Below are 122063 nucleotides of genomic sequence, written 5' to 3' on the forward strand. Positions count from 1 at the left end.
TCTCTTCTCTAGCACATTCTAGTAACTTCTCTTGCTTTCAGGGCATCAGAGGTGCTGAGAGACAACGGTTCTCCTCTGGGGATTATAGGCAAACTGTGCCAGCAGCCCACTAAGGAATAGCACAACCCACTCCAGCAGAAGCAGGGTGAAACGGTTTTCGTGACCTTGTCCAAAGGGGTTCTCGCGGATGGGGGAAGGATTGTCCCTTCACACTATCCTGGGCCTGGCCCCTGCTGACTGTCTGGAATTTGTGTGTCACGTGGAGCTACTGTGAGAGTATATACTCATCACACTCACCTCTGTGTTCCTTGATAAGTGCTTTTGCAACTGAATCACATTAAAACCTTTCTATAACTATGTTCATGTGCGCTAGCAAAGCCTAGGTTCGGGCTCTATTAAACTCCTATCTTGTGTATAGACCGTGGATCAGGATCAGGACCCCATCACCCTGACTGCCCAGATCTTGCCCCATCTTGGAAGTTAAGGGAGGAAGAGGCAAGGAGGATCACCATTTGCTGATTGCCTTCCACTGTTTGGCTCCTGAAGTACATCCTCATTTAAGGCTTGCAGCAACCCCATATGGTGAGTATCAGTGTTCTTATCAGGATCAGAGAGGCTAACTAATTTTCCCAGAGACACACAGCCAGTAAGTAGTGGAGCTGGGATTCCAGTTCAGGATGATTTGACTTTATTCTCACTTTGCTTTCTCTGCTCCCAATCTTCATGGCCGAGGATGACTGCCCACAACTTTCAAGTTTTACCTGTTATTGGAACTCTGGAAAGAAAATAAATCCTCTCTTAATTTGCTTCCTGTCTGAGGTCAAGCTCTATATCTGGACCAATGCAACCATAGGGAGAGTGCCACACTGTGCAAACATGACCACTTCTGTTCTGACCAGGGGGCAGGAGTAGGGGCAGAGGAGAGAGGGCTAGTCCATGCTTAGAACAGGGTGCTATGCAGGGTCCACTGTAGTGGGCCGGTCTATGAAATACCCCGTATTAGGGGCAGTAACTGGAAAGAATGGCATTTAAAAGGCAGATGAAAAGGGAAATCTCACCTTGAGCAGATCCAGGCACCATGCTGGTCATCGTCTGACCCTGGTGCGGGTCAGCATGGCCAGCTACTCCCCCTGTAGCAGCCTCGGCCCTCTCCGGAAGCCTCGTCCCCGGAGGGCCCCATGGGTGGAAGTAAATCACATCCTCGTTCCCGACCTCCGGCCTACCCCTAAGTCATGCCTCCATCTGGTCGCAGAGACTGGTGCACGGAGAGGTGTGCTGGGCTGACCACACACAGTAGCACGCATCTGGGGGGTTCTGGACCTCTGGATCCCTGCCACACCGTGTTTCAGGCTTTGTTTCTCTGCCCCTCAATTTGTCCAGTGATGGAAGAGGGAGTGAGCCTGTGACCCTGAATGCCACAGACTCAGGTGAGAAACCAGTGAAACTAAGACTTTCTGGAACCTCTCGGGAGCTGCAGGGTAGAACTAGGTGAAGTGCAAGGCGCTTGTCAACCATGCCTCCAGGCTCCAGAAAACTGACTTGGGAGGGCCTCTCTGGCCCCCATTGCCAACAAGCCATGGAGATGCACAAACACTGTTCAACGCTGACAGCTACTGACTTGACAATTGTCCTCGACGCCATGCAAACGTGAGCTGCTTAATTAATAACCCAGGTGCCCTGTCTGCTCACGCTGGGGAACCTCAACGCCTTTTTCTCAGCAACCACTGCCAGCTGATTTTTAACTCTCTTTCTGGACTCTGGCTTCTGGAAGGGAAGCGCTCACCCCAGCTGGGCCGGGGCCAGGCCTGTTGGAGAACAATGTCCTCCTCCGCGTCCGCTCTGTGGATCTCTGGGGAGAGCAGCGCGCTCCTGCATAGCGAGGAGGAGAGAGTCTGGTGCTGGTGGACGCTTCTGCAGGCGGCTGAGCCGGCGTGAGTCCGATCCTCACCTCTTCTTCAACTCTTAAAACTTTGCCTCCGGGAGTGCCTCCTTGACCAAGGCAGCGGGGGGTCTTTTACCATTTGTGTAAATCACCGCGGATTTGATTGGTTTTTCTTTCATGGGAGCCGTTGGTGTTTACTGACCGCAGGCCGTGTGTCAGGCACCGTGGTTCACGCGCGTTGCCTTAACAAAGACTGACTACGGTGTGAGGCAGGTGCCTCCGCTACCCCCCATTTTACAGAGGAGGGAACTGAGGCTCAGAGAGGATAAGAACCACCACCACCCCCACCCCCGGCCCGAGATTGCGCAGTGGAAAGAACACTGTGCTGGGATTGGAGCCCAGGTAGTCAGATTCCAGAGCCGACCCTTTTAGCTTGGAATTGGGTATATGCTCAGTGCTGTGGACCTGGAAACAAGGATTGGGAAAACACTTCAAACACCCCAAGCTTCTGGCTTATAATTTTGACCTGCTCCCTCCCAGCAGCCGGCACACACCTGTTGCCAAATAATGAAAGGGCTGTTCAGGGTTAAGGTGCCATATTCTCCCCAGCGCAGTGAGGGCGGAGGTTCAGGGCTCAGGGGACAGAGGCAGACAGGGGTCTGTTTCCAGGACGGGGCGGCCAAGCTCCTGGGCTTACAGGCTCCTGCATGTTCTCTGGCCAGCTCCACTAGATGCTTTAGGAAAGAGATGGTGCATTCTGTCTTCATTCAGAACATGAGTTTGGGATACTGCGAAGAGGGAAGGAGTGAGACATGGGGCAGCGTGGGAGCGAGGGACTCTGGGCAGAAGGCTGGGTAGAGGAAGATTGGAGAAAAAGTGGGTTAAATGCTTCCATTTAATACCGTAACAGAAATGTGGGAAGGATCCTTGGAAGCTCCAAAGGAAAGAGGCTCGGGCCTTTCGTCTGGAGAGCTGGCAGAGTCTGGAAGAGAAGAGAAGAAGGGAGAGGAAGGAGATAGTTCTCTGGCAAAACAGCTACAGTGGGTGGAGCCATAAGGACCTGAAGGGCTGGCTGGTGAGAGCGTCCCTGAACCAGGATTGGCCAAGGGAACTTTGCACGGTGGTGGCCTCTCCTCCATTTTAAGCTTGTCCTTCTCCTCCACTCTGCCGTCATCCACCCTATTTCTACCAAACAGTAAAAGTCAGTTACACCAGCAGTCTTGTGCTTCTTTGGGGAATGCAGGGACGTGCCATGTGTGGGGTGAAGCCACATGGAGAGCAGGTGGCCGCTACCAGGGACAGACTGACGAGGGTCAAGAATTCACTGGAAACAAACTAGATGGAGAGAAATGTAACTGCAGAATTCCCAGGGGTTGGGCAGAGAGGTTGGAGGAGGGCCTGGAATTCTGACTGTCCGTGGGATGGGGGAGGCAGGCAGGTGATCTGGACATTGGGGGGAAAGGTGAGCCACTCACCTTTCTCATGGGACTCAGCCCATGTTTGACTCCGCTCCTCTCCCCCTACAAAGCTAGAAAGGCATGTAGCACACAAGAGCTTCCCAGTTAACCTCTCATAAATATGTCTTGCAGGGTCCATTCAGAACCAGAATACCATATAATATGTATGGGGAGCTCCCAGGCTGCAAAGCAAAATCAAACTATCCATGGGGATCTTACAGGGATGTGGCTTTCCATTCAGTCCCTCCTGGCTCTGTGGAATTTCTTTTTCTCTTCCCCTAAACAAATTCTCCCCACTGATTCAATCTGTAAACTTTCTTTCCCCCCCCCCAAGATAATTGTTCCCTACACTCTAGAATTCTCATCAAGCAAGCCATCTTTGATTTCTTTTGGTCCTTTACAGCAAATTCTATTACTTTCCACATCTTGGACTTGAGATTTCTCTCCCGCTCTCTTCCCCTCTCAGCAGCTTTATTGAGCTATGATTTAGCTGCCCCAAAATTCAGCCTTTTAAAGTGTACATTTCAGTTGTTTCAGATGATTTAGAATTGTGCAACCGTCACCACTATATAAACCCAAACCATTTTCATTGGCCCCAAAGGAAAAGCCCACACCAGCAGCAGTCACTCCCCATCTCCTGTCCCTTGCATCCCTAGAAACCACTCTCCTACTCTCCGTCTCTATGGATTTGCTTTTTTGGGACATTGGACATAAATCAAACCATCCGTGTCGTAGCATACAGCGGAACTTCCTTTTTTTGTTGAATGACTCATATTTCATTGTATGGATGTACCACTTCCGTTTATCCGTTCATGGGTTGACGGACATGGGGTTGTTCCCACTTATTAACCATTAGGAATGATGCTGCTAAGACATTCATGGAAGTTTTCATGTGATCACACGTTTGCATTTCTTGTGGGTCGGTGCTTGGAGTGGAATTGCCAGGTCACATGGTAATTCCATGTATCACATTTCGAGAAGTTGCCAGACTGTTGGCCCAAGTGGCTGCGCCAGTTTACATTTCCGCCAGCAGCAAAGGACGGTTCTGATAGCCCCACATCTTCACCAACATTGTCTGGTTTTTCCAGGTTAGCTCCGAATCTCCTTTAAAAGCTGCTTTCCTTGTGTTTACTCCTCCTCTCTGGCCTTTTGACCGAAGGATTTTCACACAAGCCAGGAGTTAAAAATTTTCCCCTGAAATGAATGTTGACATATCTCAACTTGCATTTGTAGGACAGTGAATCCTGTTTGCTCCAGCCACGCACCAACTCAGACCTACTGCCGCGAGGAGTTTCCCCCAACCTTGGTGGGAAAGAGAATAATACGGAGCATGTGTCTTCTCTGGGCTCCTGGAGAAGTTACGTGCATGAGGTGGCTGTGTTCCCTGACCCTTTAAGAAACTTGAAGGACAATTGCTGGTTATGCAGTACTAACTAGTGCCCTCAGAGACCATGCAGAAACAGCCAGTGTCGCACAACATCTTATGGTCCCGCCATTTCATCCGTCTTCTTACAGAAACCCTGGGGCAACCATTATGACTCCATCCAGCTTCTGGATGAGGCTCCTTGACTATGGGCGCCCAGCTCATGAATGGTAGAACAGAATCTCCAGCTCGGGCTAGGTCGTGCTCCTCTCTTACCGGAAGGCTCTTCCCAGGGTCTCTCCATCCTGCCCTCGACTTGTTGGGAACGTCAAAGGGACCCTTTCCTCTAGCTCACATTTCCTGCTGGTAAACCAGACACCTTTGCAGGACTGACCTGGGCTTCCAGGGCCTGCCCAGGCTGCGCGGGGCTGGTTTGGCAACAACTGGGCTTCTGGAGTTTGCTTTAGCTGTTTTCTTTTCCACTTCATTGTTTCCATAGGATGTCTGCCTTCCCAAAATAGCACCGGGGCATTCCAGGTAAACTCAACATCCGACCGAAATCCCCATTCAGCAGCAAGTCCGAGGGGTTCTGGCTCGCCACTGTTTTCTCACTTCCTTTGATCACTGTGGCTCTGGAGGAGTAAGTCTGGGGCTCACTGTGGAGCCTGGACAGAGAGGGAAGTGGGAGGAGGGGAGGAGGGCCTGGCCAAGCTCTCTTGGAAGCTGGCCAACTGACGCTCCAGCCTTCTGTCCCATCGCTAGAGGATGGCCATGCCCCTGGCCTGGGGAAATGAGATGAGGACTGGAGGAAAGAATTGGGCAGGGTCGTGTGGCAGAGAAAGGAAACAACCAATGTGGACCCAGACTCTTCTCTGATTCCTGAAGGCAGCATGGTGGCATGAAGAAACACTGGCTTTGGGTTAAGACCAAGCTGAATCCTGGTGCTGGCGCTTACCAGCTACAAGGCATAAGGCAGCTGTAAGTGGCACTAGCAACACCTTTCCACTCTGAGCCTCTAATTCCTCCTCAGTAAAATGGAGATAATAGGGCCCCTCATGAGCAGTAGAGACTGATGGATGCAAAGTCCCTCATAGGGCCAGGCCTTTGATAGGTATTCAATCAATACAGATCTCTTACCTGCTTTCTGGAGTTCGGGGGAGGGGGGGAAGTTACTTCTTCATTGTTTTTTTTTTTTTTTTACGATTTTATTTATTTGTTTGAGAGAGAAAGCGCATGAGTGGGGGGGGGCAGAGAAAGGGGGGAGCAGAGGGAGAGGGGGAAGCAGACTCCCTGCTCAGCAAGGAGCAAGGAGCCTGATTCGGAGCTTTTGCCAGGACCCAGAGATCATGACCTGAGCCGAAGGCAGATGCTTAACTGACTGGGCCACCCAGGTGTCCCTATGTTTTTTCTTTTTTGTTTTTTTTTTTACCTTTTTCTCTTGCTAGTGAGAACATTTAAGCTCTCTTTTAGCATATTTGAAGTATACAATACCATATCATTAACTATAGTCACCGTGCTGTACATTAGATCCCCAGGACTTACTCATAACTGAAACATTTACCAACGTCTCCCCATCCCTCCTCCCCCCACATCTTCATTGCCTTTTGATGTAATTATTACCCAAGTATTGAGAAGGTCCTAAGGGCTAGTTTAGAGAAGTGCAAGAAAGCACAAAATTTCATCACACTGGCAGGGGCAGCCTCCAGCTTTGCTTGCTCATTTACATACCCCTAACATAATTTCCTAAAATTATTCACTCCCTGCCTCCAGCACATTTTAAAAATGAAACATAAAAATTGTTTATCTAAGTTTAAATAGCTGCAAAGAGTGTGATTTCTGGCGTATTGTAAATATTGATATTTAAAACTAACTGTTACGTCACACTTTTAAATTTATCCAGTGAAATATAACATCCAATGACTATAACGTCTATGATTTCATACCCACTATGATCCACTGAAAAATGTATGAAAAAAATCTCATTTATCATTTAGAACCTTTACATCTTTTTATCTCCTTGAACGTGTGTTACTAATCCTACTTCCTTCACAGACTTCTGTCCAGATATATTTTTAAGGCTTCAGAGTATTTTCTTGATGACATTTGAATAAGCGGAGAAAACCATCATAGCCGTGAATACTTTTTCTCTTTGCCTTCATAGGACTCTCCCTCAAGAGTGGGCATTCTTTGATAAAAGGAGGAGGAAAGAAGAACAAAGTTATTAAATGAAAATTGCTATTCCTCCAACCACCAGAACAGGAGGGCAGCAGGCCCTGCGAGTCTGGAATTCTCCAGGCAACTCTCCCCCAGGTCGGGTCCCCCTTCTTTTGTAAAGCGGGGGGAGCCCTAGTGTGTGAATTCTCTCATTCGCAAGCAACTCCATTTTAGGAAAGAGGGCCTGTGGAAGCCGAGGGTCTGGAAAGTGGTTTCCTGATTACTATTTTTGCCTGATGACCCTCTGGAATGTCCTTGACAGCTCAGTTTGAATTGTAAACTCAGCTTTGTCGCTTACTAGGGTCAGGAAACCCTAGGCTAGTTATCAAACCTGTGTTTCCCCAGAGGATTGTTCGAATAAAATGAGGTTAAAAGAAATGAGGCAACAAAGTAGGGTCTCACTAAATAACATGGGTTCTCAGGGGACAGCTGCTTTTTTTTTTTTTTTAACCATTTGGTGTCGACGAAGTTTGGATGTATATTATAATCAGGGTGTACATTTGATGGGAGAGGGTCTCCCCCAAGTCTGTTATTAAATTAATGGTATGTCTTGCAGTTGATGGCCACTCAGAATTAAAGGTATGGGGCAGTGTGCAACCCTCCAGCTTGTTCTCAGCCTGGCTCCTTTTGGGTTGCCAGGGCTTTACCTGCTAACATTCCAATCTGGCCTTATGGGCTCTGGAGTCAATTCTGCAGGAACCGTGTGGGATGCCTCCTGGAGCCTTGCCTGGCCTGTCACTGTGACTCAGAGCTCATCGGCTCATAAGTTTTGTGGGTCTATTTTCTTTCGGGCCACCAGTCCTAACCGTGAAGACACTGAACTTCCTCTGACGTCCGTTTCTCCCTCCACAGCTTTGTGCACATTTTCTGCAATTTTCCTTCATCGGTTTGACAGATCATTGTCCAGAGGAGCTATTGGCCTCCTCAGATTTGGCAAAATCACCGTGCACTCCTTATCCTTTAAAAGAAACAAAGACGGGGCAGGCACCTGGCGGGCTCCGTCAGTGGGCGTGAGACTCTTGATCTCGGGGCTGTAACTTCGAGCCCCACATTGGGTGTAGAGATTGCTTGAAAAAAATATCTGTAAAAAAAAAAATTAAAAAATGAAAGAAACGAAGCCGACTAAAAAGAGATCTTAACAATGACCTCTGTGACAGGTGACAGTAAGTTACCTCCAAAGATCCCTTTGTCCCAGGCTTTGTGGCTCCGCTCTGAGGAGATCCCTACTCAGCATAAAATGTCCTCTTCGGTCACATAGTAGGTGCTCGGCAAATGCTGTCAAATGAATGAATGAATGAATGAGTGAATGAATGAATGAATGCACGTCATAGAAACTCATTTGAACAAAACCATTTTATAAAGGAAGATTTCAAACAAATACAGAAGTAAATAGCATTGTGCTTCCCAAACCCCACCCAGCCCTAGAAAAAGCCCAGAAACTCTCCTTTTGAAGATGCATTTCCAGCGCATTTGATGCACTCAATGGAACCACACTTTGAGAAATGCCATCGAAGTCAGTGGAAGCTCCTGTCCTCTCCCCTGTCTCTTGTTTAACTCCTCAGCCTCGCCTCTCACTGCGCCCCACCTTGTTTTCTGATCCGATTGCCCTGAATTGATTTCAGGTCTTTGAATGTGCCCTGCTCTCTCTCAACCTCCCGCTCTCTTTTTAGATGATGCTATTTTCCTTTTTTACTGAAGTACAGCTGCCATACAGTGTTAGACTAATTTCAGGTGTACAACAGGGATTCACAGCTCTGTACCTTACGCCGTGCTCACCAGTGCAGCTACGGTCTGTCACCATGCAACACTGTTACAATCCACTGACGGCATTCCCTGGGCTGCACCGCTCATCGCGGTGACTTACTCGTACCCCTCCCTTCACCCATTTTGCCCATCCCCCCATCCCTCCCTGCTGGCAACCACCAGTTTGTTCCCTGTATTTATGGGTTTCTTGCTGCTTTGCTTGTCTGTTCACTTTGTTTTTCTAATACCACATAGAAAGGAAGCGTGCCGTGCCCTCTTCATCTGGCCTTTGCATAGGCTTTGCGTCCGCCTGCACCATACCTGGGCTCCATTGTTCACCCTCACCCCCTGTCACTTAATTAACTCTTACTCAATGAGTTTGGGTCCTAGTTTGGCATCACTTCTTCCCTGCTGTCTTCCCTAACCTTCAATTCCAGGTCAGGTGTCGCTCCTACCTGCTCTCCCAGTGCCCCACCCTTCCCGTCACACTGATATGTCACTGCATATGAACTGCGGGTCTTGCTCTCCAACCACACTGCAGGCCCCCTGAGAGTGGAGACCGCAACATTTTGTCTACTGCTACAGTCCCAGCACTCAGCATGTGCCTGGCATGGATTCAGCAAGTCATCACCTAAACTGAAACTGAATTCAACTGAAAGTTTACTTCAACCGCACGAACGAGGGGAACCATTTTAACAGTAGAAAATACCCGCATTGAATTGTGTGCGTATAAAACCCTCAAGCATTAGCATGTGCTTGCAAAATACAAACGAGGTACGAACACCTGTTTGCGAGGTATTTTCTATAACATTTGTTTGCTATATATTCACTATATATTTGGTCAGCTCTTGTTGACAGATGTATCATAGTAATTATCAAAGAACTGAGACAAATGAGGAAATGACCACCACTTACTTGGTTCTGTCCTCTTACTGAGAAAAGACAGTCTTTAGTCCTAGTTTTGTTCAGCTTCAGGAATGCCAGCCAAGTTTTGAGGGGACACTCTTCTTTGTACTCTCATTCGCTCCCAAGGCAAAATACCATCTATTTCTCCACTGTCCAGTAAGGTAGCCACTGGCCACAAGTGGCTAGTAAGCACTTGAAATGTGGCCAGAGCAGATTGAGACAAGCTGTCAGTCTAAAATACACATTGGATTTCAAGGACATAATGTGAAAACAAGAAAGTAAAACATCCCATGAAAATTTTTAATATGGATTACATGTTAGAATTGGTAACACTTAATATATATTAAGCTATAATAAGAAAACCATTATTAAAGTTAATTTCACCTGTTTCTTCTTCCTTTTTTAGTGCAGTTGCTAGAAAATTTAGAACTACATATGTGACTTGCATTACGTTTCTCCTGGAAAGCACTAATCAATACAGCTACTTAAACTCTGTCACAGTTTTTTCATCTGTGAAATGGGGATAGTGATAATACCTGCCTCATAGAACTGTTTTGAGGATAAAATAAGTTAATATCTGTAAGATACATAGAACAATATCTGGCATATAACAAGTGTTTTGCAAATGTCCATGAAATAAATAAGTGATGCTTACCATATTTAATATCTAAACCCCTTGGAGTAGCCCAGGCCCCTATAAAACAGAATTTGAGGCAAAGCTCAGGGGCTAATGGTTTATTGGAGGATATAATCCCAAGGAAGATGGACTGAGGGAGACGGGAATGAAGGAGGAAAGGAAGGAAGTGCAAGGTGGCATCTTGTATTTGGAGCTGGTCGCATCTCAGAAATGTCAGAGGGGGGAAGGTAAACAGCGCACCTGCCAGTTCCTTCCCAGCTCCTGTTTCACATTGGTCAAAGTTTGCCCCCTGTGGGACAAAGTCCTTTGCACTGTCTGGTTATGCCACTGGCAGCAATGGGGAAGCCGGAGACTCCAGGGGTCTAGGTGGGCTGGCCCTAGACTCTGGAGCCGCTGTAGTCCCTGACATGGCATGTGTCATGGAAGTAAGTTTTGGTAGGGCCTGACCCTTATCCCTGGAGAGTCATCCAGCAGTGTCAGTTGAGGGAACAGCCGTGACAGTGAAGCTTGATGACGGTGGGGAGGCCATCCTGTGGTTGGGACTGGGCCAGCTAAGAGTCAAGGCAAGAACCAAAGCCCAGGGTAGAGGGGACCAAGCCGAATCAGGGAGGGAGGTGTGTTGTCTTGACCCAGGGAACCTTCCTCGGAGATCCTGCTATTGGTCTTCTCACCTGGGAAGCCTCACGAGCATCTCAAGTTTCCACATTTGAGATTAAACTCTTGATCTCCATCCTTGGATCGATGCCCTGACCCCAGACCCCTCATTTCCCATCTTCTACAGCTCAGTAGATTCACCCACTTGCTCCAGCCTGAAACCTGGGCACTATACTTGAGGACACCCAGCTCCCCAGCCCCACATACCTCCATCAGCAAATCATGTTGATTCTTTTTCTTTTTTAATTCCAAGTAGTAGTTTTATTTTTTTTTAAGATTTTATTTATTTATTTGACAGAGAGAGACACAGCAAGAGAGGGAACACAAGCAGGGGGAGTGGGAGAGGAAGAAGCAGGCTCCGAGTGGAGAAGCCTGATGTGGGGCTTGATCCCAGAACGCCGGGATCACGCCCTGAGCCGAAGGCAGACGTTTAACGACTGAGCCACCCAGGCACCCCTCCAAGTAGTAGTTTTAATATTCAATTATTTTTTTTCAATTTTTTATAATAATTTTTTATTATGTTACGTTAGTCACCATACAGTACATCCCTAGTTTTTTATGTAAAGTTCCATGATTCGTTACTTGCATATAACACCCAGTGTGTTGATTCTATCTCCTAATCACACGATCTCAAAGTCATCCGTGTTTCCTCACCCCCACCTGGAGGCCAGGCGCTCTGGATCTCTCGGAGACGATTGCGGTAGATGGGAAGTGGGTCTTCCTGCTTCCTGTCTTTCCTCTCTCCAGTTCTTTCTCCACACAGCAGCCAGAGTAATCTTGTACAAGTGCAAATCCAATCATGTCTCTGCTTTAAAACCTTGCCTGGCTTTCTGGTGTGTTTAGAATCTGGCCCAAACTCCTTCTCTTGATCTGTAAGCCCTCCGTACCCGACCCCTGTTTTGTCATCGCCTTACCTGAAGATACTTCCCTCCTGGCTCCTTGGTGGCCAGCCTCATTCTTTCCTGACATGTGCCCAGTGCTTTCTTGTTTTGGGGGCACAAATTGGCAGAACACTGCCTGCTTCTATTTTGTAAATAAAGTTTTATCAGAACATCAGCAATACAGAGATTTATGGACAGTGAAGCCTTACATGTGTACGATCTGACCCTTTACAGAAAAAGTCTGCTGACCCTGTTTTAAGGCTTTGACCTTGCCTCAAGCTCTTTCCCCAGCTTTTTGCCCAGCTGGTTCATTGCCTTTTAACTCAAATAAAGCTTCCTTGACAATCTTGCCTTTACTAGCAGCTTCTCCGTGAGCCCCACCCCATTACACACCCCTTTATTCTCCATCACCCCAGGCTGCTTTTTGCCTTTCTAGTTCTTTCCCAAGTTGAGATGACATATTTGTCACTTTGTTTTTTGTCCCTTTCCTCCCCTTTCGATGCTAAGCTCATGTGGGCAAAGGGCCATGGCTGTTTTGTTTGTATTGTACCCCCCGCACCTCCAAGTGCCTCCTTTTGCTAATAAACTGCTGGACTAGATGACCTCCTCACCACCACCCTCGTTCGCACTGATCCAGCAATTCTGCTACTGCTGAGAACAGCTTGGGGGTGGATGACGCTTCGAGAGAACAGCTGAGTGTTGAGTCTGAGCAATGGTGTTGGAATTCCTGACAATTCTCACCCATCTGGGGAGTTGTGATACCACCTCACCGGGTGATTTCTTTTTTTAGCAACGCTACAATTTCCATGCTTTCCACCCACATCAGGAAATTAAAAATGAGCACAGGGCAGTGTGTGCGTACCTTTTCATTAAAATAGCTTGCGAGTTCCTTTGTCAGGGGACACTACTCAAGAGCGCAGCTGGAGAAAGCCACCAGCCTCAGCCGAGGCCCGGGGTTGGGGGGGGTGCCGCCTCCGCAGCCACCAGGGGGCCGAGCCACCTTCCAGCATCTGGATTCTGCCCTAACTGCCCCAGAGGGGTGGGACAGGCGCCTCCTGACCTCCCAGGCAAGCAGCAACAGCTCAGGGGGATGGAGGAAGCAGGCCCGGTGTCCCTCACCGGGGACAGGATGAGCACGGGCAGGAAGAGCCGTGGACACATCAACACACCAGACTGAGACCCAGAACCGAGCACAGCGGCCTTCAGATACACACAGGCAGTCACCGGGTGGAGGGGGCAGGGCAGGAAGTGGCTGGGAGGGCCACTCCCTCGACTTTACACATCAGAACACCAACATCGAGAGAAGGGAGCTAGCTAAAATTAGAACCAACTAGAACTCCGGTCTCCCCATTCTCTTAGTATGTCCCTCTGGGCTGAATCTTCTAGGCTATCTGGGCCTGCCAGGCTGTCTTACTGGGCAGTATCTAGGATGGCTGGACAGAGGTAGGATTCCTCTGGAAAGCTCTCATGAAGAAGGCTTGAAAGAGCACTGGACTTAACCTCGGATGGCCCTGGGCCCGAATCCTGGCCACCCGATAGCTGTGATGCCATGGCGAAGGCCCCAGACCTCTTTGAGCCTCCGTTCCACGTCCATAAATTGGGAAAAGAGTCCCTGAATTGCTGGGCAGTTTTGAGGACTCAGTGGAGCAACACTGAGGGGCGCCGAAGCCGCAGCGGCACAGAGGCAGGTGTGTGGGCGTTCGGCCGGTGCCGGTTGAATTTTGAGCAGCCCACCCTGCCAGAGGAGAGGACAGCCGCAGTTCAACTCTCCACGGCTTAGAACAGTGTCTATAATAACTACGGATACATTTGCGGAAGGAAGAATCCACGACAAAGGCCCCCTTCCCGGACCCTCAATCCTGCTCTTCCCGAAGGCCCATTCTGGCTACTGATTCTGGGCCACGTCCACGAAACAAAAGAAACGCACAAGCATTTACCTGCTGCTGGGCAAACTTCCTGTTCAGCGGTGACGTGACGCCTTCTCCTCTGCATGTCCTCTGACGAGCCAGGGCGTGTTCTCACCACATTTTACTTTCTGGGATCCAGGCCTCAGTATTTTCTGACCTGGCTCATGCCTTTGGAACTGTTCTTAGGAAAGGCATTCCACCCTCTCCAGGCTATTTTATGAGTATCCAGCAGAACAACGCAACTATGAGTGTGATTCTCTGCTTTCCTGGAAGGCCTGAAACGAACGTGTCTACACAAAATGTTACTATTGTCTAAATGGATGCCTGGCTGTCTAGCCCGGGGGGGTTAGAGTATAGCAGTGGGTGCAAGGTCCTGGGTTTGGTCCCTCTTATGCAGATTATGCTCTTCCCCTCCTGTCCCCCCTTCCTGAGCCAGCTAACCTTCTGGGAACAAGGTAAGAGGGGCTTGTGTAAATCCATTAGTCCTCCTGCGAGAAAAGCTTCAATGCGTGGGCCATTGATGGTGGGTCAACTCCCTCTGTGGGATAAAGGCCACCACTTGTTCTAATAATGGGACATTAATTCAGAGGCCCCTAAGATCTCACAGTGTCTTGCTTCTCTCAAATCCAGGTTGCCCGTCTGTGCTGAGGAATTCTGGGTGTTCAGCAGGTCTTCTGGTGGAAGAGGGGCCCAGCCACCCACCAACCTCCCTCCAGAGAAGTCTTGCTTTTAGCTATTCGCGCATCTTTGTAAGATTACATTTGAACTAAAATTTTTGCAGCTAAAAACCAGTTTGAAAAACCTTTGCATTTGAGACTTAAAATTATGGGCACCGGGCTCTGCGTTAGGTGATTTACACGTGTCATCTTGTGCCATATACCCCTTATGAGCATCTCAGCAGGTGGTGGTAGCCCCAGTTCACTGGCAAGGAGACCCAGGCTCAGAGAAAGCTAAGGAGAGGAGGAGCCCAGGCCCAGAACCCAGGTCTGCCTGGCTGGAAGCCAGTGCATCCAGATCCCACAGAATAATAGAGCGTGAGCGTAACACAGGATTTCCAGCTGGAAGTCTGGGTACAAGTGGGGCTTCTGCCTCTCCTTACCCGAGAGGTACCCGCTGAGACGCTTGATGTTTTCCGAGCCTCATCTCTCTCCTCCACAAAATGGGCACGATAATAAGCCCAGGGAGAAGATGCACACACCACGTCAGATCCGAGTGGTGCTGTTTGTGGGGAGTCTTGGGAAATAGACCAGAGCGCCTCCCTCAGGACCCCTCGCACCCCCAGTTGGCAGAACTGTGATGCTATAGCCAGTAGGTTCTGTGATTCCCAAAGACGCCAGGTTTGGGGGCGCTGAGCTGCACGGGCGGGTCCCTCAGGGGCCTTGGTCTGGGGCCGTGGGCGGAGGCTCAGGACCAAAGCCAGTGCTCTGTCCTCCAGGGCGAGACACACATCCCTTCACCCTGCAGCCCTCTTTAATTAACTGTGAGCCTCGGAGCAATACCTTTTTTGGGTGCTTATCGGCGTATCCTGATAAAATAATTAATGGGTCTCTTCTCCACTGAGCATCCTCCAGCCCCAGAGGGCTGAGCTCGAAAGGAAGGTGCTAATTAGTTCCTGTGTGATTATCTGGTTGAAGCAACTGCTCCAGCTCTCTGCGAATCATCCTCAGCCCCTCCCCCCCAGGCCCCNCTCCCCCCCCCACTCCGTGAGATTTCAGCTTTCTGTTTATTCCTTTTGCTGGGTGCTAGCTTTCCCCACAAAGTTCAGCCCCTTCCACAGACAGCCTCTCTCTCTCACCTCGGGGTCTGCAGATGGCACCCTGGTGCCCAGGGCCCCACCTTCAACCCGTGAGCCTTCACCAGGAAGCTCTCAGGGAGGTTTCTGGAAACACTTCAAAGTAAGTCTAGACTGTCCAAGTCTGCTTCAGTAAAAAGAGAAAGGGCAGCAGAATGTCATGGCAAGAGCCTTTAGCTGGGGCCAGAGAATGGATTCTAGACTGAGCTGTGTGGCCTCGGTTAAATTATGCTTTCTCTCCTTGTCTCAGTTTCCTTAGCTGGAAAAAAGGAGCGCGTCTTGTAGAATGGCCGACGTGTGGTTTTGCCAACTGTGATGAACTGGTTGTGGCTCTGCACTGTGTCAAGATAATAAAGCCACAGCCAACTTCAGTGGGAAGACTGAGTGGCAGAGGCCGATCAGTGATGTTGGTCATGGTTGATGCAGGTGCCATGTTTCCCAAAGTGGCGCCACTGGCACTCTGCTGAGGACAGTCCTCACCGTGTTTAACTGTGCCGTGCCTTTCAGGATGCTCGGTGTGCTTAGTCAACATTCACTAAATGGCAAACACTCCACACATTTCCAAACATCCCCTGGGGGGTGACGCCATCCCTGGTTGAGGACCACGGTTAGGGAGGTAGAGATGCCTTGAGCTGCGGGTGACAAAGACGATACTTAAAGTAGCTTAGCTGAAATGGAAATCTATTTGTTGATGTGACCGAGAAACCATGGGAGAAGCTTGGGCTACCCATCTCCATCCCACAAAGATCTCCCCTTCAAGGGAATCTGTAGAAGGGCAGGTTTTTCTATATTTGCCTCCCCCAGCCCCTTTCTATTTGGGGGGAAATAAAGAAACAGATGAGCAGCAAGGCCCTTCCAACTATGGAAGCCAGATGTGGGAGAACGAGCTGCTTTTCTCACTTGTGACATCTAGAATATTAGCAGGGGCTTAGGTCAGTCAGTTACAGGTGCCCGCCGGGGGCATAGAATCTAGAGAGGCCATACAGAGGCTCGGGGTCCATTGGGGATAATCGGTGGCAACGGTGTTGAAGTTGAGGGTTGGGGGGTTGCTAGGTGTCCGGGGGGGGGCACAGCAGGGCCCCAGAGGGTCAGTGGCAGTGGTGGCTCAGACAGCATCCCAGGCTCACTGTTCCACTAATGGGCTTGAACAAGCCTTTGCCATCCTTGGTTCCTGCCTCTGCCCTTCCTGTTGATTCTGTGGGGAACTCAGTACCCTTCCAATAAACGATCTTCCCTGTGAAGTTGACCAGAGTTGGTTTCCATTGCTTGCAACCCAAATTCTCACTCATACAGTTGGAGTGGGGACTCTAGGTGGGATGGAAAACCAGAAAGCAAGTGGGGTGCTTTGAAGTCTCAGGGCACTTGGAAAAGGCAGTTTGGAACCAAAAGCCAACAGGACCCAAGGGCCACCAAGGCAATTTTCCTTGATGGTGACCATGCCAGTGATCTTGTTGAAGACTGGGAATTCCTTCCCACAGGGGCAGTGCTCACCACCTGTGAGGCCCCTTTCTTTGCCACATACGGTTAAAGGGACAGGTGACTCCATGCTTGTCACTGCCAGTTCTAGAAAACAGCGCTTGTGTGAACTTAAAAAAGCAACCACACCAATGCCTGGGTCTTTCCCTCCTCCCTGATCCACGAAGACACAGCAAAAGAAGGGCCGGTGTTTTTGCCATGGGATCTGTGGGTAGGGAGAGTCGCCTTGGCAGCAGAGGTGATTATTATACCCTCCCCCCCTTCCTCGAGCAGGAAATGGCCAAAGGTAAAGACTCGGATGGGGCAGGAATCTAGCAGAAGCTGCAGGAGGAACAAGAGGGGCGTCCTCTGTTGGAGCCGCCAAGGGCAGGAACCTGGCAGTGAAGCTGGTTGCTCTCCTGGGAGGCCTTCTGCTTCACGCTTGGACTTGGGAGTGGCTCTTGGAGTTTCCTAGTTAATTGTTCACCCCTCCTCCACCCCTACCCCTGCCCCCACCTCCCAAGTGCCTGGAGGGTCAAAGCCCTGTGGCAGAGCCTGGGGGGGTGGAGATCATGAACTCTGGACTCTGGAGCCACATTTCCTGGGTCCAAATTCCAGCTCTGTCCCAAGCTGTGTATATTTGGGTAAGTTATTAAATGACTGTGCCTCAGTTTCCTCCCTTAGAATGATAAAAATAGTGAGAGCTACCTCATAAGATTACTCCGAAGATTAAATGAGTGAGGGCGCCTGGGTGGCTCGGGTGGTTGGGCGTCTGAATCTTGGTTTCAGCTCAGGTCATGATCTCAGGGTCGTGAGACTGAGCCCTGGTTGGGCTCCACGTGCAGCACAGAATCTGCTTAAGACTCTTTCCCTCAAACTGGACAGCCACGTGCAGAAGAATGAAACTGGACCATTTCCTTACACCATACACAAAACTAAACTCAAAATGGATGAAAGACCTAAATGTGAGATAAGAATCCATCAAAATCCTACAGGAGAACACAGGCAGCAACCCCTTCGACCTCAGCCACAACAACTTCTTGCTAGACACGCCTCCAAAGGTGAAGGAAACAAAGGCAAAAATGAACTATTGGGACTTCATCAAGATAAAGAGCTTTTGCACAGCAAAGGAAACAGTCAGCAAAACCAAAAGATAACGGACAGAAAATGGGAGAAGATATTTGCAAATGACATATCAGATAAAGGGCTAGTATCCAAAATCTATAAAGAACTTAGCAAACTCAACACCCAAAGAACAAATAATCCAATCAAGAAATGGGCAGAAGACATGAACAGACATTTCTCAAAAGAAGACATCAAAACGGCCAACAGACACTTGAAAAAAATGCTCAACATCACTCAGAATCAGGGAAATACAAATCAAAACCACAATGAGATACCACCTCACATCAGTTAGAATGGCTAAAATGAACAAGTCAGGAAATGACAGATGTTGGCGAGGATGCGGAGAAAGGGGAACCTTCTTATGCTGTTGGTGGGAACGCAAGCTGGTGCAGCCACTCTGGAAAACGGTATGGAGGTTCCTCAAAAAGTTAAAAATAGAGCTACTGTACGATCCAGCAATTGCACTACTGGGTATTTACCCCAAAGATACAAATGTAGTGATCCCAAGGGGCACTTGCCCCCCAATGTTTACAGCAGCAATATCCATAATAGCCAAACTATGGAAAGAGTCCAGATGCCCAACAACAGATGAATGGATAAAGAAGATGTCACACACACACACACACACACACACACACACGCACGCACAACGGAATATTACATAGCCATCAAAATAATGAAATCTTGCCATTTGAAATGGCATGGATAGAACTAGAGAGTATTATGTTAAGCGAAATAAGCCAATCAGAGAAAGACAATTATCACATGATCTCACTGATATGTGGAATTTAAGAAGCAAGACAGAGGATCATTGTGGAAGAGAGGAAAAAATAAAACAAGATGAAACCAGAGAGGGAGACAAACCTAAGAGACTCTTAGCAAACAAAGTGAGGGTTGCTGGAGAGGAAGTGGGTGGGGGGATGAGGTAACTTGGTGATGGACATTAAGGAGGGCATATAATGTGATGAGCACTGGGTATCGTATAAGATGGATGAATTACAGACCTGTACCCCTGTAAACAAGAATACATTATATGTTAATTAATTGAATTAAAATAGTTAACAAAATAAATTTTTAAAAAAGACTCTGTCTCCCTCTCCCTCTGCGCCTTTTCCTGGTTCTCTCTCTCTCAAATAAATCAATCAATCTTGAAAAAAAAAAAGAGTAAATGAATGGTAAATACAACATGCTCAGAATGGGGCCTGGCACAGAGTAGGATCTCAATACATGTCACAGTCTCAGTCCCTCTGAGTGGCGCCTGGCACAAGGTTGGGTCTTCTGACCTGTTGAATAAAGGATCCAGTTCTCCAGAGATTTCCTGAGCGGAACCAGGAAGTTAGGAAGAACAAGCTCATCACAGTCTGGGAGGGCCCCAGATGAATGTTTGCTCCTTAAAACCAGACAGATGACCTGCTCTGAAGTCCATCACCTCAGGAACCATGCAGGAGACCCGCAGTGTATGCACACACATGCACGCACACAGACATGCACACATGTGCACACACACAGGCACGCACACATGTGCACACACACAGGCAAGCACACGCAGACGCACAGGATGCTGGCCTCAGGCAGCCCAGCGTCTGGCACCCAGCACCTTCCTTACAACCCCGGCAACCCCTCGCCAGCTTTGACCTCCTTGCCCAGGCACGGGATTCTTCCAGTCACTTTTCTTAGCCTACAGTCCTCAGCGTTCAAGATCCAGGCCCTCCTGGAAGAGGGAAAGAGGGCCTGGAAAACCCAGCATTCTTAAGCTCCTCCTGCCTATGAACGCTCTTGCTTTCTCTTCTCAGCCCTCCTAACCCAGGGTTCAGGAACTCAAGCACTGTTGACTGCTCTGCAGGTCCGGGCGCATACGGCGGTGCCCTCGTCCCACCTTCTCTCCTCGGGCCGGCCGAAGACCTTTAGTGACGATACTACTGATGAGTACTGCTGCTAGCGAAGGCTCGTGCAGTCCTTACAACATGCTTAGTACTGCTCTGTATGCATTTTGGATAGTAACTCCTTTTCATCCTCTCAACAATCTTACAAAGAGTAAGTACTATAATCATCATTCCATTTCACAGTTGGGGAAACGGAGTCACGAAGAAGCAGCGGCTAGCCCAAGGTCACGCAGCTAGTAAGAGGTAGCCAGTCTGCCCCCCATGGCTGAACCGTTAAGCATGGTAAGATACTTCTCTTTGAGCCCCGAAAGGCTTATAGCTCCTCCCAACCCCCACTCACCGTGCAGTTCAAAATAAAACTGGGACTGCATCGTGAGAGAACGTGAGAAGGAACAGCAGAGCTCTGATTGTTTTCCCTCATGGCTACTTGAACGCTTCAATAGCCTTTCCAAACATACATTCCCCGCCCCCCTCCGCTGCTGCCCTAAGTATGCGTGGCTCTGCCCCTCGGATGACCCAAGAAGGGCTTTCTCCTCCCTCTGGCCAGAACAGCGTCTACCTGAAAAGTTCAAGGTTGGTCAAGCCTGGGATTGCTTGCTGCCCCTCGGGAGCATGGAACGTGCTTCTTGGCTGGAAGGGGATTGACTTTGGCCCCTGTCTGTAAATGGCAGGAGGACCGTGGCCAGTCCAGTGGAACCTGCCTATACATGGCAGGAGACTGCCTGCCTGGGGGACAGCCTTGCGTGAATGGAGGAGAGTGTCCCTTGGGAGACACGGGGGCCTGCCAGGGGGGTGTGTGTGTGTGTGTGTGTGTGTGTGTGTGTGTGTGTGTGTTGAGGAAGGTATCTCAGGGCCCCTTCCTGGTCTCTTTGATCCACTGGCTCTTCGAGTCGCAGAGATTTCTGGCCCCCCTTTCATTCTTGGCACATAAGCTGTAGTGTGTTCTTGGTCAATAGCTGTCACTGAAAGAATGTTTCCATCCCCAAACCCCTCCTTTCGTTTCAGGCAGCTCTGTGACATGAGACAGCAGCTTTCGCAGCCTCTGGCTTACTGCCTCTCCCTCAGTCAGCGAGCAACAACGAGGAGCTGCCCGGTTCCAGGGCTGGGGCGAGGTCGCAAAGGTGAGTAAAACTCACAGGCCCAGGGCTCACGCATGCTGAGTCCCGGGGACCTCCACGCTTCATTTGCTCGCAGTACTCCCCTCCCTGTCTGCTACCACACAGGACAGAGACAGGGTTTCCCCTTTCTCCAAATCCCCCCCACTCCACCTCACAATGGTCCCATGGCCCAGCTCAAAGCGGTGTGGTCGAGAATCCTCCATACGTGTTTGACATGCTGGGGCTGGAACGGGGGACCTGAAAGGTTATCTAACCCAGTGGTTCTCAAAGGGGTAATACCACCTCCCCCCAGAAGTGTTTAGAAAACTTGTGGAGTGCTTTTGTTTGCGGGGGAGCGGGGCGGGGGGAGGGGTCACAGCTGCCAGATGTCCTGCAGTGCATGGGACAGTCCTGTATAATGAATTGTCCTCTATCCCACCTGTCTTCCCAATGTTTCTCTGGACGTTCATGTACTGAAAACCTGAGCTATCGTTTTCTGAGCCTGGAAACTCTAACTCCATATTACCTAGAAACACAAGGCCCTTTTGTGTGGTTTTTAACATAGATTGAATATTCTAGACATACCCCTTCTCTGAACATGGAGGGAAAATTGCACTTGATTTTAGCCCGCACTTTGCTAAGCATCGTTCTCTGCTTTGGGAAATCACTTCACTGATGGTGACTCTGCTCTTGGTCATAGAATCGCCAAGAAAATACCACGTGGATACCAGTTTGCATGGGTAGCTTGGCTGTCATGGTGAATCTGCATGGTGACTCAAACATTTCTCGTTCAGTCTTTCAGTGTAACGCTCCGGAGGTTGGGCATTTCCAGACTGAACAGGTAATTGAATGTAAGTATGTATGTGTCCGTCTATCCTTTTACTTCTCCTTTTGTGTTGTTATTATTAAGGCATCAAATAGAATTTAAATTAAACTTTGAAATTGTGTGGGTGGTTTACATTTTTAGGAATCTCATTTCAGGATAATTATAGAGGCTGTTACATTTGTTAGAAAAGGAGGCCACGGAGTCTGATGAGGGGAAGGACCCTGGAGCTATTTCATCCCCTCAGCTCCGGTCTCAGCTGTCCCCAATGGGTGCAAACCTATCGAAATTTTAAAGCTTTCCAGATTAAGAGTTTTTACTATCAACCACGGCAACGCATTTATTAAATTATTTCTGTTGCGAGTCCCCATGGTGCGAGGGAATCATCTGTTCGGTCTCCAGGAGGAATGATGGTGTGCGCGGGACCACGTTGAATTTCAGCCCCTTCTAAATTACTTTTCTTGCCTTGGGAAGGACCGTGAGCCAGTGGGAACCTAGCTACAGGCAGCAGGAAGGGAGAAGGGCTGGGAGGGCTGGGGACAGAGCACGCTTTGAAGGTAAGAGCCTGGGTTGTAGGCCCCTGTGTGGCCGATAATCTGGGAATGGTCCTGGGTCTCCTGCGCAGAATGAGGCACCAGGGCTGGGGCCATCCAGCGCTCATCATCTGTGACTCTCCGGTTCTTGGGTTCTGCAGGACGGCTCATCGTAGGCACAGCAGTTAAAGAGACATGCTTTAAAGTCAGTCTGGACTCTGAATCCTGCTCCTCCCCTTAATGGCTGGTGACCTTCTGCAAGTGACTTAACCCATCTAAGGCTCAGTGACCTCACCTATGATAGGGGGATCCAGGGGCGCCTGGGGGGCTCAGTCGGTGAAGCCTCTGCCTTCGGCTCAGGCCATGATCTCAGGGTCCTGGGATGGAGCTCCGCGTGGGGCTCCCTGCTCAGCGGACAGCCTGCCTCTCCCTCTCCCACTCCCCCTGCTTGTGCTCTCTCTCACTCTATGTCAAATAAATAAATAAATAAATAAATCTTTTTAAAAAGGAGGAGGATCAAAAAGCAGGTGCCTGATGGGGTATTTGTGCACACCGACCAAGACGCGGGACGCAGGGATCTCGGCACCCATTAAACATGTGTGGCTACCATGCCATGGCCCTGCCCACCGCCAGGGACTTGCGCCTTACCTGGCCAACATATTCCTGTTGTCTTCTGACGCCTGCTGGGATGGGATGTGGGGGCCCCACTGACACATAGTAGTGCCACATCCCAAGTGCTTTGAACTCACCCTCATACCAAGCAGCCTGGTCTGATGTTGCTAATTTCAATAGCCAGCCCTGACCAAAGCCAAGGTCTTATTACGTTCCAGGCCATGGAAGCCCAACCAGCACTCACTAAGATCAATCATCAGCTTTTTTCTTTTTTAAATGCAGTCTTCTTTTTTTTTTTTTAAAGATTTATTTACTTATTTTAGGGAGACAGAGCACGAGCAGGAGGGGCAGAGGGAGAGGATCTCAAGCAGACTCCACACGGAGCATGGAGCCTGACGTGTGGCCCTGTCTCACGATCCTGAGATCAAGACCTGAGCTGAAACCAAGAGTCGGACACGTACCGAATGTGCCACCCAGGCACCCCCAAATCATCAGCTCTGAAATGAAAAGGGGCTAAGTTGAAGGCATTTGGCTATTGAAATACTAGGAATAATATGAACTCATTGTTTATTCACTCAACAAATAATTTTCTTTGCCAACTGTGTGCTTGGAGCTGTTCTAGATGCTGGAGATCCAGGAAGGAGAGAAACAGACATTCGCCACATTGCGAATCAGACTACGTGCTACTGCTTGTATTCGGCCACGGGAGGAGCACAGGGCTGAACAATAATATCTGCGTGGCACCAGGAGTTCAAGACATTTGCACAACAAACCTGTGAGGAGCCATTATCCCTCCCATTATAGAGATTAGGAAACCGAGCCTCCGGGGCGCCTGGGTGGCGCAGTCGTTAAGCGTCTGCCTTCGGCTCAGGGTGTGATCCCAGCCTTTTGGGATCGAGCCCCACATCAGGCTCCTCCGCTGGGAGCCTGCTTCCTTCTTCATCTCCCACTCCCCCTGCTTGCGTTCCCTCTCTCGCTGGCTGGCTCTCTCTCAAATGAATAAATAAAATCTTTAAAAAAGAAAAAAAAAAAGGAAACTGAGCCTCCAAGAGGTTGTATGAGTGGCCCAAGATCCAGTGGCCCAAGATCCACCGTCCCACTTGCAAGGAGCAGAGCAGAAATTGCTCCCCAGGGCAGTAGAGCAGTGTTCTACTAAGCCACATTGCCTCTCCACCCTGTATGGGGTGGTTTGGGTGGAACATAATCTCTTGCCTAGGCTAATAAAAACATGCTATCCCCAAATCAAAATGACAGTAGCCTTCTCTGGGGTTCCTGACCAAGACAAAGGTTGGAAGAGTTAGGATCCTCTGCTTCTATCCCCCTCACTAGGCTGGTCCAGTGGACGTTAGAAGGGGAGGGTCCAGGACAAAGCCCAAGGCGATGACATTCTCAGGAAGCAAGTGGGTCTGGCACATGTGCAGACCAACTTAGCTCTGCCCCAGATGGAGGCTTCTACTGTCTTGGTAGGTTCATGGAGGAAGCGGGCTGGACGCCTTCTTTGCCCTAAGGCAGGGGGCTGGGCGGGAAGGCGCTCTCTGGTCCCATCTCACTCTCTGAACCTCAGTTATGAGTCTGTGACTCAGAGCTCCTTCATGGTGGAGATGTGCTGATTGGTTCACATGCTGTCTTCCAAGAAGGGCTAGCTCTTTTGGTACAGCCCATTCCAGAGTATTCCTTAGGGCTCTCCGTGGTCCTGGGGGAGGACATGGGGGAGGAGTGGTGAAGAGGAGAGAAGTGCTGGAAAATTTGATCAAGGAGCAGAAATGATAAATCCATTGGCTACCAAAATTATACAAGCTGAAGATAGCAGACGACTTCAAGGAACGAAAGCCCTAGGGATTAAGGTAGCGTCTGTAACTGTCTGTTTGTCCCTGATGGGATTACATGCAAATCCTGGTGGTTTAATCTCCAAAGGACCATAGAGGATAAATGCAAAAACATGGTTACCTCTGACCAAGTCCTTAGGAGTCTCTAAGACCGTATACATGACCATTTGTTCTTATGCATTCTTCCCTTACCAGGGCCAACAGAGTTAAAGACAAATCAGTGCCTACAAGACTTGATAGACAAAACATTGCATGTGTGCCCTGTAACTGTGTGTGCCTGTGTGTGTGCATGTGTGTGCGTTGGGAGGAATTTACAAAATGAATAGAGTCTGGGGCACATTTTATCTGGTAAACTGGGGCCTTCCTAAGAATGAACATGCTTGGCCATGAGCTGGCCTGGCCTGCTTCCTGGGATAAGAGGGCCAAGGCACACATGGCTTTATTAATAGCCCCAGCATCCCAGAATCCTTTTCCCTAAGCCAGTTCCATTTGTGGTTCCAATGGGGTTTTGTGTTTGGTTCTCATGAGTTATTTTCTGTCCTCTGCCCTCTGCCCTTCTGCAATGGGTCAGCTGGGAGAGAGCTGAGCAAGGGGCCTGACTGGTGGCACTGGGACCAGTCCTCCAAGAAGAAAGAAAGGCTATGGGGGTGGGGGTGGGGGACCTTCCATAGAAAGTCTCCACCAAATGCTTTGTTAGGTCTCCAAGGTTACTGCTGCAGAGAACTGCCACGGATTGGAGTAAACTAGGCATTTAGAAAAAAGATCCAAGTAGAGAAGGAGGGGGGGTGCTTCTGAGGACTGCCAAGGCCTAAGGCTCACCCTTAAGGGTAGGGATAAATGTGTTCCCTCTGTCTATAGGGACTGAGTTCTCCAAAATTTGCAGCCCAGAATTCCCTGAATAGGTGTTAAGGCCACAAATACAAGCTTGGCCCCTCGCTTCCACCTCCCTTCTTGTTGGGAGCCAAGGTTTGCAGTACTGACAGCAGAGTCCATTGCGCTCACAAGAGACTTTGTGCTCAGCATCACAACCCGACACCGTCCCGATTTAGGTCAATTTTGTTAAGAAAGAGAGAGCATCCTGTGGCATAATCTCTGCCATTATTTGAGGACAGGGTGCTGTTCATCACACCCGCCCCTTACTACCCTCCGGGGATATTGGACAGATAATTGTGTTTATCCTCATGCTTTGGGGAAAGAGCCATGCAGCTGGTGTAGGACCTCCAAGGGGATGTCTCTGGGGCCCTGGGGCCGGGGCATGGACATTAAGGAGAAATGTCCACACTTGATTTGCAGATTCGGGAGTGAAGGATTCACTCTTAGTTGAAACTTGAATGTGGATGTGGATGAGATCTCTGAGACACAGAATAGTGAAAGTAAAAATACGAGTAAGGATAAAGCCGGGGGTAGGTCACCTTGAGGTGAAGCGAAGCAGTGAAGAAAGGAGGGGAAAATCATGCAAAAGCCCCCTCAGTGTTTCTTAAATCCAGAATGTGCTTAAGGAAGGAAAGAGGGAAGGAGGAAGGGGGTAGGCCATCGGAATGGCAAGGGAACTAATATTTATCCAGCACCTTCTCTGTGTCCTGTACTTTGAATATATCACGACACTCTATTAGTCAGTTATTCTCATGTTACAGATGAAGGTCCAGCCGTTTAGAGACAGGTACCCAAAGGCCCACAGGTAGTAAGTGTAGAGATCAGATGGGATCCCAGCCTGTTTGACACCCCACTTCACCTTTCACTGTATTCCCTATAGGAAGAAAACCAAGTACAGTTGGTCAGAGTGCAAGGGGAGAGGATATTCGTAGCTCAAGGGGGAGGCAAGAGCAAACCAAAGTTTGTTCAAGATTGGGGAGATCTGAGCATTCCTTTAGACAAAGTGGATGGAACACCAAGATTAGAAGAAACAAAAAGATCCTGGGTGGGATGTGGTGGGATGGGAGTGGCATTTAAGACAAATGGCCTCCGCAGGTAATGGGGGCATATGAAGAGAACATCCTGGAGGGGAAGGCAGGGCCTCAGGGAAGTCTGCAGAAATTGGAAACTAGAAGAAAAGACAGAGAAGGGTATTTAAGGCCGGGGAAGCCAAATGGACAACGTGTGGAGCCCTCCAGTGCATGAACTATGTATCAGTTAAGATTGTGTTTGGCAGAGAGCCGCAGAAAACCCTAACCTAGTGGCTTAAGCAAGTAAGGGTTCATCCTTCTCATGTAACTGGAAGACCAGAGGGAGAGAGCCTAGGGCAGTTTAATGAGGCCCTTGGGGACCCAACTTCTGCCCTCCTGCTCTGACATCCTCAACTCAAAGCTTCTGTCTTGTTTCTCACAAAATGGTTGCCACACCACCCGATGTGTCGGAGTTCCAGGAAGGAAGAAGGGGGAAACGATGGACAAAGCTTTGCTCGTTTATATCGGTGGGAAGCCACCAATTCTCCAGGACTTCTGCCTGCTTTGGGCCAGCTTCAACTGTAGAATGAACCCGGTACCTTCCCTGCAAGACAGGGTGGGAATTTGAGTATTTCTCTTTCCACCCTCTGTACCATCTACAGGAAGCCAAGGCAGAAGGGTATCAGAATGGAAAAGCGGATCAAGCCAAACTATGGAATCTGCCACAGCGTGGTTAGCAGAATGGTGAGTGGCCCAGATTAGTCAGAAGATGAAGAAGTGACTGAAGAGGGGCCTGGCAGATGGAGCTGAATTGTGAGTGTCCTTTCTCACCAGGCTTGGTTACAACACTTGGAAGAGACCAGACCCCAGTGGACTTCAGTCCTTTAGTTGTGACCCAGGGTTTGGTCACTGGCAAGCAGGTGAGCATATCTTTCCAAAAGGGTCTACTCTTAATTCTTAGGAGAATCTCATGGATAAACAGGCTTTCTTTTTCCCATCAAATTCCTTCTTTCTCCCATCCATCCATCCATCCATCTATCCATCCATCCATCATCAAAGAAGCATTTACTACCTTTGCGCCAGATGTTGTGCTAAGCTTGTTTTCCCCCTGCCCTTCTCTCAATCTCTCCTTTTTAATCTCTCATTCTCTACCCCAGGCTGGGCCAAGACCTTTTGCAAACGTGGGAGCCTAAGGATGAAGAGTTATCTAAGACAGTTGCTATTTCAGTCCAGAACTTGAAGCTAAAAATGTTCGAATGGAAAAAAAAAAAAGTTTAAAAATATAGATGTGTATTTTTCTAAAACCCCATTAAGCTGTCAAGGGCCCTCAGTGTGTGTTTCCTTTCCCATCGTTGCTAATCAGCAAGGTATGTGTGTGCCCCAAACAGAAGGGTAGCCAGCCAGCCTCCTCCTCCTCCCTTTTCTCCCCACCTCTTTCTACTGCTGCTGGCACTGGAGCTGTTCCCCAGCCTTGGGAACCTGGGAGCTGGGCCTCCACTCCCCAGGGAGACTGCTGATGGAACAGCACCCCAGCTCCTCCATAGCGGCTGGGACACCAGCTCCGCCTTTCCCAGTGGCACATTTGGACTGTCTGGGCTCAAATCCTGGCTGCATCACTTACTAGATGTGGAACTTTAAGTGCTTTATTTTTTCTGGGTCTCAGCTTCCTCATCTGTAAAATGGGGACAACATTAGGTACATCTTAGTGTCACTGTGCGATTAGATGAACGTGTAAAGCATATAGAACAGGGCCTGTGTTCACGGAACACAATATGTGTTGTCCGTTATCACCGTTATTGTTCCCCCAGTGGTGCTATTGCCTCATTGTGCTCCATTCCTTTCCCCACATTTAGACCGTCTTAGGATACAAGAACTAAAAAACGGACCTTGAGATCTCCTTATCCCATCACGTAATTTGAAAATGAGGAAACATAGCAGAAGAGGTTTTCTTGGAGTTGCACAGTTAGGGGCAGAGCCAGAGTAGGGCCCGGTGCCCTCTCTGTGCTGCCATCGCGCAGGCCACCCCCAACTCTCTCTTCAGCCCACCAAAGGCCTGCACAAAAGTACTTCATGTTATCATTGTTGATAAATGTGTCCCTTAATCCCATGTCATTGTCGCTGTCATGGCCTGTCTTGCCTTGCTCGTGTCCAGAAAGCAGAAGTCATACACGTAGCTTGCTTGCTTGGCTGGGTGCCCGTCACAGCAGCCACGGAGACAGAAGCCTGAGGAGGAGAGGCTCAGAAGAGAGACTCCAGTGGCAGGGTGTCATGGGGCAGTCCCAGGCGGTGGGACCGTGCTCCCAACCCAGCTGCAAGACAAGACCTTGCGACGCCCCTCATCCTCCATGTCTCTTTTGGCTAAACAGGCGACTGCTTCAAAGGAGGTATTTATGAGAGGAGTTTGGAGTAAGTCAGAATACACAGAGCACTGCCTAGCTCTGGAGTCAATGGTTCTGATACTTGTTTATATAAATACTCAGCACCATTTCCAACCTGTGAGTAAGAGGTACGGGACCCAGGTTCTGGGGGTATTGTGAACATTCCCATCAACTGATCTGGGTGATTTAGCAGTAGCCCTTCTAGAAGACGTGTGTGTGTGTGCGTGTGTACACATGCATACATATATATGTAAATAGGTTTTTTTCCTGTATATCATTTATGTTTTGACATCTTAAAAAACCTTTCTGACTGGGGAGAGAATGCTAGTCCCAAGGCTAGCCAATTATTACACAGAGCAGAGGACTCAGCCAAGCGCGTGTGTTTGCAGTGCAAGCTAACCAGTCTGGAGCCACACCTCTTCCATCGGCCCGTCCACTCCGGAGGGCACTATCCCTCGCTTTAATCACACAGGGTCGGGCACCAGGCACCAGAGACCATCCCTATAGCCCAAAGCCCACTGAAACTATTCCAACTAGTCAGTGCTAAGCTGTTGACCCTGCTCTGCCTTGCCTTTCCCTCAGAAATCCCAATAAAGACTGTGACCTAAACCTTCTCCTTGCTCCTGTCTTTTGCCTCCTGACCATCCTGTGTCTTTCCACATGACTCTGCATGGGGTGCCACGCTTTCTGTCTTTAGCACCTGTGAGTACAATACATTTTGTTTTTCCTTGAGCCTTTGTCTCCTCTTGTGGCAGCAACTGACTGACCATTACATAGAAGAATACAGAACCGGGTGCAAAATTCCCCAACCATCTCCGCAGCCTATGACATTCCTTCCGGTCTCTTCACTATATCAGCTGCTTAGAAATCAAGTTGGCTGGTTGTTAGTGTCCAGTGTGCACAACGGGATCCAACACAGTTGAGTCAGGGCCCCAGCTTTCTAGCAGCTTGCAATTTAGTTGGGAAGATAAGTTATGATCAGGTGAATAGTTCAATGACAGCAGATGAAAATGACAGTTCGAGACAGCCCAGGCCAGCTCAGGGAGAGGAACAAAAAAGTATAGCCCCAGGGTGCTGGGAAAGGCCCCTGCGTGGGTTCAGGAGACGAGGGCTCTGCTCCCAGCATTACCAACATCTGGCTGTTACCGGAGTAATTTTTGGCCTCTTGGGAAGTGAGTGGTTGGCCTGGACCCCTAACTCCCTGTGTTCACCCTTCCGGGCCTCAGTCTCCTCATTCTATAAATATGGTGGGACTGGGTGCTTATTCTCTAGGTTGGCATCACCCCCCTCCTCTGCGGGTCTCGGAGTACCTGCCACCTGAGTTTGGGGCCGGGACCAGGCTTGTGGTGGCAGACACGCAGCGTGGTCTGTCCTCACACCTCACCCTCCCACTTCTGGACGGTGCGGTCCCCTCCCCATACTGGACAGCTGGTGGGCCAGTGAGAGGCAGGGTCAGGGAAGCCCCACGCAGGGTTTTCTGCCCCGGGAACATGCAGCCTCGGGGCCTGATTCACCGTGTAAGACACCCAGAGAGCAAGAACTAACGCACTACCCCAGCTCCTCCATAGGGAGGAGTAGCCCTTCTAGAAGACGTGTGTGTGCATGTGTGTTTCATTTGGGGGAAAGCACTCTCGGAAAACTCTGAAATTGAAAACAGTTACCATCATCCCTCATTTGTATTCTATGAAACAAGGGTTCAGACAAATTCTAGCACTTTCCCACGGACCACTGGCCTGAAGGAGACCTCACTGTGTGGCTACAGTGGCTTTTTTTTTTTTAATGTTCAATTAGCCAACATACAGTCCATCACTAGTTTTCGATGTAGTGTGTTCAACGGTGCATTAGTTGTGTGTAACACCCAGCGGCTAACTCTTCAGCACGGCTTTCCCTGGTGTCCTTCTCAGGTGCCTGGACCTCATCCCTTATTCACGTCCAGATGCTTGCCACCCCACCAAATGAAACTCCCTCTGCCCTTCTTGCTCAAGCTTGCCTCCACAAAATGTGCCGTGGGGAGAGACAACTTCTTTCTTAGCAACAGAAACCCTATTTATCAGTTAGGAGATTGAGGCTGCAAGGCCCAGAATACCCTGCTGACAGGGCCTTCCCGTGTGCAGACAGCCACTGCTGCATTTAGTAAGACGTCTGGAAGCAGGCAGGGGTTATGACCGTTTAATGGCCCAATGATTGCAGCAGGGCCCAGGCTTTTTCTGTCCTTTCCCTCTACTGCTCGCATGGTTACAAGATGGCAGCCCTAGTTCTCAGTGGCAAGTCCTCACATGGGAGACCATCACTGGAAGTGAACAGTGGCTAAAGGCCATTTCTCTTCACGTGTCTGTTTACTCAAGGAGGAAAGACGTTCCCAAAGAGGATCCCTTCACGGGTCAAGAGCCAGAACTAGATGAGGTGCCCACTCCCGACCCGTCACTGGCAAAAGTAAGTCTTTGTTGACGAAGACCATCCATTTTCAGAGGGGGTGCTGTCACCCTCGAGGGGGTGAAAATTGGTTTTGGGGAGCAAAACAATCTTACTCTTGTTATGTATAAAGCAGAGATACACACCCAGTGTATAACATACACAGTATATCTATGGTGTTGAAATTTCATGGGAGGCAATTAGGGGGAAGAAAGTCTAAAAAGATTCCATAGGGTGATAAAAATAATCCTGCTTTAAAAAGGTTGATCAGCACAAGTGCCCACACAGGGATGTTTACGGCAGTTTTATTCAGAACTGCCCAAACTCGGCAGCGACCCTGATATCCTTCAGTAGCTGAACGGACAGATGAACCATGGTCCGTGCAGACAGGGGAATTTCATTCAGCATTAAAAAGAAATGAGCTAGCCAAGCCATGAAAAGACATGGAGGAAACTTAAATGCATATTACTAAAGGAAAGAAGCCAATCCGAAAATGTTACACACTGCAGGATTCCAACTATGTGACATTCCGGAAAAGGTAAAACTATAAGACAGTAAAAAGATCACTGGTTGCCAACAGTTAGTGGGGAGGGAGGGATGAATAGAGCACAGAGGATTTTTAGATCAGTGAAGTAATGCATCTTATATGATATATATGATATGATGTATCATAATGCTGTATGATATTACGGTGCCTGAACATGTCATTATATAGTCATCCAAACCAGTAGGCTGTACGCCACCAAGAGTGAGCCCTGATATAAACCCTGGGCTCTGGACCAAGTTCATCCTTGGTCACATGTGTGCCATTCTGGTGGGGGATGGGGATCATGGGGGGGAGACTGCACATGTGTGGGAGCAGGGGGAATGTGGGGAAGCTCTGTCTCTTCCCCTCAGTGTCACTTTGAACCTAAGGCTGCTCTAAAAATATAGTCTTAAAAAACAAAAAACAACCACTGACCTGGACCAATTACAACTCACTGCCAGGCCCTGGGGATATTTCGCTTGGCCAGGAAGTCTGGGGAATGATGGCCAAATAGGCACCAGCAATGTTTGCCACATCCTGCCTAGAAAGAAACGTGCTTTGTGGGGTGAATACTTTGTGGGTGTGTGTAGGTGTGAAACTTCCAGGGCACGCTGCCTTCGGTGTGTCATCATCACTTACCTGCTTGCAAAGATGGGCTGGGCCGGCTAACTCCACGGTTGAGTCGGGTTTGTAAGCTGAGGGCCAGAGCCGAATTTCTGGGGACGATAATGAGAATAAGCCAAGGACTGTGGAAGAAAGAACAGACATTGAAATGAGCGTTTTATGGAGGTTGGCTGCGTGATGAGAGACTGTGTTAAACGATTCAAAATATGTTTCTTTCTCTCTTTGCTTGGCTCTAGCAACATTAAGTCTGCAGCTCCAGACCGTTAGCTTTCTACTCCAACGAGCGCATACCACCGTCCCAAACAACCGAGGGGACCAATCTTTTCGCACAGTTGCCTAACTGCAGGCAGCATGAGGAACACAAGGGAACGAGGGTGTCTTGCGTGCCTCCATTCCTAGAACCCAACTCTAATCATGCAGAGAAGTTAATAAGGTCAGGATTATCGAGTCCATTTCAGCAGAAAGAAGGTCTGTGTTTTAACTAAATAGGGACGCACTGATGCCTCTGTAATGATTATGTCACTGAGAAACACAAACGGGGTAAAGCTGTATAGTTTTACTTTTTTACAAAACTGAATCAACTTAGGTTTTATGATGATGTCCTCCAATAGAGGTCCTCTTTATGGGAGGAGGGGACATAGGAAGATACCCCAATATCAGCTGCCCTCCCAGAACCCAAGGAAATCAAGTATGTCTGCATGGGCTGGACCAGAAAAGTGGCATCTCTGGCTCACCCCACCTCCCTGGGTGAAAATCATGCTTCTCCTTCCCTGGAGCTTGTTAGAAAGATCCAGTTCACAATGACCTTGGTCTTCCGTCTTAGAGGAAACTGGGCAGCATTCTGGATCTAGCCTCTGGAAAGACAAGCTACTGCCTCAGTTGGGGTGCTCCCTGAAGTTGAACCCCCCATGGACTTCTTTGCTAGAGGCCTCCACTCATCACTCACTTGCCTCTCAAACTCTCCCCTCCGTCTCTCCCCGGCTCCCCTCTGCAGCCACTCGCTTGGGCCGTTATGCTCCGCCTGATTCCTCTTTTGGCTCTTCTGTGGCAGGTTGGGCCCCTGAGGTCCTCGCTTAGGGCCCATCCATCTTCTCCCTTACCCCAGACTGTCCACCTGTGCTGATGTACCCTGGTTTCCACACCCCACTAGCCCGCGTTCAAAGCCCGCCCTGCCAGCTGGGTTACACTCCCCACTTGGGTGACTGCAAGCAAGTCACCGTACCTTCTCTCTTTTTTTTTTTAATTTTATTTATTTATTTGACAGGAGAAAGAAAGCACAAGCAGGGGGAGCAGCAGAGGGAGAGGGAGAAGCAGACTCCCTGCTGAGCAGGGAGCCCAACATGGGGCTCAATCCCAGGACCCTGGGATCATGACCTGAGCCAAAGGCAGACGCTTAACTGACTGAGCCCCCCAGGCACCATACCTTCTCTTTTTAAACCAATTTCATCATGATAGAACTTATGCACAAAAAATGCACCCATTTTAAGTGTTCAGTGCAATGAGTTCTCACAAATGTATATGCATCCTTGCAGATACCCACCCCCTCAGTAACACATTTCTATCCCCTGAGCCCCTTCCCCCACCAACTCCCAGGAAACCGCTGATCTGCTTTCTAGTTTTACGTATTCTAGAATTTGATATAAAAGAAGTTAAATGGCACATTCCTTTTTGGGTCTGGCTTCTTTCTCTCAGCATGCTTTTGAGATCGATCTGTGTTATCGCATATATCCGTACTTTGTGCGTTTTTACTGCTGAGTCATATGTCATTATATGCATGTGCTGCCGAATTTTTATCTACTCACCCATTGATGGACATTTGTTTATTTTTCTACCGTGGGGCTATAATGAATAAAGCTGTGATGGATGGATGTGCATGTTTTTGTATAGACATATATTTTTCATGTCTCACAGGTGAATACCTAGGAGTAGAATTCCTGACTCACTTGCTAAGAGTTTGTTTAACTTTATATCTAAAAAGCCCAGACAATAAAAACCTGCCCAGCTTCTCCAAAGTGATGGTACTGTTTCACACTTCACCATGACCATGTGAGCATTCCAGTTGCTGAACATCCTCACCAGCACTCGGTATTGTCAGTCTTTTAAATTTTAGCCATTTTAGTGGGTGTCGCGGTAGCTCATTGTGGTTATCAGTTGAATTTCCGTAATGAGTAATGATGTCGAGCATCCTTTCCTGGGCTGATCCGGCCGTTTATACATCAAGAACATTATTTTTAACTTCTATGGGTCTCAGTTTCCTTGTCTGCAATGGGGATGACTCTTTCTAACCCTCCTCTAAAGGGTGATAATGGCAGAGATGAGAAGGTTTTTTTTAAACTCTGAAGGTTAACATAAGGGGAGAAGATTCTATTCCTTCCAAGCAAGGAACTTCTTATATTAGGCAATAGGCTCTGGAAGTACTCACAAGATTGGTTTTTCTCGGATATCACTTTGTCATCCTCTCCAGGTCAAGAAAAGTCACCGGCTCTGTCTTTCTTATTTTAGGAGATCCAAGCTCCTCCTTCCCTATCTAAAGCCCTTTACCAGCATCATCTCCACCCTGATCTTGGCTGAGCCTCATCCATAAGTTTTCTTCTCTGTAATAGTTTAGTTCTCCCCAGCAGCTATGAGTCTGTACTCTGTCCCCATCCCTATTTCCTATACCATGTGGCCCTCCTTGTTTCTCTACATGGCATTTCCTTTTTGAAAGCTCTCTTTCCAGCTCACCTCTTGCAAGAAGCCCCCTCAGGTGGCCCATCCAGTCTTCTCTTTGGAGCCTTCAGCACTTAAGCAGATGGATTGTGACATAGGGACTTTCTCCTGAGCCCCTGCAAGCTCCATGTCTCCAACCTGGAAGTCTCCATCTGAATGTTCCACAGGCACCTCAAACTCCACAAGACCCCAGAATTCATCACTTGTTTGTCCCCTGTGGCCCACTTCTCCCATTTCTGCTTACACATCACACTCTCCTAGTTGCCCTGGCTCGAAGCCCCCCAGGATGCTCTGCAGCCCCTCTCTTCCCCCAAGCCCTCATCAGTCACAAGTCCTGTCAATTCTATCTCCACAGTACCTCCTTCACTCTCTTCCTCTGCTCCTTCCTCCCTTCCATGGCCCTGGCCTTCATTTTTGGAGGCCTGTACTTGGTCTATTTGTCACCAAGCAGTACTCACTGCTGACTGCCTCACCCATGGCCTTCACCAGCACCCTCCTCCCCCACCAGCAGACCCCACTTATCATGATAGAGACAGAAAATCCAGTTGCTTATTTTCCCAGACTCCTTTGCAGCCAGGCATGGCCACGTGACCTGGTTCTGGCCAATCAGGTAGCAGGAGAGGAATGATTTTCCTCCCACTTCTCAGTTGTCCTCTGCCACTGGAGGCTCTTCTTGCTGCTCTTAATTCCCTCCCACCCCTATCCCTATCCCTCCATGCTAATTCTCTCCCTGACAGATCACCTCTGAGAAACAGAGTTTGGATCAGGTTACATTCTTTCTCTGAAATGTTCAGCAACTCCCCATCAGATGCTGGCAGAATCCTAAAAGCCTATAGCCTGGCATGTAAGGCCCTCCAGAATTTAGTTCTAATGTATCTTTCTTATTTTCTGCCTGGTAATTTGCTTTCATACCATTAAGCCTTCCAAAAGGGGAGATATGCTTTCCCTGTGAATTAGCTAGGGTTCTCCAGAGCTTAGGAGGAAAGGCAGTCAGAAGGGTGACACTGACCTTCACTGGCCTCTCCTATCACCCTGTTCCAAATGGCCTTAGGAGCAGGTGCATGGCATGGCTGCCACCATCATTGTGTGACTTGATTCAAGAAGGCCAAGCCCTCAAATGACCTGCTCCTTCCAGGTGCCGTGGAATCTGGAATACCATCATTTGCAGAACCATAAAAGCAGGGGTGCTTATTGTCTGTGTTGTCCTCTAAAGCAAGGATTTGTATGACAGCAGAGGCTAGAAACAGGCAAGGTTGCCCTGATCCTTGATAAAGGATCTCCCTAAATAAGATCAGATGGATTCAAGAACAGAGGAGGTGACTTCCAGCAATGACAGTGGTGAGGGGAGAGGAAGGTGGGGATGACAAGGGAGACACACACCATACCTAAGGCTACATTTCTCACGGAGCCATGCGCCATGCTCCAGGCTCATCAAATTTAACTTCCCCCTTGGTTCTGTTTCCTGAAAATAGTCATCGTAAAAATAGCTAATATTTATTGAGCACTTCAGATGCCTGATCTCATTTAATCCTCACACAACCCTATGAAATGAGTACTGTTGGTACTACTGTTTTTTAGTTCCATGCCTTGGGTTTGGAATAAGTGGCAGAGTGGAAGATGGAACTCCAAAGGTTCTGTAGGCCCTGCTGGCATTAAATTCATTCATTCCTTTACCAGCCATTTTTGGAGTCAGGGATTTCACCAGGGATCTAAAGATAAATAATACGTAACTCCTGCCCCCAAGGAACTCACCGACTAGTGAAACACTTGTAGAAGCAAATACTCATAACTGTATCACTGTGAGAACCACAATAGGGGCCCAAACAACTTACTCATCTTGCCCTTGATGCGTAACAGACTCCTGAGAGTTTGCCCTTCCTTTTCCAATCCCTGTCTCTTGCCACATCTTTTGTTATCCTCCAGGATGCTGACGTCTGTGTTTGTGACTGCATCTGATACCCTCTGACATGCTTTTTCTTGTCCTGCTAGACTTGGCTCTCCTCCAGCTCCATTCAGCACTGGCTACACAACATCCTATCGGGTCTGAGTGGGTAAAGGTAGGGGCCTGACACCAGTCTGGGGAGCCCGTTCTCCTCATGTGCCTGGAAGTAAGGCCTTGGATAAGTCACCTAAGGCTGGGGCGCCTCATTGTCCACCTTTTGTAGAAGAAAGGGGAGGATTAGACGCTCTTCGGGGTCCCTTTAACTTTAGGTGCTGTATGAGCTGAGCCCAACCTTCCAGCATGGTGTCAGAATAGAAGGGGAAGGGGTGAGTGGCAGCATTGCCCTGAACTTTCTAGTAAGCTCACCCTCTCCTTTTTCCCCTGTTCTAGGCCTCACTCCTGGTAAACCTACCTTATTCCACTGACAGGCCTCCCTCACTAGGTGTGCTCGGGCCCCTGGTTCCATCCTGGGTCATAATCCACCAACTCCTGATCCTGAATGGCTTTCAGAGTCTACTTTACCCACATTTGGGATCCAAATGACAGATCCGGCCTGCGTTACCTGTGGAAGCAGAGGAAATCCAGGATTCCCAGAGCCTGGCCCGCGCTCAGAGCCACTTGAGCGAGCTGGCTGCTTCCCTGTCCTGAGGGCCAAGACTTCCTCCCTTGCTAAGAGATGATCACAGGCCACACGAGGGAGGCTTTGCCGGCTGCCACCAGACTCGTGCTTTCTCTCTGTCGTCGGCCCAGAGTCTACTACTGAAGGGTAGCGCCCCAGGAATAGCCGCTGTGGGCGCTTTCTCTACAGAAAAGCATTTCGGGCGTGTTAGTGGCTCACGTCGTTCCTCTTCCCTGCTTCTCCAAGCCTTGTGTAGGAGACTAGTGCCCTTGCTAACCCACCAGCTCGGCACTCTCTCCTGTTGGAACCAAGATGACATAACCATAGAATCCCGAGACTTACAGAGGGGAAGGATCTTATCTCAGATGATTTTGCTCACAGTTGGCCTGGCCCAGGTCAGACCCCCTGCCCTCAGCCTCTCAGGTCGGCACACATGTCTCTATCCCTGATTAAAGGTCGCCATTTTGCCCTCTCCACCCAGCTCCAAGTACAAAAGGACCTGCCATCCCTTCCGTAGCAGACTTTCATAGCAGGAGGATTTTGAGCTGGGATCTTGGTGTGAAATGAATTGTTCTGCTCTGGAAGGTGGCATCCGAAATGCTTAAACCTAAGCCCTGGGCTTTGCTTCCTTTGTGTTCCTGCCATTTGCTGTTATGAATACCCTTCTCTTTCAATAGAAAGGACATATATATAGCTGAAGGCACAGCTGTCTCCCAAATATCGATAATCCTGACTGGTCTGAGTAGCCAACCTTCTTCCCAGGACATCTGCCTCACTGAATCACCCTTCTAAGGAAGGAGCCGGTGTTTACCTCTGTATGCTTCTTAAGCATTGACTGAGCACCTGCTATGCCCAAAGCTCGATAGCAGCCCCCCCCCCACAACATAAAAATAGTTTCTTTCAATAAATACTTATAATGCACTTGCCACGTGCAGAGAATGTGGCTGTGAGCAGGAGACAAGTCCTTGACCTCTTCGGGCTTACATTCTAGCAGCATGTGAAATGTAAGGATATGAAATATGTAAACATGAAAGGAATGAGTACCCTATCCTTAAGGAGTTATAATCAGATAGAGAAAATAACACATGGTGATTAGTCAGCAATATTTATCTAAAAGCCATGGTCAGTAACCAGCCAGCCAACTCTTTTGCTGTTGGGAAGAATGTGGCCTCTGTTTCCATCACCTGTGTCGACAAGGATGTGTGGTGGAGACAGCTCTGGGTTTGGACTCAGCCGACCCAGATGGGTTCCAGACTAGGCCATGTGCTAACTGAGAAGCCTCAAGCAAGTACCTTAACCTCTCAGGGTCTTGGGCTCTTCATCGGCAAAACGGTTTGCCTTGCTTTCTTACTGGTCGTTTTGAGACAGATAATATACATGAAAAACGTTGCAAACTGTAAACTGCACTAAAACATTGTTATTCTTTTTGAGATAAGAGGTCAATACTTAGAAAAGTAAAATGTTCCAAGTGTGATATTAGTTCCCTTAGGATCCCCAAGGACTAGAGTTTTCATATAATGACAAGTGCACTCAAGTGCATCCATGTCAAAAATATTAGGGCAATTTTCTAGCCATGACCTTCAACAAGACCAGGGTCAGTTCTCAGTGAAATTTGCTACCACTTACATGGGGGTGATTTACAAGCTGGCTGCTGGCATTTGAAATCTATAATCGGAATGTCATCATTTTAGGTTAAGCTAAATGGGGCTTTGTCATGTGTTGAATGAAAATACTCTGCCCCAGGGAGAACGAATTTATAATCTTGGGCACAAGTTCTGATGAGGTGATTCATTCAACCAGCATCTACTCTGTGTTGGGAAGATATTCTATCTGGGAAGACAGTGGTGGTCAAGACAGGCACGTCCTGTGCTCACGGAGCACTGTCCAGTGGAGACCTCAGGGGTAAGTGCAGTGACGGGGGCGGTCAGGGGAACGTGGATGCATCAGGCAGCGCAGCTCAACCGAACTCGGGGATGGGCGTGGGGGTTGTGGAACACTTTGGGGAAGAAATGCTGTTGAAGCTGGTAGTGGGTGATGAGTTGGGAATAAACTGTGAAGGGGTGGTGTGGGCTGAAGAAGTTCCTGGCAGAGGGAACAGCATACATGAAGGTGCAGAGGGGAGAGAGTGGGCCGGAAAAGAAATGCGGGGCCAGGAGGGTGGAAGGCAGGGGCAATGCGTCCAGACACAAGGCTGCAGTGCCAGCAGGGGCCTGTCCAGAGTGACCCCACGCACCAGGGAAAGCAGTTTGGAAGAAGTCCTTAGGAGAATGACCAGCTTTGCCAGGGACAGTCACGGCTTATGCCTGTTGCCTCGGGAGAGCCGTGAATAGCACCATTTCCTTTCCTTCTTCAAAGCTGCCTGGGTTGGATGATAACTGACATGGTCACCTCTCCTTAGGGTGGTGGGAAGGTCGCAGGGGGCAGTGACTGGGAAGGTGTAGGGACAGAAGACATTCAGCTCTCTTCTATGATGTGGGGGAGTGTGGGCACAGACTGACATGCCTCAAAACGTTAATGAGGACATTTCCTCCTTTAAGGTAACTATTTCTTTTTTTTTTTTAAGATTTTATTTATTTATGTGACAGAGAGACAGCCAGTGAGAGAGGGAACACAGCAGGGGACAGAGAGAGGAAGAAGCAGGCTCCCAGCGGAGGAGCCCGATGTGGGACTCGATCCCGGAACGCCAGGATCACGCCCTGAGGCTGAAGGCAGTCGCTTTAACGACTGCGCTACCCAGGCGCCCCTCTTTTTTTTTTTTTTTAAGACTNCTTTTTTTTTTTTTTTAAGACTTATTTATGTATTTGAGAGAGAGAGCATATGTGACAGGAGGGGCAGAGGGAGAGAATCTCAAGCAGACTCCCTGCTGAGCACAGAGCCCAACACAGGGCTCGATCTCAGGACCCTGGGATCATAAATCATGAGCTAAGCCGAAACCAAGAGTTGGATGCTTAACCAACTGAACTACCCAGGTGCCCCTAAAGTAACTATTTCTTAAATACCAAAAGAAATGATTGAGTTCTTACTCAGTCTCACAGATTCCTGTGGTCACCCAAAGAAGTTTGAGGTTGAAATAGCTTGCTTCTAAAGGGTCAGTGAGGAAGCACCCCAGGGCCAGGAGAGGGGAACAGAGCAGCTCTTCCTCCTGGAGAGAAGAGGGAACCAAGCAGCTTCTTCCTCCAGCTCAGGCTGGGGAAGGACAGGTGTCTAAAACCACCGAACCTAATTAGGCACCACCCACCCCCAGTTCCCAGCTGAGTGTGGGGTGGGGGGCACTCAGGCCATTCTCCTGCCTCCTCACCCTAGAAACCAGCCAGTGCTCAGTTGCCCTGAACCACAGGCCTCCAGGAAGGCCAGCTCCCTCCCGTGCTGTTCCCAGCGGAGTTAATGAGAGTTACTCATGCTTTAAGTGCCATTTCCGGCCCAAGTTGGCGTTTCTGCTCTTCTTCTGTCTCTCCGCAGTAATTAACTAATTAACTCTCCACAAGGGGTGATGCAGTTATGACACAGAAAGCCTGGCTCCTCGGCTTCTCACCCAGAGAGCCCCCGTGCCCTCAAGAATCAAAAGGTGCTGGCCTGAGTTAAACAGGATGTCCTCAGGCCCCAGCATTGGTCACTCAGCCAGGGATCAAGGCCACTCCTTTCCTTGGTTCCAGAGGCCAAGCTGGGGCTGGGGCTGCCCTGATGGTGAACACGGGGCTCTCGACAAACCGCTTAGCTACCAGCCACTGTGTGCCCTTAGAAGTGCCCACTGCTGTGGCCCGGGGTTTCTCACTGAGGCTCCCTGAGTTTCTGTCCCTCATCAGTCAACAGACATAACACAAGCTTTTATGTCAGTGAACATAGAAGTTCACTATGCCATCCCTCCTCGTGCAGATGGACAAACGGAGGCCAGGGGCATTAAGTCTCTTGCCTGGAACCTTCAGTAGTCAAGTGGCACCTGAGTCCGAATCCGGGGCCCCGAGCCCCACAGGCCTTGCCTGAGGCAGCTCTCTGAAGAGGGAGCCCCCGGTTTGCAGGGGTTCTCAGGGCAGCTGACCCACCAGAGGGGTGTGAGTCTCCACTCCTTCTACCCCAGCTTCTGAAAAAGGTGGGCCAGGAGCTCCGGAAGTCAAAGAGCCCCCAGCAGGAGTCTGGGGGAATTTCAGAAGGCACACCTGAAGGGGGTTCAGCCTATCACATGGCCCTGGGAGCCTCAGAGGCCCAAGGCCAGTGAAGCTGGGCCGGGGCCTGAGCTCAGTGGGGTTCCAGCTAACCCAGGGCTCTGTTTTACCATGTGCCTCCAGTGTCCATGGGGTGCCTGGGAGAGCTGTTTTGTGAAAGCCTCTCATACCAGCCTGTTGATGCTCTGACCTGGACTCCTGAGGTGGAATCACTGTGGAAGCAGCCTCCAGTCAGAATTCACTCCCAGTCCTGTGTTTCGTGATGGATTCCCAGTCTGCTGTGAGGTCCTCCCGGGGGCAAGCCTCAGGCCGCAAGCCTCTCTGCATCTCTCAGAGCGCTTACCACAGTGCCTCAGCTGAACAGCTGCTCAATTATACTCATATTATCAATCACAGACTGTTTGCATTACCAGTAATTTCTTTCCAAATCCTGTCAATGTAATTTCTAAACATGTTAGCATTACTGTAATGGTATGCAAGTGCTATGTGATTCCCAACATTTTTTATTTGACATTATTTTATCTATTGCACACTTCAATGCATAATCCACATACTTGTCATTGTTAATGGCTACACCGGATTCCAGGGTCCCGACGTCCCATACTTTGTTTAAGCATTCCCTGATGGCTGGGCAATTGGGTTGCCTCCAATGTTTGAACACTATAAATAGTGCTGCTGGGTCACCTGGCTTTTCTCCCTATCGCCTGGACGTGAGAAGGGGGTAGGATGGGGGCGGGAAGCTCTTCTCTTGCGCATTCCTGGAAAGGTCTACTCTTCACGCTACTTCCCTGGACTAAGGGTAACAGAGGCCCCCGCCTGCTGTTCTGTCCCAGACAGGCCAGGGTCTCCGGCTGTTATTGGGGGACTTCTTACCTGGCCTCTGGTATTCCGGGAATGAGAAAGGTACTCAGTTCTAGGCTCTTGGATCAGCAGTTTTCCCACATTAAACTCTGTGCTTCAGAGCTGGCCTTTCGGGTACAGTGGCCGTTGGATCATCTCATCAGACAGGCCCTGAGGGGAGACCCAATAACACATTGTTTATGCTCCTGGCAGGTCAGTTCAAGGTTACACTGGGAACCACAGAATGTCTGAGCTGAAAAGGGGACCTTCGGTTTATCTAATTCAAACTCTCCATTTTATGGCCGAGGAAATTTAGGGCCAGACAGGGGCAGTGACTTTCCCAAGATCACCCAACTTGGCCGACTTGGGTTATCAGAGCCAGGAGGGCCTTAGCACCCTCCAGTCTCCCCACTGGAGCACGTCAATGACATACTCACCATAGTTAGTATGTCAATTCTCTACAAATTGATCTATGGATTTAATACCTTCCCAGGTATTAACGGCAGGAGTCTTTGGAGGTATGGACAAGTGGACTCTCAAATTTATATGGGAAGGTAAGCCAAAACAATCTTGGAAAAAGAACAAAGTTAGAGACACACTACCTGGCATTAAGACATACTATAGAACGACAGTAATCAAGACAGTGTGGTTTTGGTGAGAGGACGAACCCAGGAATAAACCCACACAAGTATGGGCACTTGATTTCTGAAAAAGATGGAAAGGCGAGTCAATGGAGAGAGAGAGTGCTTTCAACAAATGGTCCTATAACAAGTAGACAACCCCCACAAAAAAATAAACCCCCACCTATACCTCATACCTCGTACAAAGATGAACTAAAAATAGGTCATAGATCTAAATGAAAAATGTACAAATATAAAATTCTTAGAAGAAAACATAGAAATTCTTTGTGAATTAGGCAGAGAGTTCTTAGATACAATAACAAATGTATGAACTATAGAGGAAAAAAATCATTAGATTTGATCAACATTAAACACATTTACTCTTGTGACAGACACTTTGAAGAGAATGAGTAAAAACCTGACAGATTGGGAGAAAATATTTGTAAATCACAGATCAGACAGCAGACTTATATCCAGAATATACAAAAAACCTCTTGAAATTCAGGAAGACACAACCAAATTTTTTGAGCAGGTGGGCAAAGATTTGACAGCATGCCTCACCAATAAGACAGACAGGTGACAAATAAATACATGAAAAGATGTGCAGCCTCATTAGTCGTTAAGGAAATGCAAATTAAAACCAGAGTGAGATACCATCACATACCCATGAGAATGACTAAAAATATTGACCATAGCAAATGAAACAACTGGAACTCTTATTATACATTGCCAATGGGAATGCAAAATGGCACAACCATTCTGGAAAACTATTTGGCTGTTTCTTCTAAAGCTAAACATATATTTACCATATGAGCTGGTAATCCCACTTCTAGGTATTTATACTAGAGAAATGAAAACCTACGTTCGTACAAAAAACTGTACCTGAGTGTGTATGACAACATTATTTACAGTCGCCAAAATCTAGAAACAACTCAAATGTCCCTCATTGGGTGAATGGATAAACAGTCTGTGGTACCTCCACGCAATGGGATAAGATACTACTGGGTAATAAAGAGCAACAAACATCAGTGCATACAGCTTGGCTGAATCTCACATGCATGATGCTAGGTAGAATGAAGCCAGTCTCAAAGGTTACCTGCTGCAGGGGAGGAAAAATAATTTTCCCTCCACCCTCCTGAGTTCTTGGCCAAGACCCTCCGTAATAAAAGACAGATTAACAAGAAAAAAATGAACAGAAGTTTATTAATGTATATCATATATATATAGGAGGTACCCAGAAAAACCGAGTAACTCTCTGAAGTGGTCCAAGCCACCACCTTAAATACCATCTTTAGCTAAAGACAAAAGAAAGAAGTTTGGGGCATGGCGGGAGGCTGGCTATGGGAAATTACCAGGAAAAGCATGGTAAACAGGGTAAGGTTTGTTAGGCAGATTTAAATCTGTGCCTTCTCCCCTGATAACTGTTTCTGGAGATTTAGAGTCTCCCTTCTCTTCCTGGTACAAAGAAGGAGACATCTTCGCAAATGAAGACTTCCTTTTTGAATGTAAATATCCCTTGCAAAAGGGTAACTTCTACTCTGTTTTTAGAACTTCTTCTGTGTCTGCTGTTTCTTAAAATAATCAGCTCAAAACGATTCTCATGCCAAAGAGGCATACTTGGGGGTGGCATACACTTCATTATATACTGTATAATTCCATTATATGACATTCCAGAAAAGGCAAAACTACAGGGACAGAGAATAGATTAGAGGTTGCCAGGGGCTTGGGGAGGAGGAGGGGCCTGAGTACAAAGGGGTAGCAGGAGGGAATTCTTTATAGTGTTGGAATTGCTCAGTTATCTTGTCAGTGGTAATGGTTACAAGAATGTGCATGTGTTAAAACTCAGGCAACTGTATGTAAATTAAAGATACAAAGAGGCTTCTACTGTATGTAATTTAAAAATACAAAAAGCAAAAGTGACAAGGCACTTCTGTGTCATTAACTCATCTGAGTCTCTTAACAACCCAGTAGTGGATCCATGGGCACTTTCGAAGAAGGACTAGATTCTTTAAGAAATATTTACGGGCCATTGCTTTGGGCACTGTTCTAGGTACAGGCACAAGGCAAAGTCTTGACCTCAGGGAGCCCTCATTCCAGTAGACAATTCTGAGGAAGGCCTTGCCTGTGATCCTGTAAACTTCCATCTCAATTCTGCTTTCCCTGGGGAAAAGTCACCTCTCCTGCGGCATGTGCCATGGTCTTTGTGAGGGCAACTCCGGGGCCCGAGACTGCACCAGGCAGCGGGAAGCCTGGCAAAAGCAGCATTTCCATGTATCTGGGACTCAGATGGCCCAGGCCGCCCACTAGACGGGCAGCATATGGCCCAACTTTTCCAACAGAGACAAGAGACCCCCCTTGGTATGGCCCACCTTCTCTGGTTCACACCACTTCTGCTGTGAATTCCCCCTTTTCTCTCGTGATTAAAATCAACCCAAATATGGGTAGGGGTAGGTTGGGGGGGGGAGTAATGTAAGAGCAAGAGAGAGTAGGTGAACGAGCAAGAGCAGTGGGTGGGGAAGAAACAGTAAGTTGGGCCAGGTGACACTCTAGTCACAGTTCACATGTCACTCTTTGAGGCCTCAACAGTCTTATAAAGCAGGTACTTCTCCCCTATCTAGAGGTGACATAAATGAGCCCAGGGGAGATTAAGTAACTTGCCCGAGTCCTACGATTAGGAAACAACCGGACCAGGCTTCTAACTCCTCTTTGGGATTCCACAGCCTGTGCCTTGGGAGAATACGTAGTGTAGACTAGTGATTCTCAAACTTGACTAAGCATCAGAGAATCACCTGGTCGGGGGCTTGTCAAACCAGTTTGCTTCTTCCCACCACTGGAATTTCTGAGTCTATAGCTCTGGGGTGGGTTCTGAGAATTTGCTTGTCTAACAAGTTCCCAGATGTGGCTGGGGCGGTTGGCCTGGAGATCACACTATGAGAATCATTGACATAAACACTGAGCTCGTGTTTAACTCTGGTTTCACCACTTTCTAGCTCTGGACTTTGAACAGTTAACTGTATCTCAGCTCTTCAGCTATAAAATAAGGAGAATCGTACCTTAGGATTGCTGTAGGGTGCTATACAGATTAATGAGTTAGTAAATAAGTGTTTAGGAGACAAAATGTAAACACCCAAAAATGTCAGCTCTCAGTACATACTGGACTCTTTTAAAATATATCCTCTTATTTAGTTTCAAAAGATCTTCAGAAGTTAAGAGCATCAATTCCAACATTTTCATTTCACAGATGGGGAAACACATGATCAGAAAGATGAGGGACACCACGTAACTAAGCACAACCTGAGCGAGGATCCGAACCCAGGCTTTCAGGCTCATAATTAGGGCTCGTAACAAACTAGGTCTCACTGCTTCCTGGAGCCAGGCACCGTTTCTTTAAACTCCGAGCCCTGGACAGTGGCTGATAGGAGCCTTGAGGATGAGTGCGCAGTAATTAGCTGGGAGTGGGTGGGGCTGAGTACGGGAGAAAGGGAGAGGGAACAGGCGGCTTCTGGAGGATGTTTGTCTGGGGACCTGGCGTGGAATGACTCAGGATGCCTGGAGTGGGCATTGTGTGTCTTCACAGCGCAGAGAACACAGGGTGACTCAATGTCTTACCCACACATTCCCTCTTTTCTCTTGGCTGCTGTAACTGATTGAAGTCATCAGTGAACGAGGTGACAGGTGCAAACGGATCACCCACTGATGGTTTACACATCCTGGGAGGACACCCCTCCTCCCAGCCTAATATGGACTGAAAATCCAACTACCGGACTCCAGCATCGGCACATGCTGCAGCGCGTCACAGGGTGAATCAGAGCATCCCACTCACCGCACTGAACACGGCGCTCCACAAGAAGTAAGCATCAACAGCGGCGAGCCCTTCTGCGGTGGGCAGGGAGGTCTCTGTATCCCGCAGTCCTAACTGCAGTCAGTTGCCCTGCATTAAATGCTCACGAACATCAGTGGAGGTAGGGTCTAGGGTCAGCCCAACCACTCATTTGCTGGCAACTCTGACCTGTGCCTGACCCTCAACGGGTTTATAAATGGATGACTCCCAATTCAAACTGGCAGCCTGATTTCTCCCCTGAATTCCAGACTCTTCTGTCTGCTGCTTTAGGAGACATAGCTACCTGGGAGTCTCCCATACTACCCAGATTCACCATGTCCAAACAGCCTCTCAATACCCTCTTTTTTCTTGTCTCCATGGTCTCAGGTGGTGATAGCAGCCCCAGAGCACCCAAGCCAGAGGTTTGGAGGGGACCCAAGGTGCACATTCTAATGCAAAGTTCACTCTGAAAGCTGCCAGTGGCCCTAAAGTGGGGGACACTGTGAAGAGCACTCAGGACATCTTCAGCAGCTGCCCTACCATGCTTGCCGCAGGAAGGCCCACTCCCCTCTGCTGGTTCCCCGTTGCCTGGGCCCTGACTTGCTTCTTTCTGGGGGAACTCTGCATGGTGTGTAGATTAACCCTTATCTTAAATGCAAAGCTGGAGGAATCACCTCACACTCGTTTGGGGATGATCTGAGATGCAGAACAGGTACATTTGATTTTACTCCAAGTCTTTCTTCTTGACCACAGTGCCTCAATTCATTCTCATTTTGCTCCTTGTCAATTTCTTCTACTCACTGACTTAGTTTCCACAGCAGGGTCTCCATCACAGGCCCTGGATTCAGGAAGGGAACAAAAAGTGGGGAGGCAGAGGGGACTGGGGACAGCTAGAATCCTAAGCAACAGCCTTCAGTTGGCTGTCCATTTGATCCTGTTGAAGTGCCTTGCCCGTATGCTAAAGGAAAGGGGACCTTCCTTCTCACATCCCTCCCCCTCTCTTCCCTCCTTCCATAGATGCCCCCAGGGCTGGGGGAGGGGGGCGAGCAGAGAGAAAGCACACCAGAAACCGAGGAGTTAAAGCATTTTGGGCTCTTCACACTCCCATAGCTGAAGACTTCTGTCAGCCTTGAGACTCTCGGATTCTGAAACAGTTAACTTTAGAAGGAACAACAGAGTGATTTGGAATGTTTCCACTTATTACAGGGAAAAGGAACGCATTGTTCAAATTTCTTAGCCTTTTTTTTTTTTAATTTAAGAGATGTGGGCTATTAAAATGTTTCCTCCAAAATAAAAAGCCTTTTGAAAGTTCAATGAAGGTAGCCACATTTCACTGATGTTTATTACAGCTAGGTTTAGACGTGTATGTGGTGTGCTGTTGGGTGAGACGTAAAGCCAGGGATGAACATTCTAAACTCATCCCCAGAAAAACACACTTTGATTATACGTATGAACTCTGCCCGCCTGGTGGGGGTGGGGGGCAGGTCTTGGATCTTCCCCAGCCACCTAGTTAGGACCACTAGGCTCACAAACTTTAAGAACCAAGCTCAGGGTCACTGAGAAGCTGAGTGACCTCAATGAAATCCCAGCTTCGGGTCTCAGGCTTCTCATCTGTGAAACGTAGGGCCTACACACCAGGGTCAAGAAGGCCTGTCCCAGGGGCGCCTGGGTGGCACAGTCCTTAAACGTCTGCCTTTGGCCCAGGGTGTGATCCTGGTGTCCTGGGATTGAGCCACATCGGGCTCCCTGCTGGGAGCCTGCTTCCTCCTCTCCTGCTCCCCCTACTTGTGTTCCCCCTCTCTCTGGCTGTCTCTTTCAAATAAATAAATAAAATCTTAAAAAAAAAAAAAAAAGAAGGCCTCTCCCAGCCTTAATATCTGATTCCACCCTAGTGCTAGTGTTTTGTGTGTGTGTGTGTGTGTGTGAAGTGACCAAATGTAATAAATAATAAAATTACTAGTCTGTGTCTATTGTTTTCTGACTCAACCCTAGCTGTGGAAGTCCCTACCAACACCTCGCCCTGCCTCTGTATGGGTTTAACCAGCCTGTGACACCATCCTCTCTGGGAAGGGGTGTTCCCCCCCAAGAACCCAACTTCCCCTTAGCAAACTTTTATGAATATTGTAGAAACTATTTTTTGTTTCAGTGGAAAACTATGCGTGTCTAGAACACACCCTTCCTGGTTATCAGATTCTGGGTTCCCCTGTCTTTGAGCTATTCTGCAATGCCCTGTACATTATAACTGATAGATATGGAAATCATAACTGATAGATATGTAAATTATAACTGATAGACATGTAAATTCTGGCAGGATAGAGATTTAATTGACTTCCTCAACCCAGTTTTATCTCCAATTTAGTCTCAACATTATTTACTCAACATACATTTGTGGTGTTTCTGACTTTTCCTTTGAACATGTCATGAGGAAAATCAATACTTGAATATGTACATTTTTAAATCTGTCTGCGAGTCATGATTTTACCTTTTTGTGAAAATTATCTTTTTTTTTTTTTAAAAGATTTTATTTATTTATTTGGCAGAGATAGAGACAGCCAGCGAGAGAGGGAACACAAGCAGGGGGAGTGGGAGAGGAAGAAGCAGGCTCATAGCAGAGGAGCCTGATGTGGGGCTCGCCCATAACGCCGGGATCACGCCCTGAGCTGAAGGCAGACGCTTAACCGCTGTGCCACCCAGGCGCCCCGAAAATTATCTTTTAATAACACATTGTCTCCTTCTAAACTTTTAGGAGACTGTTTCTGTTTTGAGCCTATTATTTGAATTTGGTTTCACTTCGGGACTCTGCTAGCCTCACCAATAACCCCCTCACCTCCTCCATGTATTCCTCCTTCTAGAGTCTTCTATTCTTTTACCCTGGACTTGAACAGAATCAGGCTTGAACGTATCCAGGCACTGCTGGAAACCAAATGTTTTGGGGGTTCGTTATGTTGGAAATTTCGACTTCAGTGCTTTACAAACACGGCCTGGGCATGTTTCGGTATTTGGGATCATTTAAGAGCGCCTGTTTGGTGCCAGGAGACAGACACCAGAGTTAGCATTTTCCTAGCTGTGGAAGGCAGAGTTAGAGCCTGCCTCTTTTCAGATAATTTGTATGACATTAGCTATGCAAATAATTTAACCCTTCGTTTCAGTTTTTTTTTCACTTTACAATAGAAGGGATATATACTTTTGAGGATGATTTCTGTTTACCTCCAGTTCATGTTTTTGTTTTTTCAATGGCTTCAGTTATCATTCTGGCATTTTTTGTTTGTTTGTTTGTTTTTAATGGCTTTCATTAAGAACTACAACAAACCCCGAATGTGACTTTGCCAATATATTTAGCTGGCTTATTTGGGTGTGCACATATGTGTGAAACACAGGAGATGGAGGAAATGAGAGAATGCCCCAACAATTTGCAAAGTGTATGAACTGTGGTACTGATGTTTATAATTTCCGTTTTCTTCAGCTGTCAGGTTTGGGCCCCAAACAATGATTATCCTGGGGGAAACAAGAGCCTTTGCAGGCAGCCCAGGTTCATGGCTTTTCGGGGCCCCTAGCTGGGTGGGAGGTACTTTGTTACTCGGACAAGCTAATTAGAGACACTTCATTTACTCTTGGTCAAATTTACAGCCAGGGAGGAAGGAGAGAGAGGAAGTAAATGGGTCTCACTTCTTAACTTTTTTTTTTTTTAACCTTAACTTTTCCTTTACCCTGGTGTGGACGAACATTTTAATCCCCAAAGTCATGGTTCCAACAGTACACTGGCTTAATGTTCTCAGATGTCTTGCCAGAAAACATGTTGCTGCATCAAAGAAAGGGGGAAATTATACATGTGGTACGTAGCTTATGGAGGAACATTTTCTGAAAACAGGCATAGAGGATGGATCACAGATTGGGACTAAACATAGACTCTGTGGGCCTTGAGGAAATTTCTCTAAATAGTTCAGTGAGAAGTGGGGAGGCCATATCAACATTTTATGAATGAAATTCTTCATTAACATTTTTTCATTAGAGAGGCAGACTTAATCCTAGGCTAATATAATTGCAGCACCAGAGATATTAATGTAATATGAATATCACATTATAAAATGCAGTGCTATCAAAGCCTCTAATTTGCCAAGGCCGCCTGGACACCACATAGTACACCCACACAGAGAGATCTCTTCTTTAAGCAGGAGAGTCTGTGAGGTTATAGGTGGAGAAGTTGGGTACTTAGGCTCTTGATTTGGGTACTGATGTTCCTTTGAGCCACCAGAGGAAAAGGCCCAGCAGATACCCAGAGCGGGTGCTAGGTTGTTCGGGTCCTAACTCTGCCTCCTTCTTGGAATTGGCTATCTGCTTGTGACAGAGAAATTCAGCAAGGAGTGATTGGAAATTCTTGGCCTCTGGAAACCCCACTAATGGCTTCACATGGATCTCATTTCCTCTGAATCTACCAGAAGCCCAAATGAGAAACCTTGGATCATTTCAGACTTACCCTTCTTCCTCTTACTCGGCCCATACAAAGCAGCACTGACTCCAACCCTATTTCCAACCCCTGCATTGGTTGCTGCCTAAACAACAGTGTTCTCCATTCCCTCGTCTAGATAAGCAGTAGGTGCTGCGTTGGGTCCCGTCTCGTCCTTTCCCTTCTATCTTCTTCATTCTGCCAGAGTGGTTTCCTTAATTGCAAATCCTATCATGACCCTCTCTTGCTTACAAATCACTGCCTGCCCCAGTAATGGGAAAATTGGGTTTTTAACTAAAGGGTATTTGGGTCCCATCTAAGAAGCTTGAAAGCAAGTCTCAAAAGATCAAATTGCTTCCAGGTAACTTAACTGAGTCTCAGAATAAAGCTCAAAAATATTTAAATTAAAAAAAAAAAAAACAGGGGTGCCTGGATGGCTCAGTCATTAAGCGTCCGTCTGCCTTTGGCTCAGGTCATGATCCCAGGGTCCTGGGATCGAACCCCGTGTTGGGCTCCCTGCTCAGCAGGAAGCCTGCTTCTCCCTCTCCCACTGCCCCTGCTTGCGTTCCCTCTCTTGCTGTCTCGCTCTTTGTCAAATAAATAAATAGAAACATTAAAAAAAAATCCAGTATTCAAAATGTAAAATTTACATTATCTGTCATTCAATTAAAAATTATCAGGGGGCGCCTGGGTGGCACAGCGGTTGGGCGTCTGCCTTCGGCTCAGGGCGTGATCCCGGCGTTACGGGATCCGAGCCCCACATCAGGCTCTTCTGCTGTGAGCCTGTTTCTTCCTCTTCCACTCCCCCTGCTTGTGTTCTCTCTCTCACTGGCTGTCTCTATCTCTGTCAAATAAATAAATAAAATGTTTTAAAAAAATTTAAAAAAAAAATAAAAATAAAAATAAAAATTATCAGGCATCAAAGAACCAAGAAAATAAAATCCATAATGGGAAAAAAAAAAACAATTGATAGAAACAGATACAGAAATGACACTGATGATAGAAATAATAGACAAGAACATTTTTTAAAGTTATTATAAATATATTCCACATGTTCAAGAAGACAGCAGAAAGCATGAGCATGTTAGGAAAAACATGAAAGATATGTATTTTTTTAAAAAGACCCAAATCAGGGGCGCCTGGGTGGCACAGCGGTTAAGCGTCTGCCTTCGGCTCAGGGCGTGATCCCGGCATTATGGGATCGAGCCCCACATCAGGCTCCTCTGCTATGAGCCTGCTTCTTCCTCTCCCACTCCCCCTGCTTGTGTTCCCTCTCTCGCTGGCTGTCTCNGATGGGGTGAACCATAGATGAGACACTAACTGAAGGGTAAAACCAGAGCATGTAGAACAATGAGCTGTAGGACAACTTCAAGCACATAGCAGAGCAATAATTGCAGCCCCGAAAGGAGAGTAGGGAGATAAAGAAAAGAAAGAGCTGAAAATTTTTCCTATTTTGATAAAAAGAACCAAGAAGCTCAGTGGACCCCAAGCACAAGAAACATGAAAATGACACCAATACATACAGTCAAATTGCTTAAGAAGTGATAAAGAAAAAATCTTGAAAGCAGCCAGAGAACAGCCGCGAGGAACAAAGAGAAGAATAACAGCAGACCCATTGTTGGAGGCGATGCCAGCCAGAGGACAGTTGGGCAACTTCTTTTAAGAACTGAAAGCACGATGAACCTAGAGTGCTATACTTAGCAAAAATATCTTGTTAAACCGAAGCGAAATAAAGATTTGTTTCAGACCTCCAACAGCTGATAGAACTGATCACCAATCCTACAAGAAAGTTGAAGGTGGACCTTTGTGCAGAAGGAAAATGAAATCAAATAGAAATCTGATTCCACACAAGGGAATGAAGAGATAGTGAGTGGTAAATAATGCGGGTAAATATTTAAAAAAAAAACAACTTTGAATTTAAGATATTTAAGATTTTGACTTTAAGATATTTAAGATATCTTTAAAAGATACTTGATTGTTTAAAGTAAAAATAATAACAGTGTATTATGGGGTTATATTATATGTACAAGTGAAATATTTGACAAGAGTAACACAAAAATTTGGGGAGAGGGATGAAAAGGGAAATATACTGTAAAGTTCTTACATGTGAATTGGTATATTACCTGAAGGTAAACTGTGATACATTAAATATGTATATATATATATTATAAGCCCTAAGGAAACTATCAAAACCAAACCAAATCAAAAAGGTATCAGTAATAAGCCAAAATGAGAAATAAAATAGAATTATAAAAAATAATCTAATCTAAAAATGAAAGCAGAGAAGGTAAGGAAAAAAAAACAGATGGGACAAATGGCAAATAATGGCAAATATAAAAAAAATTTAAATATAAATTTAAAACAAATCATAGCAATAATGACATTAAATGTAAATTATATATACAGTTCCATTTAAAAGGCAGAAATTATCAGACTAGATTTTTAAAAAGGTAAGTTCTAATCACATTTTGTCTATCAGAAACCAGACTGAAATATGAAGACACACATAGGTTAAAAGAAAAAGGATGGAAAAAGACATGTCATGGTCACATTAATCAGAAAGCCTCTCCTCTTACCATGGGACAAGAAGCCTGAGGGTTGGGAAGGGGATGAACAGAGAAAGACATCAGCAGGGTTCCTCCCACACCTTCCCTTGCTGGGGAAGCTGAATTTCCTCTTCTATGAACTGCTATCAAGTGGGCATCAGTAGTCCCCGGTGGTCACTGTGACCCCCAGTGGTCACTGTGCACAGACAATGGGGAAAGTAGAGGAGAGAAGGCATCTGGGTGAGAGACTGGTTTTGTCTTTGTGTCCAGGCAGGACTGGCTGCTAGAAAAGGGCCCACAGGAAGACCTGTGGGTGGAGGGACTGGAAAAGATGCCAGGTCATCATGGCTCCTAAGCCAGGGGCAGACGTGGGAGCTGAGTACAGGGTAAGGCCTACTTAAGTGACAAGGGTGTTAGTATTATTTTTTATTTATCCAACTTTTTAAATACTGTTGGGTGAAGGATGCTAGCAAGTTGGGAGTGATGGGGCATCCTCAGGTCCTGGTGTTAGCTCAGCCCCAGTGGAGTGCAATTCTGCACTCAAACTGAGTTAGCCCTTCCTCCAATGCAATTTGGCTATACCTGCAAAGTCAAATCCACGCCGTGGAGCTTCCTGCCGTGGCTGCTGGTGATTACTTCTGTTAGTAGAAACCACTACGACTGTGTGGGGAACATCCCTGCTGCTTGCTGATGAGCACTTGAGTAGAGTCAGACAGATGGGGAAGCAGGACCGCTAAGTACCTAAGGGATGAGGTCAAGGTCAATGGTACAGGGTTGAACCAAGGAAGCTCTACCAGGCTGAGACTAAGAGTTGGTCCCACGGGAAAGTCTTCCTTTGGGGAGGAACAAAGGGCCACGACTGTTCTGTCCTGGGAGCAAAGAGCTCAGGTCTCAGAGCAGCACTTCTGAAGTGTTTAGCCATTTTAGGCAATGTTTTCCCAGAATTGGATTTCAGGGTCACAAATCAGAGACAGCTGTCTATAATGCCCTGCACTGGACAAAGCATGGAAATCTCCATGCAGATGACTGATAAGGGGGCTCAAGAGGATCCGAGACACCCTCTCAAAGGGTAAGTGAGGCTCCACAGCAGGGCCCCATCCCTTTCCCTTCCACTGCTTCTTCCAAAAAAAGAGTGGTCACCCCCGGGCCACCAGACAAGTAAGCACACCAAAGTCGCCCGAGTTCAGCCCAGCACCTCCCAGACCTGTGCCTCAGCCACCACCCAGACTATGTCTGAGCCTGCCTTTTTTCAACTTCCCCCTCCACCCCGCTACAAGAGTTATCTTCCTGCAAATCACAGCTCCCTCTTATCACAGAACAAAATCCACATCTTCCAGCCTGGAATTCTCCACAATCATTAGCATAAATGATGTGCATTCATGTCTGTTTCCCCACTAGCTTGCCTTAGCCTGGGGACCCCAGAAAGCAGAGCTTGAGGCACAGTCAGATACATTACTGCTTTATCAGGGTGTGCAGTTCTTGGGAAACAAGAACAAATGAAAAGGGGGCGAGGCAGGAAGCCAGGGGAGCCAACATGCCGTGTGCTGCTGAGCTGGCTCTCACTTATACGAAATAAACCAATTGTTTGGTATCATGGGGCCATCTTCCAAGAAGCTGTGTGAAGCTCTGAATCTCAGGACAGCCCAACCAGGGGGGAGGAAGGGGGAAGAACGTGTGCACTGTCTCCACGGGCCAAAGATCTGCCCAAACTCATGCTTTGGGGTTATGTGTACAAGGCCCATTAGCGGCACCTCATACCTCAGAGGCAACATGGAAGCCCGGAGGTGGGATGAGGGGATGCACAGTGTGGGGATGAGGTGAGGGGCTGGCAAGATGGTGTCCCCTGGAAGTTGGCTGGAGCTGACGCTGAGTTGGTTGCACAGAAGCAGCTGGAACACAAACAGTAGCCAAGGGCCCCAGAAACGGTGAGGCTGAGAGGGTCAAGGTGGTTTAGAAGGGAATCTCATGGGCATGTGAGTCCTGTATCCACCACAAGCAGAGGGTGCTCGGAGAACATTTGAAGAGAAGTAGGTGCTTCAATACAACAACGATAACAATTTGTGTCAAGTGCTTGCTTGGCCTGGTACTTGGGAAATGCTCAGTAAACATTAGCTACTATCACTACTATCATCGCCCATATCAGCCCTGCTCCATCTCTCTGACCCTAAGAAGGTGTTTCTTGCCCACCCCGTTGGCAGTGTTCCTAACACATGGCAGGTGGGCCTCTCCCAAAGGCCGTTCCCCCACATCACATAGGTCACTGGGGCAGCCAGCGGAGCTGGGCCAGAGAAGAGAGAGTGGGCCTGAGGGCAGGCAGGGTGGGGCTGTGCTGGGAGGGGTCTCTAAGTTGCATTTCCCCCGATGACTTCCCCTGGCCCTGCCCAGCCCCGCTTCTGCTTCTCTCCACTTGGTCAGCAGACATGAACCAACACAGCAGGCCTCCTACCAGCTGCCCGGGGCCGGGAGCCAGGGATGTGCTGGGGCAGCTGTGCAGGTGCAGAGGCTCTTGCCGAGGCTGAGCACCTTGGGAAGGAGGGAGCAGCTGCTGGAACATACCAGGAACTCCCATTTGAAGGTGGTGAGAGCCTGGCCAGGAAGCATCTCTTCCTCATTCCCTATCCTAACGCAGACCCTCTCCTCACTCCGTCCTGGTCATGGTCTCTCCTTATCACTCTTGGTCGGGAACTAAGGCCTGTTGGCTTTGAGCAATTCCGTGGTTCCATGTGGCACCGAAAAACAGAGTCAGCCCCCATCCCAGAAAAACAGCTCACCAGTAATGGGGAGAGGTTCCAGAGCTGGGACTGTATCTCCCCTACCCATCCCCCATGGCCCTCGCCATTATAGGAACTCACCCAGTAGCCTGCATCAAAGAACTACTCTGGACCCGGCTGGGGAGGCACAAGAGGAACATCCGGAAAGCTCCACCAGAAGGATGCAGCACAAGAACTTGACATATGACCCAAGAATTTAGCAGATATGGTGGCGGGCAATTCATACGTACGTTCCTCACTTTAGAGTTACAATTAAGTGATGTGATCTCACTTGCTTATTTGTTCGTTCATCCAGCAAATGAGTTATTAGCATGAGAACGAGGGACATGATGGTGAAGTCCAGCTGCAGCAGGAAGAAAGGTCCACAAGCAAGTGAATGGAATTATGACAGAGGGAAAGAAAAGGCTATTAGCTTACAGAGAAGGAGAAACTAACTCTGCCTTAGGGAACCAGGAAGGCATTGTCAAGAAGGATTTTTTAAACCGGGTCAGGAAGGAAAAGTAGGAATCTGCCAGCAGGAAAAGTGAGGAGGCTGTGGACAGGACTGGTGCATCCCAGGGAGTCAGAAAACTGTACTAAACTATGGGGATATAAAGAAACATGTATTTATTATCATTCTGTGAATTTTTACCTAAAACTTACCGGGTTCCAGGTAATTGGGTTCAGTGTCAGGAGGACAGAAAATAACTACGCAGAAATGATCCTTCTCTCTTTCTAGTGAAAAAACAGAAATTAAACAAAATTCCCACAAGTAAGTATACAATTGTGCCAAGTCTGTGGAGGGGAAGAGGAGCAGTGGGAGCATGAACGGGGTGAGAGGGGCCCACTTGGTCTGGGACTCAGGAAAGGCTTCCCGGCAGAAGACAAGTTGAGCTGATTAGTCAGGCAGCACATTCCAGGAAAAGGGAACAGCATGCATGACAGTTCTGGAGTAGAAAAAACATAGGTTCTAGAATATCTGAAAGTAGTGCCAAAAGGAAGACTGGACGGTAGAGTAGCCTGACTTATGGGATGCAGGCAGAGTGAGATGACACAGGACCAGAAGGCTTTGTCCTTTATCCTAAGAGCAAGGGGTCGGGGGTGACATAATGAGATTCGTCTGCCTCTGACCACCCCCTTGGAAAATGCAGTGGTGGAGTAATAGATGTGGGAAGACCAGTTAAACCAGTAAGTCTCGATCATAGCTGTAGGTTACAGTTAACTGGGAAATTTTTAATAAGGATGGTATGGAGCCCACTACCAGGTTTGTTTTTTTTTTAATTGGTCAGGGATGAGGTTTTAGCATGAGTGAATTTTTAAAGTACTGCAGACATATCTAGAGGTGAGAAGCCTGGAGTACGAGGCAATCTTTTTGAAGAGGAGGAGGAGAAGGAAGTTATCACTCCACTGCAGGCGACAGAAGATGGTGGCTTGGCCTAATGGTGATGCAAGGCAAACAATGGGTACTTTTAGGAGGCAGAATAGAGAATAGTAACCAAGAAGTACTACCTACCAGAGACCCAGAGTCTGGGTTTGTGCAATTCATTAAGAACTAAAACACTAGGGAAGTTCCAATTGTGGGGTCACGACATGAATTCAAGTTTGGATGTGTGGAATGTAAGAGGTACATCCATCTGAGTGGATGGCAGACAATTGGCTACATAGACCTGGAGCTCAGAGAAGTCTGGGCTGGGGCGCACATTTGAGTGTCATGGATATAGAGGCGGTATTTGAGCTGCGGCTAGGATTGCCGAGCAAAAGGAAAAGAGGTGGGGTGGGAGGAGAGCGGAGGACCTGGGACTAAGGCTGAGGGACTCCTCAGACGGAGGTTGAGGAGCGGCAACAGAATCTGTAACTAAGAGGCTGGAGAGAGTCTTGAAGTCCAGAGAAGTCAACATTTCAATGTTCCTGAAGGTCAAAAACGATTAGGTCTGAAAAACGTTGATTGGATTTGGCAACCTCTAGGGCACTGGTGACTTTGGAGAGAAATGTTTTGGTGGAGCAATTAAGGCAAAAGCCAGACTGGAGAGAATGGGAAGGAAGGACACGTAGAGGACACCACAAGAATTTGGTTGTAGAAGGAAGAGGAAGAGGGTGGTGGTCACGGGAGGGGGCTGTGGGATCAAGGAAATGTTTGCTAAGATGGGAGAGAACTGAGTGACCTGACATGTTATTGGGAAGGAGAGGGAGGGGTTGCAGATATGGGGAAAGATGGGATCATTGCAAATGTACAGGGGTGGGATGGGACCCAGAGCCCTGGAAGAGGATTGGGATCAGTGATGAAGAGTCACCCTCTGTTGTAAGAAGATTAAGGAATGAATCGTTGGGCGTTGAAGTGAATAGCTTTGTTCCTTTAGGGTGGAAAGGGAAGAGACATCCCATCTGATAGCTTTTATAGTCTCCGTGAGGCCGTCTACTGGGAGCAAGGGGTGTCCGTACTGGGAAGGACTCTTCAAGGGGGGCTAAGAGGCCCAGGCATCAGAAAAGGGCCGGGAGGATCAGCAGTGTTTGTTGTGGAGATATGAAGGCTGAGGCGGCCAGAGAAGCAGTAGAATGTGGGGCTGCAGGACGGGTGTGTGGGAAACGCTGGTCACGAATTTATAGGAGTATTAAGTTCTAGAGTGGTTTTCTGAGACTTAGCGAGACTGTATTACATTAATCATTTATTACTGTTTAACAAGTTGTTTCAAAACTTGTTAAAACAATCAACTTTTATCACGTCAGTTTGGGGTTAGGAATTTGAATGCAGCTTGACTGGGTGACTCTACTGCAAAGCCTCTCACACGGCGGCAGTCCGAGTGCAGCGTGGGGCTGGGGTCTCCTCTGAAGGCTGCACTAGGGAAAGACAGATTTCAAGCTCACTTGTGAAGCTGTTGGTTGGATGCCGGTTTCCCACAGGCTGGGCTGAGGGCCTCAGCTTCTCTCTGGCACTTGGCCTGCAGCCTCCTTCAGTTCTTTACCTTGTGGGCTCCTCTGGAGAGCAGGTCACAACATGGCAGCTGGCCTCCCTCAGGGCGAGTGAGAGTGAGAGAGGGTGTGTAGGCTAGAAGCCATCTTCTCTTGTGACTTAATCTCAGAACTGATACCCCATTGTTTCTGCCTTACTCTTACGGTAGAAGCAAATTACCCCAGCCAGCAACTCTCAAGAGGAGGGGATTACACACGAGCCAGGAGATGACTGGGGCCATCTCAGAGGCTGCCTGCCACACTGCACAGAGCATGCTGCATGGGAGATGAGGCTGGGGAAGGGATCTGGTCAAGTTGTGTAGGGCCCTGGGTGCCAGACTAAGAGATTAGAGTTTCATCCCACAGACTACTGGGAGTCATTGGCAATTCTGAGGCAGAAGAGGGTTAGATCAGGTTTTCGAAGGCTTTCTCTGAAGACATGGGGATGATGGAAGAGGTTCAGGAAGAGCCAGGAGCTGGTGGCAATCATCTCCTGAGAGGATGGGGACTTAAACTGGAGGCTGAGAGTGGTTATGGGGAGGAGAAAATGGATTCCAAGGGCAGCCGAGCAATATTACATGGATCTCAGCCAGCCCAACTTGTGGTGGTCTAAGGGGTCATCTCTGATGAGGGGTCAAAGGGTTCTTTAAATGTTGGGAGGAAGGACAGTGTGGAATCTTCCCCGCATGAGGTGGTAGCTGTTTTCATCTTGGTGACAGGAACAGGCACAGGGTTGGGGTAGCCTCCCAGAGGGTAGGTGGGGCTGTGAACAAGCCACCATCGTTCAGGGAAGGTGGGGACTTTCATAGAGCAAAGGAGCTTTAGGAAAAATGCAGATTTTTGAGAAGCCAGTGGAGGGTGGACTGATTCAGAGTCACCAAGTCAATAGGAAAACGTACAGGGTAAGAGAAGGAGGAAACAGGAAGGAGTGATGCTGGGTGGAACCCAGGCTGGGCGGACCGAGGTGGGGGCTCAGCCACCGAGCTGAGTGATGGCACCGGGCCAGGAAAGCCGGCTAAGCGGTGCGGCTGGCAGCTCCGGGGGCCCTACCTCCTGCGGCAGGGTCCTAACCACACGCCCTTGCATGGCCTCTGACAGCCCACAGGACCCTTCCCTGTGGGTTCCACTGAACTTTCACAATAGTGCGGAGAGGCAGTCAGGGCAGGGCAGATAGTCTCCACAGGAGTGGTGGAGAGAGAGAGCCTTGGGGCCTTTGGATGATCTGTTCAAGGTCACGTGGCTAGTACGCAGCCAAGCTGGAGGGTGAACCCAGCTGCCGAGTCCAGGCCCAGAGCTCTTTGCCCAAGTCATCAGGGGGCCAGTCCAGAAGGTGCCATTCCTCCAGGGATGCAGATGGCCAAAGGCGGGGCAATAGAGCAGCACGGAAGAATCCCAGAGTTTGGGCTCTGGGGCTCACTTAGGAGAAACGGAGGAAGGGGTGGGAGTAATGACAGAGATACGGGTGAATTCCAACGGTGGAACCCGAGGGGCCTCTCCCAGAAATATGGGAACCAGGAACCCACAGCTGTTAGGACTCCTAAGGGCGGTCTCTCCCCCTCTCGCCCAGTCTCTAGCTTCCCACGTTCTCTCTTTGTGTCTTTCTCTCTGGTCTCTCCCTCTGCCTATGTGGACCCCTGTCTCTGGGCCTTCCTCTTTATTCCTACCTGTGCACCTGCTTCATCATCTTGTCACCAACTGTTTTCTCTGCTTCTGTGCATGCATGTGGTGCCGAGGAAGGAACGTACGAATGGACCTACCCCATGGCTCTTGAGGTCGTGGCACAGCTCCACCTGAGAACAGACCAGACCAGATCCTGGAACACAGGATCCGATACAGCCAGCCCGGTGACTCTTAGAAAAGTGGGTCCCTATGAGCTAGGACCTGAGCACTGGGGTCTTCAGCAGGGACTCTAGTTTGATGTTCTACCAAAGAAACAACCCCTGGGGCCACGGACGGTGATGGCCCTCTGCCAGACATGCCCCAGCCCCAGGGCCTTTGCACTTGCAGTTTCTGCTCCCTGGAACACACCACCCAGATATCCATATGGCTTGGTCCCTCATGCTGCCCGGGTCTTTGCTAGCATGGAACTTGCCCGTGAGACCTCTCCTGACCACCTGATCTACAACAGCGCTCCCAGACCCTTCCCACATTCCTTACTCTCAGCTTCATTTCCCTCCATCACACATCACCATCAGGTCCACTATAGGTTTATCATTTATTTTTTTGTTGTCTCTCTCCTCCTCCTGCAATGTAAGCTCCACAGAGGCAGGGAGATTTTACCATCTTGTTCACTTTCCTGTCCCCAGGGCTGAAGCATAGAGTGGGTGCTCAATGAAGATTTGCCGGATGTACTCGTTAATCAGGAAATCTATTTTGTCTTCCCAAACGCCCTCTGCCCATAAAAGTGAATGTGAAACAATGGTCTTGTGAAGTGGGGGTGACTGGGCTCCCTTGAACGGATGAAAAAACAAGAGTACGAACTCCGAGGTAGACCTGTACAAAGGAAATCTTTCCTTCTGTCGTGCTTATGGGTTGGCAGAATGAGCTAATGGTTTGGGAATGAACACAAATAGAGACTTCTAGGTAAAATAACTACAGATGTGACAATCTCTATGAAATGGAGTAAGTGTTGTAAATGTTGGTGAAGGCTGCCATGGTGTGGGGTTCACCATGGTCCCTCTAGTGATGCCCCATGGGCAGACTCCTAGCCTTTAAATGACTAAGCCTGGCTTCCCTCAGCCTCATTCCTGCCCTAAGTAACACAAAGTGTGCTACCAAGTGAGGAGCCCTTGGCTAGAGATGTTGTTGCCCAGAGGGCCAAGAGGAACCATCCAGCTTGGTCAAGACCCAGGTGGGGCAAGTTTTCTGGTGAGGCACACCAGGTGCTTAGGGCACAAAATTTAAGGAGGCACACACGCTGGGGGTTAGTGACAGTGCAGGGTTGGTCTTTGCAGGATCCTAAAGATGACAGCCTCCTTAAATCTTGTGCTCTTAATAGGATACTAGCTCTCAGGACAGGAACCAAGATGACTTTCAGGACCCTAGGCACTTTTGCCTTTATGGACCCCTTCCTTCTTGAAAAATATATATTAAAAATCATATTTTCAAACTGTATTAACAAAAAGACTAATATAATCCAAGCTGTATTATATTCACATTTTTCTTCTGATTTTAAAGATTTTTATTTATTTATTTGAGAGAAAGAGAGTTTGGGAGAACAATTGGGAGGAGGGGCAGAATGAAAAGCAGACTCCCTGCAAAGCAGGTAGCCTGATGAGGGACTTGATCCCAGGACCCTGGGATCATGACCTGAGCCAAAGGCAGAGGCTTAATGGACTGAGCCACCCAGGCACCCTCTTCTGACTGTAAAATAAAACACTTTAATGACCCCTAAAACTGGCCTGGGCCCTAGGCACTGTGCTTAGTGGCAAAGCTGTCCATGGCAAGGGGTCATGCACGCCTGACACCGAGTCCCCCTGAATTCTGAATCTTAGATGCCTCATTTGCCTCCCCCTAGTCCCAGCCCCGGACACAGAAGTATTTACAATCCCAAAGTTAAAACCTGTTTTGAGTGATTTTATTTCCTTCCCTTCTCCGAGCTTCAGTACCCTCCTATCTCAAGCAGTTATAATCAAGTAAGAGTTGTTTATTGCAATAGAAATAGGAGACTCTAGACCCAGCAATTCCCCTCCTCGGTAATACCCACAAGGACTAAAAGCGACTCAAACAGATACTCTTTCACCCACGTTCACGGCATCACTGGGGAAACAATGTAAATGTCTGCCAACAGACGGAGACACAGAATGGGACACACAAGCACCACGGAATATTATTCAGCCAGGAAATGGAGGGAAATGCTGACCCAGGCTGTAAGGATGAATCTGAAAACGTCAGGCTAAGTGAAATAAACCAGACGCAAAGGGACAAATACTGCACGATTCCACTTATATGAAGTACCTAGAACAGGCAAGTGTGTAGAGACCAAAAGTGGTTCAGAGTTTCTGTTTGGGATGATGGCAAAGTTCTGGACATGGACAGTAGTGAGGATCGCACCACTGTGAGTGCGCTTAGTGCCACTGACCGAGACACTCAAAAATGGTTAGGATGGCACATTTTATGTCTATTTGACCACACTAACAGAATATACATATAAGTGCTTTACACAGGGTAAAACGTCATACAAAAGTAAGACATCGTTATATTACTGTTGGCAGTTACTCTAGTGCTGGGGTGGAGGAGCGCCCCGAAGTTCACAGACAGGCGGGCAGAAAGCTGCTTTGTAAACACTGCCTTCTCCAGCCCAGACCTGTCGCTCACCACCCACTGTAGCCACAGATTTAATGCCCAAGTCAAAGAATGCATGGACGGTAGCCAAGATTCTAGAAGCCTTGGGTATCGCAGAGTGTGCACTTTCACCCCAGATCCCTCCATTCCCTGCCTTCCAATAGCATTTCCTTTGGGGGACCAGGGACGTGGGCTTGACTGAGAGATCTACGACAGTCTTGGTGTCGGTGGCAGGAGGAATGACCCGTGAGAGGTCAGGTTACCCACCAGGCCCAGACAGTGGGTACTTTGTGCTGAGCTTGGCCCAATCCTGTCTCCTGGTCTGGAAAGAAGGTCTTGGTGTCTGAACTGAAAGGAGAGCTCTGGGGCCATTGTGGCCTTGGAGGGGGGCCCGTGGGCCTCAGCATGGAAGCTACTTCTCCTTCCATGAGCAAACCCTATTTGCCAGGATGAATCTTCCAAAACACACACAAGGGGGTGAGGTGGGATGAGGGAGTCCAAGGACAGAAGGACACTTCACAAACAAATTCCCCACACGGTTCCTTCAGATAACAAGTCTATCCAGGGGCACCTGCGTGGCTCAGATGGTTGAGCGTCTGCCTTTGGCTCAGGTCATGATCCCTGGGTCCTGGGATCAAGTCTCGCATCGGGCTCCCTGCTCAGTGGGAAGCCTGCTTCTCCTTTTCCTTCTCCCTCTACTGTTCCCCCTGCTTGTGTTCTCTCTCTCTCCCTGTCAAATAAATAAAATCTTAAACAAAAACAAAAACAAAAAAACACACCAAAAAAGTCTATCCTGTGCAATTTTGGTTCCAGGGACACCCTGCCTCTTAGGGAAGTCTGTGAATTCCCTGGAATTGGCAAGCAATAGGCTGGTATTTGTGGGGAAAGTTTATAAGTCCCATCAGATTCTCAAAGGAGTGCATGACCCCCCAAAAAATGCTTTTAAAACCACTGTTCCTGTGAATTTAAGGACGAGTATTTGACCTACGCCCAGTTTCCAGCAAGTGTACAGATGGCTTCAAATTGTGTTTTGGGCTGCACACATCTGGCAGGAGAGACACGAGGCTTCAGGAAGGGTCGCTGCTCAATCCTCCTACCTCCTTAAGTGAACCAATTGGTTTTTAAACAACCAAGCTTTCCATCTGAGCATGAATGATCTCTCCTCCTTCCTCCCAGCTTCTGTGTGTGTCAATGACACGCCCAAGTCACCAGGGAGCCCAGAGCACTGAGCCCGTAAAAGAATGACCCCCACAATCCCTACTATCTATTCCCGTCTATTTTAAGCTCCAGAGTCCTAGGCGATCTGCAGGGACTTTGGGCCAGGCTGGCCAGCATCAGGCAAATGCCAGCTGGCCAAGGCCCTGTGCTTCCCCACACGGGAGGCAGTAAGGAGAAGGGTCATAACGCATGGGGGCATTTACAGGCTCTGAAGAGTGACTCAGACATTCCAATGGGGCTTTTATTTTTCCTTTTTGTTGATGTGTGAAATGTAATTGTAGTCATTTTTTCCAATGAGTTGATAAACGGTGATTATCCGTGGCAGCTTGCGAGCTAGGGCCATCGGGAACAACTCCAGATGCCAACGTTTCTCTCTCTCCCACCCCAACACCTAAGATAACCACCCCAAGGCCAAGGGCAGAGGTTTCTCAGTCCCAGGAATCACAGCAAACGTGCAGCCTGCAAACGGTCACTGGAGCTTGTCCGGGAAGGGTGGTCCCATGGATGGGTGGAAAGCTTATCAGCTCAGGCCTGACCACCCCTGGCCCACCCTCCTCTCCTCTGTTACCTGGCATGAAGAAAGAGCAGAGAACGGCTCTTCGTGCATCAGAGAGGGGGTCACCACGAACAGGTAAGACACGCAACGTTAGCTGAGCACTGTCTAGGGTCCAGGAGCTGAGCTCACTGGGCCCTTCCTCCCACGTGTATCATTCCATGTAGTCCTCACAAGAGTAAGGACTGTTGAGCCGAATGCAGACTCAATCCCAGCAGCGACACGTACCCCATCTTGACAGCAATTACTCCAGTTAGTTATGGTCTCCCTCCAGTTCACCGAGGAGGAAACCGAAGCTCAGAGAATTCAGCCACATGGTCAGCTAGGGAGTGGTGGGAGGATAAGGGTAATGAACCTGGTGTAACTCTGAAATCCAGTCTTCACCACACACAAGGCTGCCTCCCACCGGACAGCTGGCCGTGCTGGCCCACAATGGCCCTGTACACCCCGCCGTGGCGATGGGGTAGAACTTTCCACGGATTTCACAGGTCACGGCTCATGGTTGCCTCCTCACCAACCGTAGAGACACAGCTACTAACTAACACACCTGCCAGGGAAGGACAATGGACAAGTGGAGCTGGGGGTCCTGCTGGGTGTCATTGCTGTCTGCTGTAAAATCCACCCTCCTCCAGGCGAGGGACAGGAGAACAGAGCCTTAGACTGGCATCGCACTACGGCATAGCCCTCACCTCTGTGGGGAGACTCTCTTTGGTGGCAGCCCCCTGCCCAGGACCCCAGAACCTAAACCTAGCTAGTGGTATTGGGTAAAGGACGGAGAAACAGGGCAGGACTGGCTGCTTAAAGACATTCTAGCCGGGCTGCACGTCTCACTTTCGAAGCCCCACCGTACTCCAGGGGTGTGGTTGTGGGGCCAGGTTAGGGTGTGGTAGTAACAAGGGTGAGAGACAGAAGGGGTCTTTGGGAAGGAAATTCTGGGGAAGGTCCTACTGGGCAGGGAAAAGAAACCAAGGACTCGGATATAAACAACAGATAGGAGGTGATATTTTTTAAATGGACCTTTTTTCTAGTTCAGTTTGAACTAGAGACTGGGTGAGGTTTGCACCCCCCAAGGTGAATTTTATTCAGACCCAAAAGCTTAGTAGTCACAATTTTAAAAGGAAGTAGGGAGAAAGGGATAGATGCTTTACCCCAAAGAGCCTCGGTGCCTCGAAATTAAAATGGCCACAATACTCTGGGACTCAGAGCTACTTTCTCGTAAAAATGGGGGCTATCACTCCTCAGAGTTGGTTTCGTTTTGGGTGCAGGGAGGGAGTTCAGGAGTGACTTTAATATTAAATCCCCTGAAGTTAATCGTCTTTTTCTTTCTGGCTGCTTGTAGGATTTCCTTTTTGTCTCAGTTGTCCTAGATGTTACTTTGTTGTGTCTAGGTGTGTCTCTCCATCTGGAAGAGGGGGGAGTTCAGTGGCCTTCTCAATCCATGGGAATTTGTAGCTAATTGTTTATGACAATTCTCATCCATTTCCTTGTTGGCTATTGCACGCCTCTCGTTTTCTTGCCGTCTGCCTCCGAAGCCCCCGCTGGACACGTACGAGATAGTCTATCCCTGCTCTGTCTCTACTCAATGTTTTTCTATTTTTCATCTCTTTATCCCCAAAGTAGTTGAGGACGAGGTTTGACACGTGAGAAATCATTGCACTCCTTCCTGGTAAAGGTGGGTAAACACAGTTACTTGGTGGAGTGGGGGGAGCCTGCTATTTAAAAGACAAACTGAAAAAAGGGTCACTGCAAAATAGATTTATATGAAGGACTGGGATGCAGAATGGCTCTCTATATCGTTGCTACATAAGCCCATTTTCCTGGACTGGTAGCCTTGGCCTCACTCAGCAGCTTGTTAGAAATGCAGACTCTTCAGGGCCCCCCCCGCCCCAGACCTCCTGAATTAGAATCTGCATTTTCACAAGAGCCCCAGAAAATTCATACGCGACTGGCGACACTGAGTTCATTGGTCTGGGGTGAGGCCTGGGCATTGAGAGGGTTTTTCTTTTAAAGCTCCCCTGGTGATTGTAACGTGTGGGGAGCACTGGGGCGTTCAGGTGGGATGAGTGTGTGGGCAGGGGGAGAAACAAAAGAAACAGGAAGCACGCAGCCTTTCCCAGGAAAAAATCGCCTAGCCAGCGGGAGCCAGTCCAGGCTTTTCTACCCCAAAGGCGGCCATAGGGATTACAGGAAGGAAGCGGCCCTGGTATTCTGGGTTTTTACCCCAATTCTGCCTCCCCTCCACAGGCTGTGTTCCTGGACCCAAACCCTGCTGGTTAAATGAAGGACTAAGTGAACCATCCTTCCCAGATTCCTGGTGTCCTTACTGGAAAACGAGGCTACTTATTCCCTCTAGCCGTAAGGCCTGGTGGTTCCCCTCCACGCTCTGTACAGCGCCCGCCCTGCTTCAGGTCCTGCTGGAGGGGGCGGGGCCTCCCTCAGCACCGGCCCCAAGAGCCGCTTCAATAGGGCAGGTGCGCCCCGAAAGGGTACGGAGTGCGTGATTCCCTTGACATGAAGGTGGCAGGGGTCAGAATAGCGGGTACCCTTTGGAATAAGGGACAGTGACGGGAATTCAGAAGCCTTCTGGGGTGTGACAGCACTCTAGACCTAGACCCCGTCGGTTTGGTGGGTGTAACTTCACCGAGCTGTTCACCTGGGAATTGAGCACTTCATGTAAATTATACCCCAATTAAAAACAAAGCCAGTAGTGCTCACAGCAGGCCCCGGGGGAACGAAAAGTTTAAATCACTTGACCATCAGGAGCTGGGGACATCAGCTAGCTTGGGAGCTAAAGCAGAAACTGGGTAGAGGGGGAGAGGAGAGCCAGAGACCCAGATAGACAGACACAGATCGAGGATGACAGACGGAGAAGGTGCTTATGGGAAGAAGTTGACCCAAATTCCAGGCAGTTGAATTTGTCCTAGGAGAAAAGGGTGGGGTTTGGCTTCCAACTAGGGTGACCGGTTTGCCCAGGACTCCTGGTTTGGGGCACCGAAAGTTCTGTACTCTGGGAAACGTCTCGGGCCAAGGCAGTGGGGACAGCTCAGCACCGGGCTCCCAAGGCCTGGCACTGGGCTGGGCTGGCGGGGGGGAGCAGGCCCAGAAACCATCCGCACCCAGAGCCCCCCCCCCAAGCGTTGAGGAGGAGCGCAGGAGGGGTTAGGTAGATGGGCTCTCTCCTCTTCTGCCAGAGGTGGCTGTGAATCCCCCGAGAGTCTGAGAGGAGGTAGTGGCGACCTCCTTCGGGGCCCTCCCATTTCTCCAGCTGCCTCTGTCCAGTCTCCACCTTCGCAGCGCCCATCAGGTTAGTCTGCAACTGTTGATTTGCTTATTGGTATTTTCCTGGCTCTGAGCCCCTGGGGGGTATGGGTGAGGCTTCCTCACTTTTGCACACTGTTCTAGCTCTGCTCACGCCCCTGCACCAGCGCCTCGGGGGGTTCTTGACCATTTCGTGCCACAGAGCCTCTGACAGCTTGAAGTGTTCGTGCTCGGCTCAGAAGAATGCCTTCCATGCACAAAATCAGATGTGAACGGTCATAAAGAGCATCTATTATGCGGAGAGACTGCTAGCAAAAGAGTCTTGTTCGTGCATTTGCGATCAAGTCATTCACAGCCTCCTTCACGAATGCTTTACCTACCGAAATTCAGCAGCAGGCGGGGTGCTGAGGAGTCAGGACACTGCGTGGCCATTTGTGATACCTGCGGCAACCGTACTGGGGACGTGGGACTGCCTGGGATTTCTGCGGGGGACTGTCGCAGGTGCTGCCAAGCCTGCTGTGCTGGGCTGCCCCCATTCCTATGAGCCGGGAATGACAAGTTTCACTTAGTCGATAAAGAAAATATAGGGGTAATTTCTGTCCCATCCAAGGTCACCTGTACCTCTGAATTCTACCCATGTACTTAAGGTGAAAAAGCACCATGTAAGAGAAGGAAAGTCAGGCGTAAACAGTAGAGTGCGGGGCCCTGTGAGTGTTGTTAGCCCTTGAGGGCCGTGGCGTGGGCAGGGGAGGTTGAGAAGCAGGTTCAAACCGGATTATTAGCCCGCAAACCGTGAGGCCAGAAGCAAACAGGGGAGCCTCGTCTCTGTATCTCCAAGCTGGCGGCCGGTTCTCAATAGGCTTTGTGGTAGTAAAAATAACATTTGGTGTGACCCTGGCCTCCTGCCTCCATTCCCGTGTGTGGGAGGACAGCCGGCTGGCAGATTGCAGGCCCTGAGGGCGGCCGGGGAGCCCGGCTCTGCAGCCTGGAGAGAGGCCTTTGGGCCACAGGGGGAGCAGGCCTCGGTCCCTCAGGCTTCCCTGAACAGCCCTGTGGGAGACCAGCTTCGGGGAAGCCCTCCTCTTTGAAGGCGAGGCTCCACCTGGGACAGGTGGTCCACTCAGACCTCCAGGTCTTAGCAGGAGTGAGTTGTTTGTTTAATATCACCCTGTGCAGGAATGCAGGGGACCAGAGACCCTGGGGGCAAGGAGACCCATGGCTCTGGCACCAGCCCAAGTGACCTCCAGCTGGAAAACTGCCTTCTAATTAGCAATCAGGAAATCAAGGCCTAGCACGGCGCCAAGCAGCATGACCCCAGCCGTAGCCCAGTGACATTTCCACCCTCTAGACAGCATGCCCCTGCCCTGCGCTGCAGGGCTGCAGACCCCTCGGGTTATTTTTATCTAATGGTGCTATTGTTGGTCTTGCATAGCTGCTGCGGTGGGTTCCAGCAGCCGTGAGCTCGCACTGACGGTTTCCTGTTCAGCTTCCTCTCTCTTGCGCGAGGTTTCCCCCCTCTGCCCCTGCTCGCAGGCAGGCCACCCCCAGGCCTCCTGGAGCCTGCCCCTGGCCTTGGAGGCGGCCAGGGGCCTGTGGCCTTCCATGGCTCATCCCCCTCCCCCCACACGAGAGTGCCCCAGCCCCTTTGCCTGTGCAGAGAAAGGGGGTACAGCTAATTCTTCTAGGTGACTTTCTCACACCCCAAGGCTCTAGGAGATGAAAGCACTGCTTTCTAGCAAGCCAGCTTCACCAAGTCAGTGGCTCTCCAACTGTTTAGACTGTGACTGACAGCAAGAAAAAGATCTTCATTTTTCATAATTGGGACACACATCCATACCTCTGTAGGAATGACAGGTTTCAGGGAGGACCAATCTTCCCATGTCTGTTGCACTCTGGTTTTTCTTTTTTTTTTCCCTGTTATATTTTAGTGTTTCCTGTTTGAAGATTCTGCTTGCAACCCACAAATAAATCGATTTCACAACCCAATAAGGATTCGTGATTCAGTTTGAAAAATACTATACCAGATACCTTTCAAGCTTGTTCTCTTTTCTGAATGAAGGGCACTGGTGTTTCTAGAGGTCCTCCGAACTAGGCACTGCCCTGCTTTGGAGTTCTGTTCCTTTTGCAGAAAAGGAAGCTGAGACTCCCCGAGCCTGAGTAGCTTGCCCATGAATCAGCCACGGAGGGACATTTACAGCATGGTAGATGGCAAATGCCGCAAATCAGGGCTTTCCCCTCCCTTTGGAAAGCCAGCTCTTAGCACACTTAGCAGCCCACCCTTGCTTCCCACCCTGCTCTTTCTGGTTCCATAGTCGATATATCTCGAAGCCTTCTGACCTCAGCTTCCTCATCTGTAAATAACATGAAAAATGCCCACTTCATGCGAAAAATTATATTCACTGAGGACATTTTGGTAAAAGGGACAATGACTGGAAGGAAACAAAAATGCAAATAATTACTTGCCTCTGTGATGAGATTTGAAATGAGGTCCCAAACTCCACCGTCATGTGTAATTTCCATCACTGCTAAATAGAGTTTGTACAGAAAAAAAAAAAAACCTCTTTATAAAAACCCACACTTTGCAGAATTGTTGAGAATTAGAAGAAAGGAAGGCAACCTGTAGCCCAGGGTCGAGCGGTGTAAAATGGTAGCCAGGGCCAGACAGGAAGGAATTCGTGTTTTTCTAATTGGAAATAGCAAAGGTAGTATTGCAAATGGATTGCATTTCAAAGCAGGACCTCCTATGCAGGCAGAAGAGAGGAGGGAGTGTTTTGATAAATATTCTGACTCATAGACTATCCTGACAAACATACCTACATTAATCACTAACTTTCAAAATTCTAGAATAAGGGCTTTACAGCTTCAGACGTATCCAGTCCAGTGCAGTGGTGCCTGCCCCTCCCCCATCTGACGGATTCCTCCACCTGGTGACCCCCAGAGAAGATTGTGAGCCTAGGACTGTGTGGGCTCCAGGGCCAGACAGCGGCCGTAGCCTGGCTGGAACCTTCTCGCGTTCATTGCCAGCCTGCCCTCTGAGGCCACGCAGGAGTCCGCATCAGCACCCTCACCGTATTTATAATAATCATGGCTCTCTTTGTGTCCCATGGTGGTACTCACAAATCCCCACACATTCTATGATTTAACACAAACTTACTGTCTTACTGCGTCAGAAGTCAGAAGTCCGGAACGGGCGTCCCTGGGCTAAAATCAAGGTGTTGGCAGGGCTGTGTGCCTTCTGGAAGCTTCAGGGATGAAACTTTTCCTGGTCTTTCCCATTTTCTAGGGGCACCTGCATTTCTCGGTTAGTAGACCTTCCTCCACCCTCAAAGCCAGCAGCATTTCACCTTTGAACTTCTCTCTGACGCTGGCGCTCACTGTTTGCTTCCCCGTTTCGTGGTAAGGATGCTTGTGATTAGATTGGGCTCACCTGGGTAATCCAGGGTCTCCCAAGCCCGTCAGCTAATTAGCAGCCTTAATTCCACCTGCAATCTTAATTGCCACTTTTACCACGGAACACAGCATATTCACAGGTTCCTGAGATGAGGACGGGGACATCTTTATTCTGCCTACCACAATGGTTAACGTTTTGAGCACTTCCTATGTACCTGGTACAGTTCTAAGCATGTTACTTATAAAGATGTGTTTAAACCTCACCACAGCTCTGTGAGGTAGGAATCCATTTCATAGAGGAGGAAAGTGAGGCCCAGAGAGGAAAAGCAAATTGCCCAAGGTCACACAGCCAGTCAGAAGCAGAGCTGAGCTACAGATTCAGGGGTCTAGTCTCCAAGTCCATTCTCTTAAGCCATAATCACACTTTAGTAACTGAAGGACAGATGTACAAATAGAATCCTACTTAGTTTAATCCTCAGGCGATGATCCAGAAGTCCCTACAGGATGTGAGAGTGCCTCAGGTCAATTAATACCGACTGTAATTTGCTGCTGATCAGACAACTTTGGATGGGCTGACCAGTGGATTTCCAGGGGCTAGGATGTCCGACAAGTCTGCTTTCTTCCCCAGTGGGCTTCTTACAATGGGCAATAGTGATTCTAAATTCTGCTCTGTGGTATCTGACCTCAGCTACTTTCTCTTTCCCTCTACTCCAGCCATGCTAGCTTCACAGACATCCCTCATGTCAATTTCTCCCACAGGGCCTTTGCACTTGCTGTCACCCCCACCTGGAATCTCTCCCCAGTATACACAAAACTCAACCACCACTTCAAACAGGTCTCTGACCAAGGACCACCTCTTTAAAAAGGAGCCAGGCATCAGGCCCACCTTGGTGGGAAGTGTCTCCCTCCTCCCTTTCCAATACTTTGGTGGAAAGAAGACATTAACATTCTCTCCTTTTCCCTGCTTTTCCCACCTTGTGGTGTTGAACAAAAGGCGCAGACTAAGGGAGTTGCATTTGCAGGTATCTTCACCTTGAGGTGTCTTCACCTTGAGGTTTCCCTTGACTGTGTATACAAATGACCCTGAGCAAAGAGCAGAGACAGAAGGCAGGGGCTCGTTTCTTAACTGCCCAATCTTCAAGGGGAAGAGAGAAAAAAATCTTGACTTATGGAGCATCTACTGATTACTCAATCTTCATATCCCTGTACAAGAGGTACTAGGAAAAGAACACTGTGAATGATGGACATTAAAAAATTGGCCCAAATTATACATGGAGGGGCTGAGTGGGTCTTGAATGCAAGTCAGCCTGAGTAGCACAGTGAAGTTGCTGTTCCTTTAGAGAGAGAGATGTACTGGGTAAAGTGGAGACAGTATTGAAGCAATTGGTCATAGGAAAAAAATTTTTCTCTAAATGAGTAATTATTCTATTTAGAAATTCACATGGAGACAATGGGAAACAGAAGACTTTGTTTCTATCCCCTAGGGATATTTGCATATGGATACACAACTGTTTTAGCACCATATGTAGAAAAGACTCCTTTCTCCACCGAGTAGCTTTGGCACTTTTGTCAAAATTCAATGGACTATATTTGTGTCTATTTCTGACCTCTCTAGTCTGTTCCATGCATTATTTGTCTAGCTTGATGCTGATACCAAACTGTTTTGATTACTGTAACTTTGTAGTAAGGTTTGAAGTTGAGATTTGGATCCTCTTTGTTCTTTTTCGAGGCTTTTTGGCTATTCTAGATCTTTTGTATTTCCATATGAATTTCAGAATCAGGTTGTCAATTTCCACAAAAAAAACCTTGGATTTTGACTGTTGAATTTATAGATCAGTTTGGAGAAAACTACCGTCTTAACATCAAATCTTCAGATCCATGAACATGGTATACCTCTCTGTTTATATAGGTCTGATTTAATTTTTCTCAACAGTGTTTTGTAGTTTTCATTGAACAGGTTTTGCACATCTTTTGTCAGATTTATCCCTACATTTATTTCTTTATGCTCATATAAGTGGCATTTAAATTTCAAAATCTAATTGTCCATTGCTAGTATATAGAAATATAGTTGAGTTTTGTATATTGATCTTAGATCCTGCAACCATGCTGAACTCACATGTCCGTTCTGGTAGGTTTTTGCTTTTTTAGTTTTTTTGGTGAATTTAATAGGATTTTTCTATGTAGATGATGTTATCTGTGAATAAAGACCATTTTATGAGGGGCTATCTCTAAGAAGGCTGTGTTCTAATAAAAGCCGTACACGGGCTGTTGGAAGGAAATAGAGGAACAATCCAAGATGAGGATGATCAAGGGCTGCAAGTTATTCTCAGGGCAGCAGATCCATGAATCTAATGGTTTTATTTAGGCTAACGTTAAAATTGACTCATATTCTATCAATACTGGGAGACATCCTCAGCACCTATCACTTGACTACCTATACTCACCACAGTTATGAACCCAGATGTGGGCTGATAGAAGGCAAAAATATCCAGCCTTAGGTTGGAAAATTTCAGAAAACCCTTTGGCAAAGCACCACCATCTCTCACTCCCACTTCCATGAGGCCTCCTTCTTGATCTCTGGGCCTTCCATCTTGTCCCTTCCAATACCATCTCCATAGAATCAGATTTCATAAAAATGTAAATGATACCATTCTATGCCCTGCACATAGAACAAAATCCAAACTCTTCACCCAAGCATTAGCAGCCCTCCTGGCACTATTTCCCTTTATAAGTAACATGCTTAGTTAAGCTTATTCCCAGGCTTCTCTCTGCTGGAAGCACTCTCTGTGCACCTCACTCCCTTCTTTGGATGTCCATCTTGGCCCTACCAACAGATACTCTCAGGGCATCCTGTGTTTCCTGTGTTGCATTCACCATACTTGTCATTTAATTTCACACTACAGCAGTGCAGTGCGGGCTGGGACCGGTGCTATGGTGTTTATCCCAATCTCTTAACCATGCCTGACAAATCATAGGCACTCAGTAAATGTTCTGAGTGACTACCAGAGCTCTTTTTAGCTGTATACATGCCCATCTACTCACCTCCAGTCTTTGTGAATGACCTTATAAGGTATCTTGGGTGTTTCTCTTCCCTTAGGAAGGTGGCTTAAAACTGTGGCTGTGTTAAAAGCTCCCCATGATTCTAAAAAAAAAAAAAAAAAGTAGTGGTTGGCCCTCATCCTAGCCCATTGAAATCCAAGTCTCTGGGGGGTAGAATCCAGGTAGTGTACTTTTTAAAAAGCTTTTCTGGTAAGTCTGATGTGCATCCAGGGTTGAAAGCCACTGACACAGAAGGGAAGGTTGCTTTCATGCAGCCGGGTGACAAAAAACCATAGATGGGCTCACCCTGGAAGGGCCAACATGCAAGATACATATGGAACCTCACTTGCAACTCCTCCTGACTCAGCCTCCCATGCAAGTTGCATCTCGGTGCTGTGCTCTACCAGTTCCAGCGGAGGGGGAAGGAAGAAGGAAACCAGACCAGAGTGGAAAGCATTTTCAAACTTTATTTACAACTGTCACAGTGACAAAAAGTAGTTTGGAAAAAAAAAATGCTAGTTTCTCCCTGAGCCTCAAAAAAGAACAGATAGAAGTTACAGGAGGTTCATCTTACAACAGGCATTTTTACTGAAATACTAGGGTCGGGGTTTTTTTGTTTTTTAATACGATCAGTTAGAAATACACACAAGTTACTTAAAAAAAAAAAAATAGGAAGCCAGACAGGAGCTCAGCCACTTGTCCAAGAGTGGCTGGGTTCCTCCAACAGGATCACTGCTGCAGGTCCTGACCCGAGTTGTCAGCCCCCGGCCTGCCCAGACTCCAAATGGTCATACAAAGGTGTCTAGCGACCAGCAAAATAATAAGTCACCCCCATAAACACACATATACACAAGTAGATTTGTTATGCAGTTTACAAGCACGTTCCCATCACACAGCAAGCCCAGGACAGATGAGAGGGACACAGAAACACAGGATTTTAAAAGGCAAGACCCCATCCACAAAGGGAGGCAGGTGCGGGATGAGAAATGCTGCTGCGCGGGAATGAGGAAGGAGGGAGGATTCTCTGCAGCCCAAAGAACCCGCAGGAGCACAAGACAGACGCCCTGGCTATGCAGGCTGCAGGCCTCGCCCATTCCCAAGGAGCTGGAAGAAGTTATTGCCATCGGTGTGTGTAACACAAGCAGACAACACGGGGAGAGGGAGCGGGGGAGGAGGGGTGAGCGTCAGCTTCCCAGTGCCAAGTCCTGCTGAGATGTCAACTGCACACCCTCATCCTCCTGTCCCAGCTCCCCAGAACCACACTAACCTTGAGGTATTAAATACAGCTCTATACACAAGTTCCAAACTGGGGTCACCCCAGACCCACTGGAGAGCTGCCAGGGTACCTCTGCTGGCCCAGAGCAGCCTCCGAGAGGATCGTGAGCTCACCTGTTGGCCACACACGTGCTGTGAGCTAGAGAAGGTCTGAAGAGTGTGTCCCGCAACCTGCTGCCCCAGAAGGTTCTTCGTTGTAAGAAGCTCTAAGTCCAAGGCTAGCTTTCTCATGCAACTGCACCCTTGCAGGGGACAGGTGGGAGGAGGGGAGGGATGAGGACAAATGCTCGGTGCTCCCTCACCATGCCATCCACCCACCGGCGTCCAGAACACAAGAAGCCTGGGGATCCCACGACACCTTCAGTTTCAAACTTGGTCCCCAGGGTGTTGCATGAGAGCCCTGTTACCCCCATCTGATAGTTCCCAGATCTGGGACCTCCATTAAAGCTCACCTCCCCAACAAGAAACAGAAGAGTCTCCTCTTCTCTCCACTCAACTCCCACCAGAAAATGGGCCAGAGCCCACACTGAAGTGGGTATCAACGCTGGTCAGGCTGGGGACCACCTCTGCCCAACTGCTCTGCCCCGGGGCTGCAGAGGGGATGCTAAGGAGAAGGAGGGCCAGCCTGGTAGAGCCAGAGCTCCATGCCTCAGCTCAGAACACGGCAAACCTGGGAGAGCAGGGGGAAGGGATCTTCGTGTCTGAGCGTCCACCTCAGTCCTCCCACAAGGGTGGGAAGTGCTCCCGCTACTCCCAAAGGGCTGGGGGAGGGCAAAAGGATAAATCAGGAGAGAGAAGCTCAAGAGTGCTGCCTCTTAAGAAAACCTCCAGATTACTGGAGGGTCTGTGAACCAGCCACAGCTGGAGCAGAAGGTAGAGGAGAAGCAGGGTGGAGGCGGCGCAGGGAGTCCTTCTTTCCCACGCTTGCCTCCAGCCGGCTTTGCAGGTGGCCAGTTTCTACTGCTCTTCTTTCCCAGCCTCCCATGAACAGACCAACACAGCTGAAGTAAAGCAAAGGCCGGTGGTGGGCAGGACTGGAGAGAAAGATGAACACGGTGTTTTCTGATGCCCCAGCAGCCGCTGGCAGGCAACTTCCTGGCTGCACTCCTCTGCTCGATGCTTCCTTTCAAACGTGTGTTTTCTCTTCCGTCTCCTATCTCCTGTTTGTTCTCTTACCCTGAATGTTCCTTGCTCACGATGCACATCCCCCGTCCCCCCACCCCCGAACCCACTGGAATCCCACCGCTGCCTCTGGCCTGCGCGGGTTCAGATACCGATCTCGAAGACGCACCACTTCCCCGCACCCCCCACCCCTGCTCTAAGCAGCTTCCTTTCTCAGAAGGCCTTGCAAATTGTCGCAGAGGGCTCCACTGCCCAGCACGTTTCAAAAAAAGAAAAAAGAAAAGAAAAGAAAACCAACTCGGTGATTTGCAGGTGCAAAACGGAAGCCATCATCTGACATGTTCCAAACTATGGTGGCTCACTCCCTTCTTCCATCACAATGGGAAAGAACACAGTTCAGGGACAGATGCTGTCTGCTGTGGCCCCCGAGGGAGTCGACAGGGACTCTATTGCTCCTTGTTGTCTTTCTCTGTCTCTTCACAGTTGTCCTGCTCATCCTCCTGGACCAAGAACTCCTCAGGGGGCCACCGGAGCTCCCCGCTCTCCACCTCGCCCTCCGTGGGCTCCACCACGATGGAGGGCAGGCGGTCCTTGAGCTTGCAGCAACGGTCGAAGTCCGACGGGTCGGGGAAGATCTGAAAGAAAAGCAGAGCGAGTCCCCGGTCACCGGCAGTATAGGGAAAGAGAAACCCCATTCCTTGCACCTGCGCGTGGAGAACTGAGCCCCGCTGAGGGCCAGCACCCGGGCCGGGCTCTCAGGACTCCGGGAGGGAGCCCTAAGGCGGGAGCCAGGGAGCACATTCTGGGGCCACCCAGGAAACTGTCCCTCAGGGGACCTTAATCCTGAAGCTGCAAGTTTTCAGGGCCCTGCCTCTAAATTTGTGTCCTTGCTCTATTCGCACCTTTTGTCTTTCATTTGCAGCTAAAAGAACTTAAAATCATGTGATCCACAGGAAGCCACACCTGCCCACAGCCAGCCCGTTACCCCTGCAGCCCAAAGCAGGCCACGGTCACCTTAGCACTGACTGCCTCCCAGGGTAACGATCCGCGCCCAGTAGGCGCCCGCTCCCAGGTGCTCCACACAAAATCGTTTTGAACCAACAGGCTCGTGCCAAAAAACAGGTGTTGCTAATACTACCTTAAAGACTCTCAGGTCTGAAGAAGGAGGTGGCCCAAACCATACAGCCTGCAAATGAGTGGTGGAGGAATGAGATTCAAACCCAGGTCCGTTTGAGCCCCGGGCCCATGCCCCAATAACACCCCGCCCTTCCCAAAGATGGGTCCTGATCTCACTGCCACTATAAAATCAACGCCACATCAGGGTTGATCAGGGACATTTGCTGGCATGGCCCCCATCACAGGCAAGCCACGAACAGAATTCTAGGCTCCTTTTCCACCTGTCAGGGCTCTTGGCTCCTTGACAGTTCTATCCCGGAAGTCTTTTCAGAGTCCTGTCAATGAGGCTTCTTTTTTTTAAGGCCTACTGTGTGTCCTGCCCAGAGCTGGGAGAAACCCCACACAGGGCCATAAAATCAAGGGCCATGAAGGGCTCTGCGGACTCCCTGTTCGCACACTGCCCTGTGGGCTACAGCTGACCCAATTCTTGGCCCAGCAGCTTAAGTACTTAATCCAACGACGGGCTGCTGGTCCCTAGCCATCCACAGCCCTCGGTGACACACCCGAGAGGCGGAGAGAGGAGCCTCTGTCTGGGACACCGAGGCTCACAGAACACAGACACTGAGAGACACGTGGGACCTTCATGGGCACCTCTTCCAATCTCTCCATTCGGGAGATGAGCAAACCAAGGGCCGGAGGGGTCAAGAGACTGGCTCAAGGTCACACAGCTTAATGGCAAGAGAAAGGAAAGCAAAATCGGGAGTGGGTGGAGACGCACGTTTGCAGAGAGCCTGGGCATTGCCTGAGACAGGCACAGGTCAAGATAGGCGCACAGCAGCAGGCGAGTGTCCTGTATTCTCAGGAAGGGGGAGAAATGCTCTCCTACAGACTCAGGCCTTCCCAGCTCCTGTGGTGCCCATCTCACCACACCCCAGCCCCAAGCAGTGCTGGCTCAGTCACAGACCACGTCCCAGGCCACGTCCCAGGCTATGTGGGGCTTTCAGGAATCATGAGCCTCAACAAAACCTCCCCAATCCCTGCAGACAAGTGATTATTAACCATTTATCCAATAAAGCCCTATTGCTGGGGATTAAGCCTTAAGCCAGCTGCACAACCAGGCATCATTAAAGACTTAACAGGCTCATAAAAAGTATGGTAATGGCAGCCAGGAGGAAAACAAGCCAGAGGAGGGGCTAGACTACGGGCTAAAGGAGGCATGGGGAGAGCGACCCCCACTCCAGGCTTTCTCGTCCTGATGCAGCCGACCCTGCGGTTCCGCCCTGGGACTGTGCTGTCTGATGTGCTGAGCAGGGAGAGGGTCAAGTCATCTATTTGGGCCCCTCCTCACTGCTCCTCAGTGGAGCTGGAGCCCCTCTGTGGGGGTAAAACCCAGGTGCCTTCCACACACGGGCTTTTGGAGTGAGCAAGGGGAAACCCAGCAAGCGGAAAGCACACTACAGTTTGCAAAGCTCTTTCAGCCATCACCTCATTTAGGCCTGACCACGCCCAAGGAGCAGTAAGATCCTGGGCTCTGACGGACACCTGTAAGAGCCAGGATTCAAACCTGGACCTGCTGTTTTCAGGGCCTGTGCCTTTTGAAAAGTGAACGGATGCCCATTTTACAGACTGAAAACTGACCAGGGAGGGTGGACAAGACTGTGGGTTTCAGCTGCCCATCCAGCATAGGTGCCAGGACGAACTCTGGGCACCTCGGTCTAGAAGATGAGCTTCCCCGTCTAGACAGTTGCTCTAAATCTTCAGGACCGAGACAGAGCTATGAAATATCAAAAGGAGATGGACACCTGGCTCAGCACAGACGTGGGCCCTGGGCCCTGCCTCTACCCTCTGACCTACCCGTGATATCCCAGCAACTGGATTCCAACCATGATCACCGGAGCCAAGGAAGAACAAAAGGGACAAGACGCAGCAAGGCCAGCTGCAGGAGGAGGAGCACGCGGTAGTGGAGAGCGTGTGATTTCGTTTCAGGCTGGGAATAGGTCTTTAACAGAAATTGGGGTGGGGGGCGCCTGGGTGGCTCAGTCGGTTAAGCGTCTGCCTTCCATTCGGGTCAGGATCCCAGGGTCCTGGGATCAAGCTCTGCATCGGGCTCCCTGCTCAGCGGGGAGTCTGCTTCTCCCTCTCCCTCTGCTGCTCCCCCTGCTTGTGCTCTCTCCCTCTCTCAAATAAATAAAATCTTTAAAAAAATAAGTAAAATTAGGGGGGAAAGATGTTTAAAAGATGATAGTGGTGACAGAAGAGAAGCCAGGTACATTGGCTAGGCAGAATCTCAATCTTCACAATAATCCTATTAAGTATGTAGGAGTGTGAACCCTATTCTATAGAAGGGGAAACTGAAGCACAGAGAAAGCAAGTGACTTACTCAAGGCCACACAGCTAGGAAGTGGCTGAATGGGGACCTGAACTCAGACCTGTAGGACTTTAAATGAGGTGTTCATTTGATAACATTCTGTACAGCCACAGACCCCAGATGCTGTGTCCTTGATGTCACTTCTGTAACCCTGATCAAGTCCTCTCGACTGCCTGTGACTCAGTTTCTCCTTTTAAAAAGCAAAGCGACTTTCGTGTCTCACTAGATGGGTACAAGTTCTTGGCAAACACAGAGATGATAAAATGCTTTGAGGACATAATGCTGAATTAAAATGGAAATGTCCTCTTTGGAGCTGTTTCAACAGGACGACAGTATGTATTCAATCTCCAAGCAAGAGGCAATACTCACATGGTAATTAAAATAACTCCAAACAATGCCTTTCATACCAGGAGTTGCACAATTAAGTCTTTTAAGTCTTTGGGGGAAGTCTGAGCATGGAACTTCTGATACTGCTCAGTTGCCAGAGAACTTTGCTCCCTGAATTGCTCAAAGCAGGTGCCATTAAAAAAAATTTTTTTTCCTTTACAAAGCCTGCTCACTGCACTTAAAAAAATTCACTATAATAACCCCACCTTTCCATCAAAGATTTTATTTTTTTATCAAATAATGCCAATTTATGCCTCTGAAAATTGTAGCTCTCTCCTAAGACAACACACACCCCGAGCCAATCAGCTGCTCATTTCCTCACATGCAGACAGTAAGCCTTGCAAAGTGTCGCTGAGTCTTCTGCCAGCACAATCTTATCTCCAACAGCTGCTTAAGAGGCTGACCCTACGGAGGTTGAGATTTTTCCACTAAGTCATGCTTTTTAATCATCTAGGCAGCAGAAAAATGAGAGGTTGCAACTGCAGTGTGACGGGGCAGGGAAGGCAGTGGAAAAAAGGACTCAAGTCGGACTTGCCAAGCACATGACAGGTAGGGCTGGGGCAGCAGGCCAGCCTGCCATGCTGTTTGCCTGCAGGACCTGGCAGGGAATCAAGAACTGCCCCTGCTCCAAAGAGAAACTGCTTCTGGTTAAACCTCTTACTCCAGTGTGCCCCTGCACTCTGGACTGGGGAAGGGAAAAAAAAACCCTCTACAGCAAAGACTCCTAGAGGTCCAGAAAGGAAGATAAGAGGCTCTGAGAAGCATTTCCGACCTAACCTCCACAGAGGGCAGGGCAGATCTAGAAGCATCCATCCCCAGCTGTGACTCTCTCAGCCCTGCCCTGCCCTCCTTCTGCCAACACCGGGCTGCGCATCCAGCTACCCAGCTGTCACACTTGGTTGCCAGGTCTGATGGCTTGGATGAAACTCATAGACACCCAGTTTCCTTCCTTTGCAAATGGAGTGAAGTCTTGAAGATCACACGCCCCGCCCCAGCTGGGTCCCGCATGTCCCATGGTGTAGGAACGGCAGGCCTGCAAACTTGGTGCTCGTGACTCTTACAGAGGACACTTCTGCAGCGGCATCCTTTGCCAGGTGGCCTCTAATCCCAACAGGCCCTGACATTTTGGGAACTCACATGGGTTCACTTGAAAGGTCAAAGGAGCTTCAGGATCTTCGATGAGGAAGGAATGGTCTGTGAGATGAACTGTGGATGCCAATACACTGGCATTTCTGGCTCTGTGGATTACAGTTGTCCTTTAGAACTTTCTGTGATAGTGGAAATGTTCTCTAGCTGCACAATCAGTAGCCAGTGGCCACATATGGCTACTGAGCACTTGAAATGAGGCTAAACTGCTAAATTTTCTCTTTTATTAATGTACATTTATCTGATATATGTAAATATAATATGAATTTAAATGTAAATAGTTTCGTGTGGCTAGGGGCCGCTGCATTGGACAGCGCAAACACAATGAGTTAAATATGACGACCCTGAAAACAGGGCTGTCCAGGAAAATGGTCAGGAGGTTTGGTTGATGGGCCAACACGGGCAGCCTCACAGCAGAGATGTCTGGGGTTGGGGGGTGAGGAATTAGTCAGAAGCCTTTTTGCTTAAGTATAAGAGTTGCTGGTCAGTCAGCTCCCATTTCACCCATGGAGGGGGAACCGAAAGGTAGTATCAGATCTCCGAAGGCCTGAAATTTGGGGGCCTAGCTATCAACTGTCTACCTCTAAGCCAGGTGACCTAAACCTCGCTGCCCCTGCAGTGCGGAGAGAAGAGAGATGTCTGGCACCTGGGATGGAAAATGTGAGCAATTCTGGTTGGAGCAGCCCTGCCCTAAATGCACGCATCCCTCAGCCATCATTCCTGACAAACAACTCGAGCTGGCCACAAAGAGGGCGGAGGGCTCAGCAAAGAGCTGAGAGATGCTAATAGGGAAAGTGGACACCGGCGGGAGCAGGAGATGAAAGGTGGCGAACTGGACACACAAAGGGCTCATTACCAGCTCTGCAAGCTGAGACCTCCGGAGAGTGGGCCTCTCGCTCCCCTATGCTGGGCTCTAACAGAAGGATGAGGTGTGCTGGGGTGGGGTGGAGAGGGGAGGTAGGGCAGAGGGCCTGAGGTGAATAACCAGGCAGTCCCCAAGGCACTGAGAGGGATCTGCCCCTGCACACAAAACCATGCCCTGAGCCTCTCCCCGGTCTGGTTCCAGAGGGGGAATAATCAGTCTCAAACCTGCAATGGAAACTCGCCACGCCCACTGGTGGTAGACCAGGAGTCTGAAAGACTGGGCTTTTATTTTGCCACTGTGTCTTATTATCTCTGTGACCTTGCTCAAGTCATTTTAACTTCACTGAGCTTCCATTGCCTCCTGAGTGAAACGAGCAACAGATTTCTACTTTATAGGGTTGTTGGAAGGATGCTGCGTGTTGAGCACCAGCACAGTACCCAAGGGGCTCAAAGCCGTGGTGGCCCATTTCCCTCCTGTCTTCATCTGTAGACTGGGATTAATCCTAATTCCCATCTTATAGGGCTTTGGAGAGAATCAAACACACGTATGTGTGAACATGTTCTTTAAACTTTAAATTCCTAACGATGGTTCTTATTAGGGAAAACTGGGGTCCCCAAGGAGCGTTTAGAGTGAGGGACTAAAAAGTCAACAGTCCCAGTGGCTTGGGCCAGGAGCAAGTGAGCAGCACTCCTGGGCTTGCACTTAACAATTCACCAGGTTCTTTGGAGAAATGGGTTTGACTTCATCACTTCTCTCCCAGTGTTTCTGTTTTTCCAGGGCACAGGTTAGGCCAGGTGGAACAAAAGCCACTGTCTTGTCCAGATGCTGGTCTTCAGTGGAAGCCCCTGCAGCTAGCGATCTGCCCATTACGCACCTCAACACCCCCGCCCCCCACCCCACTGCAGGGGCCTGCTGCCCGGGCCATCAGACCCCTCCTGTCCCTCAGCTTCCCAAAGTCTGGGTTTCTTATGTTTCCTGCAGAGCAACAATGGATTGGCCTTGTGTGTTTATTCCTTCCTAGGAGGGGCTGGTTTCTAACAATGGGCAGATCTCTACCAGCATCCTGCTCTGCCAAGGGCTGAACGAGTGAGTAGCAGCTAATCCAAAGCCGAACCCTGCTTTTTGTCCCCTAACAGTATGTGAAGGCAAGGAATATATATGTTCTTCAAAATACTTGCCTCCTGCTATTTTATCATCATCATCATCATCGCTATTTGCATTTTCCTGACTTTTCAAAGTGAAATGTGGTTAGTAAGAACAGAAAGAATTAGAGCAGATAGCAGAGTAGCTCCTAACCGGATTCAGGGGGGAAGCAGTCTCATCTCCATTCTGATGCCAGTCACCTCATTCTCCATCCCAGGCGCTCTCACTCTGCTTAAATCCCCCCGGCCTGGGGCTCTGGAATATTCACCCCACCCTCTCCTACCCCTCTCTGGTGTCTCTAATCCTAGAGGAGACTTGAGAGATTTAAGGCTTTGTAACAACTGTTGGATCTCCTTCCTTTGGATTAAAGATGCTTAAGCCTCCAGCCCTGAAACTTAAAAGAAAAGGAAATCCTCTAGATAAACACCATCCTTCATAAACATCTCTCAAACACACACCCATCCTGCAGGTCAAGAGTTCCGAGTTCCAATTAATTAGCACTAATTGCGACTGATAACTCTGGGCCCAGTGAGCTGATGGGGCTTTTGGAAGGTTAAAGAACATTTCTCAAAGCTCTCCCGGACAGTGAGAGAAAGAGTGCAGTTACCTGGATAGATGATTTCAAATACCCACATCCTATTGACTATATTACCACTGTCCTTTAGAAAGAAGACATGCCTCCCCGTCACCTTGGGGCCTCTGGGGTTGACAGATCCCTATCTCCATCCTCCTCCACTGGTTCTAGCCAAATGTCCCACAGCCATACCTCCTCTCTCTCAGAAAGCCCAGAATGGCACAGCTGCCATTTCCAACCATTCTCTCATTTTTTGTTTTAGAGACAAAAATCTCGAATGTTTGGCCTAGACCCACAGCCTTCCCAACCTTGTCTGGAGTCCCCTTCCTGACCCCTACCACGTGGCTTTCAAACACATCCCTGCATGGCAACAACTCTTTCAAGTCTCTGAGGACTCCCTTACAGCCCTGCCCTTGGCCTTTGCTCGGCTTTCACTCACCGCCACCTCTGCAGCACACCACCAGGCCGCCCGGCCTGCGTCAGGCTTCACAGTCTCTCCTGATTCTTATGCCCCTGCCCTGGCTCATCCGACCCGTCTACCTTCATCTCCCCGTGCCCTCCGTCAACGAGGTAACATCCTGGGCTCTTCTTCAGATTCAGCTTCCTGGCTTCACCTGTCCATCACAGGCAGAGGATTCCCCAATCTACAGCTGCTCTTCCCCCTTCCCACCTTCTGTGAATCACATCTCCACTTGGATGACATCCATCATCTCCAACTCACCTTGTCCCAAAGTGGAGTCATCCGCTAATAGACCCATTTTTCTTTAAGTTAAAAACATTTTTTTCCCTCCCAAATAGGAAGCCTTGCTTGATCGGAAGTGCTGTAGAAGAGACCTGGAGATTTGAGTTGGTCGAACTGCAGTTCTGATGCTACGACACTAAAACGAATAGCGCTGTATTCCTAGAAGCTGTCTATACTAGCAGGGAGGCGATGGCCCTGCTGTCCACTGATCAGACATATTCTTTCTGTTGGGTCTACAGTAACGTTCTCCAAGCTCAGATCCCAAGGTCCTTTCATGGAAGAAGTGTCCACAGAGTTAAAACACTTCCTTTTTGTTTTTTTTTAAAGATTTTATTTATTTATGTGACAGAGAGAGACAGCCAGCAAGAGAGGGAACACAAGCAGGGGGAGTGGGAGAGGAAGAGGCAGGCTCCCAGCAGAGAAGCCCAATGTGAGACTCGATCCCGGATGCCGGGATCACGCCCTGAGCCAAAGGCAGACGCTTAACGACTGCGCTACCCAGGCGCCCCCATAAAATACTTCCTTAATAATACGAAAATGTTATTTGCCTCTCTCCCTGTGTTGACACTCACACGATGGCATCGCAGCACGGGGGGTGACACCGCTGGCACCTTGGCAAGAATTAATGAATGCAGCAGCAGCAAACTGTACTTGTGGTCATTACATTCTTTACCACCTCACACTCACAAAAAAATAAATAAGACCTAATATCCTTGATAAAAGCAGTCAAAATGAATTTTTATTAAATACTGACTCTTAAGTACATGTTGTTTTAGTACTGTACGTTAAAGTGGAAAGCAGGCAGACAGCACTCTGCTGCATCTCACAGTGCAACGGTCATCTCTAGAAAAGCACTCGTGACGGAGTTACCAGCTGAACTAGCCACTTTTCACGGGGAACACTGTTTTTACTTGAAAAACGTGACTACCCAACAAACCACGGTTGTTTTGACTTCGGTGTTTGGGGGACACGTCCTCAAAAGTGAACAAAACAAGCACGTCACTTCGTGGAAAATGACTAACAATATTTGTTCCCAATGATAAAAATCAAACTTTCTAGCATAAATCGTATCAGCCACCATAAACTGGTCTGCTCCCTAATACTTGAAGGCCTTCTGATAAGACTGGTAAAGACATGAATACATGTGACTTTCTGATGTTTTATGATGCGATTGTCCATATTTGAAGATCTGTCTTACTCAGTGAATGTGTATGTTCCAAATGATCAATGCACCACATTACAAAACCAAACGTGGGAAAAGGACTCATTTGAAGTGCCAGACAGACTGCTGGATTTGAACGGAAGAGCACAGAAACCTCACTGATAAGGTTTCTGATGCCGCACTGCTGCCGACATTTAAGAAACTACCACTTGTTGAGTTTTGGTGAAATAGCAAAGAAAAATAACTGAATAAGGCTATGAAGATATTTCTTCCTTTTCTTAACTTTTCTAACAGATCTTGCATGGGCCAGATTGTCTTCATTTACTTCAACCCACACATATGGCAACAAATTGAATGCCGAAGCAGATAAGAGAGTCTAGCCATTTTCTATTAAGCCAGATATTAAACAGATTTGCAAAAAAAAAAAAAAATGTGAAACAATGCCTTTCTTCTCACTAAACTTTGGTTTGGGCCTGGTTTTGAAAATGTATTTATCTTTATTAAAAACTGTTATTTATATTAACATGTAATGGTTTTACTGTTATTTTAAAGGAATTAAAACATGAAAATTTTAAACACTCTGTTTTGATATCAAAGGACATAACAAAATAAACAAATATCTGGGGGGGGGGGTCCTAAATAATTTTTAAGAATGTGAAAGGGGCTTAGATCAAAACACTTGAGAACTGCTGGCCTAGAGAAAAAAACACCCACCATAGGATGACTACATGATGTCAAGGTTGAAGGAAGGTATGTTTTAAAATTGGAAAAGATTTGAGAGGAACGTAAAGTTGCGTTCAAACAGCTAGAAGGCTGACATGAAGGAAAGAGCAGATATTTTAAACTCCAGTGAGTGGATCTAGGATCAGGATGGAGGATTTCACCTCATTATGCAACATTCTTAAAAAAAAAAATGACAGAATCCGCTCTCTCCCATATAGATGCGGAAATTGAGGCCAAAAGACGTGATGTTTCCTGAGGTGACAGAGGTAGGAGCAAAGCCAAGATGAGAAACCAGTTATCCAGATTCGTAGCCCATAATCCCATGTGCTGAGAGGTTACATGTAAAGAACACCTAAGTGACCCGATGCCACACTGCTGTCACGCGCATTCCCACATCTGAGACGCTCTAGGGCCAGTGGGAGTCCACCTGTTTGTCCACTCTCTAAAAGAATCTGGAAAACTCCGTGTCCTTCCACGTGTTTTTAAACTGATATCTAAAACTTCTGGTATATTACAAACATTAACATTTTAAAATAAAACTTTTATACCACTCTTTTACGCAATGCCTTATAAATACCAAAGCAACTTGGTATATCAACCATCCCCCATTAAAAAAACCCTAAACAGAGCGCCTGGGTGGCTGACTCAGTTAAGCTGACTCAGTTAAGCGTCTGCCTTCGGGCCAGGTCCTGATCCCAGGGCACTGGGATCAAGTCCCACATCGGGCTCCCTGCTCTTTGGGGAGTCTGCTTCTCCCTCTGCCCCGCCCCACACTTGTTCTCTCTCTAATAAATAATAAATAAAATCTTTAATAAAAAAATTAAAAACTCATAAACAAGTTCTAAAATTGTATTCTTTTCTCGGCTTGAAACGGTATCTCCACCCTACTGTTCCATAGAATTTTAACATAATAAGCTTTTAGTCATTAGCTTTTTTCATACTTCTCTGCAATAAAGAGATGTATTTATGTACATAAATGGACAGTTACTATTTTTATGTCAAATGACCCTAAGGCCTGTTAGCAACAACGACAACAACAACAAATCTGGATTGGCTCGTGGCAGCTACGTATGTAACTGATCAATGAACATACCCCAAGTCACTGTTACACACAAAAGTAATCTTTCTTATTGGTTTCTTAATGTGACAGGTAGGCGGGATTAACAGAGCTTCTTAGGCAGCAACATTTCAAAAGGCCCATTTGTTTGATGCCCCTTTGATTTCTATACCCCGGGGGAAAGTCACCTTAAAAGACTCAGGAGGGCAAGAAGCAGGTCCTTCTCTTACAAAGGGGGAGGAGGGCAAGCTCGACAGGAAGGTAGGCAAAGCAACTGGTGAAGCCCGGCTTCAGTTAATGCGAATTTTAGAAAAGCAACAACAAGGAAGCCGAAGACGGGGAACCAGGTGTCCCGAAAAAGCTCTCTGCTGTCACATCCCTTGGAAAGTTTCCATGAACCCCAGGGGCGACTGTCCTCTGATTCTAACACTTCGTTAAAACATCAAGCGGTATATACGCGGAGCATTATTAAGAAGTAATTTGGCAGGAGAACCTCTAATATTCGGCTGCCAAGGACAACAGCCAGGAAGGATCCTAAGGCTTCAAGTGCCACATGTGAGGGGCAAATGAGCAAAGAAATACGGAAATCGTGATTTAGTGTTAGCTGATCTTTAAGAATGCTTTCATCTAAGAGGATACAAGAGTCGAAGACAAGAAATTCCTTCATGATAACGATCGTGATCCAGCCTCAGGAAGCTGGACACCACGGTAATTACTCCTCCATTTCCACGTACACAGTACAGCTCAATTATCTTTTTCCTTGACTCGTTTAAAACATATAAAAATGACACTCTATATCACTACATAGATGGAAAACTAGTATTATTTGTCATAGGTAGTAACCACAAAAATATACCACCATTACTAAAATGTGTAACACCTGAACTGACTTTGTAAACCGCCGGGAGTCTGTGGACCCTACTGGAACATTGGCTTGGGCTGTTTACTTGTTAGGAAGAACCTGGGGCTTGCACAGTTGTTGGGTAAAAGGCCCTGAGCTCTGGGCCCAAAACTTCTGTTATGTTCAGATCTACTTCAAAGAGCCCAGTCCATCCTGGATTCCAGGGAAGCAATATTTCTAAACCATGACTGTTGCACAAGCCAGACCTGGAACCCCAGGAGATCAAGATGGCTTAGGGGACTCCATGTGCATCTGTCTAAACTTCATGGGTGTCTAGGCAGAGGTGACTTCACTGGTCTTCCTCAAGGTCACATGGTGCTCCAATGTCATTAACAGAATAAAGGAGACAAGTAGGGCAATCACTAACCCATGTGCACCTGCTATCCAGAGTGTGTCATTATACCCACGAAGGGACAAAAACATCACCAGCTATTTTGCAGTGCTGGCTAAATGTTGCCTGAACATCATTAGTTATCCTCTCTGCTCAAAATAAGCAATTAACAAACCAGAGATGTACAACATCTCCTAAACGCTCTGAAATAAACCAAACACCTTTCTGACTCTAGCCACAGCACTCTCACGATCTCATCTCTGTAGCTTTCACGCCCCTGAAATGCTATGTGCTGGAGCTCTCCATGCCAGGAACTGCTATTGGGTAAAGTCTTCTGTTTGTTTTCTGTCTTTAAGGTAATATATAATCAGGAGGCTTAATGAGGTTGAATCTCTTTGAATTAGTCACTGTACTTCCAAGAATTTACTCCAAGGAAAGAAATCAGGTCTGAGCAGAGATTTATGTAAGATGATGTTCAGAGCAGTGTTCTTTTGTAGGAACAAAATATGCCACAACCTAAATATTCAAATTCATGTAACAAAATGAAATGCCTTTTTACAAAAGACAGACAAATGGACATGGTCACAAAATTATAGTCAGTGGAAAAAAATTCACTAGTGCATATACGTATTTATCCCAGTTTTATATTTGTAAACATAAATGCATACAAAATACTAGAAGTAAACATACCAAAATGCTTCAGTGATGGAAATATGGGTGGGTTTTATTGTATTTTAAATTCTTCTGAATTTCTGAAAGGAGTATTACCTTTATAGCTATAACACACATACACTCACACACACACACGTAACAACTTTTGACTTAGAAACTCTGTCCTAAGACTCTACTCTGAGGAAATTGTATCAACTATGGACGAAGACTGATATACAAAGTTATATATAAATTATCACATTATTTATAAGAGGAAAAATGTATATAATCTAACAGTTTTCAACAACTGGAGAATGGCAAAAAGAGTCACGTCGCAACTTTAGGACCTACTATTGTATGCTTATTAAAAATGCTAACTTTGAAGCATTTTTAAGATAAGTTGAAATGATGTGATGCTGATGACTTACACTCTGTTAAGTAAAAAAAGCAGAACACAACTCTGTGATTTTGGCTTGGTGAAAATATTAAGTGCCCCGGAAAAGGGAAAAGATGCTAAAATGTGCACGCCATGACTTGGGCATGGTGAGATTATGGTGATTTAAAAAACAAAAAGGTTAAAGAAAATTAAGTCAAGGATGCTTCTCAAATCCCGGGTGGACGAGTGTTCTACAAAGTAAAGGCGGGAGGTGAGTTCAAGGTATACTATTAATTCTGTGTGGGAACCACCTTCAGATTCAAGTTAGGATAAGGTCAGACCTAGAAACTAACCACCTCTGAATTGAGATTGGTTGAATGCCCTTCGTGCTCAGGCCAATTCTGCTTTGGGTGAGAGATCCAGAACCTTCCTTCCCAGTGGTTCCAATAAAATTTGTGGCTGAGAAGCAAGTAGTCAATGCTGCTTCGGCTAAATGCCTGGGTACCTCTTCTCTACAGTTTACCTAAAAAAGGAGCTTCTGACAGTGCAAGGCAGCTAATTCCAGCCGTCAGGCAGCCAAAGGTGCTCCCAAATTCAAAATGCGAGCTGAACAACAGACTGGAGAAACTTCTGGCAAATTTTAGGGTTTTTTTCCAAGACAGGTCTGTGCAATAAGGGGCCTCCCCCAGCTGAGGAATGAAGCAGCAGAGACAGGACCTGATCTGCTGATCGAGAATCCTCCTGGGGTGGGCTCAGGGACAAGGGAAGGGCAGGCGGTAAGGCCAGTGGTAGCAGGGGTGGTCCACCATCTCTGAGCTGGAAAGGAACGAACGCCTGACAACTCTGAGCCCCATGTGAGTGAGGGCCTGTCTTCATAGTCTCTGGGGATTATTTCAGGACTTGAACCTGAAAGATCATTTCAGGACATTCACTAGACACCCAGGAATAGCTCTTGGCTCCGGTCACAAGATTAGCCACCCAAACTCATCCCTTTCCCCAACAGTACAATCCTCCTTTCTGCTCAGCTTGGAAGGCTGGGCTGATGTCAAGAAGACGCTGATCCTATAAAAATCTATGCTGTGGCCTGGCCACCGTAGAGGGATAGTTCTCGGGGCAGGAAAGGGAGAGGGGAAGGGTCCCATCGATCACTCAGCACTCACTGTGCAGCTCTGGGCAGGACACGGGGGCTGGCGTGGCAGGGACGGAGAGCAGACTAAGTCACAGCCCCGGCTCCGGGCAGAGAGACACACCACCATTGGGGAGGCGTCAGGCCTAACACAGGCCCTTTGAGAGAAGGCTGGGCTGCTCCGTTCTAGCATGCAACACGTTGGCCAGGAAAGTGAAGAAAGCTTGTTCTCTCCCTGGCCCTGCGACAGACTCACTGTTGTGACCACGCGTGTGCGCTGGGGTGGGGGTGGGGGTGTTCCCCAGCGAGACAATTCCAGCCTTCTGCAGGCCCTCACCCCGGGGGCATTCCAAAACAGTGAACACGATGTTTGTGTCAAGGCTTTGGGCCTAAGAAGAAAGGTGCCGGGTCCCCCGTACAAAGCAGAGTTGATCTGCACGACGTAGGCACTGACTCAAAAACAGGCAGCATGTGTAGACACAAACCGCTCAGAAACAAGGTGCTCCCTGGGCTTTGGCCCCAGGTGGCCTGAACTGCCTGTTCTTTTTGTTTTTTGTTTGTTTTTTTTTAAAAGATTGTATTTATTTATTTGAAAGAGAGAGCCAGCCAGCGAGAGAGGGAACACAAGCAGGGGGAGTGGGAGAGGGAGAAGCAGGCCTCCCAGCAGAGCAGGGAGCCCAATGTAGGGCTCGATCCCAGGACTCTGGGATCACGCCCTGAGCCGGAGGCAAACGCTTAACGACTGAGCCACCCAGGCGCCCCCCAAACTGCCTGCTTTGCCTGTTGTAGCAAGGAGGGAGCGGAGTGGGCGGGGAGAGGAGAAGGAACACTTGCTGTGATCCCAGTAACGTGTCGCGTCCACAGCTGGACATGTCCTGCCAAACGCTCTGCAACCTTAGCTTTATTTCCCTCCAGGGACAACTGAGGCTTTTTAGGTCTGGTGTTGTGAAAGATCATTTCCCAGTGACCACGGGGCTTCCACAAGGCCGTGCAGCAGGGCCTCCGAAACTCTTGAGAACGTGTGGGGTACCACACCTGGAGGTCACCACGGGGAGGAAGGGACAGAGGCAGTGGCCGGGTTCCACCTGGAATGGCCTCCTGAGCAGGGCTTGTGGGGGACAGAGGCAGGGACCACGAGGAGCTTGAACTTCTCTGAGGGCTGAACCCGGGGAGGAAGCTCAACCCATCATGTATTTATTTCAACACGTGCACTTGCACAGGTGGGAACACACAGGGGAGCCAGGCTCGGAGGCTGTTTCTAAAGTAAGGCTCCACTTTCTCTGCAGAGAAGGCTTCTGAACCGCTGCCTGACTTCAGACGTTAACCCAAGCCTGTTCACTGAGACAGGACTTGCTGCTCCTGATAACGGGAGGCAGTGGGAGGGAGGTGGGGGGAGTCCGCTGCTGTTGGGTCCCGCAGATAGAGGAGACTGGGAGATGCCGTCCAGGGAGAGGCAAGCTCTCAGCCAGCCTGGGGCTTACCGCGCGCCCCCCCCCCCCCCCCCCCCCCCCCGAGCTACAACTCAGGCTCTCAGGTTGCAAGAAGCAAACGACAGAACGGTGGCAAGAGGTCAGCCCCCCCCCCACTCTCCCTCCTCCCTGTAGTGCAAAAGCCAGGCTCTCCCTCCCTCTGGTCTTAGGAAGGGAAGGGGAGGATGCAGGGAAGTCCTGAGCTCTGTGGATCAAAGGGAAGGCACAGGACACGGAAGACTGCGGTGTGTGAAGAGCGAGCTCCTTCTGGCTTACAGCGCATCCTCCCCGGCTTCCCTGAGGAGAGCCCGCTGCCTGTCGGACTGCTGGATGGACGTCAGGTGCCAGGAGTATGTGACGGAGAACAGCAGCGGGATACAAGGGGAGCCAGTCAGAGACATGAGAGCTGATCAGAAAGTAATTTAAAGAGCCCAGGGAAGGACAGAGCTATCAGATCTTGGTCCAGATGCTAGAGAAGGGGCAATTTTAAATGAAAACCAAGCAGCCAGACCTCTCTCTAGAACTTAGTGAGGGCAGTAAGACTGAAGAAGCCTCAGCAAGCCATGCTGGGGGCAAGTCAGGCAGCAAGGCCAGAATCCCAAGAGCCCTTGCGTCGGGGCAATGCCAGTGTCCACAGACAAATGCTCAGGACCCTTCCCCACGCAGGACCGAGGCCAGGTCAGCTGCGGCATGAAAGGAGACCCCGTCAGACAGGCATTCCAAAGTGCTACACGCTTACAGCCCCTGCAGCCAACAGAGGGCCCCTTGAGGCAGCCAATGACCTGCTCCCTAGGGTGGGGGCAAGTAAGAAGGTGTAGGCGGCAGACATTCCAGTGCCACAGGTGGGGCATTGTGCAAGGCCCATGGATGCAGTGAGGCCAGGCAGCTGCAGCCATCGGGGACCTAAATGTCCTCATGGGGACCCTCCCACTCAGTCCCCATGAACCGGCTGCTCCCTGCAGCCTGCCTAGAATGTACTCACACTTTCGAGTAACCATTTACTCACCCGCCCAGCAAGGTGCCATAATTCATGCCAAGTGGGTAGGCAGACATGGAGTTCCCATATCGAGCAGACTCTCTAAATGAATGGTAAGATGGAACAAGGCGCTGCTCTGTAGATTTTTAGAGAGGCTCACAAAACGACACTAACTCCTAAGCACGGAAGGTAGGGCTTACCTGAATTTTTCAGGGGATAAAGATATTTATCCGAAGCCTTGGTAGGCATGAGCTCAGGAGACCCTTTAAAAACCCTAAGTAGAAGTGAAGACGGCTAGCTTTCAGACCAGGAGACTCAACCTCACCGAAACCACCACCACTCACTTGGCACCTGCTGTGGAAAGGCCTGGAGCCAGCGTGCAGCTTGGGCTGGGGAGGCTGACGGGCACAAAGAGGGAAAGAAGGCATCCCCTGCCCTCGGAGACTTGGGCAGGACCCATATCCTCAAAGCGCCAGGCAGCACCGTTTCACAGCACAAATGCCACAGGTGTGGAAAGAAGAAAGAGGTCACATCTGGGGCAGAGAAATTAGGAAAGCTTCAATCTCGGGTAGGTCTGAAAGGCGGGAGAATGATGGACGGAAGTCCAGCATGCCTATCTATTTTATGACCTTGTCTCAAGGTCAAATCACAAGCCTGAGATTCTATTTCATCTGCCAAGTCGGGATTGATGTCTCCTTCCCACTTTCAGTTCCTTGGAAAAGCAGGGCCTGGTAAAAGCCATGTACTATTATTACCCTCAGGAAGGATGCCAAGAACAGAGTTCTGAGATGTACCGCCCCAGATCAGAGCCCAGCCGGAGCATGCACAGCGGACTGGCTTTGCCAGTGCAGTCCCAGCCAGTCCCCGGAGCTCTGGTGGGAATGTGTTTAATTGCATGACACTAGCTCTGAATAGGCCCAGAGGATATTGGTCGTATGACAACTGTCACATCAGCTGGCTGTAGAGCCCTGCAGCTGGCATAAACAGCGGCAGGCCAGGGGGGTATCTGGGCGTGCAAGAAAACGTGATTAGAGATGGAGGTGCTCTCTCAGTCCTAATATTCTTTCAGCGCCCAGCCCCAGTCTGACCGGCCAAGCCTTCTCGTGGCCATCCATACCTGGACTGACCATGGCTTTGCGTCGCTGCCCCGGACTGCCTGTATTCCAGGTATTATGCCCATGTTGCTTTCCCATGGGAGCCCTGGGCCCTCTGTAGAGCACCTACCACAGCAAGTGCATACAGCAAGTGCATACAGCAAGTGCCCAGGAAAAATGATGCTCTCCCCTTTTTCTTCCTCAGGCAATCAGAGGACCTTTCTGAAAGCTGGTGACAAGAGTGCTTTGAAGTTCCAGGTAAGATACTTTGGAAGTGGACAGTGGCCCCCCCCCTCCCCAGGCAGCAGGAACAGATTTCCTGAGGGGCCGTGGGAACCGGGCTGTCAGGCCAGCACCACTGGGAGAGAGTTAGGGCCCTTTCCTCAGGCGGCATCATGACATCTTGGGAGCCCAGAGGTGATATGATTTTCCACCGGCCGCTGCAAGCCCAATTCAGCCTTCCTCCCCCAGCGCTGCAGCCCGATCTGCCCCCTTCACCTGTCCTGGCCCTCGTTCCGGCAGGGAGGCCCGAGGGTGGAGACAGCAGCCCTGTAGGATGTGGCCCCTCGATCCTGGGACATGTTCAAAGGAGAATATAAAAAGTGTACACAAGACCTACTGACGACTGTGTCTGGAAGGGTTCTGCGATGGAACGCTAAACCCAGAGCTGAGAGAAAATCTCACCTGTAACCACAAAGAGATTCAGTCTGATTCAGTGCCTTGGAAACCGGTATCCAAAAACACCCTCGCTGGTGGGCCAGGAAAGTTCTACCCTCCCACAGACTGTGGGGCCTTTGATGGTCCCTCTCAGACCCACTCTGGGGGTGGAGGGTAGAAAACCAACCAGGAAAGGGTATTCCCCCTCACTTCCCTCATCGCCTCAGGCTACATGAATACTTCTTTCCAGCTGGCTAAAGGGGCTTGGCCAGACCCTGACACCCAACAAAGGGACCTTCTTGAGCCTCCCAGTCTGAGGCGACTCTGCTGTCACCTACCAAGTTACCTTACCGAACTTAGCTTTCATCTCAGCTCTCTGATCAACCCCTCCCCCATCACATGCCCGCAGCTATTTGTTTCTTCCTTTACAGAATAAATGCCCTGGAATGGTTCTACAGAACGACTACCAGCCCGAGCAAGTCTGGAGTCTGGTCAAGAACCAGCTCGAGGGACAGACCCGTGACATAGCAGAAGATCAAGGCTTTGGAGTTTGGGGGTACTACAGTCTGAGCCTGTTTCTTCATCCGTTAAACGGAGCAGGAATTCCCGCCTCAGAGCTATGGTCAAGAGTCCATGAGGAACATCTGTAAAGGGCACAGCTCAGAGCAGACGCTCAGTTCGTATCTGCCCAATGCGTCCATCACACCCCATGCATCCTCCCCAGGCCAAGCACTGCAGGCACACAACTTCCCTAGCTCCAAGGTCTTCCCTGAAAAATAGACTCCTTCCTCTCCCACATGTCATAACCTCGGAACTCTCCTTGGAAATAGGACAACAGCTCCCGACGCCAGAGACCCCGAGATGCTGCGCAGCCAGCTGGGGGCAGCAGGCGAGTGCCTAGCCGCTGAGCAAGATCACTGTGTGAACAATCTGAAGATCACACCCAGGGCACTTTTTGAGGTCCTCATGGATTCTGGATCCTTCACGCAGGATGATCTCTAATCTAGGTGCCAGGAATCACATCCCTGAGATAGCTTGCCTTTGAGGAAAGGTCTCCTCAGTTCTAAGCACTTTGCACATTAACTCTGTTGGCCTCCGTGGGTCAACCATCCACCTGACACAGATGCCGCTGCACCAGATCCCCTTTCCCCACAAGCTACCCTTCATGGGATGTTTCCACTGCCCAAGGCATGGCTGTGAAGGCAAGTGCTGGTCTAAACTGCACAAATCACGTCTCCCCTTGCTGCTGCGAATGTGAGAGTCCACAGCAGCCAGGATGGCTAATGAATGACATCGGCTCACGCCTGCTGACCCCTCACTGTGTCCCGGGCACCGTGAATGCCTTCTACACAGCATCTCATCAAGTCGAACCTTTACCAAAGGACTACTGCTACCCCGTTTTACAGATGAAGAAACTGAGGCTTACTGGCATGAGGGGACTTCCCCAAGGTCACAGAGCTGTTCCAAGTGGCACTGGGACACAGAACCGCAGCTGCCTCCAACCCCAGCAAGAGTCTCTGAAGAGCCAGAAGGAACCCAGGACGGACTCACCTGGTAGGAAAGGCCATCCTTTCGGGGGTTGAGGCCAATCTCCTCCATGGATGGGGTGTTCATCATTACTTCAGTCATCTCGGCAGATCTCAGATAGTCGGGGCTGCCAAGAAACCCAGACCAAAAGTCAACAAACACACGCACTCTCACATTCCTATCCTTGGTGCTTTCTGCTGTTAGGTCAGGGGACTGTCTGGAGGCAGGATGAGAGGTGTTCAAAACAGAACTCACAGAAAAACAAGCTCACACCCTGAGGAAGTGCCTTACAAGCCCGGGGAATCAGGGCTCTCAACCCCAACCAACAAAGCCTGAAACAGCCTGAAAACTTCTCTGGCAAACCTCTCTTCCCTCCTCTCCTGTACAAGTCCCCACTGGCACAGAGCAACTCTGGATTTTCTTTTTAAGTGACAGAACTAGAAAAAACCAAAACAGTAGGTAGCTGAGTCCATCTGTCTATATTAAAACCAATTCAACCCATCTCTAGGGGAACTGCATATTATTATTACATAAAGATAACAGGTCAACCTCAGGGAAACCAAGTCCAATAATGCTGCTTTCCCAAATTCCTCTCTCTCTCTCTGGTGTTCCTTTTTGCAAAATGTCCCACTTAAAGCCCCAAGGGGTCAGCTTTCTGCAAGCTTCACATCTGCCATCCAACCCCCTTCTCTAGTCCAGCCACAGCAGCTGCAAGCTCACAGCTTGAAAAACATCCCCTGGATTAAAAGCCTTAAGGATGCCCGGACTCTGATTGCAAAGGAAATTTCCAGAGGGGCCAAGCTGGCCCACCAATGGCTGACATGTGAAAGTGCTTTGTACTTTGTAAGCAGGATACAAATGTTCCATTATCCTCACACAAAAAACGGGCACGTACAGGGTCCCGAATGCATAATGCCAAACAGTACATACCAGAGTCGGTGTACTCCCTACCCGACACCCAGTATTCCCCGTCATGCCTTTACACACAGTTACCAAAGGGGGGGGGTGGGCAAGGCTTTAGACAGACTGATCTAAGGAAACAGAGGTTTCCTTAGATTCTTCTTCATCTCATGATTACTACACAGAGTAGAAATAGCATTGGATTTGGAAACAGAAGCATGAGGTCCGGTCCAAGCTCTGCCACTCAAAACCTGTGTGATCTTAACAAGTAATATAACCTCTCTGAGCCACAGGTGCCCTGTTTCTAACCATGATGCTAATGCATATATCACAGTTCCGCTAAATGGCTCATCTCTGGGGTGGAAAAACCATTGCAAGCTATAAAGTGCTAATCAACTATGAAATAATTCCCAATTGTTTTATTTCCCTTAATTTCTCAGGGGATAATAACCCTGATGGGCCCTAACACCCACCTTGGCAAGTTTTGAGTGGCCAGGCACACAGAGCCTCCAGTAGCCTTCGAAGTCTCACCCGCATGGCACCTGGCTGCTCGCACACCAGGGAGGTGGGAGGGAAGGGACGCCCCGAAGGAGGGGGTACGCAAGCCTCACGGGTGGGGGAATTTTTACTTTGTTCTGAGAGTTCATTTCTCTAAACAGAGCCAGGGTGGGGGAGGAGAGACAGAAGATGCTGGGCTTCCGGGCAAGGGTTAGGGTTAGAAAGTGGGGGGGACTCCAAAGGCAGATTCATCCCGGGTCATGGAAAGGCTGCTGCCGACCCCCAAAGAAACGGGCCAGAAGAGTGCCCACGGGGTTCTCGCCAGGCTCTTCGCCTGGTGTAGGGGCGCTCGCTCCTCGCTCCGGGCTGTGGCGCGGGCCCCAAAAGTTGAAGCGAGAAGCACGAACTTTCCGGTTCCTGGGCTGAGCAGGACGGCGCGGAGCTGGAACCCGCGGGTCCGGCCCGCCGCGCCCGCACCTGAGGGCGCCCTCCCGCGCCGCCAGTGCTCCCCCCCACCCCCCCGCCACGGCCGCTCCTCCTCTTCCCGGGCGCAGGAAGGAAGCGGCAGCCGGGGGCCTCGCTCCGCAACCAGCGAACGCCCGCGGTGCATCCCTCCCGGCCCAGATCCCGGGTCCGTGCGAACCTCCTCCGCCCCCGGCCCGGCCCCGGATTCTTCCAGCCCCGCCGGCGAGGGCGGCTCCCCGGCCCCACAAAGGCGCATCGGGTTTTATGGGTAATGGAGAGGAATGAGATCGAGAGGGTGCAGCGTGTGCTGGAGCTGCTGCTTGAGGCTTTAATCGGGTTCCGTGTGGGGACAGCGTTTTTCCCCACCCCTCGAAGCTCTGCAAAAACCGCCGCTGCACCAGCTCAGCCCCGCTGCCGCCGGCCTCGACGCCGAGACTTGCATGCAAACAAAAAGAAAAAGGGGAGGGGCCGGGGGAGAGCAGGAGCCCCCTGCGCCAGCCCGGGCGCGTGCCTCCTGCAGCCCTCCGCATTGGGGGTTTTATTAGCGGGATTCAGGCTTGATCCCTGGTTCTCCCCCCACCCCACCAGCAACACATACACACCCTCCCAGCCGTGACTTAAGTGAGGGCTTCGAGTTCACTCCCTTTGTCTGGATGCTCTCAGCACCACTTCCCCCCACCCCCACCTTTGCAACCTTGACGTTGACTCCTGCACGGGCTGGGGCGGCGGGTGAGTGCCGGCGTCAGGGCCGCCTGCTGCCCTCGCACCCGAGCCCGCAGGAGCAGGCGCCCGGGCCCCGCAGCCATGGCCGCGAGACGGATGCCCGCCGAGGGCGCAGGATACTCACCAGTGAATGGGGAAATATACAGACATGAAGTCCTAGGGGAGGCTGACCCACGCCCTTGTGATTTAAAAACGGTCACTGCGTCCCGAGTAAGGATGTCAGGAGCGCAGACAGGCGCGGCAGGCGGCGGAATGCGGGCACTAGGCGTTCGCCGGTCCGCCTTCCGGAGACAGCCCCACTGCCAGCTGCGTCGGCAGAGCGCACGGAGCTCTCGGTTCTCCACCGAGCTCGCGGCCCCACAAAGAGCCCGGGAAGCTGTATTTATAGGGGCGGGGGCGGGGCTCGGCAGCGGGAGTCCCCGCCCCCCTCTCGCCCACTCCTGGAATAACGTCACCAAAATCATGAATGGCTTCAGCGCTCGCAGCTCCTGCGGGCGGCGGCTCGGGCGCGCGCTCGGCTCAGCTCCCCGAAGGCCGTGGTTTGCTTCCAACCGGTCTCCCTCCCCAAGACTCACACACGCAGACACGCGCGTGGACACGGCGAGCGCGCGCACACACGCACGCACCAGTTCAATGTCAACGCCGCTTCCTGGCGATAAACCCGCCCGCGTCCGCGGCCCGCTCCTTGCACACACCCCTGGGCACTCGGGGCGGAGGATCGTGGGCTTGAGGAGGGCGCTGGACCCGCTCCGGACGTGACCGCTCGGCGGCCGAGCTGCGCGGTAGGAGGGCGCCATCCCTCGACCCTGGATGCCTGGCGCCAGCGTCCTCCTTTGCACCCTCTCGCCGCCCGCAGCCCGTAACTCGGGACCCCTCTTCAGCGTTCATACCCCAAACTAGGCCTCGCCCGTGACACCTCGATCGCTGAGCCCGAGGCGCGTCCCTTCCATCTCCCGCAAGCTGCGTGGAAATTCGAGCACCGCTAAAAAAATAAGAGGCGGTGGAAAGGGAGGGGGCGCGAAGCTGGGGAGACCCAGTGCCCCTGGGGGTCGCGTTAGCTTGGAAGGGGCTGGTCTGCAGCCCGCAGATCCGTGGAGGGTTTTATTTGTGTGAGAAAGGATGTGGTGCCGTCGTAGGGTTTTTCCATCGGACACCTACACAACAGCAGCGCGGGGCAGGGGGTGAGGGTGGGCACCGCACAAGCATACGCCACTAGCCTTGGCTCCGGATCTGCTGCAAGGAAAAGAAACAAAGAGCTTTGGCCAAACCCCTCCCACACTGCCCAGGAATTACAACTCCAGGGGTCTGTCCAGGTGGTCAGGCTTCGCAGCCTCCAGAGCCAGGGTGGGAGTCTGCCCCTCTGTGGCTGGAGCGCGTTGCTTCACACCCCTGCTTCAAAAACTCCTGTAAAACGGCTTTACAACCCTGATCTATATGTGTACTGGGCATTGAGGAAGTATGTGTGTGCAGGGGAGGAAGGGGGAGCTTTCAATAACTTGGCAAAATTAAATGTGCTTTGAAGTCAGTCCGCTCTTTGAAAGGTAGTGAATGCATCAAATCCATATATATGTTTAGAAGTGAAAATACATATGGGCGCCTGGGTGGCACGGCGGTTAAGCGTCTGCCTTCGGCTCAGGGCGTGATCCCGGCGTTATGGGATCGAGTCCCCACATCAGGCTCCTCTGCTGTGAGCCTGCTTCTTCCNGGTTTAACAGTGGCAGGACCATGAGGAGGCCCTCATAATTTTCATCAGCCCTCCTAAGCTAACCCAAATTAAAAAAATGAGAATTAAATAAAAACAACTTTGCTATTTTTGGTCATTCATATACACAACCTGAGTAATAAACACTGTACTTCCTATGAAAACACAGCTTGAAGACAACCCCCCACTCCCTGCCCCCCCCAAGTTGTTCCTTCACCAGAAATATTCAGGAGCTTCTCCCCAACCCCACCCCACCCCATAAGATAAATTAGAAATTGATTCAATCTGCCAAGTACCACCTCTGTGCTGCTCCCTTGGAGAGGTCGATGCTTCTGTGGGGAGGTGCTAAGGGGAGATGTTCCAGTATGAGATTACTGCTAACAGACGGGGCTGTTTGTGCCTTTTGCATAGGGCAGAGAAGCTTCTCAAAGGCTGGGTGTGACCTGTTGTCATCGACATAGTCAAAGGAGAAGCCAATGCTTGGAGAGCTGGTTTCCCAGCTGTGACTGAGGTCGGCCCTGGGAGAGCAGGACTCATGTCCTCTACCATTTCTCCCCAGTAGCAATCCCAGGCAAGGCCTGGGATGAAAGACTGACTCACCATTTTTATATACCAACAGCCCCGTGTTACATCTTTGTGATTATCGCTTGTGAAAATTTCTAGACTCAGAAAGCTACCCCCTACCCCCTGAAACACACATACCCTTAGAGTGTCAAAATGGTCTCATTTTGAAGAGGGTGGGATGGAAGGTATCCACCAACAGATGTCCGGCCTCCTGAAAAATCCCCTACATTGCAGGACCTTGAGGTAACTACCTGCTCTTGAGAAAACTTCATATTAATGCCCATTTTAACGGAAATTTACCTCTTGTCAAGTAGTTGGAGTGGAAAGCAAGCCTTGGGTTAGAACCCCAAATCTACACTTTCTGTTTCCCCTCTGAAACCATGGCGACACATTCATTCACATGAAAATATGGCAGGCGCAGGGCTAAACTTTGGTGTCACTGTAACTACGCCATTTCTCAATCATAATACTTTACAGAGTGCCTTGCCCTTTTTCAAACCATTCTCATGATCTCGGCTTTCAAAAGAATGTGATAAGATTACCATAGCGCAATACATAGTCCCTAGCCTAGAGTGTGCAAACCAAGTCAGAACTAAATGAGGGCCCTTGCCGAAGATCACACAGCCACTCTGCCACATTGCTCTGATCAGATCTGTGAAGACACAGGGTACTTGAACATGCAGACTGACCTTGGCTTCCCAATATCCTATAAGTTTCTATTCCTACTGCCTTCAAATAAAGGAACAGAAACACCAGTGAATGAAGTTAACATACAGCCCCAGAATCTTAGAGCTGAAAAAGACCTTCCAAATCACCGAGTCCAGTCTCCTCATTTTACAGGTGAGAAGACACCTAAGAGATTAAATGGCATGTCCAAGGTCACCAGGCTATTAAATGGTGTCGATGGAACATGAACGCAGGCCTTCAGACCACTGGTCAAATGTTCTTTCCTCTACAACGCTATGCGCCTGCCAGGAAGTCAGCAGCAGAAGTCAAACCCACAATGCGGACTCTCCGAACCCCATCAGCCCACCGCTGGCATTACTGAGCATCTACTATGCTACTATACTATTCGGTGACCTAAACAGCCCTCTGCCACCTTTGTCTTCAGGGACTCAGGAGTCGAACTGCAATTGTGCTTCAGTAAAAATCCAAGTGTAATCAGAACCGCCTTGCTTTCCAACATCGCCAGTTTCCCAGCTCCTTTTCTCTTGGACCTAAAATAAGAATTTAAAAAAAGAATAAAGGTACTGAGCTACCTGTGGCATCACTGTGCAAGGATGCAGGCCATGTAGCTAATTATTCATTGCGTCAAAAAATCTCCAACTAAATTCATTTAGCAGTATATTTCCATGACTTATCTCCCTCCTGCCTTGCACAAAGACAGGATTGCTTTCAATCCTAGTGGTGACGCTGGAGCTCCGTTCAGCTCTGAGGGACTTCACAAAGCAACTATTGGCTCAGGTACACCTGGATCTGCTAGCACGTTTATGCCTCTTGATGACTTTAAGACACAGGCACTATTGTCCCGTTTGTCAGATGAACAAAGAGAGGCTCTGAGAGGTTAAGTACCTGGGCCATGGCCACACGGTTCTCGAACGGCTGAACCAGAATTTGACTCTGGACCTTGTTGGTTCTAAGGCCTATGCTTTCCCCATGGTACTACACTTACTCTGGCCCTTGTGGCTTTGTTTTAACATATAAACTACAAACTGGACATGAAATGTTAGTTCCAGGGCCACCTGGATGGCTCAGTCCATTAAGCACCCAACTCTTGATTCGGCTCGGGTCATGATCTCCGGGTTGTGAGATTGAGCCCCACCCCACAACCCCGTGTTGCTGTCATTGTCGTCATCATTGTCGTTGTCATCATCACCACCATCATCTTCATAGGGCTCCATGCTAAGCAGGGAGTCTGCTTCTGTCCCTCTCCCTCCTCCCCTCTCCCTGCTCTCTCTCTCTCTCAGATAAATAAATCTTTTTTAAAAATGTTAGTTCCAACAGCAAAGACCGGGACTACTGGTCCAGCCAGTGGGGCAGGGCTGGCAGAATAAATACATTTCCCACCCTGGGAATCTGGGAGCTTCTTAAAGATATCAGTCAAAGGTTTGGAGTTAAAAAAAAAACTGAGTAGAAGAAGGGGAGTTTCTAGCCAATTTTTTCAGCGAAACTCGTTTGAGTACATGAGAAATCTGAAAGGCAAGAATGTGTGTGGGTTGATGTGAGGATGAAATGAGATAGTGTTATGAAAACACTTGGTAAGCTGGAAAGCACTGAGCAGACACAGGGCTTGTTTTTAAGGTGTTTGGGGGGAAAGATGGGGTTCAGCAGAGTTGATTGCATCTGCTTTGGTTTTTCACTCATTTCAGCCACGGACCGCCCCATTTTCCCCTGGAGTCCCTTGACTGAAGTTTCCAGCACTGGGTGGGAGGGGTGGGGTGCCAGACACAAGAGGCAAGTTGTGGAGCTCTGCCCAGTGGCTGCTACTGTGGCAGTGTCCCCACATCACCCTTCGCACCCCACGAGTTCCTCCAGTCCTTGGTGCCTCGAAGCAAGTGTCAGGCTGGGTTCCGCACACACGATGAATGCCCAACCTGAGTGCCGGCATGCGTTCCCAAGTCAGCCGGTAGGGGACTAGTCCTCACGCGAGACCACCAAACCCAATGGACAAAACCCTCCAGGCTTTGACTTACTTTGCTGTAAGTTCTCAGGCCCCTTCCGTGGCTTCTCTGGCCCCCTCCCCCAGGCTCCTAAAGCAATAAAAGAGGCAATAGGAATCTTTTGAGCCCTCAGAACACTAAAAAGGCTAAGAGAAACTGCTTCTATAAATGCTTGAGGGGAAAGTGCTTTGTGTCCTATCACCCAGGCTCTGAGGCCGACATAAAGCCTGTTGGGTACCCTCGCCCTCTGCCATCTTAGGAGGGGCCTCCTTCTTTCCACCCAGAACCTACTCACCCCCCCCCCAAAAAAGAAGCCTGGGATCTGGCAGCCCACAAACTCTTGCCCTCCCAAATATCAAAGAGATTCAGCCCTGGCTTTTTCTTTACTTCTATCAGGGGGCCTTTGAACCAAAGGGATTTTTAGAGAAAGAAAACTCCATGGAATCTTTAGGGTCCAGACTCTTGAAAGAAAACACCGAAACTGGAACCAATTCAAGCTCTCGTGTCCAATTAAGGAAATACTCACATTCCTAGCCTAGCTCCGGCTCCAGCATGCTTTCTCTCTTTCCACATCTACACGGGAATGCACTTTAACAGCCAGAAGAGAGGTTCCTATCACCAGGACCCGTATCACATAGCATGGGGCTCCTCGGGGTGGGCTCCTGCAGGCTGATACCTTCCCTGAATTAGACAAAGAACACGCACCACGGAACAATCCACATTCCCTTCATACCTCTCTGCCTCCCCCTGCCCCCTCCCCGTACTTCACCCACGACTCCGGGCCAGAGGAACTCTGTCATACCTGTGGGTTATGAAAAAAGAGGAAAACACAATAGTTTCTTGTGAAGAAAGGCACTTTCAGTTTTCTTTTCAAGTATACAGGATGTCGCCCTGCTTCCTCCAGGGGCAGATGCGTCCCTCCTGGCCTCATCCCGGGGCGAGGGGGGGTGAGGAGGAGGAGGGGGAGTGAGCAGTGAATTCTGCATCAGGGAGCGGCTCCTTCAGACCGCTTCTGCCAACTGTAATCCGAGCTCACACCAGTTCGCTGGAGTCCCAGGTGTGCTTCACACCCACACACTGCCCAGCCTTGGGATCAGATGGCTGGGTCCATATTACACTTTCCTGCCCTTTCAGCCACAATTCGACCAGGTCGTAGGCACCCAGTGTGGGCCCAATGGGGATGGGGCCAAGGAATCGCTTTCGGGGGAACTTGAGCTCTCCCAAATCCATCACCCCTCAAAGCCATCACAAATAAACACACTCCAAGTGATAACAGTATGTCTATCAGGCCAATACAGCTTTAGGGTAAATTCCCTAAATTGCTTTAGCGATCCCTTACACAATGCTAAGGCTGAGTAAAAATAGCACACGTGCTATGCATACAAGTTTTGCAGATGAGTTTGCATATAAGACCCCTCACTTCTGGGACACCTGGGTGGCTCAGTCAGTTAAGTGTCTGCCTTCGGCTCAGGTCATGATCCCAGGGTTCTGGGATCAAGTCCCACATCTGGCTCTTTGCTCAGCAGGGAGCCTGCTTCTCCCTCTGCCTGTCGCTTGCCCTGTTTGTGCTCTCTCTCTTTCACAAATAAGTAAATAAAATATTAAAAAAAAAAAAAGACCCCTCGCCTCTGCCTTTCCTACCAGGTTTGCTCTCCTGAGTTCTTTGTATAAAGAAATCAAGGACTGCCTCTGGTGCTTGGCGTGGGGTCCATCACTGAGGAGACTGGGAGGACCAGACACCAGCCCCTTCTAAGACCGTATGATAACCACTGCTGTAGAGACATGTGACCATGGGGGGGGAGGTGCTGTGATTACTCTTGTCTTGGGAAAAAGGGTGCTGACTACCAGCATAGAAGCTCCATAAGCGTAAGGACTGAGTCTGTCTTGTTTGCCGCTGGACTTCATCACCTGGAAGAGGGCCTTGCACATATTAGGCACTCAAGAAACACTTGTTATAGGAATGAATGAACGAATGAACATTGTCAAGAAAAGCTAAAGAGAAAGGATGCCATTGAGTTGGCCTGGAAGGACGGGTAGGAGCCAGTGAAGGGCAATCCTTACCACAAGAACAGCAAAAGCAAAGGCTCAGGGGTAAGAAAGTACCAGGGGTGTGCCTGGAAATGAGGAGTGAGCAGAAGATCCTTGATCTCGGGAGGGAGCACTGGAGCCCTGCAGCTGCAAGTCCACGCGCTGAGCGGAATGCCTATTTGTTAGTAAAGGTCCTTGTACTCTGCAGACCGTGCACAGAATTTCCAGCAGGAACAAAAGTCCGTCACTTCATAGGCCAAACCCATCAGTTCCCCTCACCTCTATGTTATTTGAGTGAATATCAGCATTTCTTTTTCCAGTTAAGTGGCGCCCAAGCAGAAGTGTTAAGTAGGTCAAATCGAGTTGATGTGAACTGTGTCTTGGGAGACTTCCCCTTTCCACTCCCTCTCATTTCACACCTCTCTCTGGCCTGCCCACTGAACTCAAGAAACCCATGCTCCCTTCATCACAGCCTTGCAAGCTCCAAAACCAGGCTTTTCTTTTCCATGCGAGCGTCCATCCTTCAGCTCCCTAATCCCAGGCAGCTGCTAGGCAACCACACTTGATCTGACACATAAATTCACACTATGGTGAGACATACGTCCACGGCCTTTGTCGAACAATGAATGGCATTTCAGGCAGGTTAAGTAGGTGAGAAGAAAGAGCTCTGTGGTCACAGAGGCTGATATGGTTGGTGGCAGAAGTCTGAGGGGAACCCATGCCACGGTAAGACAGAGCAAGAAGTGAACCCCTCGGAAGGGCTGGGGTGGTGGCAACCAGTGGGCTTGCCATCGGGAGGGATCTGATTGGAATCCTTGCCCCTAGCTATAATCTGGCACAATCCACTCCAGTGGATTAAGTCCACAGATGAAGGGGAGGGGGGAAAGGGTCTTGGCAAACCCTTTCCACTAAGGAGGTACAAAGCTTCCGACTGAAAGTGACTCCTCTGAGTGGGCCCCAGACACCCAGTGCACCTGCCCAGGCCCAGCCAGGCCCAGCAGCCCAGGCGCACCCCAGGGGAGAGGTCCTGCACCAGCGTGAGCAAAGCCTATGACAAGCCACGACAGTGAGAAAGGCCATATGCCTTTTCACAGGCTTAATGAGGCCCTCAGGGCAGCAGAGGCTCCCTGCCACGGGCTTCTAAGCCTAGCGAGCAGTCGGGAACGGTACAATATGGATTCAGGTGGGAGCACCGTCAGCTACTGGGGGCAGTGGGGCAGCTGGGCGCTTCTGAAGCCTACACCACCGCAGAACCTTGCCTTGCACTCCCCACCTGCCCTCTGGGTGGGCCCCTGTCTATCTCCTACCTTCTCAGCCAGGCCTCCTCTTAGGAAACAAAAACCAGAAAGGTGGAAGGAGATTCCCCTGAGGCTGCCTTCTAGCTTTATGCTCTAGTGCCCTTGAGGTTACTAATGAAAGAAGCTAACATTCTGTGTGCTTGAGTCTTTCTGGAGTTGGAGGCATTCCTTGCTCTAGCCACCTGCTTGAGTGGCTGGAGAGTGCGCCAATGAGAGCTCCGACTCACTTTGCTTCCACTTCCACCCCAGAGAGGGTCCCCTTCACACGCACTCCCCTGGGTTATTCTCATCTTATTGCCTTCATCTGCGGGACATAATCTTCCACAATGCTTATGAATTTCTCAATTTAAAAAGAAGAAAATATAGGGGCTCCTGGGTGGCTCAGTTGGTTAAAAAGAAAAAAATATAAAGACTAATGAATTCCACTCCAGATTATGATGTTGTCTGACATTCTTAACAAGAGAATGAACAGGTCTCTTTACTTGGCCTCACTCTAACTCATCTGTAAAATGGGCCTGATGTTCCCTGGCCTCAGTTCCCTGCACAGAAAGGATGCAAGAGCGGCATGACTCAGCTTCCTTGGCAGAAAAGTGCGGTATTAACTTATCCTCCATTGGATCTGCTTGAAAATGAATAGGAAAAAGAAGGAAAAGTGAAACTCACATTCATTACTTCATTTTGTTGCTTGTTAACAGGAAAACATAGCAAGGGCAGCAACCCTCTCTTGGTTACTGAGAAAGCGAGGCCAAGCCAGTTCTCTTAGAAGAGAAGGATGCTGAATCTAATAATTGATATCCCGTCTCTCCCTCTTTCCAGCACTTTCTCGGCGTATTTGCACTGGCTCTCGCACATGCCAACACCCTGGCTAGAAGCACACAGGTGTGCGAGCCACTGCTTTCCTGTGGCAGCCCAGAGAGGTTATATGGTCTCCCCCACACACAGCCTGCCCGTCTACACACAGGGACATGGGCATTTTAAAGCTATTTGTGTTATAGGGTATTTCTCAATACCTGGTCTCAAGGGCCAGCAAGTCGCCCGGCTCCTCTGTTCTTGGGACTCTCCACGTTCGCACAAGCACCCGCGCTTACGTGCCAGCGACATCTCAGCCACCGAACGAGTGCTCTGTCTTGCAGGTCTAAGGTAAGGAAAGAACGCTGACCCGAATCCAGCCAGAAACAGCAACTTCCCATCCAATTCCCATTGTTTTACCACCTTTGTTCGTGTTTGGGTAGTTGTTACAAGCCGCAACGAACACCCCCGTGAACATCCCCGTGACTTCGGGGGAAACAGGTGGGAGGGACTGTGTGAGGGGAGCAGAGGCGGGCATCACAGGGAGAGCAGCCTGCACCGGGATAGCCATCTGACAGTCAGAAAGGAGGGGTGAACTGGAGAGGGAGGTCTGCAGGGGGCTGCTGCTGCGAGGGCCCAAGCGGGAGGCAGCACTCAGAGGAGCAGGTGATGGCAGGAGGCGGAGGCGGTGCGGAGATGCAGCCTTCAGAACTCAGTACTTGCTTGGACGTGGGAGCAGAAGAGAAAGGGAACTGGAGAAGCCTTGGGTTTCTTGAGCCCAAGGTTCTGCAAAACCAGCACCACCTGCTGGAAAAGCAAAGTGCGGAGGGGCCGGTCTAGGGGTGGGGGAAGGGGGTCCTGCCTTTTAGAGGGCAGGGCTCCCACCTGAGGACCGCCCCGACTTGTAGCTCTGGCTACACGTGCTGTCCTGGCGACCACGCCAGTCGCTTCTCTCGCTCTTGGGTCCATGGCGGCCAAGGCTTCTGTTCTGAAGGTCAGGTGCCTGGCCATTCTGGGTGCCGTGGGCTCTGGCTGCTGTGCAGATGCATTCCTCAGAGACAGATGTGGAAACAGGGTTTGGGACCAGCACCCAGGAAAGGCAGGAGAAGCAGCGGGAGCGGACCCAGAAGGAAGTCTGACGGAGATGCACGTTCCACAAAGCTCGGCCACTTCTTCGGGGAGCTGTGGAGCAATTGTTACCTGTCAGAGTGGCCTGTGTTGGGACGAAATGCCAGGGTCTGCTTTCCCCTGCTCTGCTCAGCCCGCAGCGTGGGCCGTCCTGGAGGAAGGACAAGGTCTTGGGAGAGGTGGGTCTCTTAGGCTGGTGCCAACCTTGAAGGAGCGGACAGCTGGGGGCCATCTGCTGACTGCACTACCACAGCCGGGCAGTGGGTCCTCCTCTGACAGAGCATCCGGGTCGCGCATTTCTCTCTTTGCCCCAGACCCCAAAGCTTGCAGCTCTGCTTTAGGGCCTCCCTTCACTTTGTCACACCGCAGAGGGCTGCGGCTTGGAGAATCCTCAGGGAGGGGACAGACGGAATGCCAGCCCATGTCCTCCATTTTTCAGGCAACAGGACTAAGGCCCCGAGAGAGGAGTTGCCTTTCCTCAGCTCCGACAGTCAGTGAGTGGTGAACTCAGGACCAGCCCTTGGTCTGGTCCTCTGGCTCCTTGGATTGTGCTTGTCCCAAGAAAGCGCCCAACAGCTCATGGCAGGAAGACCACGGCTCCCCAGCCTGTGGTTGGGCTACATGTTGTGACCCCCAACTAGCCCATCAATGTCTGCAGGTTTGCAGGGAGATTGAGGGGCTCGCTCCCCAAAGCACTGAGTGAAAATGACACCAGGCCTGGGGAAAAGACGGAGTTCAGATCTCCAGAGAGGCGGGGCCCAGAGGGCCTTAGAAGTCGCCCTCCAGTTTCCCAAGGCAGGGCCCATAGAGTGTGTTGGGGATGAGCTTCCTGACTTTCCACCCCTTCCGGAACGGGATGGCTGCGCTTCCCTGAGGCTGCCGCTTCTTGGCTGTACGTCGTGGGTGCAGTGAGTGCTGGGTGCGTTTAGGTTAGGGAATCAGAGCTTGATTTGAAGATCTTAGCCCAGGCATACAGGACCTGATGGTATATGAAGAGGTATTACCCCCATTAGGCTCCACCCCTTTTCCCTTTATTTTCCTTTCCCTCATATTCTCTCCTATTTTACGTGGTGTCTGTTAAACTCCCTCAAATGCTCCCTAGAATGGTGTTACATGTAAGCGACAATATTAATTATGACTTCTATGGAGGCCTCCGCTGTATCTTGGGACTTGCTGCAGTGTGTTTTCTTCTGTGTCAGAACTTCGCAGGGTGGAGCTGGGATGGCTCTGCAGGAAGGCCTGACCCTGGCCTTCGCCACCCTGCCGTGCAAATCACGGTCCCATCGCTGTACCGCGACGGGTGAGCTTCAAATGTTCCTGCTGTCCTGGCGGAGCCTGGCTTGGTGAGGGGCCAGCCAAAATCCGGGCTTCCACGGGGCTGCAGGGGCGTCTCTCACCGCTCCCGCTGCGCCCGGGGTGCGGTGGCTGCCTGGCTCCGTAAGATCCGGACATGATGCGAGTTCACAGCTGCCAGCGGGCTGGGTTTTGCAAGAGCACATCGCAGTTCTTCGAAGTATTTAAATATCTCCAGGTCAGTCAGTCCAATTATAATTGCCTTCACTTTGGTGTTTCCACAAGCTGGGGCATTTTTTTCTTCTGAATGGCCCCAAGAGAGGCATTCTTTCCAAGCTGACGCATCAAAGTGTCTACTCCAGGTATGAAGAGTCTCCCACGGGGGGCGCCTGGGTGGCACAGCGGTTAAGCGTCTGCCTTTGGCTCAGGGCGTGATCCCGGCGTTATGGGATTGAGCCCCACATCAGGCTCCTCCGCTATGAGCCTGCTTCTTCCTTTCCCACTCCTCCTGCTTGTGTTCCCTCTCTCGCTGGCTGTCTCTATCTCTGTCGAATAAATAAATAAAATCTTAAAAAAAAAAAAAAAAGAGTCTCCCACGGCAGGTCGTGTGGGCGAACACATCAGCGCCAGAGGGAGCGAAAACGAGGCTCGTCCACCTCTCTGCAGAGCTGCCACTATCGTGTCCAGGAATTACTGGGCCCAATATTGCTTCTAGGGTTTCTGAATTCCTGTGCTTGGCCCTGATGATTCTGTACAAAAGGAATTACTCATTCTCGGGTAGCAAGAGGGCGAATCACCACAAGCAGAGGGTGTTTATTACCCTTTGTGGGTTATTTCAGATCACTGGGGAGGAGAGGGAAGGTAGTCACGAAATCTCTTGGAAATGACCCGTACAGTGCATGAATTCACCTCTCTTAGCCTCTCTGTCCTTGCCTGTCAAGGAGGGGGCAGGAATAGTAACCCCCACCTTGCAGAGCCAGGGTAGAGAGTGAGAGCGGGATGACGGAAAACACCCGTACAGCACCTGTCACGGAGTCAAGACTGAGCTCCTTAATGGTTACTGCCGTGGCTGTGAAAAAGGCACACAGTCATCTGCACATGGAGACTTTGTTAAGTCAGCGTGGTCGGCGGGCCAGCACCAAACGCAGGCCCTCCGCAGCTTGCTAGAAACGCTATTTCTCTGCCCGGCCCCAACCTGCTGATCAGAAGCTGCTGCGTTTTAAGGAGATCCCCAGGTGACCTATGCGCATGACAGGGCGAGAATCTTCCAATTAAGGGACATCAATTCTACCTTTGAATCTGCTGGATTTGATGGCATTTCTCTTGGCAGCCGACGGAGTCAGTAATGAGTCTGTCGATCAAATCGAGGCATTATTTACCTACCACGGTCTGCAACCACCCCCCCACCGCCCCGCCCCGGGCCAGTCTGGCTCTGCGGTGGCTCTGGCCAGCTCACTGCTGGCCCCGCTCCCCTGCCCCCTGCGGTCACCTGTGCGCTGGCCCAGGCTCCGGGGAGATGAGGGCTCCTTGTTTACCGGCCAAGCACAGATAAGGTTTCTCACAGCCCCACCTGAGCACGGGTGCCAAGGTAAACTCGCTGTCCAGAATTGCTCCCTGACTGGAAAATGTGTCAGTCTATTTACTTCTCACTCCCACTGGAAAAAAGGCTGGGGGGGCGCAGGGAGTGGTTGGCCATGATATCATTCTTTCCACGGAACTTCTCAAAGGCATTGCATTTCACGGTGACTTCCAGGCACCGCTTGCGTTTCGCTGCGCTGTGCGGAACAGAACTGGCCAGGAGCACAAGTTTCTCTTCCTTCTCCACAGCACTATGCCCCCTCCCCCCACCTCTCTCTGGGGTTTTTACTCCCTGCGGGTTTTGCAGGCAGCCCTGGAAAGGAACCTGGAAGCCAAGAGGTGGGTGAGAGAGTTTTCCTAGCATTTCTGGCAGAGGTGACCTGCCTCTGGGGACAGGGTTGGTGGCTGGTGGGGATGGAAGGCAGGTGCTGGCTCCAAGGGGCAGGAAAGGGACTCTCCCTGGGGGGGGGGCGGGCTGCTGCTTTCAGACACACCAGAGAACTGGAAACGAAGAGCAAAACCGGTTTTCTAAAAGCCCTACAAAGGGTCAGCAACAGTTGCGGGGTGCATTCCTCAAAATCTTGTTTACACTTCTCTGGAGGAGAGCTCAGACTTTCTAGTTGGGTTTCTGGTGCCCACAAGCCACTGAGAGATGCCACAGGCTTGCATACAGCATGGAGGGAGGCTGGACTCAGGCTGGGGGGTGAGCCCATCACTCACTCCCCTTAGCAAGATCTCCTGCAGAGCCAGCTCGCTTCCATCTCAGGTCTGAGGTGCTTATTAAGAAAATAAGAATTAATGAAAGAAGAGCAGGGCCTTGCGGAGACGGGTAAAGATAATGTGCTACGGACTGAGAAATAGGATCAATTCGGTCCAACTTAAGAACTTTAAAAATGTTATTTGTAATTTTTCAATATGTAGATAAAAATCAGAGACTAATAATACAGGGAAGCCCTGTGGACCAACTTCCCAGTTATGTCCGTCAGGAAAGACTTGGTTGTGCTGTCCTAACAAACATCCCCAAATCTCAATGGCTGAGAGCAACAAAGGCTCATTTCTTACCCACCCACCTGTCCTCCACGGGCCGCCTGGAGACATCCCGTCTGCTCAGGGACTGGGGAAGAGAGAAGCTTTGACTCTGCGCGGCCACATTGGCCAAAACTTTTGTGCACGGGTTCATGAGGCCAGAAACAGAAGTCACCTCCACTCCAGTTCGCCGGCCAAAGTAAGTCTCTAGGCCACCCCTAACTTCAGAGCGGATGGGCGATGCAATCCGACCATGGGCCTGGAAGGCAGAGAACCAGATATATTCGGTGGGCAGCGCTAATGATGGCCACATCGGCTTTAGCAAATATTAGCATATTGCCTTATTTTCTTTAGGTCTTTCTACTTCAAAGGAAGTAACTATTAGAGATACAACGGAGTTCCCCTCTGTACTCCTCTCCAGCCCATCTCCTCCCTCACTTCCCAGAGCTAAGCACTGTTTTGAATTCAGCGTTAGTCATCCTCATGCATGTTTCTATATTTTTTACTATTTCTATTGCATTTTTTATGTATCCATAAATGTTACAAAATATTACTTATTACGCCCTGCCAGCTTATAAGCTACATACGTGAATTATATACAATATCAGAATCTTCCGCAGTGTTCATTTCTCCCTTAGCATTACAATTGTGAGATCTTTACCTCTGTCGACACAGGCTGTACTGTGCTCCATTGTATAACTATAATACGATTTAGTTATCTTATTTTCTCGTTGATGGACATTTAGGTGGTTGCGAAGCTAGAGCAAACATCTTAATATATGTCTCCTTGTGTCCACATACAGACTAGATGCCCGGGAGTAGAACTTCTGGACATGACCACCTACGACTTTACTAGTTCTTGCCAAATTGGTCTCCAAAGTACTTGTACCAACTTACAATCCCACTAGGAGGGAGTGAGTTTCCGCGACTTCACAGTTCTGCCAACACTTGGCATTGGCTGACATCCATTTTTGCTGATCTGGTAGGTGTGAATGATGTTTTATTGTTGTTTTGATTTGTATTTCTTTGGTTAATAGTGGAAGCAAGCTCCTTTTTGTATTTCGATTGATCTCCTGGGGTTCCTGTTCTACAAACTGATGGTTTATACTCTTTGCCCATTTCTTCCCAAGTGCTGTTTATCTTTTTCTAATTAATTTGATAGATTTCTTTACCTGTTACACTCATTGCAAGTGCTTTCTCTCAGGCTGTGGCTTGTTTTTCACTTTGTTATAATGGCCTTTTGTAATAAAGAAGTTAATTTTTTGAAGTCAAAATTATCGATTTTTTATGTTCTGTTTTTTGATTGTTTGCTTTCTTTCTTTTTTTTTTTTTTTNGGAAGAAGCAGGCTCACAGCGGAGGAGCCTGATGTGGGGCTCGATCCCGTAACGCCGGGATCACGCCCTGAGCCGAAGGCAGACGCCCAACCGCTGTGCCACCCAGGCGCCCCTGATTGTTTGCTTTCTTAAAGAGAAGTTGTTATCTTAAGGTCATGAAGAATTTTTCTGTATTTTCACTCTGTGCTTTAAAGTTTTGCTTTTTGTTTTTAGTTCTTTAATCCACAGAGGGTTGATCTAAGGGAGAAATCTAATTTTGTATTTTCCATATGGATAAAAGTCATTCCTAGGACTCATTTATCAAATAGACCACCCTCTCCCCATGCATTTGTAATATCGTCTCTGCTTGGTATTGTTTCCAAAAATGGGTGGGCCCGTGACTAGGCTTTCTGTTCTGTTCCAACGCTTATCCTTTTGCCCAAACTCTGCTGTCTTCATTACGAGATATTTTGATAATAAATCCTGATATCTGGTAGGGCAAGTTCTTCCACGTTCTACTTTTTCAAAATTGCTTCTCAGTTATTTTTGGCCCTTTGCTCTTCCAAATCCATTTTAAGAAATCAATTTCTTCCAAATCAGATTGTCTAGTTCCAAACAAAACAAAACAAAACACCCTGTTAGGCTTCAAATAAAATTCTGTTGATGAATTTGACAACTTTATGATTTTGAGTGCTCCGATTCGTATTCTTTTGTATGGCATGTGCTTCTGACTTCGCAGCCCTTGTTAGACCCTCATTTCCTCCTCCACTCACCTCTTCAACCCTTCTGACCTTGACTCAAACATTGCTTACTTCCTGTTTCTTATTGTAGCTTCAGTATCTTTACTTCCAGTACTCACCTCTTTCAAAGGTCTCCTAATTCTTCTTTTCAGTGTGCAAAAGGTAAAAGCCGAGACACATTATAATGTAAGGCGGTGGAGGAGGGGCTCTCATAGTCTCCTGGGAGGAGATGTGCCAGCATAATTACATATGAAAGGGGGCACAGTAATCTTGTCTGAACTTCGGGAGGTAGCTTGGGTAGTAGTTAAGAGGCCACACTGCTAAATTTGGATCCTAGCTCTATCATTTACTGACTCTGATCTTGGGCAAATTACTTAGGATCTCGGTGCCTCAGTTTGCCCTTCTGTAATGTAGGGGTAAAAATATTATCTCGTAATATTATGAGAAATAAATAAGTTAATATATTTAAAGTACTTGGGACAGTGCCTGGTATACTGTGTGTTATCTATTATTGTCATTACTAAGATGGGATTTCCAAAGCACATTGGAAATACAGCTAGTCTGAATGTTCAAACTAGACAATATCAAAGTAACTCATTAATCCTAACACGGAACAAAGATGTTGCTGGTTAGCATTGCATCTTCTCAGAAAGGAGAGGGGCACTATCTGCATAATTGAAGGTTTAATCATTAGTGAACCTCAGTGGTGCTAGTTTAGTGTTAACTATGTCACAAATTTCACAGAATCAATGAGTTAGGGTTGGATGGTGCCCAAGAGAATTCAATCCAATTTCCCACCTCATACTTGAAGCCTCTTCAAATAAAGCTATACAAAAGGAAGACTTTTATGAAAGATCAGAAAGGCAGGAATATTGAAAGGACATCAAACCTACTTAAAAAATAAAAAAGAGGAGATGGTAGAAAACTCACATGAATCGATAAAGGCTCAAAGGTTGCTCAGAGTGGACATTTAGAGAAGCCAAAGTGAAAGGGTGTTTTCTGAGAGCTGATAGCCTAGGTACAGGAGAGAGAGTCTGATCCAGAAAAATGTCTGTGCCTTGGGAACCAAGGGAGTATTTGTCAAGATTCTACATTACTGCCTGTGTGGGCTATTTGAGGGGTTTGGAAGATGTCCTTCCCCCTCCCTGCCCCCAGGCTGCCAGGGGACCTGACATTTCCCACCACTGGTACCCTCTTTGGGTTAAGACTTCGGGAACCCTACTGAAAGTATATTTTCTATATAATTTCTTCTATATATATATATAGAGACAGAGAGAGAGAGCTCATGAGGAGTAAACCCATATCAGCTAAGAGACCCTTAGACTGAATTCCTCAGCATAGGCCTAGCTTAGAGCAGAGTCATAAGGTACAAATACAGTGAAGGAAGTTCTGCTGGGCAGAGGGGAAGGAAAATGTTCACAGAGTGTGGGGCCCTCTTACAAGCAGGGGAGACCAGAATGGGAACTCAATGAAACCAAAGGAGGGGAGGAGGGGGGGATGGAGTGGAGAAATACAGTACAAAGTTGTGGTTGAGCACGTGGGAGGGGACAGCGAAGAGTGGGTGGAATCACCAGCCTAGAGTTGCGGCTCCATCTGGATGGGAGCTGGCTCTGGCTCCTAGAAGTTTCTTCCCAATGATCTGGAGAACCACAGACTTCGGGGAGTCTTGGCCCCCTCCAAGGAAGAGGGATTTAAATCAAGGACTCCATGGCAAAATCTCCCTTCAGAACTCAGACCCAAGGGCTAGAGGCTCTTAGGTGCATTGTGATGTGTCCCTGATGATAGTGGCCCCTTGTTATGGGCAGCTGTTCACACTTCAACATCTCTTTTGCTGCTCTTTACACCCTTACAAGCTGGACAAGGCCATGTCATTATTTCCAAGTTATAGAAGAGAAAACGGAGGGTCAAAGAGCAGGACAACTTGCCATACGTCCCATAGCTGGACAGGAAAAAGTCAAGCCAGCTTCACTTCAGGATCCCCACCACTGTCAGAAGAGAGCTTGAGGCCAGACCTGGTTGAGGATATGGCAGTCATTATCTCAGAGCATGGCTGCCCCAGGTGCTAACTCCTCAGGGACAGCTTTGCCAAAGGGGCTGCCCCCAATAGAGGTCATGCATCTGGGTGTGGGCATGCGGTATTGTCATGAATCCTCGTTGCTGCCCTGACCCCATAGCATCTCATGCTCTGGCTCTCTGGCCTGTCCCACTCCTCCATTCTCTTATCTTAGTTCATTCATTCATTCATTCATTCATTCATTCATTTAACACACAGTGGGCACTGATGCACTAGGAATACAGACAGAAAACTGGACCCTCTCACTGCCTTTCACAGTGTGGTGGAGGGAGGCAGTACCTAAACCGACAAGGGCAATGAAACGTTGACTCTTTCCAGAGAGGGAGGGAAGATGGTGTAGTGATTAGGATCACAAACTTTGGAACCAGAATGGGAAAACAAATTATGGAAAGAGGATATATTTGAAGGTATAATGACTGAGACTTTCTTAGAAATAAAGAAAATATAAAACTTCACATTGAAAGGACATAGTGTTAAACAAGATAAATAAAAGAGGAACTCACCCCTAGATATATTGTCGGGAAATTTAAGAACATTAAGGACAGAGAGAAAATTCTCAAAACATCTATAAAGAAAAAGTAGGTCAGCTAAAAAGGAAAAGGAATTGAGGCTCCTGGGTGGTTCATTTGGTTAAGCATCTGACTCTTGGTTTTGGCTCAGGTTGTGATCTCGGGGTGGTGGGATTGTGCCCCAAGTCAGGCTCTATGCTGGGTGAGGAGTCTGCTTGGGACTCTCTTTCCCTCTCCCTCTGCTCCTCCCCCCCACCAAAGTGGATAAATAAATCTACAAAAAATAAATAAAATAAATAAAAAGGAGAAAGAATCAGAATGACATGAAACCCCAATAACAGAACTGGACACAAGACAATGAAGTCATATTTTAAAGTTTTGATGGAAGAAGAATTCAAATCTAGAGTTTTATATCCAGCTAAAATACCATTTAAATGTAAGTAAAATAAAAATAGTATCAAGTATATCATGCTTCAGATACCTTATCCCCAAACCCCTTTTTGAAACATTCTTGGAGCTAATTTTTTAGTGCAGGAAGGAAGCTAGAAAAAAGCTGCAGAATAAACTTGAAGAAGAAGGAGAAGGAGAGAAGTGGAGGAGAAGAGGAAGAAGGACAAGAAAAAGAGGAAGATGGGGGAGGAGAAGGAGGAGGAAAGGAAGGAAGGAAGGAAGGAAGGAAGGAAGGAAGGAAGGAAGGAAAGAAGGAAAGAAGGAAAGAAGGAAAGAAGGGAGAAAGAAAGGGGGGGAAGAAAACATAGGTAAGGTCAAAAATCAGACTGTGGCAACAAGACATTAAACTAGCTGGTGTTTTGAAAAGATTATAAAATATACAAATACATGACAAAATTCATGGGGGAAAGAAAGAGAAGATATAAACATGGAATAAACACTGAAAGAAATCACAAACACAACAGAAAGTTTTAGTCTAATAATATTATGAAGAATTGTAATTAGGAGACAATAAAATTGATGTAATTTTGGCAAAATGTAATTTCCAAAATTAGAATAAGAATAAACAGCACACTGAGTTGCTAGTACTCAGTTAAGAATTAAAACACAATCAAAGACCTCCCCCTTCCTGAAAAGCCCTAGGCTCACAGGGTTTTACAGAAAAGTTCCACCCACTTCTAAGGAGGAGATAATCACATGAGATATATAAATTGTTCTAGAAACTAGAAATCGGTCTCCTTTGTTATAAGACTGGTGTAACCTTTATTACAAAGTCAGATAAGGATTGTAAAAACAAACCAAAAAAAACCTATCAGGCTATTTCATATTTGACTCTAGATATGAAAATTATAAATAAAATATTAGTTAACTGTATCCCACAATGTATTTCAAGAGTTATGACCAATTAAGGTTTATTCTAGAATACAGGGAAACTTTAACATGAGGGGAAAAAACTATTAAGGTGATTTTTACCGTTAATGAACTGAAGAAGAAAAATTTCATGCATTTCATGCATTTAAAGCATTTGATGAACATCTTTGAATTAAAAAAAAACCTCACAGAACTAGAGTAAATGTGTATTTTCTCAACTTGATGAAGGCTATTTATTGAGTATCTACAGCAAATACAGTAAATGGAGAAAGTTTAGACACATCCCTGCCAGCCCAGATGCCCGCTCAGTACTGGAGGCTTAGCCACAGCAATATAATCAGAACAAAGAAGAACTAGAGGAAGGAAAGAGAACTATGACGGACCACACTGAAAGCAGAACATAAGCAACCAACTATTAGTACTAATACGAAAGCTCAGCCAGTTTGCTGAATAAAGAGAATATTATAAAGATTAATATTTCCTCTTCATCAACAATGGAAAGTACGTTAAAATAGAAAATATTTTAAAAGTGTACAATTTTGGGGCACCTGGATAAAGAAGATGTGATATACATACATGTATACGTGCACGTGCACCCACACACCCACCCACACACACACACACACACNCACCCACACACACACATACACACACCACGGAATACTATTCAGCCATGAGAAAGAAGGACATCCTGCCATTTGTGACAACACGGATGGAACCTGAGCACATTAGGCTAAGTGAAACAAGTCAGAGAGAGAAGGACAAACACTGGTGATACCACTTATATGTGAAATCTACTAAAGCGAACTCATGGAAATAGACTAATGGTGTTTACCAGGGGCTGGAGGGTGGGGGAAATGGGGAAATGTTGGTCAAAGAGTATAAGCTTCCAGTCACAAGATGAGTAAGTCCTGG

At 48.9% G+C, this 122063-nt stretch overlaps 1 protein-coding gene and 7 long non-coding RNA genes across 15 annotated transcripts in view; 5 read left to right on the top strand and 3 right to left on the bottom strand.

The window, feature by feature from the left end:
• Positions 1 to 6104: 6104 nt before the first annotated feature.
• On the bottom strand, positions 6105 to 32719 carry LOC117802035. The gene is made up of 3 exons (XR_004625048.1): positions 32629 to 32719; positions 8089 to 8191; positions 6105 to 7997 (listed from the first exon to the last, which is right to left on the bottom strand). It is a non-coding gene; the product is annotated as an uncharacterized LOC117802035 (long non-coding RNA).
• On the top strand, positions 13059 to 17718 carry LOC117802034. Its single transcript, XR_004625047.1, has 3 exons — positions 13059 to 14099; positions 14275 to 14393; positions 15687 to 17718. It is a non-coding gene; the product is annotated as an uncharacterized LOC117802034 (long non-coding RNA).
• On the top strand, positions 20432 to 28034 carry LOC105241405. Of its 6 annotated transcripts, XR_004625044.1 has the most exons (7): positions 20432 to 20472; positions 20905 to 21020; positions 21697 to 21847; positions 23578 to 23739; positions 27336 to 27417; positions 27508 to 27593; positions 27831 to 28034. It is a non-coding gene; the product is annotated as an uncharacterized LOC105241405 (long non-coding RNA). The 6 variants fall into 6 exon arrangements; XR_004625042.1 differs by lacking the exons at positions 27336 to 27417; positions 27508 to 27593; positions 27831 to 28034 and having other exon boundaries at positions 23578 to 23925; XR_004625043.1 differs by lacking the exons at positions 27336 to 27417; positions 27508 to 27593; positions 27831 to 28034 and having other exon boundaries at positions 23587 to 23925.
• A 6936-nt stretch (positions 32720 to 39655) lies between the features above and the next one.
• LOC117802032 lies at positions 39656 to 49242 on the top strand. Its single transcript, XR_004625045.1, has 4 exons — positions 39656 to 39785; positions 43377 to 43437; positions 47157 to 47353; positions 47711 to 49242. It is a non-coding gene; the product is annotated as an uncharacterized LOC117802032 (long non-coding RNA).
• Positions 49243 to 68699: 19457 nt separating this feature from the next.
• LOC117802033 lies at positions 68700 to 71308 on the top strand. The gene is made up of 2 exons (XR_004625046.1): positions 68700 to 69368; positions 69467 to 71308. It is a non-coding gene; the product is annotated as an uncharacterized LOC117802033 (long non-coding RNA).
• A 4890-nt stretch (positions 71309 to 76198) lies between these two features.
• On the bottom strand, positions 76199 to 101500 carry LBH (LBH regulator of WNT signaling pathway). Of its 2 annotated transcripts, none has more exons than XM_002927733.4 (3): positions 101250 to 101500; positions 98564 to 98666; positions 76199 to 78783 (listed from the first exon to the last, which is right to left on the bottom strand). In XM_002927733.4, the coding sequence occupies exons 1-3, from the start codon at positions 101273 to 101275 to the stop codon at positions 78595 to 78597; spliced, it is 318 nt and encodes a 105-aa protein (XP_002927779.1). In that variant the 5' UTR covers positions 101276 to 101500; the 3' UTR covers positions 76199 to 78594. The 2 variants fall into 2 exon arrangements, with proteins under 2 accessions (XP_002927779.1, XP_034515591.1); XM_034659700.1 differs by lacking the exon at positions 101250 to 101500 and adding an exon at positions 99913 to 100052.
• Positions 101501 to 103118: 1618 nt separating this feature from the next.
• Positions 103119 to 106918, bottom strand: LOC117802036. Of its 2 annotated transcripts, XR_004625050.1 has the most exons (5): positions 106854 to 106918; positions 106578 to 106732; positions 106085 to 106141; positions 104491 to 104608; positions 103119 to 103642 (listed from the first exon to the last, which is right to left on the bottom strand). It is a non-coding gene; the product is annotated as an uncharacterized LOC117802036 (long non-coding RNA). The 2 variants fall into 2 exon arrangements; XR_004625049.1 differs by lacking the exon at positions 103119 to 103642 and having other exon boundaries at positions 104156 to 104608.
• Positions 106919 to 114333: 7415 nt separating this feature from the next.
• LOC117802037 overlaps positions 114334 to 122063 on the top strand; it is a 15525-nt gene continuing 7795 nt past the window's right edge. The window contains exons 1-3 of the long non-coding RNA XR_004625051.1: positions 114334 to 114504; positions 115087 to 115390; positions 115995 to 116173. This is a non-coding gene — a long non-coding RNA (uncharacterized LOC117802037). The remainder of the gene's footprint in view (positions 114505 to 115086; positions 115391 to 115994; positions 116174 to 122063) is intronic.

The sequence above is a fragment of the Ailuropoda melanoleuca genome, chromosome 4, assembly GCF_002007445.2.
Source record: "Ailuropoda melanoleuca isolate Jingjing chromosome 4, ASM200744v2, whole genome shotgun sequence".
NCBI lineage: Eukaryota > Metazoa > Chordata > Mammalia > Carnivora > Ursidae > Ailuropoda > Ailuropoda melanoleuca.

What these genes read in the sequence shown, in the direction of transcription:
- LBH (XM_002927733.4), bottom strand. Translation starts at nt 101,275, where the DNA reads ATGTCTGTATATTTCCCCATTCACTG. An exon ending in GTATATTTCCCCATTCACTG is followed by an intron (nt 98,667 to 101,249) that starts GTGAGTATCCTG and finishes GTTTCTTGGCAG; the next exon opens with CCCCGACTATCTGAGATCTG. An exon ending in AGGATGGCCTTTCCTACCAG is followed by an intron (nt 78,784 to 98,563) that starts GTGAGTCCGTCC and finishes CTTTTCTTTCAG; the next exon opens with ATCTTCCCCGACCCGTCGGA.